General features: G+C 35.3%; 1 long non-coding RNA gene across 1 annotated transcript; it reads right to left on the reverse strand.

Annotated features, from left to right (window-relative positions):
• Window positions 1-13,691: 13,691 nt before the first annotated feature.
• Window positions 13,692-115,382, reverse strand: LOC131963109 (uncharacterized). Its single transcript, XR_009390003.1, has 3 exons — window positions 115,311-115,382; window positions 40,114-40,163; window positions 13,692-13,805 (listed from the first exon to the last, which is right to left on the reverse strand). It is a non-coding gene; the product is annotated as an uncharacterized LOC131963109 (long non-coding RNA).
• Window positions 115,383-144,179: the final 28,797 nt, after the last annotated feature.

Genomic DNA, 144,179 nt, shown 5'->3' on the forward strand with positions numbered 1-144,179 from the left:
TTTGCACCTAACAACAACTACAAAAAAGACCAAAACAACCACAAAAAGACACAATATGACTCCAAAGAGGCACAAAACAACATAAAAAGAGACTCGAAATGACCCCAAAAAGGCAAAAAACTACTAAAAAGAGACTCAAAATGACCACAAAGAGGCACAAAACAACCACAAAATGACACAATATGACCCCACAGAGACATAAAATAACTACAAAGAGACTCAAAATGACCACAAAGAAACTTAAATCAACTACACAGACACACAAAAAGACTGAGACCAAAAAATGAAAATCATCTAATCATCTCTTTGCAGCTATTTTGCACCTAAAAACAACTACGAAAAGTACCAAAACAACCACAAAAAGACATAATATGACCCCAAAGAGACATAAAACAACTACAAAGAGACTCAAAATGACCACAAAGAGCTAGAAAACAATCATCTCTTTGCAGCTATTTTGCACCTAACAACAACTATGAAAAGGACCAAAACAACCACAAAATGACCCCAAAGAGGCACAAAACAACTACAAAGAGACTCAAAATGACCACAAAGAGCTACAAAACAATTACAAAATATCACTTCAAGAGACATGTACCAACAAGGAAGAGACTCAAAGAAGACCACACAGAAACTTAAATCAACTACAAAGACACACAAAAAGAAAAATATGAAAAATAATCTCCTTGTCATCTATTTACAGCTATTTTGCACCTAACAACAACTACGAAAAGGACCAAAACAACCACAAAAAGACACAATATGACCCCAAAGAGGCACAAACCAACTCCAAAGAGACTCAAATTGACCCCAAAGAGGCACAAAACTACACCTACAAAATATCACTTAAAGAGACACGTACCAACAAGGAAGAGACTCACAGAAGACCACAAGGAAACTTAAATCAACTACAAAGCTATTTTGCACCTAACAACAACTACGAAAAGGACCAAAACAACCACAAAAAGACACAATATGACCCCAAAGAGGCACATAACAACTACAAAGAGGCTCAAAATGACCACAAAGAGGAACAAAACAACCACAAAATGACACAATATGACCCCAAAGAGACATAAAACAATTGCAAAGTGACTCAAAATGACCACAAAGAGGCACAAAACAATCATCTCTTTGGATCTCTTTGCAGCTATTTTGCAAACATTTTGCAACCTAACAACAACTACAAAAAGGACCCAAACAACCACAAAAAGACCCCAAAGAGACATAAAACAACTACAAAGAGACTCAAAATGACCACAAAGAGCCACAAACCAACTCCAAAGCGACCACAGAGAGATGTGTAATAACTAAAAAGCGCCACAGACCAACAAGAAAAGCATCTAAACAACTCTAAAGTCACGTTGCTCCTGCGTCTGAGATGTGGCGGCGACATGTTTGCACCCGGGGGCCGTCTTATCGTCTGATAATCCGCCCCGTGGACGCATTAAAGAATGTTGATGTACTTTTGAATTGCTTTATATTACACGAGGAGAAAAAAGGCAACAGGGCCATTTGACTTTGTTTCCGTGCACCTTGCAGCAGGGCCTGTAGGATGCTGGGCTTGATCAGCGAGAGGCTCTCTGCTTCCTCTCAAGCTGGAATCAAAGCAGGAGCAGAACAGGTGGGCAAGCTGGGATTGCGTGTGGAGCCTTTTAGATACCACATGCCACCTTTCTTTACGCCGCCTTTGACAAAAGGCTCTCTCTCTCTCTCACACACACACACATATACAGACAAGAAAAAAAAAAACAGCAACCCCATCACTGACATTGTTTTGCATGCCATTTGAGATTGTTTTCCCCCTGCCAAGTCGGACTGCCGTTTGACAATTTTCTATTTCCACATTGTTTCGCTTCTTCAATATTGACTTTGTTTTGTTTTCTTGTCGACACTGGAGCCCTCCGCTTCTGTAACAGGATGGCATTTCCATTACTGCACTTTATCTTCTATCGTCAGGAGCGGCAGTGCCACAGCCAGGGTGCCATAATTGAGATGCTCGTGTGGCTGGGAAGCCAAGATACTCCTCTGGTGGATGTGAATTTGATTGCCAGGTCTTAAGTGTTTCTTAGAGTTTAGAATTAAATATACATGCTGGTGGAATGCACCAAGAAGTGGCTTGAGTATTAAGGCTCAATTCATAGATACATGGACAGTGTCCTCACTAAAAAACAACCCCTGGATTGTTTTTAGTAGCAGCTTATTAGGACATATAGTTACCTAAGTTCGTTTTTAGGTAGCGACGTCGTTAATATGGCAACAAAGATGGAAGTCAGGAGTATAAAGAGCGACAAAGTCTGCAAAATATCACTTAGAGACATGTAGCAACAAGGAAGAGACTCAAAGAAGACCACAAAGAAACCTAAATCAACTACAAAGACACACAAAACATGACAAAGAGTCTCCTTGTCATCTCTTTGCAGCTATTTTGCACCTTATAACAACTACGGAAAGGACCAAAACAACCACAAAAAGAAAGAATATGACAGCAAAGAGGCACAAAACAACTACAAAGAGACTCAAAATGACCCCAAAGAGGCACAAAACAACTGAAAAAGAGACTCAAAATAATCCCTAAATCATCTATAAATGGCAAATAGATGGTATATTAATGGAAGTTTATAGTTACTTTACCATTAACAAACAATTAAATTATAATTAATAGTTTATTAATGGTTTTAGTTGCCCTCATTATAACACCTTTAACACCATGTTAAGTACGTTAATGATTTTGAAACGATTCAAATTCCTTCAAGAAAAGCCGTTTGTAAACGGTTAATAATTGGTTTGTAAACCATCTATAAACATTACTTAGTTGGTTATTGTAAAGTGTTACCAAAACACTTTTTTGCATAAAATACACAATGAAATATCAGGAGAAAAAAAAGATAAAATCCTACATTTTGTGCCTTTTGAAACATTTGTTATTGAAACAACTTAATATATGAATATAATTCAATGACTTTTAAGACTTTTTAAGGAACCCGGTTTGAAGATACAGGATAGTTTGTTATTATTCCATCTTCTTGGAGGTGTTTAGTGCTATCTTATCTATTTTCTTATGCTGCTGTATCTTATTTGTATTTTTATTTATATTTCCCTGTTTTAATTGACTGTTTTTACTGTTTTCAAGTGTGTCTTGCTGTTTTTAATGTTTATGTAAAGCACTTTGAATTACCTTGTGTTGAATTGTGCTATACAAATAAACTTGCCTTGCCTTGAACTAATCCAGGAATCATTAGTGATTTACACTTTGCAGAGGGTCCCTCCTTATAGACACCCACATATCGAACTCAAGAGGTCCTTTGCTACTTTATGTCCTGCCAAGAATTTGCATCACACTGCACTCAGAGCATTTTTTCTGTCCTCTCCAACTGTAAATGACTCTTAATAATTGAGTGCAAACTGATACTTGGTGTTGTTTTTTTTTGCTGAGCACAGTCTGCAGGCCGGTTTATGAAGGCGCCTCTGTCCGGAGAGGTTTGTCTCGGCGAACAACAAAAATCGAGAGAGTATATGAGAATAAATGAGACAAATAAGAGAAAGTGATGGAAAGCAGAAAGATTAAGGGAGCGAGCGAGCGAGACCCGGCCAAGAGAAAAGCAAGTGTCCTGTTTAGGAGGGAGGCCGAGGTCAATAAAGCGCGGTGAGGTTGGAGAGAAAGAGTCCTACTGCAGTTTTTATGAGCGAGCCTTTCTCCCTGTTCATATGGGGTGGCCTCTCATAACAGAAGGAAAACAACTAATCAATAATTGAAGAGAGCAGTAAACACTGTGTGCACAGCACCTCTCTGGGGGGATTCCTTTGCTGCTGAATGTGTGTTTGTCTGCTGTGTGTGTGCGTGCGTGTGTACATGCTTTTAGAAAAAAAAAATTATGTTTTTATCTGCAGAGCACAATCTAGCAAAAATGCATGGTAACCCTTCCTTTTACAGTCCAGTAATTAATAATAATAATGATAATAATAATAATAATAATAATAATAATAATAAGAAGAAGAATAAGAAGAAGAAGAAGAAGAAGAAGAAGAACAACAACAACAAGAACAAAAACAAGAAGAAGAAGAAGAAGAAGAAGAAGAACAAGAACAAGAAGAAGAAGAAGAACGAGAAGAAGAAGAAGAAGGGGAAGAAGAAGAAGAAGAAGAAGTATTTACTAAGTAATAACAGGTAATTAAATGTAATTGCCTTGTAATTACAAGTACTTACAGGTTATTACCAGTATTTAATTGCATATTTATCTGGTAAATACCAACAAGCTACCTGTTATTTACTAGATATTTTCCCTGACATCTACCAGGTATTTACCCAATAATTACCTAGTAGATATCCTGCAATTGCATATTGTAGACAATAAACCCACTGAATGTGTCTATATGTGACTTTGTTAGGGTGATAATAACTTTATATATTTACCTGGTACTTACCAGGTATTTACTCAAAAATGATCCCATATTTACCTGTAACTACCACTTATTTACCTGGTAGTTACCTTATATTTACCTGGTAAATACAATAAGTTACCTAGTATTTGCTAGATATATATACTGAAAACTACCAGGAATTATAGATTATGTATTACCAACCAACCTGTGTAGTGACAGTGAGGGTAGTAATGACTCTGATATTTACCTGTAAGTACCCAGTAATTACAAAGCAATTATATTTAATTACGGTTATTACCTACACTGTAAAAAAAACCTGTTGTTTTTCGGCAGCTGTGGTTGCCAGAATTTTACCGGAATAAATACGGTAGAACTTTTTTTAATATTACGGTAAAAAGATATTTGCACTGTTGATTTCACGTTTAAGATTTCCATTTTATTCCATTTTTTACTGTATAAATAAGTTTTTCCATCAAAAGAAACGCTGTTTTGCCATATAATTGACAAGAAAATACAATATAAATGCCACATAATTTAAAGATTTTACCATAAAATATTACAGTATATTTATGTTAGAGATATGGTGTTTCCTATATTTAACATTTAGAAAAAGTATTTTTTTTACAAAAGAGAAATGCAAAACTTACAGTGACACATATATATATATATATATACATATTACAGTGTATTTAACATTGGAGTAATGTATTTTTCAAAAAATAAAACTGTAAAAAATACTGTTTTGGCTGATATATACATTTACAGTGTTTCATTGTTACTAAAACTGAATTAACCCATTTATCATTTTACGGTCACTGTAAAATCTACAGACATTTTTTTTTACAGTGTAGTAAATACATCTTATTACCAGGTATTTATCTGGTAATTACCGGATTGTAAAAGGAAGGGTTACCAAATGCATCCTAGCTTTTTATTCCAGGGCATGCTTTTGAACTGGTTCAACTGATAGAGGGGCGATCTGTCATCCTGCTAGAAAACGGGGGTCACGGTTTTTGCGATTGTGAGCGGCGTCACCCTCTGAAAGTTATACACCCGCCTGGTGTGAATGACACCTTTAAAATTGGTGCCTGTTGTGTCCATGGAGTGTGTGTCAGGCCAGGCTCGACACATTTGCAGAGGGAGTTTTGTTCGATGAGTAAAGGGTTGAAGTCAGTTCAACTTTTCACTCAAGGTTATAAAAAAACCCTTTGTCTACTGCAGCTTTATGCTTTTAAACGGCTCTGATGGGCGACACGGCCATCGATCTTGTGGCCAGGCAGCGGACACAGTCTCTCTAGAAGACTTTCCCTCCTTCCTATGGGCTTTTAAATATTTTTACAGGTCCCTTAACTTATTTCCCTGTGTCAATCTGGTAATGTAATACACTGCTTGAATGTTCTCCAACAATGTTTCCGTATGAAGATTATGATCCGAGCCAGAAATCACACATATACTCGGAGTAGAAATACAATTTTTCTACATTCTTTGTCACCTGAGGGAAGGGATAATCATATTTTAGGTGGAATTACATCCATCGGAGAGTGTGAGGCGAATGGTAACAGCACTATTAGACTGCTGATGACTTAGAGAGGACTGTATGAGCTAATTTGCCCATATATAATGTCTCCAGAGTGGAGCAGAGCAAGGTGTGGAGCTAAGAGGAGACAGACGGGGAGAGAAACGAGAGCGCCTACGATGCTGTAGGCTGCTGTCATCATTCGAAGCAGTCAGATTTCACCACGCTGGAGCCTGTGTGGCACAAGTGCCCGGTGTGGTTACTGTTGCAGGAATAACAACCAGGTTGCTCTAAGGAAAAAGAGAGGCCCAAATTGCTCAACTGACTGTGAACGCTGCATTTAAATGCTTGGATGTGTATGCAGCAAAGCATATGTTGCAGACTCAGGAAATGAAGAATGTGGAATAAACCAAATGTGACCAGTTAGAGTTTTTATTTATGCATCCATATGGATATTATTATAGCCAAACCATCAGCAGGAAATTACATCATCCGAGCAGGAAAACAACCAACAGCTCTTTCTTAGGAATCAGCCAGAATTCTTTAAAATATACAGAATATGCTGATTTTGACTCAGCAAGGTCAGCAGACATCCGCCTTCCTTTCCCACCCACTTAGATGCACCTGTCTCTATATCTCTATCAACAAAATCTGCATATGAATGTAATATCCGTAGGCAAAAATAATCTGGTATGGGATGCATTCTGGTTTCTATTTGTAGTCCATTTTTAGTTTGAGTAATAACGACAAATCATGTTTGAGCGAGCTTTGGTTGCATGCAGGTAAACAGTCTGGAGGGCAAAAGAGCTGGAATTCATTGGCCACAATGCAATATTTTTAAAAATGTATCTGCATGACTGGTGCACAGAGGAGGAAGTCTAAGTTACCCTGATATCTACTGGCCCTCAAAGGTTAAACAGTCACTCAAAGAGACACAAAGAGACTTAAAATAGCACTGAAACAACTGAACAAAGAGACACAAAACATCTTGAAAAGAGACTCAAAATGACCACAAAGAGGAACAAAGTGACAAGATAGAGACTAAAAATGATGAAAAAGAGACACAAAACTACTTTGCAGGGAGTCAAAATAATCAAAAAGGATCAAAAGTGATTACAAAGAGACACAAAATGACCACAAAGAGGAACAAAGCGACTACAAATAGACTAAAAATGACCAAAAAAGAGACAAAACAATTTAGAAGAGAGTCAAAATAACCACAGAGGATCAAAAGTGACAACATAGAGACTAAAAATGACGAAAAAGAGACACAAAACAATTTCGAAGAGACTCAAAATAGCCACAGAGGATCAAAAGTGATGACAAAGAGACTCAAAATGACCACAAAGAGGAACAAAGTGACTACAAATAGACTAAAAATGGCGAAACGGAGACACAAAACAACTTTGCAGGGAGTCAAAATAACCACAGAGCATCAAAAGTGATTACAAAGAGACTAAAAATGACGAAAAAGAGACACAAAACAACTTCGAAGAGAGTCAAAATAACCACAAAGTGATTACAAAGAGACTAAAAATGAACACAAAGAGGAACAAAGCGACTACAAATAGACTAAAAATGACGAAAAAGAGACACAAAACAACTTTGAAGAGAGTCAAAATAACCACAGAGGATCAAAAGTGATGACAAAGAGACACAAAATGACCACAAAGAGGAACAAAGTGACTACAAATCAACTAAAAATGACAAAACAACTTCGAAGAGTCAAAATAACCACAAAGTGATTACAAAGAGACTCAAAATGAAGACAAAGACACACAGACCACCTGCAAAAGACGACTAAAGAGACAGAAAACCACTTCAGCTAGTCACAAAACAACCAAATTAACTGTAACAATGTATAAAGAGACACAAAAACTGTCTAAACAACGATAAAGTTGTACTTCATGCTCTTATAAAGGAGCTGCCCTTATGCGTTTCATCATCTGCCCTACTTGATTTGTTCGTGTTGCTACATAATGAAGCCGACTCTGCTGTCAGTCACATTTTCTTTCATACCGAGCTGCAGTTGTTAGATTTCACATCAATAGCGCCCGAAGACACGTGCACGGACGCCTGCAGAGAAAAGTTTGTGTGTCTGTCTCGTGTGTCCTTGTTTGTGCAAGACACAAAATGTGCATATGGATTTGGGTGTCTTGGTGTGTGTCTGAGTTGCGGATGCTGCAGACAGGCAGCTTCAGGTCAGCTGAGCTTTGTTTGGGGATTAGTTGCCTGTTGGCAAAGTCAGAGCCTCAGAATCACTTCCCCCTCCGGCTCTTTGTCACTCCGCCACAAACCCAAAGACAGACACAGCGACAAGCAGACGGCGGGCCCATTTTGTTCAGGGCCATTTCCTCTCCTCCTTCCTCTCCACTCAATAATACTTACTCACCACTGCTGCTGCTGCTGCTGCTGCTGCGTGAAAAGCCCTTAATTCCAATTTTAGGCATTTTATTTTTTCATCTACACTGTAAAAAATGTTTGTAGAAATTACAGTAAAACACTAGCCTGGGTATACCCAGACTGCCTTGCGCGCTCAAATTTAATTTCGAACCTCCAGGCGGTCTGGAAACCAAGCCAGTTTCTTAGCCCTGTTTTAGGGATCCAATCACAGAGCGGGGAGGGACGGCAAGACGATGACGCGTAGTTTTCCGGATCCAACATGGCTGCTGCAGACGCGAAACTCTCTTTAGCTGTAGATGGTGTTTTAAATAGTTTAGAGCGAAAGTTGAAAAGCGAAAGGTCTCTCGGCGGCTCCGCTGAGATCACCGGCGTTATGGTAGCGGGGCTACTAGCGTCGCTAGCGGCTATTAGCGCCGCTAGCGGCTAATAGCTATTAGCGTCGCTAGCGGCTAATAGCCCCGCTACCGCGGACAGCGGAGCCGCCGAGAGGCCTGCAGCAGCTTGTTTATTGCCCATAAAATCAGTGGATGTGTGTGGCAGAATGACATGAGGGGGAATAAAGCGTGAAAATAAATAATCTTGCAGAAAGCGAGAACTGGAGAAGCAAAGCAGCAAACAACACTCTCTCACAGACACACACACAACAAACATCCATCTCTGTTGCTCTACTACGTCATCTGGTATAACTGATCTGATTGGCTAAGAGCTACCTACAGACGCTTTGATAGACATTCTAAGTGTCCAATAAACGGCTCTGGAGAATCGTAAACCACACCTCCTCTACGGAGAAATGAACGGCTGGATTCCAGACCTAATCTCCAATGAGATTTGGTCTGGTGTTAGCCAGGCTAGTAAAACACTGTCAAATTATATCAGAAATAGGGCGTGAAATTAAAAATGTAATATCACCGTAGTGGACACTTTTAATTACCGTAAATCAAAGAATAGCACAAAAGTTTTACTTTTTTCTGTCATAAACTTTAGAAAACACAGTTTTGCTGTAAAAAATATTAGATTTTTCATTTAAAATGAATGGAGAAATACCATAACGTCACAAGGACATAACTACCCTAAAAATAATAGCAGACCAAAGGACCTAAAATGACCAAAAGAGTCACAAAACGACCAAAAAAAGAGACAGAAAACGACCAAAACAGACACAAAACCATCAAAAAAGACACAAAACTATCTAAAAAGACACAAAATGACCAAAAAAAAAGACAGAAAACGACCAAAAGAGACATGAAATTATAAAAAAAAGACACAAAATGACCAAAAAAATACATAAAATTATCAAATAAGACACAAAACTACCAAAAAGAGACACAATAGGGATAAAATGGCAAGTTTTTGAGTCTAAATGACAGATTTAGCTGATATTTACATCTAAATTTACAGTAGAAAACCAACCCACTGTATTTTTTACGGTAAAGTTCTGGCAACCACAGCTGCCGGTATTTCACCGTAAATTAAACAGAATATTTTTTACAGTGTACAGTATATGCTGAAAAGGTTTTATGTCCCTAACATCTATAAAAGTAATCCCCGTTAAGATAATGTATGGTTATTGCTGTGCGGAGGAGACACTTTTATTTGTGTTGACTTTTTGGGAAGTTTTGATGAGACATTAACATCATATAAAATTCACTCATTAACGGCCAATCAAGGTTGACTCATTGGCACGCTCAGGACTTGACAAAGCCTGTAATTGGAAAAGCATATTGAAAGATAGTCACTAGTATAATTAACTCCATAAATAAGGCATGTGCTGGTGAGCAGCGTGCAACCTTTACTGTAAAACAAATGCCTCAGTTGGAAGGTCATAGTGCTGTGCTATGGTGGAAAAAGTATCCAGATCCCATACTTGAGTAAAAGTACTTATACCACTCTGTGAAATTACTCCACTACAAGTACAAGTCCTGCATTCAAAACTTACTGAAGTAAAATTACAAAAGTATCAGCATCAAAATGTACTTAAAATAGTAAAGTAAAGTAAAGTATTCGTTCTGCAGAATGGACCCACTCACATTGTTTTATTTATTCTAAATATATTATTGGATTATTTGTATTGATGCATTTATGTAAGTGCTTTAATTTTGTAAAGACAGGGCTCATTTTAACTACACTGTAAAAAAAGATGTTGTTTTTACGGTAAAAAACCGGCAGCTGTGGTTGCCAGAACTTTACCGTAATGAATACGGTAGAACTTTTTTTAATATTATGGTAAAAAGATATTAGCACTGTTGATTTCATGTTTAAGATTGTCATTTTACTCCATATTTTACCGTAAAAAATGTTTTGCCATCAAAACAAACGCTGTTCTGCATATATATATATATATATATATATATATATATATAAAATCTACAGACATTTCTTACAGTGTACTTAATATACTGTCATGAGGTGTGAATTAAAAAAATCAATTTTAATTTATCATGGTCTTTTTATGTTAAGTCTCGACCTGAAAAGTAACTACAGCTGTCAGCTAAATGTAGTGGAGTTAAAAGTACAATATTTGCCTCTAAATCAGGGGTCTCAAACTCGCGGCCCGCGGGCCAATTGTGGCCCTCGTGATGATATTTTGTGGCCCCCACCTTGATATGAAAGTTTAATGTGAGTTTTATATGAATGGCACTTTACGAAGGTCTTTATGAAGGTCCCTTTAATTACAATTTTTTTGGTAATTTTGTGTCTTTTTTAATAATTTTGTGTCTTTTTTTAAATAATTTTGTGTCTTTTTTAATAATTTTGTGTCTTTTTTAATAATTTTGTGTCTTTTTTTAAATACTTTTGTGTCTTTTTTAATAATTTTGTGTCTTTTTTTAAATAATTTTGTGTCTTTTTTAATAATTTTGTGTCTTTTTTGGTAATTCTGTGTCTTTTTTGGTAATTTTGTGTCTTTTTTTGTAATTTTGTGTCTTCTTTTGGTAATTGTGTGTCTTATTTTGGTCATTTTGTTTCTTCTTTAAGTAATTTCGTTTTTTGTGTCATTTTGTGTCTTTTTTTAATAATTTTGTCTTTTTGGTAATTCTGTGTCTTTTTGTGCCTTTTTTTAAAGTAATTTAGTGTTTTTTTATGTAATTTTGTGTATTTTTTAAGTAGTTTTGTGTCTTTTTTGGTCATTTTGTGTCTTTTTTAAGTAATTTAAGTAAGTACAAGTACCTCAAAATTGTGCTTAAGTACAGTACTTGAGTAAATGTACTTAGTTACTTTCGCTGTTTACGACAAGGCTGCATGTAGTGGCGTCTCTGCACGAGATGCATGCACACACACCCGTCCAGCGATAAATGTGTGTGTGGAATACCACCAGGATCTTGTCAATTAACCGCTGAAAACAATCCCTCACTGCCTTAGGGGCTTTAGCAGCTAACTAATTTTGTGTCTTTTTTAATAATTTTGTGTCTTTTTAAAAAAATTTTTGTGTCTTTTTTAATAATTTTGTGTCTTTTTTGGTAATTCTGTGTCTTTTTTCGTAATTTTGTGTTTTTTTTTTTTAGTAATTTTGTGCATTCTTTTGGTAATTTTGTGTCTTTTTTTGTAATTTTGTGTCTTTTTTTGTAATTTTGTGTCTTCTTTTGGTAATTGTGTGTCTTATTTTGGTCATTTTGTTTCTTCTTTAAGTAATTTCGTTTTTTCTGTCATTTTGTGTCTTTTTTGTGTCATTTTGTGTCTTTTTTTAATAATTTTGTCTTTTTGGTAATTCTGTGTCTTTTTGTGCCTTTTTTAAAGTAATTTAGTGTTTTTTTCAGTCATTTTGTGTATTTTTTAAGTAATTTTGTGTCTTTTTTGGTCATTTTGTGTCTTTTTTAAGTAATTTAAGTAAGTACAAGTACCTCAAAATTGTACTTAAGTACAGTACTTGAGTAAATGTACTTAGTTACTTTCGCTGTTTACGACAAGGCTGCATGTAGTGGCGTCTCTGCACGAGATGCACGCACACACACCCGTCCAGCGATAAATGTGTGTGTGGAATACCACCAGGATCTTGTCAATTAACCGCTGAAAACAATCCCTCACTGCCTTAGGGGCTTTAGCAGCTAACTAGGAGGGCAGTGCCAGTTGGAGGGAATTGGCCGCTCCACCAGGCTGCATGATGATGCTCAGGTGCAGCACAGAAATGCTCATTAATTTCTGCTACCTGGGGGTGGTGAGCATACATGATGAAGCCAGTATTTGAGGTATTTGCATCATAACCCCTCGCATAAAGACGAGGGAATTGTTAAACATAATGAGGTTTTTTTTTTCTTCCAACGTAATGATGAAACAGTGAGAAGTCTAAAAGGTGTCAAGCATGTCTGAGGAGAAGTTGATGTCTTTCTGAAAATGTCGCTGCATGAAATGCACGGTTCAGGAATTATTCTCCTCATGAACCACGGGGTGAAATATCTCACTGATTATTCTTGCAGGAATGTAATCCTCAAGCACAAGCTTCTGGCATTACATTAGCATTAAGGCTAGCTCAATGTGGAGCACATTCAGGCTATTACACAATATGATCTGGTTTTTGAAAATGCAAGATAAAACTGTTGGCTGTATTAGTGGAATAACTTGGAAACTTAACTACAGATAGAAGTCTGTCTTTTTTGATTAAAGTAGGAGCTACTTAAATACTGTAAAGGTATCAAAATGCTCAATCTGTGGAGGAAACTATGCCTTTAAATGAGCCATCAGGACTGATGTTGTGATATAATAAGGTAGATAGTGCCACTAAAGTGCTGTGACAGTCATTCCCCAGCTGCAATGATGGTGCAGAAACCCCTAATGCAAAAAAAACGAATGACCAATCGCAACTTTTTCAGGAGGTGAGCGTAAACTATCAGGCAAAAGTCATATTCAGGCCAACAGTATGAGAAAAATAATATTTTTTAACATAAAAGCATGTAAACATGTTCTCGCAAAAACCCAAAATTCATACTGTATTATATGTCCCCTTTAGATAGAAGGATAGATAGATAGAAGGATAGATAGATAGATAGATAGATAGATAGAAGGATAGATAGATAGATAGAAGGATAGATAGATAGATAGATAGATAGATAGATAGATAGATAGATAGATAGATAGATAGATAGATAGATAGATAGATAGATAGATAGATAGATAGATAGATAGATAGATAGATAGATAGATAGATAGATAGATAGATAGATAGATAGATAGATAGATAGATAGATAGATAGATAGATAGATAGATAGATAGATAGATAGATAGATAGACTTAATAGACTTATAGACTTAATTCATCCTTATAAAACATTGAAATGTGAAATTACTCGTGGTTTAAGACAAATATAGTGACAAAAAAAACCCCCAAACTATAAAAAAGACCAAGTGTCTTCCTCTTTCTCATTCATGAGCGATAGTGTGGGGGAATATCTCTTACCTGGGAGTAATCAAGGCATTTAAAAGCCATTTCCGTCGCTCGGCTGAGCTGCATGCTCGACCTCATGGATCATGGTCGTCTGTGTGCGGGGACACGGATGCAGAACTCGTGCAGCTCCTACAAAAGACATAAGTGAAGCAAGTGAACCGTGAACATTGTCCTTGTGATCTCTGCAAACTGGGACACTTTCAGGAGTGTGAGCTCACATCTGGCTGTGCATGAATGTGTCAGACAGATTCTTACCACAAGTGGAACTTCAACAACTCTACTGCTACTACTACTCTGAAAATATGTGTTTTCTGTAGCTCCAGAAGGAGACTGGAGTCGTTTTGAAGACTTTATGAAAGAGCTGCAGCTTCAATCAGCCACCATTTTGAATCTTTAAGAGTGACAACTACCAGACAGGGAGAGTCTTATTAGAGAAATAAATGCATATGCATATGAAGGCAGAATCTGTGGGAACTGGGACAAGATTTTGGATCGAAAGCATTCTGGTTTATGTTTGTAGTCAGTTTGTAGTCCAATAATGGAGCAAATGAGGTGGAACACGACAGCTATTGTCTGACAACGATTTACATCTTTGCAAAAACAATCTGCATTCATTTGCAAATTTCTGTTTATAGAAATTTGTGATTCTCAGCTGCAGAATCTCTCATGCTGAAGCTACAATCTCAGGCTCTGGAGCCTTAACTGTGTATTCTCTCTAAAGCCCAGCAGGGGGCGACTCCACTGTCTGGGGAAAAAAGTCAGATTTTTATAGAAATCTGAGATATTGGCCCTTCTTTTCACTTGATTTAGGACCTCAGTAATCATTTTCCTAATGAGTTTATGGTCTCAGTTGCTAGTTTCAGGTTTTCTTTAATATGACATGATGTAGATTTTAAAAATAATGGTCCCATTTAGAGTAAAATCAACCATAAATCAGGGTGTGCTTTCGGATGGGGCTGCCTCTTGTTTTTTTCACTCATGAAACTTTACTGTAACAATTTTAAAATGCCTCCTTCATTACAAGGTCCTCATGGAATCTTAAAATTAAATAAATACAATAAAGAGCACCTCTTCAAGTGTCAACTCAAAACACTTGAACTATGACACAGACACTTTATCTTTGTCTAATTATTAAAAAACTGGAGGACTCAATTTCCTGTTAAATATATTATTTCAGAGCGGTGCTATTACAGGCTGATCTTTTTCCCCCCAAATACTTGAACCTGAAGAGTTCTGACTCTTAAGCCTTTATCAGGTGAAGAACTATATTTGGTAACTTCAGTGGATATCAAAACGGGGTCGAGCAAAAAGTAGCAGATTTACGAGATTAAAGTGGCAAATCTACAAGAAAAAAAGTTGCAGATTTAAGAGATTTAAAGTGGCAAAACTACAAGAAAAAAAGTTGCAGATTTAAGAGATTTAAAGTGGCAAATCTGTGTGAAAAAAGTTGCAGATTTAAGAGATTTAAAGTGGTGAATCTGCGAGAAAGAAGTTGCTTTTTTCCCACTTCTTTCTCATGAATCTGTGACTTTTTTTCCACGCAGATTTGCCACCATAAATCTCTTAAATCTGCAACTTTTTTCACGCAGATTTGCCACTTTAATCTAGTAAATCTGCAACTTTTTTCTTGCAGATTTGCCACTTTAAATCTCTTAAATCTGCAACTTTTTTCTTGTAGATTTGCTACTTTAAATCTCGTTAATCTGCTACTTTTTTTGTGCAGATTTGCCACTTTAAATCTCGTAAATCTGCAACTTTTTTCGCACAAATTTGCCACTTTAAATCTCGTAAATCTGCAACATTTTTTCTTGTAGATCTGCCACTTTAATCTAGTAAATTTGCAACTTTTTTCTCAACCAAATATTTTTATTTTGGATATCCGCTGAAGTTACCAAATACGGTTCTTCGCCTGATAAAGGGTTAAACCATCTCTAAAAAGTTGAAGCATTCGGTCGTCTCAAGTCCCCCAAAGACTGGAGGAGAACACATCCCCGTGCTGGCTTAAATAAAGGTCATATAGCCGTCTGACAGGAGAGGAAGCGAGAGAGGAACCCGGACGGGCCGATAAGGGAAGAGCCACTTCCTCTCTGCAGGAAGCTAAAGGTCACATTTGTGCTGTTAAGGACTCGGCGGGGTCACCGCGGTGCCGTCCGTCCACATGGGACCTCACTGCTGCTGCAGCCGGCTGCTTGTTTGCCCAGGGAATGTACTGAAGTTTGGTTTGTTCAGAGTGGAAAAAAAAATGAGTATTGATTTCTGGAGTACAGGCGAGTAAATTGGAATTGTTTGTTTGTATGTGGGTGTATGTTTGTGTGTGCAGAGTTTATGTTATGTCCTCTTCATCTCTTCATCTTCTCGCTCTCTAGCTAATATCCGCTGCTCCTCTCACTCTCATTTCTCCCTCTCATCATTCTGCCTGTCTCTTCCCTCCATCTACCTCTCTCCTGCTGTTTCAGTAATCTATCCGATGCCATAGTGAGTGGTTAGATGAAAATGAATTAATCATGTTTCCAAAATGACTCATCTGCAGGAAAACATGAAGTTGGTAAAGGGCAGATGCACTGCTGAGTTGTGGTGACCCCTGCAAAATGGCTGCAGCAAACATAATGCATTACAAATGGCTGGGACCGGCTGCTGCGTGTGCGTGGGTTTCATTTATAATTGGCCCACTTTTTGTTCAGAACCACTGAATTGCATGCACGGTAGTCTTTGATAGATTTATTTTATTTCCTTTTCTAATTATTTGCTGGATTTTAGGGTTGTCACGATACTAAAATGTTCAACTCGATACCGATACTCAGGAAAATATTCGATACTCGATATCATTTTCGATACCACGAGGATGAAAACAAAGACCCCAAAATTTAACAGAAATATTTTCATTAACACGAAAAATGCAACATGTAAAAATTAACAGAACCACAGGTTAACCATCTAGACTTAAAAACAAAGCAGACTAAAAAAATACACAAGAACACACAAAATGGCTAAAAAAAGACACAAAATGACTAAAAAAAGACAAAAAATGACACAAAAAAGACACAAAATGACACAAAAAAGACATAAAATGACCAAAAAAGACACAAAATGAGAAGACAGAATAACCAAAAAAAAACCCCACAGAAGACACAAAATAACCAAAAAAGACACAAAATGACAAAAAATAACTAAAAAAGACACAACAGACACAAAATTACCAAAAAAAGACACAAAAAAAGAAACTAAAAGACACAAAATGACTTGTCACAAAGACACGAAAAGACATGAAAAGGATTCAAAAATGGACAAAACAGCCCTATAAGACTCCATAGAGTTAAATATTTATAATAAAAACAGTTGCTTCATTCTGGGACTTCAAGAGAGAAAATAACACTTTTTGGTCATTTTGTATCTTTTTTTTTTTGCTCATTTTGTTTCTTTTTTAGTCTTTTTTAGTTTGGGTCATTTTGTCTTTTCATTTTTTGTCTTTTTTGTTAATTTTGTGTCTTCTTGGTCATTTTGTGTCTTTTTTTGAGTAGCTACCTCTTATCTTTTTTTACAGTGTAATTTTTCCTAGGAAAAGGCTTATTTCTTGTAAAGAATCCAGATCGGGAAGCTGGTAAACAGGTTCTCCCATCCACAGAGAGCTCCTCTGGTGTTACTCTGCAGAAGGGCCTAATTGCTGGTCGGCCATTTTGCTTGGGGGACAAGACGGTGGCATGAAATATTAACAGAAACTCTCGGGATGGGAAGCGAGGAGCCCATGACAGTTGGAGAGATTTATAATTAAGCAGGCGAGGATTAAAGACATAGAGACACTCTCATCTCTATCCCCCGACCTCCATTTTCCCCTGGAAGACAGAAACAAGCATGCACGTGCACACACACACACACAATAATGGAGATTAATACACAGCTGGCCGGGCTGACAAAGCCAAACTGTAGAGTCGAGAGTCATTAACGCCTTCACGCATCCCAGAGTGCACCACAAGCATCCAGCCCCACGCCTGGAGAGACACAGTGGAGGTCAAGGGTCATAAACTCACAGAATGTTGTCTTCACAGACAGTTAAACGTGGCCCGCTGTCCTTCATGCTCATTGGGCCGACACAGGCGGAGACTATTGTGGTGCAGCTCGCTTCACCTTTCTGCTGTTGGAGAAACGAGCCGTGCAATCCAAGCAGTTTATTCAAGTTTAAGAAACAAACCGTCGCGTATAAATGATGTATGGATTCTGATTTGTCATGCTATTATTGAGTCCTTTGACAGGAAGCAGTTTTTTTTTTTTTTTTACGAGGTGTGTGGCAGATGGTGCGGGAGGCGCATCCACACCAAACAAATCTGGGAGGTTTTTTGAAAACTCGTCGAGCACCAGATGGATGGATTAACATGGAAATTCAGAAAATTGTCAGTTCCAAGACCTTTGGATACTTTGTGACTGCAAGGATGATTTAGATTTACCAAACAATGTTTTTTTGCTCTATTCTTCTGGCAATGATGACAATGCAATCACCAGAATAATTGAAATCAGGGAAAAATGGTGATGGGGAACATGATTGGATCAGATGATAATGAGCATGATGAGTCAGAAAATAAGAAAGGTTTCACTCCAGATTCAGACAAAACAATATCAGCCCAATAACGACCTGACCCAAAAGATGCACGGTCCAAATCTCAGTTTTTTTTTTGGTCATTTTGTGTCTTTTTGTAGTCATTTTGTGTCTTTTTTTTGCTCATGTTGTGTCTTTTTTAGTCCTTTAGTCCAACACACTTCTGTGTTTTTTTTGGTCATTTTGTCTACTCATTTTGTGTCTTTTTTTAGTCATTTTGTGTCTTTTTTTAGTCATTTTGTGTCTTTTTTTGTTTGCTCATTTTGTTTCTTTTTTAGTCCTTTAGTCCAACACACTTCTGTGTTTTTTTGTGTCATTTTGTCTACTCATTTTGTGCCTTTTTTTGACTAGCTATTGTTTATCTTTTTTTACAGTGTAATTTTTTCAAGGAAAGGAACTTATTTCTTGTAAGGAATCCAGATCGGGAAGCTGGTAAACAGGTTCTCATATCCACAGAGAGTTCCTCTGGTGTTACTCTGCAGAAGGGCCTAATTGCTGGTTAATTTTGTGTCTTTTTGGATACTTTGTGACTGCAAGGATGATTTAGATTTACCAAACAATGTTTTTTGCTCTATTCTTCTGGCAATGATGACAATGCAATCACCAGAATAATTGAAATCAGGGAAAAATGGTGATGGGGACATGATTAGATCAGATGATAATGAGCATGATGAGTCAGAAAATAAGAAAGGTTTCACTCCAGATTCAGACAACACAATATCAGCCCAATAACGACCTGACCCAAAAGATGCACGGTCCAAATCTCAAGGTTTTTTTTACCATTTCGACTTTTTTGTGGAAGACACAGAGTCGTTGTGTACAGACTGAAAAAAGAAATAAGATAGAACCCTCCTGCTGTCAGTGCTTCCAGGTTCACTTTTAATTCAAAAGTGATAACATGTGCAAACATTTGTTGTTGGTGTTGTCGGGTAGAACACAGAAGTCTAATTTTCCCTTGAAAAATGTGCATTACCTCACAACCCCACCTGATTATTAATTTGTCATTTTGACTTACTGGATCAACATTTTGACACACAAAAAAACCCCCCACAAAAAAACAACATGAAACACACAAAAAAATGACAAAAAACCCATAATAAAACCATAAAACCCATAAAAAAAATACACAGAAACAGACAAAAATACAAAAAACACACGTAAAAACACAAAAAACACATAAAAATTACAAAAAGCACACAGAAAAAACACAAAAATTACAAAAAACACAGAAAAAACACAAAAATCACACAAAAAATGCTGAATGCACACAGCAAAATTCAGTAAAATCTCTGCAAAAACGTTTTTTATAAATTTTATAAATTTAAATACAAAAAAATAATAATAATGTTGCTGAATGTAAAATTAAGGCAACTTTCTATTTTCTTACAGTAAAACCTTTTAATTGAATTTAATTTATAAATTTAACATAACAATATGGTAAAAAATCACTTACATAAATAAAAAAACATATACATAAACTGTATATTAACTGTATTTTCAAAGTGTCTGTGAAATAACTTTGGTGGTTTACTTTTATTGCAAGACTTTTTTTTTACTGTTTTTTAAATATTTTTTTTCAGTGCATCCATCAAAAACTATGAAAGCAACACCAAAAAATGTTATTTATATGAAACTTAAGGATTGAATAATATCTAGCACGTTGTTTCCCACCAGATTAGCTCTGGTTCTTTAATCTGTTCTGCATTGTTGGAACTTTTTTTGTTTTGAGGGGAGCTACTATAATTATGATGTGTCATGAACAGAGGGACACAACAGAAGTAACCAGTAGTAGCAGGGTGGCGGATCACATTGATTACCTCTGAGCTTTTGTTCTGTTATTACAGATATTAGATTTTATCCAAAACACAAGCATGAACAAACTACTAAATCATAGAAAACCTGCAAATATTTGGTTCCAGGCGGGAGCCAACTTTTTCAAGCTCTGAACCAATTTCATTCTGGTGGAAATATTTGAAAATTAGGTCTTGAATCAGTGGAAAAGGAGTTAAAAGAGGAACTCCTTGGCACACTTTTGTACATTTTTCCAGCATCACATAAGTTATTTTTGGAAAAACCATAACAGATAAACTCCATTAAACACACCCAGTGTTCAGGTCGTCTCTGCAGATTTGTTAGCAAGTCTCGTGCTTGCAGTCAAACACAGAATAAGACATCATTTCTCTATTGTGAAGGAAAAGAGGATTTACAAATTATACTGCTACAGTTACATAAACTTATCCCCTGAGCACATTTAACACATTGCTCAATTTCATTTCCAAAAACAAAGAAAACAACACACTGCAGATGTACAAATTATGCAGTTGTTGTGTCACATTCTATTCAGCTTTTGATGCTGCGTTCAGGCGACAGCTCCTCCAAATCCTCCCTCAGCTCTCAGTCACAGCAACTATTATATCTAAGGACAGATTGTGCCTTTAAACTCTGCTGCCAACAGGCTCTTTACAAACTTTGGGTAGCACTTTAGCACTTTTGTTTTTGGACAATTAAAGTAAATATTTTAAGTTTTGTTTTTGAGTTTGCTCTGGCACGATTGTAACGCCGCTATGAAATGTCAGCTAATGTTGCGACCACAATTTTGAGTTAGCATTGATACGCTAATGGCTACTCTTGTAGCTGTAACAAGCAGCGCCGCTAGCATCAGTTAGCTGCTAGCATCAGTTAGCCGCTAGCATCAGTTAGCCGCTAACTTTCGCTAATGACCAAATTTCACAACAAAGAAATAAGAGTTATCAGAACTATTGTCCCTTGTTGTGAACCCCAACTTAAAGATATAAGTAACAACAACTCACCAACTTGTTTTTGAGCAGACAACTGGCTTCCTTTGTTGTGCTAACTTACATTATTGCCCTAAATGTCAATAATTTATATTTCCAAGTTTTACCAACTTAAATCACTGTTTTAGGCCAAAAAAATACAATTTGGCTTTTTTGCAGTGTAACTAAGCGATGTTTATAGATGGTTTATAGACCAATTATTAACCATTTACAAAGTGCAAAACATATTTAATCTTTAAATGTTTTCAACCAATTTCTTAAAGGTATATGGATCATTTCAAAATCATTAACATACCTAATATGGTGTTAAAAATGTTAAAATGAGTGCAACTAAAACTATTGATAAACTATTAATAATAATAAATAATGCATTTTATTTGTAATGCACTTTACATAACAGGAAATCTCAAAGTGCTACAGGTTAAAAGCATAACTCTAATCTAATTATAAAAAGGATAAAAAAAAAAAGGAAAAAACTGCTAAAAACAGAAAACATACATACATAATCTAAAAACCATCTAGATGGGAGGAAGCAAAGGTTTTTGTTAAAAAGGAATGTTTTTAGTCATTTGGATTTTAATTTAATAGTTTGTTAATGGTAAAGTAACTATAAACTTACATTAATACACCATCTATTAGCCAGATGATTCATAAATTATGTATTTACCATTCTAAAATGCCTTTATACATTAATAAACTGTTTACCATTTATAAATGAGGGTTATTGTAAAGTGTTACCAAACACACAAAAAACACACATAAAAACACAAAAACGCACAAAAAATTGCAAAAAAAAACACAAAAAATTACAAAAGCCACACAACAAAATTACAAAAAACACAAAGAAATGAAAAAACACTACACATTAGCCATTTATGAATGATTTAGTTAGTTAAACAGTAATAAATTATGTATTTACCGTTCTAAATGGCCTATAAACGGTTTATAAATGATGATTAAACATTAATAAACTATCTGTTTACCATTTATAAATGAGGGTTATTGTAAAGTCTTACCAAACTTTGTTGCAGTTTGAAAGAGAAATTGCAAACACAGAGCTGCAAACACGACACATTAGCTTGTCAAAGTGGATGACGCCATTTGTTTTTTTTGATTATTGAATTAAAAGCATTGTTGTGCAGTCGTTGAGTGTGTATTTGTGCATGTGCAGCTGGTTGCATTGTCATGTGTGTGCGTGACGTGTTTATGAATATGGATGCGTGCATGCATCTGTTTCATTCATCACAGCACATTGTTTCCACATGTAGCATATGTCTGATTGATAGCATACTTGGATATACAAAGGGAGGAATGGGAGGAAGGAAAATGCATTTTGACCCATTATGCAAAAGTAATGAAAGTATTTCTCCACAGGCTCTGCATTAAGTTTGCTCTGACTTGTGTAAAAAATTGTAGGCGCAGCAAAAAATGAGCCGAAGCTGCTCACAAGAACTCAGCAATATCTCTGAGAATCTGCAGCCATTTCTCCTGGAGAACAAACACACACAGCTGTGGCTACAATTCAACTTAATGCTGAGTGAAGGCGGGGGAAGCAATAATGTTTGGTGTAGTAACATTATCATTTAAATGTGACTTTTCAAAGACACAGGGAGTAAAAACGCAGCGGCACGTGTCTCAAAGTGGTGCAGGCACACCTGTTGCAGCGTATGCTCGGATAAAGTCATCATAACTGTTTCCATACGCTCCAATGGTGGATTCTCTCTATTGTTCATGCATGTAACATGTGTGCACACTTCCAATAGAGCCACCATCTGCATTGGCTCCCTGTGGCTGTTTTTTTAAATTGCATTTTAATATTCATTTATCATTGGTGTAGGCCCAAAGCAATTTGTATTCTTCAATTGGTAAAATGTGAAGCTTATATACAGCAAAAGGGATTTTTTTAACATATTAAATCAACTAAAATGTGCATCATAGCTTACGGAAATCTTAAAAAGCCTTAACCTGTTTACCTAGCTAGACTAACTTTTGATTCCAAACTCCAAAATCATATAAATAAACACTCATTTTGATCAATTAGTCATGTTGGTTGACTAATTTAGACGTATTAGGCTATTTTAATTTTAATTCAAAATAAGGTTTGCAGCTCGATTCTGACAATTTTTCTCTTTATTTTGGCCAACAATGGCTCTTTTGTTAATAAAGGTTGCTGACCCCTGCAATAGATTTATAGTATAGTATATTTCCGTGTTTCCAGTTACAGACAATTATTTTACCAACAGCATATTCCAGCTGCTAACGCTCAATTTAGTTTATTTCTTTTAACCGTCCTCTTATGTTGTGGGTCGAATTGACCCATTTCAAAGATTAAAAAAAAAAATAGATAAATAAATAGTTAAAGGATTTTTTCATTTTAAAAAAAGTAAAATATATAAATTTTTTTAAATCAATGTCATGTAAAACCATTGTATTTTATATGTAGGTCTTTCCAATTTACATACAAAAAAGTTTTAAAATGCATTTTTTTTATGAAAAAAGTGAATTATCCTCATTGAACAATGATCTGTGAGAGGTAAAGAACACCATTGCACTAAATATTGATTGAAATGGTAAGTAATGGAGTTTTTAATGACATATAACATACAATTTTTGGGGGATTTTTCTGACACTTTTGGATAATTAAACATGCCTCTGGTTATTGCTGGAACATAAATGGAGGGTTAAACATTTCATGCACCAACATAGGAACAGACTTTATATGTTTCACCTCTTTTAGTATTGTCCTTCGTGTCTTTTTAGTATTGCATGTGTTTTTTTTTGCCTTTTTGTCATAATTTCATGTTTCTTTGTTGTTATTTTGTGTCTTTGCCATACAACCCACTTCTAAAACAGCTGGGATACTGTATAAATAAAAACATATTGCATCTTGTTTGGAATCAAGGTTGTAATTTTGTCTCTGAAGTTGAAGTAATTACTTTATAATTGTTATTTTGCATCTTTTTGTAGTTCTTTTGTAATTCTGTCTCTCTTTGTAGGTGTTTTTGCCTTGTTGTGTTAATGGAGTGTCTCCCTGTGTTCTTGTTTTTGTCTTTTTGTAATTGTTTCTTTCTGTAGTTAACTTGTCTGTGGTTGTTTTGCCCCTGTTGTCGTCATTTTCTGTCTCTTTGTGGTTGTCTTGTGTCTCTTTGTGGTCACTGGTCGTCATGCAGCAACCACTTGTAAGAACACACTTTGTTCCTAAGTGTACAAATAGTGAGGAAAACTTTCCGCATTTATTGATTTTCTTGTATTTTAAGTTTTTTTCTCTGAGGCACAAACACAGTTAACGATTGGCCCACATCTGTTGTAGGAGTGATGTGCAGTTTTTCCACTAATGGATTGCATATTTCAACGCTTTGAAGGGATTTTGGGTTTGAAATTCTATATAAATTATAAAGTAAAAGAAAGTTGAGATAAGAACATTAAAAAAATGTTCTTGCATGAGGTCCACTTTGTGTAAGTTGTGATTATTTTGCCTCTTTTTAGAGTTGTTTTAAGTCTCTTTGCAACTGCCTCGTGAAACGAACACATTATTAAATAGAATATTCTTCAAATAGGCACACACACACACCCATCATGTGACGGAGCATGTCCACTGTGCACAGGACACACACACAGTGATGCACCAGTGCACATTTTTTCGTGTCTGATGCCAAAGTAATCACGCTGCACGCCAAAGAGTGCAGGCGGCATGATTCAGAGCTGTCAGGTGTGTGCAGGGAGGAGTGAGCATGCTCTCTCTCTGAACCTGCTGCCAACTGTCACATAAGTGGCTTGCTGCTGTGCTCTTGTCATATGTTACATGCATGTACTGTATCCACTGCTCAGTATGTGTGTGTGAGTGTGTGGAGGCTAAAGAAACACTGAGTAAGCATATGGGTGGTTGACGTGAACTCAAATTCAAAGTGAAAAAAATAATAATTCAAAAATATATGTCAAATGATATATAATTATATTCCCTTATATGTGAATAATTCAAAACTGAATGTGTCCATTTCTAATTCTTTACATATTATTCACTTTTTGGTGTGGTAGTCCTAAAATGTGTCCACCGGTGCAACACAATAAAGAATGTCATTATTTAATTCAGAGAATGTTGGACAGATAAGATTGATAAGCCAAAGGCATATTAGTTTGTCCCAATTATATTTCCACATCAAACATACCCCCAAAAAATTCAGAATTATGTTATTTATATACTATAAGATGTACACATAGAGACTTCACCCAAATGCCTGGGTTACGTTCATTATAATTGGTATAAAACCCAAGGAATCTTCATTTCATCCTTATAGCTGCATAGTGATGATAACATTATTGTACTATCCCACACTTTTTACATACATTTTTCATTAAAATACCTTTTCCACTCACAATTCAATTTGTTGCACCACAGGACATTCCGTTGCACCATTGGACAACAGAGTACTAGTATGCCCATGTCGTGTACAAAGTCAAATTAATTATCAAACATTGTCAAATTTACTTTCTGCGTCTCTCTCTCAGGAAGTTGTCTTTCCTCTCAGGATCTTCATTCAGCCTCTCCCTAAACTTCCTAGACCTTTCTTTGGTGGTCATTTCAGCCTCTCACTTTCAACATGGAAATCAAACTAGCTTTAACAAAACAGGGAAGGAGATGTTATGTTTGACTAGGATGTCCCCTAGGGGTAAAATATATAATAGGAAGAGTATGGGACCTAGTATAGAGCCCTGAGGGACCCCACAGGTGAGGGGGGCAACAGAGGAGAAGAAATCCCCAAGCAGGACAGAGAAGCTCCCGTCAGCCAGGTAGGACGGGCCATCCAAATGCGGCCGTCCATTAACCTCCATTCATTTTTTAGACTAGGATTATATCTCTTTTGCATATTAAAACTAATTTTTCAATAAAACTTGTAATACAAAAAATGTTTGTTTACATGTTTGCTTTCACTATGTTAATTTTCATTATGATAGGAGTAAAGGAAAAAAATAAGTGAAACTGACTTCATGTTGTACTATAGGACAGTGCGTTTCACCAGTGGACATTTTCGAAATCAATGCTAGTTTGCGGACTAGCTATATGAGAGACATTCTTCATCCTGAGTAACAGTGTTAAGGTTTACATTATTTTCAATTATCAATCAATGTAAATTGATAAAAATATTCAGATCAATACTTAAACTGCGTTGTACCAAAGGACTACCTTAAGACGACCAGTTCCAACACTGCACGGAAATAGTAATATTATGAAAATATTTGAGACAGAACTGATCTTGTGTGCAGTCCACCTGCTCCAGAGATGTCTTCTGTCCTTCCTGATTCTGGAAGGACCCCTCTCAGTAATGGGGTGGTCACATTAATGCCTGTTTTATATCTACATAATGCCGTTGCTCCAGGAGGACACCAGTTTTGCGGACAAAATGTAATGTGTCATAATAACTCTACATAGGGACCTTAACACTTATATCCTCTAGATTCATTAAGTAAACACTCGTATGACATGCATTCAAGTATTTTAATGTATTTAGATTAATTTTTCATTAAATTACAGTTGTTTTAAGATAAGTAATGCTACCTAGTACAGTTGCACCGGTGGACAAATGTCATGTTCAAAACAGAATATTTGCATAGTTGAAGAACGATACTCATTGTTTGCAGATGGATTAGATGTAGAAGAATGAACTGCATATTAAAACATTAATTTTAATGAAATATTATCAAATTTGAGTAATATTTGTCACTGGGAACACAAAAATTGAGCGTCACGTCAACCACCCATATAAATGCACATATAGTCAGCTGGCCTACTGAGCTTATACCAGGGGGAGGAAACCTGCAGCTCCAGAGCCACATGAGGCTCTTCAGGCCATCTGCAGTGGCTCCATGTGGCTTTAATTTAACATTGGTGTCGACTTAAAACAATTTGCATGCTACGATTGTATAAATTTGCAGCTTATACATTGTTTTTTAACTTTTTGGTCAACTTAAATGTGCATCATAGCTTATGAAAGTCTACAGCGAGGCACCTTAACCTCTAAATTTTGCCAAATTCAAGCCTAGTTTTAGCTTTCCCCAGCTAGGCTAGCTTTCGATTCCAAATCTCCTAAAATATTTGCACTTTGGTTCTCACTGCTTTCTGATAAAATCTGCTGTTAATGCTCATTATGACGTATTAGTAAAGCTGCTAGGCTAGTTTTGACTTAGCAGGCTATGGCTGTGACAAAAAACAAAAAAAATGTACATTTTGATTTTCATTTATCATTGGTGTAGGCCCAAAGCAATTTCCATTCTTCAAATGTAAAAATGTGAAACTTATATACGGCAAAAAAGCAGTTTTTAAAAACATATTAGTCAACTAAAATGTGCATCATATCTTACAAAAATCTTAGAAAGCTTTAACCTATAAATTTTACTTTAACTTTTAAACTTTAAGTCTAATTTTGAGGTCTAGCTTTTGATTCCAAACTCCAAAATCATATCAATAAATGCTCATTTTGACCAATTAGTCATGTTGGTAGACTAATTTAGACCCAGGAGACAATTTTATTTTTATTCAAAATTTAGTTTGCAGCTCAATTTCGACAATTTGTCTCTTATTTTGGTCAACAATGGCTCTTTTGTTGGTAAAGGTTGCCGACCCAAAGCAATTTGCATGCTACAATTGTATAAATTTGCAGCTTATACATTATTTTTTTACTTTTTGGTCAATTTAAATGTGCATCATAGCTTATGAAAGTCTACAGCACGGCACCTTAACCTCTAAATTTTGCCAACTTTAGGTCTAGTTTTAACTTTCCCTAGCTAGGCTAGCTTTCGATTCCAAATCTCCTAAAATATTTGTCAAGTTTCAAGCCTCTCATTTGCACTTTGGTTCAATCCAATCCACTTTATTTGTATAGCACAATTTTAGCAAACACAAGGTTTCCAAAGTGCTGCACAAACAATAAATAGATAACACAATACAAAGAGATGTAGAAAACAATAAAAAACAGTAAAATGCAATAAGATAAAATAAATTAAAAATAGGATAAAAATAAATAAAATAAAATGTAAAATGCACTGCCCGCACAAAATAAAATCTGCATATATAAAATAAAAGTAAATAAATCATAAAATCATCATAAAATCAACACTACGTGGTATTAAAAGCCAACGAGAAGAGGTGGGTTTTAAGAAGAGACTTAAACTGAGACAGAGTCTGTCTGAGGCCTGTCTGATGTGCAATTAATTTCAAAGTTTTGGAGCTGCGATGGCAAATGGCAATGGTTCTCACTGCTTTCTGACAAAATCATACTGTTAATGCTCATTATTACATATTAGTAAAGCTGGTAGGCTAGTTTAGACTTAGTAGGGTGTTTAATTGCCATTGTAAGGCTTGAAATAAGGTTAGCTGCTCAATTAAGACATTTTTTTAACCTTTTTTTCTGCAAAAAGTGGCTCTTTTGCCCATAAAGGTTGCCGACCCCTGGCTTATACTAATATATTTAAAGACTTGCCTACATAGTTCTAATTATAATCATTATGCATACTAGTTTATCATGACATTTACTCCTCTTTGGCCTAATGCAATCTGCAATTAAAGTTGACTTAAATTTCACCGATCTGTTTTTTTCCCCTCTCAAATCAAGTGATATTATCTGAGCAGGGAATTAACCCCAGTTAATTGAATAAGTGTGGATCAGAGTTGGTGCTAAATGGACTAAATGCAGCTTCTACTCTGACAGAGGAAGAGAATATTTCAAATTATCAGCACAAATTGTGATAGTAGCCTGCTGTGACATTAGTAACACTAGCAGCTTCAGATGCCGGTTGGTCAAAGTCCAGTCATGACTCACGGTACCTGATTTTATTTTGAAGGGCAGACTTTAGAAGCATGTGCAGCAGGTATAGGGAGTTAAACAAAGGGAAACATTAAATAGTTTAAAGTGACAGCCTTGTAGTATTTATCTGTCCAAATACAATGACTGGTGTTAGAACTGTAGAGCCCAGTGATGCATTGTGGGATTTTGAGATGCAGTCGGTCTGTTCTTTCAAAGTAAAAATAGAAATGGCAACGAGAGCTGAAACCTCAGCCAAGGCCAATGGTGCATTCAAATGCTCCTTCATTTGGTGTATTTACAAATCAAAAGAGCCAACAGAGCAAAAGCATCAATACTAGAATAAAAATAAGTTAACAACAATAAAAAAGTTTTGTTGAAAGTTAAATACAACTTTTAATTTGCAAACAAAACTTTTGAATTTGCATACAAAATGTGTTCCTTTGCATGAATACATTTTAATCACAAATTAGTTTTACTTTCAATAAAGTTTCGCTCTAAAAACTGTTCTGTTTGTTTGCACAAAAAAGACAAAAGAGACTCGTCTCCCCTCAAAAACGACAGGCAGAAAATACGAGAATTTGTGTCCCATGAGAAAACAAAACTTACATAACTTCTGTGGTTCACGTCACCCTTCTAACTACTTAATTTCCGGCATTTACGTACATTTATTTGCCTAAATTCACAGAAACTGCAGCCTTTTTACAATTGTGAACCATATTTGTATGTATAACGACTTGTAAAAATCTATTTTAAGTGGACATCTGGCAAAAAAAAATTACTCAAAATTTAATTCATTCTCTTTTATTTTGTTTTTATTCTATTGTATTGCATTGTGTTTATGTATTTTAGTATTTTAGTTTTTACCTTATTTCCTGCAACTGTGATATCTGTACAGCACTTTGGTCAACCCAGGTTGTTTTAAAGGTGCTTTATAAATAAAGTTTGAGTTGAGTTGAGTTAAGTTGTGATATTTTAACGCTCTATTCTGTCGTTTAGGTTGGAGATCTAGTTGATAGAGACACAATAGTGACCCCATAGTTTCCTGTATCTCTATGACAACAAAGACAAAAGGAAATATATCAAAAGAAGATGAACTCTCTCTGATTTTCTGAGCTGTTGTTCCTTCTTGACGTGAATTTCCCTGATCGGAAAAACACATTTTCCAGATTTTTCTGACACCATATGAATGCAGCACATCTGCCAATGTTTGCAAAAGTGAGAAATAATTTTTGCATTGCTCCTGTGATTCGGACCTACTCCAAATTTAATGGGTTCTTCTTTGACCTGCTGCATTTTTCCAGCAAGTTTCATGAAAATCAGATTTTCTATAATCCTGCTGACAAACAAACAAACAAACAAACAAACGACCTCCTTGCAGAGGTAACAAAACCAGTTTGTTAACGAGATATTTCTCCACAGTTTTAAGCAAATAAAATCACTGTGTCTGAGTCCGGCACCTGAAGAATCCACTGCAGAAGTAAAAAAAAATCTGTGTGTTTGTGTGTCTTGCATGCTGTCTCCCTCTCTGTGTGGGTGTTCCAACCCAGACTTTGCATTCATATGCAGCCTATGTTCTCCTTCACAAACTTTCCCAAAGTTCTGACCCACTTTATGCCTTCTCTTTGCATATTGGTAAACATATTTATGAACATGTAACTTCTGGATAATCAGCTTCCTGAGTTTTACCCCCATAAGGTCATTTGCTTTGCCAACTGTCTTATCTCTATCTTAGAACAAAGGGGATGAGAGAGACTGATTAGGGCCTTCACTTGTGCATGTGTGTGTGTGTGCGTGCATGAATATAAGCCTTCAAAACTTTGTGTCTTTTGGTGTTTGCATGCACGTATTGCTGTGTGTGTGTGTGTGTGTTTCTCTCATGGACCTCTGGGCCTCGAGTGTGTGTCAGCCTTGGACCAGAAACATGAAATTTGCATTCTTTAATTAACATCCAAGCATTCACTGGTGGTTGTAATTCCAAACTTGGGCTGCTGCTGCTAGTTTTGGAATCACAAAGACAAACAACCCTGGAGGGGATTTTCCGTTTTTCACTTTCTCCCCTTTTTTTTTTACTGTCTGCTAATAAAAAAAAGCTGGGAGTAACTGGACTTGATTGGGTGACATTTTGAGTGAGAGTTAGAAGCAATTGTGTTAAAAACAACAACAAGGCATGACAGACGGATCGCCTTCAGGACTTTTATTTTGTTATTTTCTGCTGTGAGATAAAAAGGCTCTTGTACTAAATGTGATGGGGGGAAAAAAAAAAAAGTTGGAGTTTTCTCCCCGGTGACGTGGGCGAGAATGTAAGGTGGCATGAGGTGTCAGGTTGGTTTAGCGGCGGAGGGATGCATGGCTATGATATGTTGTTTCTCTTTGTAATGACACAAAACAAGTAAAAGCTTGAGGGAACAGGATTTCCATTTCATCCGTGCCTCTGTTCAAAAACATTTTAACTGCCGCTTCAAGTGACAGGTCACCAGTGTAAAAGCATTTCAGTTATTCCATTCTGTCCTAAAAAAGCGCCCGATTGTCTTTTCTATTCACATTTTTGTGTAAATGACAGCTGGTAATTTTCTTAAGGGGGAAAACGGTTTTTGTTTCAAGCTAGAGCGAGCCGTCACATTGGTACAGTACTTTTAAAAGCCACAACAAGCTTTTTGCTGCTGCTGAACATAAAAAAAAAAAAGCTGAACTAAGATTTACACAGCATTGTGAGAAAGCTCATAAGAGTCTGAGCTGTGTATTTTTTAGATAAATGTTCCAAATTGCATCTTATTAAAAGAAGCGGCAACATTTAGCAGCCCTGCAGCAACTATTTGCCTCAATATGTTAGCGATGTAACCAAATAAAAACATATTATGTGGGTATGAATGGATAAAACGCTGTGAATTTGTGCATTAATATATATTTTTTGTTATTTGTTTAACACATTTGCCTTGAACCCAAACCACTTAAACACAAACAGACTGCACAGCAGCACTGCTGCAGTCTGTGTGTTAGGAATCCAATCGTATTAAAACTGGAAATCGAATTAAAAAAAAGAACAAAATGCTCCTTATAAAGTCAGATGTCATCACGTATCTAATTCAGCATGACTTGGGACTTGAAAGCAATCAGACAATATGGTGCAGTTCTATCTAATAGCCCTCTTATTTTCCCTTATAAGGAAATGCTAGACCTGTATTACATGGCTCAAATGGTATTTTGTACACTGTAAAAAATGTCTGTAGATTTTACAGTGAAAAACTGCTAAATCACGACAGTAAAAGACTAAAATGATAAATGAGTTAATTCAGTTTCAGTAACAATATCAGCCAAAACAATATTTTTTACAGCTTTGTTTTTGAAAAAATACATTACTTCACTGTAAAAAAATAATTTTTCTCACTGTTAAATGTACTAAACACCATATCTCTCACAAAAAATTACACTAATATTTAATGGTAAAATCTTTATAAATGAAAATGCATAAATTAAAGTATTTTCTTGTCAATTATATGGCAGAACAGAGTTTCTTTTGATGGAAAAACCTTTTATTTATATAGTAAAAAATTTAATAAAATGGCAATCTTAAACGTGAAATCAACAGTGCTAATATCTTTTTACCGTAATATTAAAAAAAAGTTCTACCGTATTTATTACTACCTTTTTTTCTTACCGTAAAAATAACTAATCTTTCTCAATTTCATCATCTCTTTTTGAAATTTGTAGATTTTTTCATCGCAATATTCCTTTTATATTTTAAATGAAAAATAAAATACCACATTAATCCCGTTTTAATTATACACAATAAAAATCGTGATTGATTAATAGAAAATGTTACGTGAAATCAACAGTGCCAATATCAAAATAAAATCTTTTTGCACCGTATTTATTACGGTAAAGTTCAGGCAACCACACCTGCTAGTTTTTTACCTTAAAAACAACAGATTTATATTTTTTACAGTGTATATATTATGGAAACTCTGCACATGCAAAGCTGACGCTCCGTCACTTAAATGCTGATGCGCCTTAGCCTTTAGCTAATTGTCATTGCTGATAATAGCCTGAGGGTGGTGCAGTCTGGGGACTTCTTCCTTTATTTTCTTCAACATGCTTTGCCAAGAACAACCATTAATCCCCATCCAGAGCGTATTTCTGCAGCTGGAGCCTATTGTAATTATTTGTCTCCTGGGGAACAGCCACCAGGCAAAACCAGCCCGGCACGTAGATGTGTAATATAATATGCAATGGATTTACACTGGGTGACAATTTGTTTAAACAAATAACTTCCAGTGCAGTTCTGTATCATTTGCATTAGTTTTAAGTCTAAATGGTCACATGGGAATGTGGATGTGGAGCTCTGCAGCAGCGATGAGAATAAAGTCTTTATATTGGTGGTGATTCAGTCATTTTTTTCCTTTTCTGACTCATTTTACTGTTATTTTTCTAACTGTTTTCACCTCCACATGACCCGAAGTGATTAAAGACAGCAGAAAGAAGTAATTAAGCTTGTTTTTTTTAATTGCTGACAGATTGAACTTCTCATTGACCCCCATGTGTTCTCATCATCTTGATAGAAAGTGATTCTGGACTGTGGTAATTGCATGGATGAAAATGTTTATCTGTTTACACAAACACAGTATGTGTCATTCATTTAAGACATGCTCTGTTTTTTGTTTATTTGTTTTTTTAATCTGCTGCAGGTGATACATTTTTGCCTTCAGTACCTTTATTTCGATTCATGTTTGTTTTTGTTTTTTTTACAATTTGAGACATTCTTCTGAAGATTTATTTTTATAGATGTTGCAATAAATAGGCTACTAACATTACATACTTATACATGTTATGTGTTTCTTTTAAACTAGCCAATGAATGAGCAAGAATTTTGTTTATTTGTTTAGTTTTTTAATCTGCTGCAGATCATACATTTTTATCTTCAGTACCTTAAGGTAACTCTTTACAATAACCAACTAAATAATGTTTATAAATGGTTTATAAACCAAATATTAACCATTTACAAAGTGCTATATACATATTTAATAGTTAAATGTATTCAACTAATTTCTTAAAGGTGTATGAATAATTTCAAAATCATTAACATACTGTTATAATGAGTGCAACTAAAACTATTAATTATAATTTAATTGTTTTTTAATGGTAAAGTAACTATAAACTTACATTAATATACCATCTATTAGCCATTTATAAATGATTTGGTTAGTTAAACATGAATAAATGATGTATTTACCATTCTAAATGGTTTATGAATGATGATTAAATATTAAAAAACTATCTGTTTACATTTATAAATGATGGTTATTGTAAAGTGTTACCTACCTTTATTTCGATTCATGTCTTTTTTTTATTTTTACGATTTGGGACATTCTTCTACAGAGTTATTTTATATATGTTACAATAAATCCTAGCATTACATACTTATATAGTGTATGTGTTTCTTTTAACCCATTAAAGCCGGGAAAACGGATATGTCGTTTTGTAGTATTTGTAGTTTTTTTCCACCTATTTTTAATCTCTTGGCCAATGAAATGCATCACAATACATGTGGGAGTGTTGCAATGCATCATGGGACTTTTCCTGAACTTTGAAATCATCACCAAAAAAGACACAAAATGACCAAAAAGGACACAGAATTACCCAAAAAATACACAAAATTATTTAAAAAAGACACAGAATTACCCAAAAAAAGACACAAAATTATTAAAAAAGACACAGAATTACCAAAAAAGACACATAATTACCAAAAAAAGACACAAAATTATTAAAAAAGACACAGAATTACCAAAAAACGACACATAATTACCAAAAAAGACACATAATTACCAAAAAACAACACACAATTACCAAAAAAGACATACAATTACTAAAAAATTACTTATTTTAAAATCGCCCAAAGGTTTTACAGGCATTTTTTCCAGGCGTTTTAGGCCTGAATGGGTTAAACTCGCCAATGAATGAGCAAGGATGCAATTCCTTTGAAAGTTTACGTAGAATTCCAAGTGTTGAATTACCATTAGTCCAATGGCCTGTTATTGAAAAACCCATTACTCTGAAGGCCAAACAGACATTTGGAACATAATTCTATGTTATTACAACACTGTGGAAAAGGAACGGTTAAGTTTAAAACCTCTGAGAAACATGGTGGTGTGGGTTAAAATGAGGAAGAGTGTTTTTTTTCGGAGCAAAGGGTTTTTGTTTTTGGGATAACCAGCCATTGGATAATGGTGTGTCAGTCAAATGGGGTATTTTTCAGACTATTGGGCCATTGGAACAATGGGATGGTACCAATTTGAACCAAAAACACCAATCTCAGTCTCTGATAAAGGCATCGTTTTACTTTTGGCAGGTTTTGTTGCTTTTGTTACTACCTGGGGTTTGGTTCTCTCAGTCGTTTTGTTGAGTTTCCTCTGAGAAAAAAGTCTTTCTGCAGTTTATATGTCGGGGCTTTTATTGTGGAATTTAAGGACAGAAGAAGTGATCCTGTAATAACGCTGCAGTTGTGGAAGAAAATTTGCCATCTTGGTTCAGACTGAAGAGCCTCCATGTCATTATTTTATTACCTTTATAACTATCGGTGCATATCAAGCAGTTTGGTCCTTGTAATAACCATTAATTAACAAGTAATAAGGCATTGTTCTCGCTTTAGATCCCTTTAGCTGCAAAAAGCATAGTTAACTGTTAACAAGTGCATAGTTAACTTATAATAGATGAGCAATAAAGTATATTTTAATATCAATAAGCAAACAAAAGATTAATAAAGGCATGGCAAAGACATAATGGGTGGGTTATGGGTGTTTGTAATGCTATTATGAAGAATTATAAGATACTCATGAGGCTTTTATTAATGTTTTTATTATACATCTCTTATAGCCTGCTATTAGCTGTATTATAATGCCATTATTAACACTTATATAGGCTTATAAACACACAATAATGTTAATAAGCATCTTGTAAGGACTTACAAGGGCCTTATTACTCGTTACCAGCAGTTTTCCTGTTTTACGCTGTAAAATGAGCTTTTATTTTCTCGGGACATTGCACCTGGTGGTGGACATAATTGTGTAGTGAAAGTGAGACTTTTAATCTAAATTCTGACTGCAGATGGTGTCATTAATCTATAGCTTTTACACTGTGCAATTAATATTTACTTCATAAAGTAAAAGCAAAAAAAATCTTGGCACTTTAAATAGAGCTTGGAAGAAACCTGGAATTGGCTTAGTGGTGGATGTTGTGTGCCAGAATAAACACATATTTGTTGTTGCTTAATCTGCTCTTCCTAATTGTTTCCAACTGACCTAGCTGCATGGTGATATAAAAAAAAGGCCTAAGCTAGCAGATAAATATTTGAAAAGGCTTACTTAGGATGCTGACAATACAAATGGTGTTCTTCCTGACCCTACAGTGTTGCAAAACAACTCTAATGATGAAAGAAGCAGAGTAGCCAGAGTGCACCGATGCTGTTTGCAGCACAGCACCAGAAGCCTTGAAGCCTGCTGCTAAATGAGCAGCTTTCTGCAGGGATCCTACTTCACACTCAAGCCCTCTGTGGGTGCTCTATTGCAGACTGATTGACATCACTGATGTGTCCACTTCCATTGATTACATGTGATGGTCACGTCTGGGAGAAAAGGATGAAACCTAGCTGGGAACAGATACACTGCAAAAAAGACAACCTGTATTTTTTTGCCTAAAACAGTGATTTAAGTCGGTAAAACTTGGAAATATAAATTATTGACATTTAGGGCAATAATGTAAGTTAGCACAACAAAGGAAGCCAGTTGTCTGCTCAAAAACAAGTTGGTGTGTTGTTGTTACTTATATCTTTAAGTTGGGGTTCACAACAAGGGACAATAGTTCTGCTAACTCTTATTTCTTTGTTGTGAAATGTGCGAAAAGCGGTGAAATTTGGTCATTAGCGAAAGCTAGCGGCTAACTGATGCTAGCGGCCTAACTGACGCTAGCGGCTAACTGATGCTAGCGGCGCTGCTGTAAAAAATTCCCGTTGTTTTTACAGAAGAAAACTGTCAGCTGTGGTTACCAGAATATTCCCGTAAAAAATACAGTACATATGTCAACATCTTTACAGAACAACTTGCAAATTTTACATCCTAAAACTGTAGTAATTATTATTTTTTTATTTATATATATATTCATAAATCTACAGACTATTTTTACAGTGTAGATCAGGGGTCTCAAACTCAAAAAAAGACACAAAATTACTAAAAAAATGACACAAAATGACCAAAAAAGACACAAATGACCAAAAAAGATAAAAAAAATAACTTGCAAATTTTACATCCTAAAACTGTAGTAATTATTATTATTATTATTTTTGTTGTAGATTATACCTATGTCCTTTACTGCTAATTTAACAGGATGCTGCTGCTTTTATGCTAATTATTTATGCAAAATGTACATGCAGATTTTGCTTATTGTGCATTGAATACCAGTAAATTAACATTCAGTAATTATTTATTGTACACTGAATACCAGTAAAATGTACAAGTTGTTCTGTAAGGTTGTTTACATTTGTACTGTATTTTTTACGGAAATAATCTGTCTTTTTTGTTAATTTTGTGTATTTTTTTTGTAATTTTGTGTATTTTTTGGGTCATTTTGTGTCATTTTGGGTCTTTTTAAGGATTTGTGTCTTTTTGGGTAATTCTGTGTATTATTTGGGTCATTTTGGGTCTCTTTTTGGTCATTTTGGGTCTTTTTTTTGTAATTTTGTGTCTTTTTTAAAATAATTTTGTGTCTTTTGTTAAATAATTTTGTATCTTTTTTGGTCATTTCTGTCTTTTTTGGTCATTTTGTGTCATTTTTTTTAGTAATTTTGTGTCTTTTTTTGAGTTTGAGATCCCTGATCTACACTGTAAAAATAGTCTGTAGATTTTATGGTGAAAAACTGCAAAAATCACAACAGTAAAAAACTCTAAAATGATAAATGAGGTTTTTTTTTTTACAGTGTTTGTCTGAATCTGTTGTTTCCGCTGCCCTTTGACTGTCTAAATCTAAATTTGTACTGTATTTTTTACGGAAATAATCTGGTAACCACAGCTGCCATTTTTTTTCTGTAAAAGCTACATATTTTTTTTTACAGTGTAGCTGGGAACAGATAGAAACTCACAGGAGCATGCACACACATACACACACATGCTAAAAGAACTGAAGCAGGATGATGTTAGAGTCATGCAATATGTAATATCTTTCCAAATATGTTGACGGGCGACATCAGAGACACATCTACAGTACACACGAGTAAGTATACATCTTCAAACACTTAAAAAAAAAAAATCAAAGCTGCACAGTTCCTCGCCACACACATGCACACAAACACACAAACATAAACATACTGTAACTCAGCTGCAGCTCCACATCCACTTCATCTGACAGACTGAAAGTAAAGCAGAAACAAGTAAAAATGAAGCGGCGAGGAAAAAAAGTTCAGTGGAGAAAAAAACCCAGAAGATAAACAGAAAAAATGTGTTTGTGAGTGCATGTGTGTATGACAAAGTAGAGTTAGAGGGGGAGATGAAGGAGGGCAGAATCAGCCTCGGCACGGAGTGATGCTCTGCTAATGATGTAATATGTTCTCTCTGCTGCTGCTGCTGGTGGAGGAGAAACCGCCACTAGCTGAGGGCTACAACAAGCAGCCTGTTGGTCCTTCTGTCTCTCTCTCACCTCACTTCTGTTTTTGTCTTTCAACATCTTCAACTTCCTGATTTAAATGTGGACTCTTCCTTCACAGTCATCTACACTATGGGTCTCAAACTCGGGGTCAGCGGGCCAATTGCGGCCCTCGTGGCGATATTTGGTGGCCCCCACCTTGATATGAACGTTAATGTGAGTTTTATATGAATGGCACTTTACAGTGTTGTGTGTGGAAGGTCCCTTTAATTACTTTTTTTGTGTCTTTTTTGGTAATTTTGTGTCTTTTTTTGGTAATTTTGTGTATTTTTTTGGGGTAATTTTGTGTATTTTTTTGTAATTTTGTGTATTTTTTGTGTCATTTTGTGTCTTTTTGTGTCATTTTGTGTATTTTTTGGGTCATTTTGTGTATTTTTGTGTCATTTTTTGTCTTTTTCATAATTTGTGTCTTTTTTGGTAATTCTGTGTATTATTTGGGTCATTTTGTGTCTCTTTTTGGTCATTTTGTGTCCTATTTTTTTGTTATTTTGTGTATTTTTTTGGTCATTTTGTGTTTTTTTTTGATAATTCTGTGTATTATTTGGGTCATTTTGTGTCTCTTTTTGGTCATTTTGTGTCCTATTTTTTTGTTATTTTGTGCATTTTTTTTTGTATTTTTTAGGTCATCTTGTGTATTTTTTTTAGTCATTTTGTCATTGTGTCTTTTTTTAAATAATTTTGTGTCTTTTGTTAAATAATTTTGTATCTTTTTTGGTCATTTTGTGTCATTTTTTTTTGTAATTTTGTGTCTTTTTTGGAGTTTGAGACCCCTGATCTACACTGTAAAAATAGTCTGTAGATTTTATGGTGAAAAACTGCTAAATCACAACCGTAAAAAACTCTAAAATCATAAATGAGTTTTTTTTACAGTGTATGTCTGAATCTATTATTTTCGCTGCTCTTTGACGGTCTAAATTCTTTCTCAATTTCATTATCCCTTTTTGAAATTGTGTAGATTTTTTCATTGCAATATTCCTTTTATATTTTCCGTGAAAAATGAAATAGCATACACATTAATCCCATCTTAAACACAATTAAAAATGTGATTGATCAATGGAAAATGTTACAGAAATCCACATGCACATCTTGAAACAAGCATATGTGGTTTTGGGACATTATGCATGCAAAAATATCTAATTTTGCATATGCAAATTACTACTTGCATTGTGAAAACACAAGCTTTACATGCATATTTAATTATTATGTCAAAGCTTTGCACAGGACTTATATGATGCTGTGCTGCAGGCCTCTTAGCATTGAGATTCTCCTGCAAAGCATCGACCTGTTCGAACCTCCAACTCCAGTGAGAAAACAAGCATTTTAACAGTTTTTTGCTTGTCACCTTGCTGTCAAAACTGACAAAACATCAATTTTGACTTTTTAGAAACCAGCATGATGATGTGGTTTATTTGGCATACCATCGATCCATTTGTTGCAATTAAATCTCAGAAAAAAAATCTGTTTATTTTGGATCCTACTGCTGTAGTAAACCAGATGAGTTCAGCCGAGGTGTGACTGGCTCGTAAAGTGAATATTTATTGATTTGGTCACATCATGAAGCTGCCACTTACCAGAGAGTTGCAGCTGGTTTCCATCAGAGGAATCCTGACACAGATCCAACCTGAAGAGACACAGAAGATCAAAAAATATATTAAAACTTTAATGGAAGAAGCTTTCTATGTATTGCATTAATTCACACTCAAATTAGAATATAAAGTTAAGCATTTTATGTTTTTTTCTCCCAGCCTTAGGGTGTTTCTTTCTTCTAATATTTTCAAAATGTAATAATTTTTAAATAATTTGTCTATATTCTATTTCCCTGTCATCTCATTTTAATTAAATACGCTAATTCACTTTTTAGTCCTCGCTTTGTTCTCTTTCATTGATGCAAAGTTTTCAAAGTCATTTTTAATACCTATTTTCATCTTTTCCGTTGCCGGGCTGTTGGTCCTTTCAACATAATTAATCATAACTTAAAGCATTTTTCAGCCAAAGTTTTGCCTTGTGAAAGAAATTCAAGGCAACTATTTCATTAGAATTTCCACCATCACTAAAGATGTCTGTGTGTTTCTTTATTGGGAATGTGTGTGTCACTTGAAATGTAATCAATAATTGGAGACATGCGACATCGGCAAAGTTCTATCAGTAATTTCCAGTTGTCACTTGTCAAATGTGACGTGTCGCTTTTTTTTTTTTCTCTCCTTCCGTCACTTTGTGTCACAAATAGAAAAGAGATGTTTCCTGTTATCTCTGTCTCACACCAGTGAGGAATCTGACTGGCTATATGCTGCCGTGTATGATTGGTGACACTGCCATTCAGGTCTCGGGGGGATAACGGCTTTCTCCAATGTGTGTGGAAAATATAAGAAATAATAAAAAAAGGTACAGGTTTGACATCTTCACTGTTATTCACTTACGCAGCTTATTACCAGCTGTATGGAGCGCTGAGTGAGACAGACAGAGAGGAGAAGAAAACAAATACTGTGACAAGCAGCACACTGTGGAGGCAGAAATAGCCTTCTATTCATACAATGAACTATTTGTTGTTAAATATTACATTTGCTTTATGAATTGGCTGAGCAAACAGTAAATATTATGAGTTTTCTTTTTTATCTTACAATACAAAGAAGCAATCATTCAATCATACTTGAAAAGACGGAAAGGGGTGAATGCATCATTTATTATTGTTGATTTAGCAAATATAATTCATGACTTTTTACTCAGTTGTGTATGTCAGCGGGGGGAGTATTCAGATATTTTACTTGAGTAAAAGTAACAATTCCACAGTGGAAATTATTCTGTAGCAAGTAAAAGTGCAGTGACGTCTCTTTGTAGTGGAATTTTAGTTGCTTTGTGTCTTATTGCTGTCTCTTTGCAGTTGTTTTGTGTCTCTTTTTTACAGTTTTCTGTCTCTTTGTTGCAATTTGTATCTCTTTGTTGCAGTTTGTTTGTCTTTGTTGCAATTTTGTGTGTCTTTGTTGCCGTTTTATATCTCTGTGTTGCAATTTTGTGTCTCTTTGTTGCTGTTTGTGTCTCTTTGTTGCAGTTTTGTGTATCTGTGTTGCAGTTTTGTGTCTCTTTGGAGTTGTTTTCTGTCTCTTTGTTGCAATTTGTGTCTCTTTGTTGGAGTTTGTGTCTCTTTGTTGCAGTTTGTGTGTCTTTGTTGCAATTTTGTGTGTCTTTGTTGCCGTTTTGTATCTCTGTGTTGCAATTTTGTGTCTCTTTGTTGCAGTTTTGTGTCTCTTTGTTGCAGTTTGTGTCTTATTGTTGCCGTTTTGTGTCCCACTGCAGTTGTTTTACGTCTCTTTTTTTACTGTTTTGTGTTTTTTTGCTGCAGTTTTCTGTTTCTTTGTAGCAGTTTGTGTTTTATTGTTGCAGTTTTGTGTCTCTTTGCAGTTGTTTTGCGTGTCATTTTTACAGTTTTGTGTTCTTTTTGTTGCAGTTTGTGTCTTATTGTTGCAGTTTTGTGTCCCTACATTGCAATTTTGTGTATCTGTGTTGCAATTTTGTGTATCTGTGTTGCAATTTTGTGTCTCTTTGTTGCTGTTTGCATCTCTTCATTGCAGTTTTGTGTTTTGTTGTTGCAGTTTTGTGTTTCTGTGTTGCAATTTCGTGTCTGTTTGTGTCTCTTTGAGTGCCATTCTGTCGGTGACGGCCAGGGACACTGGGCCTGTATCCAGTCGGCACTTAATATAATAAGGTGTAATTTATCATAATGTATCAGGCAATTTCTAAATCAAAGTAGTGGAGTGAAAAGTACAATATGTGCCTCTGAAATGTAGTGGAGTAGAAGTATAAAGCAGCATAAAATTGAGTTGAAGTACCTCAAAATTCTATCTCAGTAAAGCACTTGGGTAAATGTACTTAATTACAAGTGCTCCTCCTGCACATAGTGTCGTGTATTTCTGTACACACTTTTTCTCATCCACACAGTAAAACACCACATGATAAGGGGCACTTAGCTACTGGATCAGTGAAAAGACTTTCTGAGGAGTATTCATGGCAGGAAAGAAAAAGAATAAGCGAGAAAGAGAAAATCTGAGACGCGGGGGAAGGAGAAATGGATAGGGAGAGCAGAGGATTTGCTGGAAGTTTTGACTGGAAATCTGGAGATAAAGCTCTTTCGATCTTGGGATTTGGCCCTTTAGAGCCGTTGAGTTGGTCGGCGTGTAGGGGCCAGATTAAAAGAGGGCCTGACTCAGAAGGCCGGCGAGCTCAAACATGTCTGTTGTTTGACTCGGCTCACTACTGTTGATCTCTGAAATCCAAGGCAAGCTTTCAGATCTGATGCCTTTGTCATAAGCGAATGGTTTCTGGCTGATTAGCCAGTTCACACAAAGGCCGTTTAGGTTCGTGCATGATAATCAATGTTATGCAACACAAGTTAACCCAGCGACTGCAAGGCCATCTGTAATATTAAATGTACTGTGTGCTCAAGCAAACAGAGAAATATGCACGGACAGAATGTTGGATATTACCGACACGAAGTCTGATTTTCAGCTGTGAATGAAACGACAGCCTGTAATTCCTCTGAGGACACAGGAAGGAAAGGTAAAACTGTACTTGTTGTGACAGACTTGTCTGTCGCTGCCTTTTACACAATTACTGCTCCATTTTCCAGTCGTTGCTAGGATACCCAAATCCAATAGTTTTTTTCGAGGTCAACTCCCGCATGTCTCATCCAGAAACAAACGGGACGCGAGTAAATCAAAAATCTATCCCTAAATCCTCTATGACATCGTATTCCTGACGATCCGTTAATCCCCGGTTGTCACAGTTGAGGTAGATCAAAGTAAATAAGAGGCAATTGCCATGATGAAGTTTTGCCAGGAGCAGGCGTGTGAACAGAGAGCGTCCACTGGTGCGCCTGTTATCTGCCCAACTGCCCTTCAGCACACACAGCACCCTTTTTATTTATTTTTTATTTTGCTCGTCACGATATCCTCTTTGAAAACTGACTTTTAAAAACATCTCATAACCCCCGAACACTCACAGGACTCTTGGCTTTTTTTTCCACTCATGGAAACATATTGCATTATGGGTAATATCTCAGGTCCTGCATCGATTTGTTCCTTTTTTTTTTTTTAGGAGAACATATGTTTTACGATGCACATACAATATTCAAATGTGAGTTTCAGGCAAACAGACACATTCAGATAAACAGATATAAAAAAAAACAAGAGAAAAAGAGAAAAAAAAACACTAAGGATAAACAAAATGTGAATAAATAGGAAAAAAAAAGTACTAAGGATGATTGATATGTAATTAAATAGCAATTGAGTTATACAGTGGTAATAAGAGAAAAAAGAAAGAATAGTATAGCTAAATAAATAAATAAATAACAATAATAATGGGTGATATCTCCGATCCTGCATCGATTTGTTCCTTTTTTTTTTAGGAGAACATACGTTTTACAATGCACAAACAATATTCAAATGTGTGTTTCACGCAAACAGACACATTCAGACAAACGGATATATAAAAAAAAAAAAACACTAAGGATAAACAAAATGTGAATAAATAGGGAAAAAAGTACTAAGGATTAATTAATTGTAGGTTGATATGTAATTAATGAGCAATTAAGTGTTAATAAAGTGGTAATAAAGAGAGAAAAAAGAAAGAAAGAATATAGCTAAATAAATAAATAAATAAATAATACATTTATTTATCTTAAATCGCCCCACCCTTCTCCCAAGTATGACTCTCCATTTTCTTTCATTTATTATTTTTTAAAGAGTTTGTTGTATAGGTTCACTGCTGACCTGGTGATGGTAATATCAGGCCTGGTCAGGATGCGAAAAAGTCAAAATATAGGCTGTTTATATGGAATATTCAGAATCTATAAAAAAAAAAAAAATGAGATGGAAGAACACGGGGTTGTCACCCACGTAGCAACTGTTAGTTGCATTTTGTTTCCATGCAAACTTTTCAAAATAAAGTGTCAGCATTAAATAAAAAAATAAAGAATAAAATAAGGAGTCCTCAATTGCACTTAGGCAACATAATGCATGAGTTTACCTTGCACAGAAACTATAATTTCCTTCCATTACGCCCACTTGAACTGTAATAATTGGCTTCATTCGATATTTTATGATTCATTTTAATATCTGCAAATGTGTTGATTAACTGAACAATATGTGTAAGCAAGAAAAAAGGAAAGTTATGAATAAAGTCAACGAAAAAAGTGAATGAATTGAGTGTTGTAGAGTTTCAGCACCATGGACAGCGTCAGAGTTAGAGAGGACAGACACGGAGCTGTCCGTGGTGCTGAAACACTAAACTGCCAGTGATTCTGTTAGTTTTCTCCAACTCGACTGCTTTTTCTGTTTTTAATTTAGTTTGGCTGTTTGGCAGTCAGTTTATCTTTGTTCTGGCTGTATAGCTCTATTAATTTCCTAATTTTAATATCACTGAAGTTGCCTTTTTATTTTCTTTGAGCCTCCATTACCAGAAATATCTACAAATAAACAAGCTAGCCAGAGATTGTTAACACTGTTATAGTCCTAGCCATGCATAATGACTTGGACATAAATCACATAAATCATTTGAATAAAGTTGTTTATTACTCCAGTAAATAGGACGAGCCACAGCTAGCTAGCTAGCTAGCTATGCAGCCATCATTGTGTCCAAAATCAATAAAACATTTCCACACAGAGTTCATAGCTAATGCTGCACATGTATGCAGGGAAATTATATTTTATACAGTCAGGGTGCATATACTGCATCACCTCACATTGAAAAGTTCTATAATTCATATTAATTTATTTCAGCAGCTGCTTATATTACATTCTCATAGCTAAAAGTGACCAAAGCAGATTCAAGGCATTTTTTTATTAAGCTGAGTAGAATCTGAGCAAGCTTTCCTCCATCAGAGGATTATAAAGAACGGATAACAGAACGTGGCCAGTGCCGTGAACCATTTGCATATCTTGGAGCGTGTGTCTTTGGAAATCAACAGGCTGTTTGAATAAAAGTGAAAATCAGCAAGGACAAACTTAAGAGAAACATAGACTTTGTAATTCTCCCTCAGAAGCTCACTGTGACTCTGACCTTTGTCGTTCTCGCCTGTAATTTTGGTCATGGAAGATTTCATGGAAAATCTTCGTCTCTATTTCAGGTTTCTGTGGGAAACACCCGTCAGCTAAATGACTTAAAATGTAAATGTGAATGCAAACGATTGCAGATTACTGCTGCACTTTAAATGTGCCATTAGTGGCTCTGAGACGAGCTGCGTTTCAAAGAATCTCTGATGATTGAGACTGAGGGAATGGACCAGAATATGAAAAAAGCATGATTTAAAAAGTGATGTTATCAAAACGACTAAAGTACTGGGTAACACTTTACAATAACCATCATTTATAAATGGTAAACAGATAGTTTATTAATGTTGAATCATCATTTATAAACCGTATATAGGCCATTTAGAATGGTAAATACATTGTTTATTAATGTTTAACTAACTACATAATTTATAAATGGCTAATAGATGGTATATTAATGTAAGTTTATAGTTACTTTACCATTAAAAAACAATTCAATTATAATGAATAGTTTATTAATAGTTTTAATTGCAGTCATGTTAACATTTTTAACACCATATTAAGTATGTTAATGATTTTGAAATGATTCCTATACCTTTAAGAAATTGGTTGAAAACATTTAAAGATTAAATATGTATAGCACTTTGAAAATGGTTAATAATTGGTTGTTTCCAAATATTGCATCAGGAATGTTATTCTGGGTTTATCACATGTTGTATTATCTGCAGTAATGTATTGTTAATGCTAGATATTTGTCATCTAAATTAGGCTTTTTGGGTTAAAATTATTGGAAAAATGCACTGGAAACTGAATATTATTACATTGCAATCCCATCTGTAAAGATAAATATGCGGCAACTACACACAAATCTGGAGAAGCACCAGAAGTAAACAAATCCCCATTACATGTCCTAAGAAGTATACAATTTTCTACCATTACCTCTCCTTTCTGTGCAACATTACTCATCACAATAACTGCTATCACATTGCCTAATTGCCTGTCTTACATTTGAATCTCAGCTTGTACAGAAGAGCACAGATATCTCTCCCCTTCAGTGGAGGAATGTGAAAAACCTCTCTAGTGACACACTTTGCAGAAAAAAAACTCTGTATTGTCAAGGTCAGACATTTGAGAGCATATAAGAATAAGAAAAACACACTTTAGAATAGAATCAATTAGCTGAGTTAATTCGTCATCAATCCACTTACCCATGCTGCTGTCAATGTCAGCAGGCAGCAGCAGACACTGAGTCACGACTACCTGCCTCAGAGATGACGTCGCTGCTGGATAGAAGAACTCACAAAGCAGTTTCTCCCTCAACCTGTCCTTTCATTCTCAACTTATAGTCAGGCGGCTTAGCCAAATAAAGGGGACACGCCGGACAAAAGCACCACATTTTTTCCACATACTCTCTATCATTATAGGTTTCAATTTTCAGTAGGAGCCACTTCATCAAGATTGCGGTGATGGCATATAAAGTCTATGAGAAATGCTATATCTTCCAAGCCACTTAGAAGGTCAATCTTGGTGTCAAAATATAAATTTTCTGGGTCCAGGAATCATTTAAAGCTATTGAGAATATCACTAGATGATTATTTGATCAAATAGATATGTTCATTTTCACTCGAAACTGTTTGGAATCAATGTTCACGGGAGAGTGTGGATTAGCTGCCATGTACACTGCTAAAAAAAATCTCATGTCAGATCTTGATCAACAAATTATTTACAGTGAGTCATCTAGTGATATTCTCAATAGCTTTAAATGATTCTTTGACCCAGAAAATGTAGATTTTGACACCAAGATTGACCTTCTAAGTGGCTTGGAAGATATACTGGTTCTCATAGACTTTATATGGCTGCCATCTCCAATCTGCAATCTTGATGAAGTGGCTCCTACCAAAAGTTAAAACCTATAGTGATAGAGAGCATGTGGAAAAATGTTGGTGCTTTTGTCCGGCGTGTCCCCTTTCTTCTCAAATCTGGTCCTAAGCCGCCTGACTATTAAGATCCCTTCTGTATTAACCCTTAATAGGGCACTCATTGAAATACTTGCAAATTCCAAATTTCAACCCTAGAGAATATTGGAAGATATTACATACAGCCAGAATGTGTAAAAAAAAAAACATACAGACCCGGGGGAGGGGGGTAATATTTTGAGAAAAAAGTTTACGAAGTTAGAGCTGCAAATCTACGAGAAAAAAATGCACAAATTTATGAGATTTAAAGTGACGAATCTGCGAGAAAAAATACGCTTTTTTCCACTTTTTTCTCTTAAATCTGCGACTTTTTTCGCATGGATTTGCTACTTTAAATCTCTTAAATCTGCAATTTTTTTTCCCTTGTAGATTTGCCACTTTAATCTAGTACATTTGCAACGTTTTTCTCAAAATATTACTATTATTTTTATTCATACTTGGCCCTAATATGTCTTCATAGTCAAGTTCTCCTGGTGCAAGTCACTGAAGAATAACTCTGTTTGTAAGACTGTTTTTTGCAGGGTTTTTTTCTAAATTTTTCATTTTTACATTGGAGGTCAAGGTCAATAAAGTTATTATTATTATATTATTATCATACTGATTGGTCAGATGTCATGGTGTCACTGCCTGTGACGTAGCATGAAAAGAAATCCATTCTGATATCCACTGAAGTTACCAAATATAGTTCTTCACCCAATAAAAGGTTAACAATAAAGCTAAATCTCCACTGTGATAGATTCCTCAGCTGTACAACAGGCCGTAACATTTGTATTTCCCCTTAAAAAGCCATGGTCGTAACCAGATATCATCACTGTAAAAAGTGTCCAGATGCAGAAAATGATTCTTCTCTTTGACCACTTTTTCAGCAAAGACGAAGCAATTGCCTCTTTTACAGGGAGCGTGTTGGATTTGAATGTATCGTCATGTCTCTGATGTGATCCGTCTCAAAACCAATTTGCTTCACACAGGCCATCACACAAGTGCAAACAGAGGACAGGGATTTCCATGGCTAGTGCAAATGAAAGAAGTAATCGCCTAAAACTCATAAAAGAGACCTTTTTTTTGTCCGTCGGGACACTCGGAGGAGATGAACTAGAGCAAGCAGAGCCGTTATTCATACTGTGTGAGCATGCTGCTGTGTATTGACCGCGGTCATGTCCATGTCATGGGGCCGTCTTGGGAAATCTGCTTCAAATTGGACTATAAGCAGACCTGAGTGTCCTTAATGAGGTGTTGATCAGAAGTACAGGTCTGTGGCCATAAGACGGGCCAGCCAAATAGTTTACCAGCATGAGCAATATTGACATGCAGAATTATTCTCCGTTCAGTGTGGAGATGAGCAGTTCAGGTCCCGAGTGTTGTGGGAAATGAGAGTGATTGAACAAGCCATGCTCCCCTTGCTAATGTGATGCTGTGTGGAATTCAAACCCCCGAGAGACTGACTTCCTGTTAAGGTAGCTAAGTGTCTCTTTGTTGCAGTTTTGTGTATATGTGTTGCAATTTTGTGTTTCTTTGTTGCAGTTTGTGTCTATTTAATGCAGTTTGTGTCTTATTGTTGCAGTTTGTGTCTTATTGTTGCAGTTTTGTGTCTCATTGCAGTTGTTTTGTGTCTCTTTTTTACTGTTTTGTGTTTTTTTTGTTGCAGTTTTGTGTTTCTCTGTTGCAGTTTGTGTGTCTTTGTTGCAGTTTGTGTCTTATTGTTGCAGTTTTGTGTCTCTTTGTTGCAGTTTTGTGTATCTGTGTTGCAATTTTGTGTTTATTTGTTGCAGTTTGTGTCTTATTGTTGCAGTTTTGTGTCTCATTGCAGTTGTTTTGTGTCTCTTTTTTACTGTTTTGTGTTTTTTTTGTTGCAGTTTTGTGTTTCTCTGTTGCAGTTTGTGTGTCTTCGTTGCAGTTTGTGTCTTATTGTTGCAGTTTGTGTGTCTTTGTTGCAGTTTGTGTCTTATTGTTGCAGTTTTGTGTGTTTTTGTTGCAGTTTGTGTCTTATTGTTGCAGTTTTGTGTCACTTTTTTACAGTTTTTTTTTGTTGTTGCAGTTTTGTGTATCTGTGTTGCAATTTTGTGTTTCTTTGTTGCAGTTTGTGTCTCTTTGTTGCAGTTTTGTGTCTCATTGCAGTTGTTTTATGTCTCGATTTTACTGTTTTGTGTTTTTTTGTTGCAGTTTTGTGTATCTGTGTTGCAATTTTCTGTTTCTTTGTTGCAGTTTGTATCTTTTTGTTGCAGTTTTGTGTCTCTCTGTTGCAGTTTGTGTGTCTTTGTTGCAGTTTGTGTCTTATTGTTGCAGTTTTGTGTCACTTTTTTACAGTTTTTTTGTTGTTGCAATTTTTTGTTTCTTTGCAGTTGTTTTGTGTCTCTTTTTTACTGTTTTGTGTTTTTTTTGTTGCAGTTTTGTGTTTCTCTGTTGCAGTTTGTGTGTCTTTGTTGCAGTTTGTGTCTTATTGTTGCAGTTTTGTGTTTCTTTGTTGCAGTTTTGTGTCTCTTTGTTGCAGTTTGTGTCTTATTGTTGCAGTTTTGTGTCTCATTGCAGTTGTTTTGTGTCTCTTTTTTACTGTTTTGTGTTTTTTTTGTTGCAGTTTTGTGTGTCTTTGTTGCAGTTTGTGTCTTATTGTTGCAGTTTTGTGTCACTTTTTTACAGTTTTTTTGTTGTTGCAGTTTTGTGTATCTGTGTTGCAATTTTGTGTCTCTTTGTTGCTGTTTGCGTCTCTTTGTTGCAGTTTTGTGTGTCTTTGTTGCAGTTTTATGTATCTGTGTAGCAATTTTGCGTCTCTTTGTTGCAGTTTGTGTCTCTTTGAGTGACATTTTGTAGGTACAACATACTGTGTGCATGCATATTGGCCGCGGTCATGTCCATGTCATGGGGCCGTCTTGGGAAATGTGTGGAGATGAGCAGTTCAGGTCCCGAGTGTTGTGGGAAATGAGAGTGATTGAACAAGCCATGCTTCCCTTGCTAATGTGATGCTGTGTGGAATTCAAACCCCCGAGAGACTGACTTCCTGTTAAGGTAGCTAAGATAAGAAATGCACGCACACATGCACACATGCACACTCGTCTTTCAAGTGTCTCATATCCGGATAAAACTCATACCAGATTCCATTCATTACTTAGAGGTCACAAATCTAATTGCAACCCTTCTTGCTTTTCCTTTAACCAAGCAGATCGAGTCCAGGTGGTGGAGGTTTCTGCCAAAAACACCACCACAACAACAACAACAAGGCGGTGAGGACATTGTAAACACTTGCAGTGACAGACGAGGAGCCATAATGCTCACAAAGGCCATTCACTCATGCATACAAATCAGTGGATAGTTGCACTTATCAAGGATAAGATAAATGCTGCTTGAGCATGTTATGTATTCTCTGAGTGTTTTGAGCAGGGGTGTAAACAAAAACATTATTTGTGAATGCATAGTTGTTAAAAACATCCAACTTGGATGGATTCAGGTAGAGTTTATAGCTGATTTAGCCACATGGAAAACCCTTTTCTAGAGAAAATGTCTTATATGATAGAGAAGATTTCTGATTTGATAGAGAAAATTTCTGATTTGATAGAGAAAATGTCTTATTTTGAAGTGTTGAGTATCAGGGTTTAGGCCTAGATAATTATTTTTTACTTCAACTTCTTCCTTTTTTTCTGACCAAAATGATATAATAAAATGCGTATTGAATATTAAGTTAACTGGTTATTATTTCTATCTTATTACTTAGACGGGGCAGATGCATGTATATGTATAGGGCTATATATACTGTATGTGTGTAAATGTTTATATGTTTATGTACATTGTTTAATGGTGCCTATGTGAGTATGTGTATGTATATGTATATATGTATATGCATCTAGCCTATGCTGTTGTAGCTTATGTTGTTTATTTTTTTCGGTTCGAAAAGAAGAATTAATAATATTTTTTAAAAAAATGAACCCTTTCTTTGTAACATCATAATATACAAGTTAGTATCATGCATCATTTTAGCTTATTAAGTCATTTGGTTCTCTTCCAGGATGACAGGCAGCTCAGGGTTGGTTTTGATCCCCAAAATGATGTTGAAACTAGTATTTGCTGTGAAACAAAACTTTTTTTTTTCTTTTCTGCATATGTAGACTTGATGTTGGATTCTGTTTTTTGGTGTGTACCGGCCATTTGTTGGTATGAGCTGATTTCATGCTGAACTATGCTCATGTTGCAGACCACACTGCAAAAAAGGTCTAAAAACCAGATAAAAACACTAAATCTGAGGGAAATGATCTTGCTGCATGGACAGATGATTTCACTTTCCAAGATCTCTTTAAATTAAGATTCTTAAATCTAGGAATAAGCATGTTGTACGCTTAAAATAAGAAATTAACTCTTAAAAGAAACAAATAATTGTCAGTGCACCCTGATCGGGCCAGTTTATCGCTGCTTGCAGCTTTAATTTATCTTGTTTTAAGAGTTAATTTCTTATTTTTTACGCGTTCAACATGCTTATTTCTAGATTTAACAAGAAATCTTGTCAAGTGAAATTATCTGTCCATGCAGCAAGATAATTTCCCTCAGATTTACTGTTTTTATCTTGTTTTTAGACACATCTTTTTTGCAGTGCATTGTCACTGAAAAGAGGCACTAAGGAGTGTTATACATGTCACATCCTTTGGATTTTCCCCAAAACACTCTCCTGAATCCTTGACATGGAAAACAGTCTGCAGGTTGTTATGTGCAACAGAGAAAGTTGGTCTCATTTTTAAAGTTAGGTTACAACAAAACACTGAATTTTTGTCCATGCTTTTAGTTGCATTGACACTTTTCACCTTATATATGTGAAAAAGTCATCTAATGCAACCAAGATACCTTAAATATGGAAGCGGATTAGGGCCACACATGAAATAAAAAAAAAACCTTAAAGTCAAAATTCTGAGAATAAAGTCAGAAATCAAATATTTTTTTCATGTGTGGCCTTTCATAATTAAATGACTAAGTCTAAATTATTATCTTATTTCATGTGTGTCCATGTATTATAACAATCCAAAGGTCTTCAACACAATCAATCAAACAAATCAACATTTTAATTTGACTTCATATCCTGTAAATGCATTAAAAAACAGCATATTAATCAAGAATAACAAGCTGACTTCCATTCATACAGTCCACTATTATTAAAAAAAAAAAATGCTTATTCAAAAGTGACAGAAATTGAAATGGCTCAGCTCTGCGGCTCTACATGGGCATTTTCACAGTTATTCAGAAACTTCAAGGGAGACATTAGTGTTGCCAAGCAATATGTTTCTTTTTAGGGATTGTGATTACATTCGCTATTATCTAACCACGGATTCTGGCACGCAGCTCTTTGATCTGACAAATGCTTTCTGCATTCAATAGGAGTGTCTGGAGGAAAAAAAGAGAGAGAGAGAGACGGCTCTTCTTCTCTTGTGACCTGAGAGTGAACTGGACTCGGGAGGCCGAGGAGTCCAGACCTGGTCTCACTGCCAGGACACGGAGAAAACCTGCTATCTGTGTCACATATCAGTGGTCAGAGATACACACCGCCTTCTTCCTCTCCATTAGACTCCCTCACGCTGTCCTTTTACTCCATCTCTGTCACTTTCTTCCCCTCTTTCTCCTTCCCTCTTGTCCATTAAAGTCATTCTTTCTGTCACTCTCCCTCTTCCTCTGTCTCTGTGGTTTCCAGGAGAACAGCTATTTGCTGCAATTGAAGCCTCTCCTCTTGCTCACAAGGCGAGGAAGAAAACCCAGTGTTCCTTATTCTCGGCACAAAATCGCTTATTCACTCCCTGCGCCCATTATCTTTTCTCCCCCCCCCCCCCCTTTTTTTTTTTTCCTGGTCTATCTCACTTTCACCTCAACTCCAAACGGCAGATTTTATGCATAACTGTTTAGACACTGTGACTATAAGAGGAACTGCGAGGAAATCTGGCTGCGTTGCTTTACACACTCAAAAAAATAACTTGTTCCCAGAACGAAATAAAATTATGGAAATAATTTCCACCTCAATAAAATGCTTTGTTATAAGGACTCATAGGATGCCATAAGTGTAATTCTCTATATTTGGTATCTGACGAAATGACTTATGATGCAGCATAGCTTCTTTTAAATGCATGAAAATGTGTTACACTTTACTTAACGCCAACAATGAAACATCATGATTAGCTATGCTGCATTATAGATGCGTCTATATGCACCTCACTTTACTTAAAGCATACATTGATCATTTATTTATACTTATGGCATCCTATGAGTCCTTATAACAATTGATTGTTGAGGTGTGTGTATAGAGGGGTATGAGTAGTTTTAATGTATTATAAGCCTCATCAGTCAGCCTGTAGTTTATAACCAGTCAAGAGCACTCATAAGACACTTGGATTTATAAGTCATTATAAGCTATATTTATAACTGTTGATATAGTGCATCATGAAGCTTTATATGTGTTTATGAGTGCAGTCATAATGCATTATGATTGATTATAATGAGCATTATAATTCACTATGAATGAACTCATAATGCACTATAGATGTAGTCTTCATAGAAAGTGTTACCAAATTTTTTTTTTTTTTGTCCTGAATACTTACACAAAGAATGCTACAATTCTTAGGTGAAAAAGCAGTTTTTCTTTTTGAAGAGATCAAGTTTTCTGAGATTTTCTTCATCGATTGTACAAAAAAATATTGGATTTGTGACTTTGATGTCACTTATTGGTTTTGAAGCCTCAAGTTCGTCATTTTGGCGGTTACCATCTTCCTTTATGGTCATTGCCAAATTGGTTTTTGGGGTAGTTTTTTACAACCAGTGCAGAATGTTTTAGGACCCAAAATAAAGCTAAAGCATCAGCTAACACTAGCGCTTCCTCGCTAGCTTGGTTAAAACTCACGGCCAACTCTAAACTACACATTTTTAAGTGACCAAACTGTCTCAATCCAGTTCAATTAATTGAAAACACACTGTAAAAGGATGAAAAAACACTGTGTTCCATTGTAGCAACCTATACAGTCATGGAAAAATGTATTAGATCACTATTTTACTTAAGTTTCTTGTTCATCTGAATGCCTAGTACAACTAAAGGTACATTTTTTTTAGAAAAATATATGATAACAACAAAAATAGCTCATAAGAGTTTAATTTAAGAGCTGATATTAGATGTATACCATGGTTTTCTTGATAATAACCCAATTAATTATAAAAAACAACAAGGTAAATGTCTAGATATCAGCTCTTAAATCAAACTCTTATGAGCTATTTTTGTTGTTATCATTATATTTGTCCCAACAAATGTACCTGCTTTAAACTGAACAAGAAATTGAAGAAAACAAGGCTGGTCTAATATTTTTTTAGATTTATTTGTGTATCTCATAGTCGCCCCACCCAGTGCCTCTGCATCATAAGTCGTCAAAGCAGATACAAGAAGTGAAATCCTCTTTGGCCCCACGTGAACTCTGGCTGATAATGATGTGCGGCAAACTGGGTGTCTGTTACCTTATCCTCAGTCTAACATGTAGCTTCTACTAAATGAAATGATGTTTTGTGGTTGAACAGTTTTAAAACATGTAGTTTTAGCATAAAATGCAACACTTTAAAATGTAAATCCAAGTGTCTTATGAGTGCCATAAGACACTTGGATTTATAAGTCATTATAAGCTATATTTATAACTGTTGATATAGTGCATCATGAAGCTTTATATGTGTTTATGAGTGCAGTCATAATGCATTATGATTGATTATAATGAGCATTATAATTCACTATGAATGCGCTCATAATGCACTATAGATGTAGTCTTCATAGAAAGTGTTACCAAAAATTCAGGTCTATCTCACTTTCACCTCAACTCCAAATGGCAGATTTGAAGCATAACTGTTTAGACACTGTGATTATGAGAGGAACTGCGAGGAAATCTGGCTGCATTGCTTTTACACGCCGCACATCATTATCAGCCAGAGTTCACGTGGGGCCAAAGAGGATTTCACTTCTTGTATCTGCTTTGACGACTTATGATGCCGAGGCACCGCTATCAGGCCGCGCTGCTTAATTGTATTTGACAACCGCAAATAGTACAGCCATGTTCTAATAATTATGGCGGGCAAATTAGAAGATGGAAGGGATACAGGACAAAGAGGTGAAGTCCCTTTTTTTTTTAAATTCTTCAGTCCAATTCAAGGTTTACCTGAGGGAAACATTCATGCAATTATAATTTGCTAATTTTGTGTTAATGATGTGTAAGTCCTGCCTCTCATATTGCACACGCACGGACAGGTTCAAGCGTGCATTTGCATATGCAGAATATCAGCCAAAAGTGCACACATGCACACACACACACACACACACATGCTTGGAGCCTAACAATAAGTTTGGCTGCAGCTCAACAATCCATTATGCGTGGACGGCCCCTGGAGGCTGAGGCGCCCTTTCTTTCTCTTTGGTGGAGCTGCTCCCCATCGCCCCGGCTCAACTATGAGGCGGCAAAGACTTCACAAGTGGGGAAAGAGGAACTTCAAAGCTGGGAGATAGTTTCCTCAGATCTTTGGCTCGGCGGGGGGGCGCCACGACGCACTCAAGGCGATTGTCTGCGTGGTTAGACCTCACAGACTCCTGGCCGTCTGTCTCCCACGCAGACAGGAAATACAGAAAGATGCAGAACGATAATGATACCTCGTCAAAATGATCGGTTCAATCTTTAGAAGATAATTTTGGGGGGTGAAAAGTTGTTTTTTGTTGAGAATATAATAAAAACTTTGGTAACAGTTCACAATAACCAACTAAGTGATGTTTATAGATGGTTTATAGACCAATTATTAACCATTTTACAAAGTGCTATACAAATTTAATCTTTAAATGTTTTCAACCAATTTCTTAAAGGTATATGAATCATTTCAAAATCATTAACACACTTAATATGGTGTTAAAAATGTTAAAATGAGTGCAACTAAAACTATTAATTATAATGTAATTGTTTGTTAATGGTAAAGTAACTATAAACTGACATTAATATACCATCTATTTGTCATTTGTAAATTATGTTAAACATTAATAAATTATGTATTTACCATTCTAAATGGCCTATATATGGTTTATAAATGGTGATTAAACATCAATAAACTATATGTTTACCATTTATAAATGATGGTAACTGTAAAGTGTTACCGTTGAATCTTTAGAATATAATTTTGGAGGTGAAAAGTTGTTTTTTGTTGAGAATATAATAAAAACTTTGGTAACACTTTACAAAAACCAACTAAGTGATGTTTATAGATGGTTTATAGACCAATTATTAACCATTTTACAAAGTGCTATACAAATTTAATCTTTAAATGTTTTCAACCAATTTCTTAAAGGTATATGAATCATTTCAAAATCATTAACACACTTAATATGGTGTTAAAAATGTTAAAATGAGTGCAACTAAAACTATTAATTATAATGTAATTGTTTGTTAATGGTAAAGTAACTATAAACTTACATTAATATACCATCTACTTGTTATTTATAAATTATGTAGTTAGTTAAACATTAATAAATGATGTATTTACCATTCTAAATGGCCTATATATGGTTTATAAATGATGATTAAACATTAACAAACTATCTGTTTACCATTTATAAATTATGGTTATTGTAAAGTGTTACCGTTGAATCTTTAGAATATATTTTTGGAGGTGAAAAGTTGTTTTTTTGTTGAGAATATAATAAAAACTTTGGTAACAGTTCACAATAACCAACTAAGTGATGTTTATAGATGGTTTATAGACCAATTATTAGCCATTTTACAAAGTGTTATACAAATTAAATCTTTTTAACCGATTTCTAAAAGGTTTAGGAATCATTTCAAAATCATTAACATATTTAAAATGGTGTGAAAATGTTAAAATGAGTGCAACTAAAACTATAAATAAACTATTAATTATAATGTAAGTATTTGTTAATGGTAAAGTAACTATAAACTTACATTAATATACCATCTTTTTGCCATTTATAAATGATGTTAAACATTAATACATTATGTATTTACCATTCTAAATGGCCTATATATGGTTTATAAATGATGGTTATTGTAAAGTGTTACCAAAACTTTCTTTTTTCACTTATATAAGATAACTTTTTTGCGAAAAAACAATCTTTCCAGCAACAAGAAAAATATTAAAGTATGAAAGTTATTCTTTGGATGTACAGGGTTTTTCTCTTCTTATATCTTTCTGCCTGAAGTTTAGATGACTGGACTTGAACAACCAATGTAGCTTTATTTGTTGTTTTATTGATTTTTTTTCTGATAGAAAGTAAACATATTTCCCTCAATGCAAAGTTACATTTTTAAAGTGAAATTAAAGTGTTTGTTCTAGTTTTGCAGCCCAATAAACACAAATTCTGTGTGTTTAATGTGTCGGAATAATATTAGATATTGATAGAAAGTTTGTAAAGTCAGTCAGATTGTGTGTAAAATGGGTTTATGACTTTATTTATGTGTTTTTCGATCAGGAGCACATTAAATAATCCTGCTGCAGTGTAAAACAGCCGGCTTTGTTGGCTTTCCACTCAGCCCTGCTCCCCGAGAGTCAAATCATCGATTTCAGCCCAGAGTTCCTTCATTTATCAGTCAACTTTACCAAACAACAAGCTCATTTTAGCTGCGTCGTTTTTCTGTTCTACAAAGTTTTCATCTGTGAATTGGGAAGAGTTACTGTGGCAATAAACGCATTCTTGTGTTGTTGTGCTTGTAGTGTTGCTGCAGGTTGTGGTGATTCGGTGACTAAGTGAAAACAGGTGTGCATGATTGCATTCTCTAAATAGTAATGGAGGAGTTGAAGTGATTAACAGTAGCAGGAACGCTGCTGTAGATGAAACTCTTTACAAAGTGTCTGCTTACAACAAACTTTCAACAATGTCTCCCAGAAATGAAGTTCTCATACAGTAAAACTGGGTTTTCTATCACCTTTTGATGGAAATTTTGTCAATTTATTTATTTTTTGTTCACTCACAAAACAACTTAGGGTAAAAATGAGTATAACTTTGGAACTAAAAGCTGCTTATCCCCTTTTTGTGGTTGCTTTGTGTCTCTTTTTGGTCATTTTTTGCCTCTTTTTTCATTGCCGATGTTTTCTTTTTGTGTCTTTTCAGCTGTTTTGCATCTCTTGAAGTTTTTTTTATTCTTTTTGTGTCTCTTTGTAGTTGCTTTATACATCTTTGAGTCCCTTCCTTTTTGCTTTATGTAACATTTATAGGTAAAGGCCAGGGGTTCCCCTGATTATCCTGATTATTCCAGTAAAAATAATTCACTATGCAAAGTGAAAAATCAAAAACAAACCTTATTCAGTGGAAAATAATTTGACAGACTATTTTGTTGTATGGGAAGATCGGACTCTAACTTTATATGGATACATATTACTGTAACAATTTACAATAACCATCATTTATAAATGGTAAACAGAGAGTTTATCAATGTCTAATCATCATTTATAAACCGTATATAGGCCATTTAGAATGGTAAATACATAATTTATTAATGTTTAACTAACTAAATGATTTATAAATGGCAAATAGATGGTATATTAATGGAAGTTTATAGTTACTTTACCATTAACAAACCAATATATTATAATTAATAGTTAATTAATAGCTTTAGTTGCACTCATTATAACATTTTAACACCATATTTAGAATGTTATGTGGTTTTGAAATTATTCATATACCTTTAATAAATTGTTTTAAAACATTTAAAGATTAAATATGTATAGCACTTTGTAAATGGTTAATAATTGGACTAAAAACCATCTATAAACATCATTTAGTTGGTTATTGTAAAGTGTTACCCATATTACTTGTTATTTAGAATAATAACTTGTTATTTATGTTGTTTTGGTAACACTTTACAATAACCAACTAAGTAATGTTTATAGATGGTTTATAGACCATTTATTAAAGTGCTGTACATATTTAATCTTTAAATGTTTTCAATCAATTTCTTAAAGGTATGTGAATGATTTCAAAATCATTAACATACTTAATATGGTGTTAAAAATGTTAAAATGAGTGCAACTAAAACTGTTGATAAATTATTAATTATAATTGAATTGTTTGTTTATGGTAAAGTAACTATAAACTTACATTAATATACCATCTATTGGTCTTTTATAAATGATTTAGTTAGTTAAACATTAATAAATTATGCATTTACCATTCTAAATGGCCTATTTACGGTTTATAAATGATGATTAAACATTAATAAACTATCCGTTTACCATTTATAAATGATGGTTATTGTAAAGTTTTTTTTCAAATTTGGTACAATGGGAATCAAAGCAGTGGAATGAAAGTCTGTTTGGTGCATCCATCCAAATTAAACTCCTCCCAATGTAGACTTTGTCGCTCTTTATGCTCCTGACTTCCATCTTTGTTACCAAATTCATGACTAAGCTACCTAAATAATAACTTGTTATCTTTGTAGTTGCTTTATACATCTTTGAGTCCCTTCCTTATGTAACATTTGTAGGTAAAAGCCAGGGGTTCCCCTGATTACTATGATTATTCCAGTAAAATTAAGTCACTGTGGGAAGTGAAAAATCAAAAACAAACCTTATTCAGTAGAAACTAATTTGACAGACTGTTTTGTTGTATGGAAAGATTGGACTCTAACTTTATATGGATACATATTACTTGTTATCTAGAATAATAACTTGTTATTTATGTTGTTTTTACATGTTTTTGTATCAGACACATACATGTGGTTATTAACTTTATCTTCAGTTTAATCACAGCTTGAGCAGCCACGGCTCTAAACCGAGCGTGCAGTAACAACCTTTAATTATTCCATTAACTTGGCCTAATGTTGTGAATATACACTGTAAAAGTAATGATCTATCACACTATTATGGTGCTGTTTTGAAATAAAGCAGCTCTCCTGTGATAAACCCAGCCATGCCAATCATTCTGAGACTCTGAGACGAGTCCAGCGGAGCTTACAGGCCAGCGAGGCTCCTTCCCACACACAGATCCACATTGTGCATCTCTAGTGCTGCGGTTCACTCCGAGGTCTCCCCATTAGAGTCTACGGAGACGGGCACATATGGTAAAATAGGCGGCTGATTGGATGCGGATGGACCTCTTTGCTCTGATGAGCCATTTGTTTCGAGCTCCAATACTTCATCTCCCTCTCAGTGCAAAAAAAATGCACCAAAAAAAACCAAAAAATGCTTTTAATATTGTTTTTTTTTCTCTCACATTGATGTGAAAGTGTGGATTATACGGTTTATAAATGATGATTAAACATTGATCTTAAAAGTTGAATCTTTAGAATATATTTTTGGGGGGTGAAAAGTTGTTTTTTTGTTGAGAATATAATAAAAACTTTGGTAACAGTTCACAATAACCAACTAAGTGATGTTTATAGATGGTTTATAGACCAATTATTAACCATTTACAAAGTGTGGTACAAATTAAATCTTTTTAACCGATTTCTAAAAGGTATAGGAATCATTTCAAAATCATTAACATACTTAAAATGGTGTTAAAAATGTTAAAATGAGTGCAACTAAAACTATTAATAAACTATTAATTATAATTTAATTGTTTTTTAATGGTAAAGTAACTATAAACGTACATTAATATACCATTTATTTACCATTTATAAATGGTGTTAAACATTAATACATTATGTATTTCCCATTCTAAATGGCCTGTATACGGTTTTTTAACAACAAATGTAATCTTTAAATGTTTTCAACCGATTTCTTAAAGGTATAGGGATCATTTTAAAATCATTAACATACTTAATATGGTGTTAAAATGTTAACATGAGTGCAACTAAAACTATTTATAAACTATTAATTATAATTTAATTTAATACACATTGATGTGAAAGTGTGGATTTTTGATTACAAGATGCACTGTAAAAAATGTTTGTTTAAATTACAGTAAAAAACTGTCAAATTGCATCAGAAATAGGTCGTAAAATTAAACATTGTACATCACCGTAGTAGATCATTTTAATTACTGTAAATCAAACAATAGTATAACACTTTTTTTTACTCTTTTATTTGTCTTTTTATCTCTAACACTGTTTTGGATTGAGTTTTTATTACTATTTTATTCTATTTTATTTGATTGTTTTTACTGTTTTTAGTATTTTATTGTTTTTATTTATACCTATTTGTGTATGATTTATTCTATTTTAATAACTGCACAGCACTTTGGTCAACTGAGGTTGTTTTTAAATGTGCTCTATAAATAAACTTTGACTTGACTTGACTTTAAATTCTATCGCCATAAACTGTAGAAAACACACAGTTCTGCTGTAAAAATATAAAATTTTCGGTAACACTTTACAATAACCAACTAAATAATGTTTATTGATGGTTTATAAACCAATTAATAACATTAATAAAGTGCTATACATATTTAATCTTAAAAACATTTCAACCAATTTCTTAAAGGTATATGAATAATTTCAAAAATCATTAATATACTTAATATGGTGTTAAAAATGTTAAAATGATTGCAAATAAAACTATTAATAACATATTAATTATAATTTAATTGTTTGTTAATGATAAAGTAACTATAAACTTACATTAATATACCATGTATTTGCCATTTATAAATTATGTAGTTAGTTAAACATTAATAAATTATGTATTTACAATTCTAAATGGCCTATATACGGTTTATAAATGATGATTAAACATTAATAAACTATCTGTTTACCATTTATAAATGATGGTTATTGTAAAGTGTTACCAAATTTTCATGTAAAGTTAATGGAGAAATACCATGGTAACAATTATCCTAAAAGTAATGGGATTATTCAGTATAAATTACAGTTTTTGCTGATATTTACATTTACATACGCTCACTGTATTTTTTACAGTGATGTTCTGGCAACCACAGCTGCCAGTATTTTACCGTAAATTAAACATTTTTTTTTTTACAGTGTGGGTCAAATACCTCTGTGCTTTTAAGAAGCTAAACTCAGCATCTTGAGGCTTTGCATCAAAGCAGAAATGTCACGTCCCCTCTATGTGTCCCTCCTCTGCATTGTCTTGTAATAAATACCCTTAAGCAGCTTTTCTATTGCCATATGAAGCATTTTCGAGAAAAGCTAGCCTTGGATCAGGTCTATTCTGGGGTCATGTTGTTCCAGTCGGTGTGTATTTTTTTCCACACCTTCGGGATATTTGAACCTTGGCACCATGTTTTGCTGAAAGTGGCTGATCGCTCCTTGCACAGGGTCATGGAGGGAAAATCACACAAGAAGCGGAATTACATTATAGCTTATTTGGAGGCCACAAGGTTTCTCAAGAGCCATCCATCAAATGTTTGAGGTGTTTGTGCAGGCCGTAAAGAGGGGATTCTGCAAACACTGCATAGTCTCAGGTAAGATCCGCTGAGCGAATCAAGTCGAGAGCACAAACACTCACCTCTCTGCACGCTGGCACGGCCGGGTGAAAGATCAGCCTGAGAACCTGTGCTGCCCTGTGATGGTTACTGCAGCAAAAACACTTTGATATGCACAATAAAGTCTTAGATGACCAAAATGTTTTGCTTAGTTTTGACTGGATATGACCTTTTAATGGGTAGAGCCACTCAGCTGCCCCAGGTAAAAGTTTTTGTGCCACAACAAGACAAAAACTTTCAAATAAGCCTCGACTCAAGGGATTAGTTGGATATTTACACAGCTTACAAAACTGTTTCATTAATTAAATTATGACAGCATGAGTCAAATAGACAAAAAGCAGGATATTCTTTAGCGTGGGGCTACTATGGGATACACAGTCATGGAAAAAAATATTGTTTTCTTCAATTTCTTGTTCATTTTAATGCCTGGTATAATTAAAAGTGCATTTGTTTAGACATTTTCTATGGGTTTTTTTTTAATAATGATTTAGGTTTTTATCAAGAAAACCATGTTAAATGTCTAATATCAACTCTTAAATTAAACTCTTATGAGCTATTTTTGTTGTTATCATTATATTTGTCCAAACAAATGTACTTTTAGTTGCACTAGGCATTAAAATGAACAATGAATTGAAGAAAAAGGGTGGTCTAATACATTTTTCCATGACTGTATAGGTTGCTACAACTGCAGACATCGATTTTTTCATCCTTTTACAGTGTGTTTTCAATTATTCAAACTGGATTGAGACAGTTTGGTTGCTTAAAAACGTGTAGTTCAGGCTTGGCTGTGAGTTTTAATTAATGATTGTTCATTGATTACCAAGCTAGTGAGCAAGCACTAGTGTTAGCTGATGCTTTAGCTTCATTTTGGGTCCTAAACCATTCTGCACTGGTTGGAAAAAACAACACCAAAAAACTATTTGTCAATAACCATAAAGCAAGATGGCAACCATCCAAAATGACGAACTTGGGGCTTAAAACTAATGGGTGATGTCACAGTGACTACATCCAATAATTTTATACAATCTATGAGGAAAATCTCAGAAAACTTGATCTCTTCAAAAAGAAAATCTTTGCCATTTCACCTAAGAATTGTAGCTTCTTTGTAAAAGTATTCAGGACAAAAATACAACAACTTGAGAAACATACAGAATAATTTTACCAAAACTAAATCTCAATGTCAAAAACAAGTTTAATCGTTGAATTTTAATTGGCAGAATGGAGACCTGTCCACTGAATATGTGGCTCCCACTGACAGACAGGTGTTGTTTTTTTCATCTAATTGTCCGTCATTGGAGTAGCATGTGAGACGAGTCAAGCAGCAGCATTCTTCACAAGCTGCTTGATTATAATCACACAAATGTCCCAGCATATGTTCCATGATTGGATTTGCATGGATGGTGAAGTACACATCCATTTTCCTTTTTAAAAGTAATGAAGACAGACTTTTGGAGAGTGATACCAGGGGAGCAAACAGTGTCCTGTGTACTGAGGTGCTTATTAATAATGGTGCATGTCCTCGCCTGCACCCAGCCCAGCCAGTCCTAATGGTGCCGTGTGATACATGACATGAGAGCAGGCTGCATTTTACACTTTGGACTTTTTTATGCCTTCGGATGGTTTTACATCACGTCCTGGTGCAAGGCGCCAGTTAGCACATTTACAACTATTATCCCCTTCATCTCAATAAAAGTTTCAATTACAGGACAGAGATTGGATCAGATAAATGGGCCGTGCGGGTGAAATACTGTACGCTCATATTCTGGGAAGAGAAAAGAGATGGAGAGAGGGCAAAAGGAGAGGGAGAGAGGTGATTCACGTGCAATGATGCTGCAATCACGACTTAAAGTTGGATTGTGTTCATTTGGAAAATCTCCACAGGCAATGATGTGTGCACGCGCTAACGCAGACGTTGGGTACACCCGGCCTGCAACACAAGTGTGTTTAAGCTGCACACGTTAATGAAAGTCATGTAAATGATGTGGAACTGAAGCACTTAGCATGCAAAAGAAATTTTTTGATATATTCGAGGCAATTAAGGATTGTGTGATAGGCTATCGCGCGGTGTAAACAAGCTCAGGCAGATGCATATTCAGTAAGAAGCGTGCATTAAGAGGAAAAAAAATAGAGGTTTATTTATTTTTATTGCTGAGTCATTTACAGTGTGATATTAATTTTGCATCAAAAGATGAGAATATGCTAAGGGAGCAGGCTGTCGGATGTGGATTATGTTTCTTTCTGGTTTGTTAAAAAGTGTCAACAGCGAGAAGAAGAAATGTCTGATTCATTGTAGCACCATCAGATCCGTGCACATGTATATCTATAGATTAGACTTTGTCTCTGCAGATTTCTCTCACAGCCGCGTGCATTTGTGTTGCATGGAAAAAGGATATGTGGAGGAAGAGGAGGAGTTAGCGAACAGTGCAACTCGATAGCTTTGACAAATAGCGCTTTTGTAGTGCAGCTAAACATGGCCAGCGTGAAGCCCCGGGATAGGACTTTAAATCTTAATGTTCAAAAAGTGAGAGATATTGCAGGCTCACCCAAAAGCTTTTAAGTGGATCTGACACAATGATGTTGGAAATCTTTTATTGAGATGAAGGGGATAATAGTTGACACAAAATTACCCGAAAAATACACAAAATTACAAAAAAAGACACAAAATTACAGAAAAAAACTAAATTACTTAAAAAAAGACACAAAATTACCCGAAAAATACACAAAATTACTAAAAAAAGACACAAAATTACCAAAAAAATACACTAAATTATAAAAAAAAGACACAAAATGACCCCCAGAAAACACAAAATTACTAAAAAAAGACACAAAATGATGTGGAACAGAAGCACTTAGCATGCAAAAGAAATTTTTTGATATATTCGAGGCAATTAAGGATTGTGTGATAGGCTATCGCGCGGTGTAAACAAGCTCAGGCAGATGCATATTCAGTAAGAAGCGTGCATTAAGAGGAAAAAAATAGAGGTTTATTTATTTTTATTGCTGAGTCATTTACAGTGTGATATTAATTTTGCATCAAAAGATGAGAATATGCTAAGGGAGCAGGCTGTCGGATGTGGATTATGTTTCTTTCTGGTTTGTTAAAAAGTGTCAACAGCGAGAAGAAGAAATGTCTGATTCATTGTAGCACCATCAGATCCGTGCACATGTATATCTATAGATTAGACTTTGTCTCTGCAGATTTCTCTCACAGCCGCGTGCATTTGTGCTGCATGGAAAAAGGATATGTGGAGGAAGAGGAGGAGTTAGCGAACAGTGCAACTCGATAGCTTTGACAAATAGCGCTTTTGTAGTGCAGCTAAACATGGCCAGCGTGAAGCCCCGGGATAGGACTTTAAATCTTAATGTTCAAAAAGTGAGAGATATTGCAGGCTCACCGAAAAGCTTTTAAGTGGATCTGACACAATGATGTTGGAAATCTGCGGAGGCTGTATGGCATCCCAACTAGAATGTCTTTTTGTGGGAAAAAGCCAGTGTAGGAGCAGTTAGAGAAAGTAAACCAACGCAGGAAGATAAAAATATTAAGGTCATCCAGTTAACCCGCCCAACCCCGAGCAGGTCCAGGGCCTTTTATTACTCCTGTCACATTTCACTTACTGTTTCCTTCATTCAAGGCCTCACAGTTGCACATGGAAGCCAGAATTTAATGCTTTTTGTTGTTGTTTTCAGGGTCAGGACCCTGTTCCATGAAGTGCATTTTACAAAGTTTATAGAGCAACTAAAATGAGTCAGAGTAAACAAATTAAATCTAAATTTTTTTGGCTTCAACTTGCTGCTTTATGGAACAGGTTGCCCCTGTTTCATTTTTGGAAATTAAATTAAAAGATTAAATATGAAAATAATGAGATTTTGATTAAATGTCACACATTTTTCACACAAGCAATTTGTGAAAATGTGTCACAAATGATTAATTAAAAAACTGTTAGAAAATATTGAAGAATTTTCAAAATCCTGTTGTTTAAGTGGCTATGATAAGAGTTTTTTTTTCTAAATAAAGCACATGTTGTATGTCTTGTGGGGGTTTATAGGGTTAACATGAATTAAAAACAGACTGCCTGTTGTAAACATCAGCATATTTTAAAGACGCTCAAAGGATCTAACGCTGATTATAAGATCAAAGGTCTAAGTGTTGCCCACTACAAACAGAATTTATTAGAAATACTTAAGAAAAACAAAAGCATGAATTATTCATGAAGCTGAGGAGAAATTAATTACCTTTTCAAAACAGCCACATCATCAGACAATTGATTCAGCTCGAAGGTAATGAAATGAAATAATACTCTCTACAAATACTGGTGTCAAAACACTGGGAAAATGTCATCACAATCCTATTATTTTTTACAGAAATCGCATGATCCCTTCAAGTCTTACGTGCCCATTTCTGCATTTCTGTGACAAAATACATCACGCTGAGCGAGCAAAATGCTTTTCAGATGTTTTGTGAAAGAGACTCTAATGTCTGTGGAGGGCGGTGGGAAAAAAGCATCCCTCAGATCAAGACTCAAATGGGATTTAAGTGCTGCAATTTGGGTAAATCACCAGTGCTTAGGCCCGTTCCATATTCAGAGTTATCTCTACTGTGATTGATATAATTGACAAGGGTTTCAAACACACATTTTTCACTGCCAACAATGTACAGTACAGTGCATACTGCAGTTTATTGTAGAGATTATACAGGCGTACATAAAATAAGTGTTGATAATAATCCATTAAGTCTGGAAGTTGCAGTGTAGTTGAAGGAATCAAGGTGTTTCTGCAGCCAGCAGTAATGAAACCAGCACCCTGTCCTTCACTTGAATCTATTTCTATAAGGGTCAGAAAGTTAAAACAGCAAAGTACCCGATACCACAAATAAAGTCTGTGCAGCTTCTCTCCATTAGAATTTCCATTTTACCTTCACACATGCACTCCGCACGGCGCTTAAAGCAGGTATAACAAATCTCTTTATCCCTGCTGCTGTCTTTACAAACATAATCTCTAATTCAAGGAGGAAATCATTCATAATGCTGGCCAAGGTTATTTAAATGAGCGTATCAGTGAAGAATGTTCCTACTGTTTCGGGCCGCTAAAAGCATAGTACCGTGCTTTAGTGGATATTTCAGCTTAGTGCACTAATGTGAAGTTTAAGTCTGATCACACCTTCATCACTGCAGGCGAACATCAGGTTTTATTATCTCTCATATACTTCTAACTTTCCCCTTTTTGGGGATATATGCAAAGTTAGGAATATTTCTAGTTTGTTATCACAGGCAGAACATCAAAAATGACTATTTTAAACACATTGTTCATTTGGGGAAATGGAGCTACTTTAGTAAAAGGTAATGGTTTTGGTAATAAATGGTGACCCTGCCCTGCACAGCCTTTGTTGCTCTTTATATCAAATATTTTGACTTAGTTTCTGCATAAAAATGGATTTTGATCACATTTCTCACGAGAAATATATGTTTTATTTTCTAAATATTCACTCAGTGAATGTACATAATCACTTTGTATGTTGGAATAGCTACGGTATATGACTGTCATTAACTTGCATTGTAGCGAAATCCGTGTCCGTGTCAATTTTGTGTCTTCCGGTCATTCTGTGTCTTTTCTGGTAATTTTGTTTCCTTTTTTGATCATTTTGTGGTAAATTTGTGTCTTTTTTGGTCATTTTGTTTCCTTTTTTTGGTCATTTTGTGTCTTTTTCTGGTCATTTGTGTCTTTTTTTGGTCATTTTGTGTTTTTTTTGGGGGGGGGGAAACTTAAGGAAATATGCTGCTGCGTTGAATTATGGGAAATGAAGGATCAAGCACTTTTTTTGAACTTCCTATTGGTTTGTGTCCAAGTCACGTGACTTTCAAGGTCCCGGCGGTCAGAACAAAAAACATGGCGGACAGTTCTCTCATTTTTAGTGAAAAAAATCAATATTTTGACTTAGTTTCTGCATAAAAATGGATTTTGATCACATTTCTAGCGAGAAATATATGTTTTATTTTCTAAATATTCACTCAGTGAATGTACATACTCACTTTGTATGTTGGAATAGCCACGGGATATGACTGTCATTAACTTGCATTCATCACTGCAGGCGCACATCAGGTTTTATTATCTCTCATATACTTCTAACTTTCCCCTTTTTGGAGATATATGCAAAGTTAGGAATATTTCTAACGGAGCATTAGTTTGTTATCATAGGCAAAACATCAAAAATGACTGTTTTAAACACATTGTTCATTTGGGGAAATGGAAGTAGTTTAGTAAAAGGTAATGGTTTTGGTAATAAATGGTGACCCTGCCCTGCACAGCCTTTGTTGCTCTTTATACCAATTCAACAGAATTCCTCATTTACTCCCAGCATAATTACCTGCAGAACAAATTCTGCAAACGTCATGAACCTTTCTTTGCCACAGAGCTTATTTCCTGCTATTATCCAAAATACCATTAGCTTTTTGTCAAGGGAACCAGGACAAAGATGATTTCTGGCTCTTCAAAAAAATACACCATCTCTCCACTGACTAACTCATAATAAGCTGCTCACACAGACAACCTTCTCTATATGACCTTTTTTAGGTTGAGAATGGTCATCTTATAGATAATTTAACATGCATATATATATATTTTAGGGGGTAAGTTCTCCAAGCAGAATCATCGTTTTTCTGCTTGTATTCTTCAGAACTCCTTCAAAGAGCAGATCCTTTTCTGACAAATCTAACAGAAAAGCTATTTACCATACATTTTTGATGAAAGTATCTTTGATTGAGCAGGATTAACAGGCTTCATGCACAGTTTGCAGAAGTTAGACGGCCTTTTAGTCTTACATCTTGCCCTCCTGTAAAAACTACTTGCTCTTGATTATTTATCAGGCATCCGAGATGACAGAAAGAAGCTCTGTGTCCTTCTCTATCATTTAATATCAACACAACATCCTGATTTTTTCGCTCTCCAGATAAATCTTTCATTATTCACTCCCGTGCTTTAATAAACACTGTCACACTGTACGTGTCCTCCTGACCTCCACCGAGTCATCACTGTCTTATTCAATGAGAACGAATGGATAAAAGGATTCTAATCATCTGAAACACACTCGTTCTCAGGCAACCTGGTCTCACAGGAATCCGTGAAATAGCCACGGATTTGCTTAACTCAAAATCCGTGGAATAGCCACGGAATCACTCAAATTTCCGTGAAACTGACACGGATTTCGCTACAATGCAAGTTAATGACAGTCATATCCCGTGGCTATTCCAACATACAAAGTGATTATGTACATTCACTGAGTGAATATTTAGAAAATAAAACATATTTCTCACTAGAAATGTGATCAAAATCCATTTTTATGCAGAAACTAAGTCAAAATATAGATTTTTTTCACTGATTTTTTTCACTGACTGTACACACTAAATTATTTTTAACCCTATAAAGCCAAGTGTATCATATTAGATACAGTTATTTTTGAGACCTCTACATCATCAAAAACCTGATGTATACATGTGTTGAAGATAAACAAACTGAACAACAAATTGCACAAAAATACCAGATGTAGCAAAAATGATATGCAGGTTCCACGAATGGATCATTGCTGCATTAAAAAAACTTCATATCAGCAGATGTATGATGTTGCGTTATATGGAAAAAATATGTATTTTGCATGTTTGAGGAAAAAGGAAAAGTCAAAGTCTTAATAGGTTAAATATGTTAGGGTTTATATGTTTTTGTTAGTTCGAGAAAAACAAACTGTGAGCAACAAATTGCACAAAAAGACCTGATATATCAAATATGATACAAATTAGAATTCATATATGCAATTTATTTATTTCTTAAAATTCGTCAGCAGGTAAATAAGCACTCAGTTTTTACAAAAATTGAATTTTCTGGCAATTATTTCATGGTTCAGGCTTTATAGGGTTAAAAAGACACAAAATGACCCCCAAAAGACAAAATTACCAAAAAAGACACAAAATTATTTTAAAAAAAGACACAAAATGACAGAAAAAAACTAAATTACTTAAAAAAGACACAAAATGACCCCCAAAAGTCACAAAATTACCAAAAAAGACACAAGATTACTAAAAAAAGACACAAAATTACAGAAAAAAACTAAATTACTTAAAAAAAAGACACAAAATTACCAAAAAAGACACAAAATTACAAAAAAAAATACACAAGATTATAAAAAAAAGACACAAAATGACCCCCAAAAGACACAGAATTACCAAAAAAATACACTTAATTATTAAAAAAAGACACAAAATTACCCCAAAAAAGACACAAAATTCTTAAAAAAAGACACAAAATGAAAGAAAACATGGCGGACACTTCTCTCATTAACTTGCATTATAGCGAAATCCGTGTCAGTTTCACGGAAATTTGAGTGATTCCGTGGCTATTTCACGGATTCCTGTGAGACCAGGTTCTTCTCAGGAGGACAGCTGAAAGCCACATACTCCAGTGTTTTTCCTCTAACCTGTGGCCTGTTCAGCAAGGCAGCTCAGGACGGAGTGTCTGTGTGTACACCGAGTACACATGTCCGCACCTGACACTCACCCTGACAGTGTGACTTTTGACTTGTGTAATCTGAGGCGACCCTCCTCTCTCTCTCTCTCTCTCTCTCTCTCTCTTTCTCTCTCTTTCTCTACTTCCTCCCCCGAGGCGGTGTGCAGACAGCGGCTGTTCACTTCCAGCGTTACTGTCCGTCAGCGTGTCGCGGGCCCCCGAGATCCTCAGCCAGCCAGACAAGGATCTGGGCTGTAATGAGCAGACAGTGGCCTGGCATTAACACTGATGCTAATGGATTTCTACAGTTCAGGAGCATGGCGCCGTCCCCGTGGTCTTAATTCAAACAGGGATTAGCAGCAGGAGAGGGAGCGGGGGATGACGAAACGGGTCAAGGAAGGTGTTGGTGAGTTGGAGCGGTTCGATAGTGGGATAGAGACTCGGTCTGACTGGAAGGATCTGCAGCTTGTTAGTCCTGCAACAGGTGGACTTAATGAAATAAATCTTGCAGAGCTAAAAAACAGTGCTTCCATAGAGTTACATAGAATTATGTTAATCATATCTCACTGGTTCCAGTCACAAGATCTGGACACTGTTGGGAGAATCAGGTCTGGATATTTGGAGTTGAGCTTTCACACACTGCATACATCAGGATTTGTGTTAACCAATTAAAGCCGGGAAAGCATTATTGCATTTCAACCATTTAAACCGGGCGCTGTTCTGTTATTCTACCATTAAAGCCAGGAAAGCAGATACGTCGTTTTGTAGTATTTGTAGTTTTTTCCACCTATTTTCGGTCTCTTGGCCAATGAAATTCATCAGAATACATGTGGGAGTGTCACAATGCAACATGGGACTTTTCCAGAACTTAGAAATCATCACCAAAAAAAGACACAAAATGGCCAAAAAAAGACACAAAAAGACACAAAATTACTAAAAAGACAAAGACACAAAATTACTAAAAAGACAAAGACACAAAATTACTAAAGACACAAAATGACCAAAAAAAGACACAAAATTACTTAAAAGGACACAAAATGACCAAAAAGACACAAAATTACTAAATAAAGACAACAAAAGACACAAAATTACTAAAGAGTGGGAGAGTCACAATGCATCATGGGACTTTTCCAGAACTTTGAAATCAAAGACGACTATAGTGGAGGGAGCTCAGATATAACAGCTATAAGCTCTCAAATACTTTTTGAATTTCATTTCTATCTGCTACAGAGGCTGAAAAATCTATTATTTAGTAGGAAGAGTTGACACTTGTGTTGAATTTCCAGAAAAACTTCAGGTTTTAGGGGCTTATTTTAAAATCGCCCAGAGGATTTACAGGCACTTTTGGCCTAAATGTGTTAAACATGTTCCTACATACTGGAAATACTGTTTACTCAATACTGTCGGCAAGGCTGTTCATGCAAAAGGCGAAACATGTTGGTAATAAACAACCGAGTCTCTTGTCTCTCTTGAACTTGTCTGACAATTTCAGGGTCGTCTGAACACAAATCAGAAGTTCCTGAATCTCATCGTCTCTTCAGTTAGACATGTTTGTTGGTATTTCTCTTTGTCTCTTTGGAAAGAGAGAAAATGGGCTACGAAACCGAGTGAATACAGACAAAAAACCTGCTCTGTTCACACATGAGCTCAATCAGCGTTCTCATGAACCAGTCTGGAAGATTCCACTGAAAAAAATGTTCCGTGCAGTAGACCAGCGATTCTCAGCCTGGGGGTCCCGACCCCAATTGGGGTCGCAAGATGATTTCTGGGGGTCGCCAAATCATTTTGGAAGTCAGCTCTGTCTCCACTGTGTTAAAGTGTTCATGTGTTGGTCATTTAATGTCTTTTTTGGTGATTTTGTGTCCTTTTTTTTGGTGATTCTGTTTTTTTTTTTTGTCATTTTGTGTATTTTTTTGGTCATTTGTGTCTTTTTTTTTGTCATTTTGTGTCTTTTCTGGTCATTTTGTGTCTTTTTTAGTCATTTTTGTCTTCTTTTGTTCATTTTGTATCTTTCATTGGTCATTTTGTGTCTTTTTTTGGTCAATTTTGTGTCTTTTTTTGGTCAATTTTGTGTCTTTTTTGGTCATTTTGTGTCTTTTTTTGGTCATTTTGTGACTAAAACACATTAACACATGAACACTTTAACACAGTGGAGACAGAGCTGACTTCCAAAATGATTTGGCGACCCCCAAAAATCATCTCGCGACCCCAATTGGGGTCCCGACCCCAAGGTTGAGAATAGCTGTTATAAAGAAAATAAGTATTCAGTGCTCTTGGGTTTTTGCTATGAGCTGCACCATGTTCATGAGAATCACCCAGTTGTGTTTTCACGTACACCTCCTCCTGGTAATGTCTTTTTATTGTCGTTTCAGGGTTGCCGTGCATGTGTGAAAGAGACTTTTTCCTTGAGAAACTGCTTTATGCAACTGGTCACTGAATCACTGTATCGTTGCCAGCATCGTAACAGGAAGTCTCACTTCATTAAAACTTCCCATACAAAATGGTACATGGCGCAAGTGGCGTACATCCCAAGCGAAGTGTCGCTCTAAGTGTAATTAACCTATTTCTGGTTTGCCTTATTACCACTCATCCTCGACAAGAAGTGTGACTGCAGCACTTGCCACACTTACCTACTGTGTTTGCTGCTTCGTGTGCCACATGTACCCAATTAAAGTGGGTTTCCACACCCCACCACCTTGTAACATGCGGCTCACTGGCTCGACTTTCCTAGAATAAGCTCAATAACAACTCCCCTGCGCCTTCAGTCGACTTGTGGATTTAAATAAGAGTGTTAACTCCATTTTCTCCATTAAATATAACGCCAAATATTGACCAAGTATCATTGTCTTAAGTCTGGCTGCCACAGCTGTCTCTCAGCCTGACTGTCATTGTCTGCTGATGGTCTTTGTGTGCGCCCATTAATTCCTAATTTACATCTTTCTTCCTTTTCTTTTTAAGACCGAAGGCGAGCAAATCCTGAGAGTAATTCAGTCAATAATATTGTCACTGGCGGGTCGATCGCAGGCGAAAAAAAGACAGTTAAATCAAAAGTCTTATTACTGTGTTGTGGAGGCTGGGAGAGAGTTTAGAGGGAACTCTTCTCTGATAACTCTGTGTCTGACACTCACCCATGTGCAGCAATTTGCAGCCTGCTTGCTATATTTACTCCCACAAACATGTTTCGCTAAAACATGAGCACAGAACTAAATGATGTAGATGGAACAGGAAGTAGATTTGCTGCTATCACGCCCATTCGGTCGCTGATAAAATTATTCAGCATGAATTGTTGATGTCTTGGATAATTGCACGTTTCCATGGATACGGTCCCCTGGAATATGGCCTGCTCTCGGAGTGGAGATACAGGAGAGAGACAGGAGAAGAGAGGCGGCAGTGAGATTAAAACAGCCGAGAAAACATGGGAAACTTTGCACAGCTGGCTCACTGACGGATGCTATCGCGGGGCTGCAGCTCCAGAATAGCAACATTAGCAAGTGTTCAGGAGTGCTGCTGTGGGCTCGCACCTCATTTCCTCCTTGCACACTGCAGCGTGCACCACATGCTGCTATGATGGCTCCCCCAGCAACACATACAGCACTGTAAAGTCTGATTCACTACTTCAATACTGTGTGATATAGTGTCAATATATCAATGCAGAAATATAAAGCCTTTGAAGTGTCTTTTTTTGGTCAATTTTGTGTCTATTTTGGTCATTTTGTGTACTTTTTTGGTCATTTTGTGGTCAATTTGTGTCTTTTTGGGTAATTTTGTGTCCTTTTTTGGTAATTTTGTGTCTTCTTTTTATCATTTTGTGGTCAATTTGTGTCTTTTTTGGTCATTTTGTGTCTTTTTTTTGTCATTTCGTGTCTTTTTTGGTCATTTTGTGTCTTTTTTTGGGTCATTTTCTGTTTTTTTTGTGATTTTGTGTCTTTTTTTGGTCAATTTTGTGTCTTTTTTGGTAATTTTGTGTCCTTTTTTGGTCATTTTGTGTCTTTTTGGTAATTTTGTATTTTTTTTGGTCATTTTGTGTCTTCTTTTTATCATTTTGTGGTCAATTTGTGTCTTTTTTGGTCATTTTGTGTCTTTTTTTGGTCATTTTCTGTTTTTTTGTGATTTTGTGTCTTTTTTTTGTAATTTTCTGTTTTTTTTTGTGATTTTGTGTCTTTTTTTGGTCATTTTGTGTCTTTTTTAGTCATTTTTGTCTTCTTTTGGTCATTTTGTGTCTGTGTCTGTAAAGACTACTTGAATACTGTGTGATATAGTGGCTAACAGATTGGGCTCTTATCAATATATCAATGCAGAAATATAAAGCCTTTGAAGCGTCTTTTTTTGGTCAATTTTGTGTCTTTTTTGGTCATTTTGTGTCTTTTTGTTAATTTTGTATTTTTTTTGGTCATTTTGTGTCTTCTTTTTATCATTTTGTGGTCGATTTGTGTCTTTTTTGGTCATTTTGTGTCTTTTTTTGACATTTTCTGTTTTTTTTTGTGATTTTGTGTCTTTTTTTGGTCATTTTGTGTCTTTTTTTGGTCATTTTGTGTCTTTTCTGGTCATTTTGTGTCTTTTTTTGTCATTTTTGTCTTCTTTTGGTCATTTTGTGTCTGTGTCTGTAAAGACTACTTGAATACTGTGTGATATAGTGGCTAACAGATTGGGCTCATGTCAATATATCAATGCAGAAATATAAAGCCTTTGAAGCGGTAGTTACAAGTCTTTGTGACTAGCACATGACATGAAGTGAAAAGTATTTACCTTGACAACATGTGCACATTCTCCTGAACTGTATTTCTTCTTTTTACCATTGTCCCCGTGTAATGTTTCAAACAGTGCCATTCACAAAAAAAAAGCATTGAACATGTCAATAGCTTGTTCACACAAAGCTTTAGCAAAGAAAAGCGGTCAGCCTTAACCTCGGGGACGAATGCAGCACATTTTCTCAAGCTATTTTACAATAAAAGACTCGATCTGCGTTTTTCCCCTGGAATGTTTGTCATGTAATACGAGGGAAGAAAGAAGGGCACTTTGACAGAAAATACAGCCCCAGAGAGGCCATAAGTGTGCGTTTAGTGCTGATCGATTAAAAATTGCAAAGTACCTTTCAGCTGAAGGCTCTGAGATCGACTTGGAATATATTTTTATATATATATATATATATATATATATATATATAAATAACAATAACTTTGGAGCACTGGTCTCAATTGACAATTTAAACCTTGTTAGTATCTATTATATTGTGGGATTTATGATGTTTTATTCATGTAATCATGATGTTTAATACTTTTTTTAGCCACCTTCCACCAGATAGGCATATTGAAACAGAACATCCTAATTCAAAATTATTGCATTGTGGACTAATAGTGTCAATCAACTCCCACACTGAAACTCAACAAAGTCCTCAGCAAGTAGAGTGAAATTGCTGTTTCCTTTACATAAATATACTTTACTTTTGCTTAGTGACAAGCACATGATGAAATAGGGACATAGGCCAAGTATTCATTTTAGCAGTGAAGTATAAAAAAGCATTAATTTTGGCTGCAAGCTGTAAAGAACAATAATGAACTTTCACCTTCGCTGCAGTGCAAAGCAGACAGAGACAGACTGGAGGTACACTTAAGTTTCTCTCTGTGCTAAACAATTCCTCCCACACACCATGGGATCGTTAATATAAGCTTTATTTGCTTCTGCTGAGACATGTGCAGTGCAGTTAATTTCCAATGGGCAATTAGCATTTTGCTGCATCATGCAACTTCACTTGATGAATATAGCCAAGAAGACAGCAAAATGCTGATCTTTCACCAGGTCTGCTCTCTGGAATTGAGATTATCCTCTCCTAAAAAACGCCCGGGAAGAGAAGACACAGAGTATAAAGAGCAATAAGGTCCACGAAGAGGATCTTGTATTTATGCATTTTATATATAATTGTAACAACTTTTGTATGTCTTGTGTTAGTATACAAGTTGCATGTAACCATTAAATCTCACATATATATTGTTAGATTTGTCCTTAAATCATCTTACCATGTACTTGCAATCTATCTATAAAAGCAAGAAGCGTCTGTGTGTGCACTGTAAAACCCAACGTGTTGTTTCAACTTAAATATTTGAGTGTCCATGCTGCAAAATAATTTTATGTCAAACATAGAAAGACAACAGAGTTAACTCAAAAGAATCTTGCTATTTGACTCAATATTTTAAGTTAAAATGACTTTTTGCACAAATCTTTTGCTCAGATACTTTGTTGTATTGAAAAGGAAAAAAATAGTTATGATAACAAACAAGCAACATTGTGTTTTACAGTGTGTGTGTGTGTGTGTGTGTGTGTGTGTGTGTCTAGTTCATATCTCTCTGACCGTTAGTCAGACTGACCTCAGATTTCTTATGTGGCTTGCACATGGCACAAAGGTGTGCATCCTTGATTTTGAAGATTTTTGAATTCATTTTTCAAAATATCATTATTTACGTAGGACGTGTAAATAATTCTGTTATTCATGATTAGCATGCTAAGCGGAGATTTAGCTTTATTCTTATTCTTAAAATAACTATTTATGTGTCTCTTTATATCTCAATGTAATAATAATAATACATTTAATTTATAGAGTGCTTTACAAGGTACTAAAAGACCCTTCACACGCTTATGTTTTTTTGGGAGAAATATATGTCCATGCATAACCCAATATACACTTTGTATATTAACACTACGCAAGAGTATTACACCTCATTGTTCATCCCACACAACCTCAATTGGCCAGATTTGAAAAAATCTACTTTATCTCCCAGTATATGAATACATACTTTCGACGGGCACTGCACTAGTGCAAATAAATTCGCATTTCTTTGTTTTTTTATGGGGTTTGCACCAATTATATTCCATAGCATTCTACTAAAGAGGCAATGGAAAGACTTTTATAACGGTTACCATGATGATTAGCCATTTGCCACTCATGCTTTATCACCAAAGAGTGTCTGAGGCAAAAGTATATCAGATGCAAAAGGCCGAAACGTTTTTGAAAGGACAGAATGGAGTGTGGTTTATTAAATAGAAGAACAGTAGAGGATGGAAAGAGCAAAGAGATGGCTCTCTGAAACAGCTAGTTAGCTCCAAATGCATCAATAGGCCCTCCTCTTGACTGAGGCGGTAAATTAAGGGGCAGGGCCCATTTTCCTCCATGGGAGCCTTAACAGGAATTCTCTCATGCGTGGAACTGAGCAGCCTGATGGGTTTTCAGCCTCAAACTGTCAAAGCATTGGAGAGTGGAGGGGGGGAGGGGGGCTGAGGGGGGTCGACCCTGTTCAATGCAATGCAAATTGAACAGAGAGGAAATGTACATGTGTACTGGAAAAGTGACCCTCTGTTAGAGGAAGGAAAGGTGTTCCTTTGTGTGTGTGTGTGTGTGTGTGTGTGTGTGTGTGCATGCGTGTGAGTGTATTGGACGTTTCCGGGTGAGTTGAGGTGAAATTGTTCACAGGGTGAAAATGGCAAAGGTCTTTACTGCAGAGGTATGTAGAGCAGATAATCACCAATTCCATTATTGATTCTGGCAGAGGAAACAAGTAAAAGGTGAGAAAAATATATCTGAAGTCAGTTTTCCTGAAGTTTAGAGCAGCGATCCACATAAACATCCTGTTTGCATGGGCAAATATCCACTATCAGAGTCTACAAAAGTTAAATACCCAGGATTTTTAAGTAATTTTATAATGCTCCATGAATCTAATAATGAGGAGAAGAAAAAAATCCCATAAAATCTGATCGTGTTTCTCTTCCGAGTTCCATTGGCGCTGAATTTATCCAACAGCTGGGACCCGTTGAATGAAACCTGCAAGGACTCATTTGTGTTGAATATCAATTCAATGCTCAAATGCATTTCTGAAAGTAGGGGCAATTAACAGGCTAATTATCAGGACCGTGGAGAACATTCTAATCAGGGGAAAGAGCTTAAGTGAAATAGTGTTGTCAACACTGGCTGACTGAGAGGGAAATGTCTTTGACTGGTGCAACCACGGCTTGACCTTTGTCGAAAACTTGTGAAAGTGATTAAGTTAGTTTTGAAATGCTCCACGCTTGAATAGTTTGGTCATGTCCAAAACTACACAACCATAATGCATGCTGGATTGAGGCTTATACTCTTTAACAAGACGTACGCTTTAATAATGGTCCCATTAAAAGCCAAATAGATGATAAAGCAGAGTATGTTTAGGGTCTGAAGGATGCATATTCATTGGACTGTGAACATTTAAATAGCTATGAACTTGTTTTAGAGTCCGTGTTTTCATCTTAGGACTTACATAGTGTGTTTTCTGTTCATCAAAGTTAATTGAAAATGTGTTTTTTAGCTTTTGGTTTGGACTTAAAGACACTCTTTTTTCTGGTAAGTACATTTTATCTAAAAGCCTGATTTTCACGAGACTACCTCCTGTCCAAACAGTCACTTTTGACTCCAAAAAATGCCAAACTTGAGGATACAAAACTTTATTTTAGTGTGCTAATATTTGCTAATTAACACTAAACAAGATTAGAGCTGCAACAATTATTCAATTAATCGAAAAATAATCGATTATTAAATTAATCGTCAACGGTTTTGATAATCGAATAATTGGTTTGAGCAGTTTTAAAAAAAAAAGACAATAAGTCCAAATTCTCTGATTTCAGCTTCTTCAATGTGAATATTTCTGGTTTCTTTGTTCCTTTATGACAGTAAACTGAATATCTCTTTGGTTTGTGGACAAAACAAGAGATTTGAGGACGTCATCTTGTGGTTTGGGAAACAATCATTGATATTTTCAACATTTTATTGACCAAACAACTAATCGATAAATAGTTTAAATAGTTGACAGATTAATTGATAATAAAAATAGTCAGTTAGTTAACAAGTTAGCTAGTTTGGTTAGTTTGTTAGCCAGTTAGCCAGTTAGTTAGCCAGTTAGTTAGCCAGTTAGCCAGTTAGCCAGTTAGCCAGTTAGCCAGTTAGTTAGTTAGTTAGTTAGTTAGTTAGTTAGCTAGTTAGTTAGTTAGTTAGCTAGTTAGTTAGCTAGTTAGTTAGTTAGTTGCAGCCCTAAACAAGACACAGTTTATGCCAAATGGATTGTTGTGCTGGTGGAATGAGCATCGTAAGTCATTGGGTTGCATCCTTTGGAGACCATAAAAGTTTCTCTCCAATCCAATCTTTTATGGATCCAATATTTGTTGGAACATTTTAGTCAGGATAAAGTGGTGGACTGACATCCCTGGAGTCCTGCACCTAGCGTGGGAAAAACTTGTAGCACTGTTAAAGTTGCAAGAAGGGGTGTTTTATTTGCTGCTGAAAAGCTGACATTACAAGATTTTCCACCTGCACTGGCAATATGTCGGCCCCAAATTGATGCAGCCGGATTCTTGGCACATTTGCTATCTTTTGCACACTATTTATTTGCTGTTGGGATGTATGGGGAGAAGGTTTTCGTAAATGGCAGAGAATTGCGAGTCAGGTATCATTTTATACTGCATACTGTGCATGTCATTTGCTGCTCCATGCTTTATTCCCCCCACAATGTAACTTATTCTGAGTGAAATGCGAGGTGACACAGGGACTCCTCAGCTCCATTTACAACAGAAGGAAAGAAATGTGTGATTGGGGAAAGTAAGACACAGTTTTCTGTTACTTTTCCAATGGAATGACTGTGTCTGCATGGATTAGCATGGTGTTGCCTGGACCAAATGCAACTCCCCTCATTAACTCTGGATTTCTTTTGATCTCCTGCCAAATTATACTGGGGCAAGGTGAAAAGTTTAGTTTGGGGTTGAAAATGCATCTATTTAGGCTTTAATGAAAACACTTGACCGTTTCTGGCACAGCACCAGGAATAGATACGATGCAAATGCACTGAAAGGTAGATGGAAATGTTTTCCTCCCACCAGGTTTACTTCTAGTCTGAGACTATAGAATATATAAGCTTTATGCAAATGTGTCTCATGAGAACTAACAATGAATTATATTATTTAAACCCATAACGGCACATTTATGTGTTTATACTTCTCGTCTGCAGGATGGCAGTATTGGTATAGTCACTTGAGGAGAAATGTGCCCCGCTGCTGGCAGTAACCCATTGCATTCAGCTCTAAATTTAGTTAAGCCTGATGGACTCGTCTGTGCTTTGTCCGTAATTTACCTTCTCTCATTTTCATAGCAGCTCCAAGCCCTGGAGAAATAGTTAAACATGAGCACGGGTTTTATGCAGTGTACTCTCTGCTCATTTTGCTTTGCAAACATGAGTAGCCAGCTATCAGATGTCAACATCCATCTCCTCATTTTGTCATTATAAACGCTGTAAGAGGCGCTCCCTGCAGTTGCCGTGGATTACATTCTCTGTCCAAACAAGCCGCGCTGCAGGAACAGTGGAGGAGAACTGTGACACACAACTCAATGCACTTTGGCTGCAGACATTACCATATTAAAGCCCCAATACACTGATTAAAGATATCACTATCATAACCTGTCTTTGTTCAGGGACCCGCTGAATCACTGACATAAATTAAATAAGAAATAAAAATGCACAGCAGTTCACACAGTTCTACAAACTGGATTTGGTGTAGTTTATCTAATGCTATAGCCCCTTTCCCCTGTATACATATATATACAGGGCTTAACAAATGTATAAGACAACCTATCACATTTCAAGAAAACATGAATATTTTAGAAATCTTTCAAAGGCTTGATTAAAACTAAAATGTTACTGTTATTGTTTTGGCAAATAAATTGAATTAATTTTCCTTTTTTTGCAGAGATTTTTCAAATTTTGCAGTGTGCGTTTCAACATTTTTAATGCAATCTTTTATGTTTACTGTTTTGTGTGTTTTTTGTGTTTTTTGTTATTTTTTGTGTTTTTCAGGTGTGTTTTATATATTTTTGTGTGTGTTTTTGTGGTTTTTCTGTGTGTTCTGTGTTTTTTTTTTGTAATTTTGTGTGTGTGTCCTGTGGGGTTTTTTTGCAAATTTTTGGTGAGTTTTCTGTATGTTTTTATGTGTATTTTCATGTGTGTTTTTTCGTAATTTTGTGTGTGTTTTTTGTGGATTTTATGTGTGTGTTCCGTGTGTTTTTATGTTTTTTTTTGCAATTTTTTGTTGTGTTTTTTGTGTGTTTTTTATGTGTTTTTTGTAATTTTGCGTGTGTGTCTTTCTGTGGTTTTTCTGTGTTTCAAAATGTTGATCCAGTAAGTCAAAATGACAAAATAATAATCAGATGTTAATTATTTAAGTTGCATATACAGGCAGAATGGAAAAAAAGTCAAAAACCAACAAAATAGCCCCAAACTCCAAAGGGTTAAAACACTACACATACTTCCAGACAACACTTCCAACAACGGGACACGTTGCTTCATCATTGGTCGGAATTTTATGAAATTCCAGTTAATTACTGTCCATAGGAAATGATAGGAACCATACATGAGGACAGCCTGTACCACATTCCCAGCTCTTCTTTCTCACTCGTACATTATTCAGTATATCTATAAGCAGCATATGCACAAACTGTCTCTTCACAATAACTGTGACCTGGATCAGCCATTACGTGGCAGGAAGGGAAATAATTACTCGGTGTACTTGTTCATTTGTAATTTGTTGTGAATCAAACGGTCAGCTATTATGCCAAAAAAGATAAGCTGCCGGCCAACATCCCCTTCATTCTTTTATCCCTTTAAGACCTCGTGGAGAAAAGACAAATGTTTGATCTCTGTGGCCATTTTTACCTGCAAATACTTCTACAGTGAGCATCTCGCCTTTCATTATACATCAATATCCGAAGACTAACAAGCTGGAGCACTATTTTTCCGTTTCTCATCTGCCAGATTCAGGCTTCAGCATCCTAAAATATATGCAGATAATTAAGCACTGGGGACACAATTAAGCAGACAGGTATGTGTGCCTTTGAGTTAATTGACTGATTTAAAGAGGGTAAGTGTACAGATTAATGTTATCTGCTTGGCTACTCATTCTCCGGAGCTGGATGTCCACACGGGGAACATCATTTATCTTTTGACGGCACATACATTGACCTGCAGTCTGCAGAAGTAAACAAAAGTTTTTAAATGTCCAGTAATCAGACAGCAAACAGCATCCTCGCACATAATAATTATGCCATTTTGCTCAAGCGTGGATATTAACAATGCAAATTTCCAGAAGGATACTCCAGAGCTAGAAGCACCAAAGTGTGTCTATTTACAATGCAAATGTATGCTATGAATTATAAAAAAAGGGTGTTATATTAGTTCACAATTAATCAAATCTACGGCTGATTAAACATATGTTTGAGGCTGTGGCTTACATCACATTATCTCAGTTTACAGTTGATCTGCATCCTGTGGGCCGTGCATGGAGTTATAAGTTATAGTTTCAAATGCACGCTCACATTGCTTTTTATTAATGTGCTCCTAATCCTGCAACTCAGGAAACATTTACTTTTCTCTCAATGTCTGCAAAGAGCGTGTTTATTCACAGCACAGAGCAAACATCCCTCCCCAGGTAGCTCTGAATCACTATTTACTACACGTCACTGATTATTCTCTAATGGCTGCATTAAAAGGGTCTTGATTGTTTTTTTTTTCTTCTGTGTATTGGATCACATGTGGCATTTCAGTGGCGGTGGGATCGATAAAGTTATACTGCTACTACTAATACATGATCAATGCTTGTATCTATTGCTTTATGTTGCTGCTGCACACCACCACCGCTCTGAAATGTGGAGTCGAGTCGAGGGGAGAGTTTTGCAGGACTGTGAGGGACTGAATCCAAATATCCAGCAGCCTGATAGACAGACTCATTGACTTCAGCTGGAGGTGCTGTGACGTGTTCACTGTCATTGCATCAAGTCTGTGAGAGAGAGAGAGACTGAAAAGATGCTAATAGAGAAGCTGTTTCACTTCTTGCTATGGATACTTTCAGGCACATTATATTCACTTGACTGGATTAGTAAAATTAGGACTGATGATGGTCAAATTTCAAATTACTTTTTCTTTTTTTGGTGTTTTTTAAAATCTTTTTATGTCTTTTTGGGGATTTTACGTCTTTTGCTTCTTTTCTTTTCCATGGTTTTATTCATAATCATTTTGGTTATTATCAAGAATGTTTCCATGACTGTACATGTAAAAATGACTAAAATACACAAATTGACCAGAAAAAGACACAAAATTACCAAAAGTATATGTAAAAATGACCACTAAAAAGACACAAATTGACAAAAAAAGACACAAAATTACCAAAACTATACGTAAAAATGGCCACTAAAAAGACACAAATTGACCAAAAAAAGACACAAAATGAACAAAAAAGATGTGAAATTACCAAAAAAGACACAAACTGACCAAAAATAGATGTAAAAATGACCACTAAAAAGACACAATGATGAAATTAACTCTTAAAGCAAAATAAATTAAAACTGCCAGCAGCGACGAACTGGCCCGAGCAGAGTGATCTGATGATTATTTGTTTCTTACCAAGATAAAAAAAAAACCTTTAGATTTAGAAGTGTTAGATAATTTATCTTGTTTTAAGCGTTAATTCCTTATTTTAAGCGTTCAACATGCTTATTTCTAGATTTAATAATCTTAACCAATGCTGTGGTTAAGAAATGGTTAAGGCAGCAAAACACTTTGTTGGGAAAGATTGTGGTTTATATTATTACTTCTATGTCTAGATACACAAATGTATATACACAGTACCACACAAAAGTCTTAGGCAGGTATGAAAAAATGCTGTAAAATGAGACTTTTGCACAATACTGTATATATATATATATATATATATATATATATATATATATATATGTCAGCACATATTTATGTCAGCACAAAAAAACACTTGGTTGGGAAATATGATGGTTTAGGTTATTACTTCTATGTTGAAAACAGTTTTTTATATATATATAAAAACTATATTTTTATATATATACAGTACTGTGCAAAAGTTTTAGAGAGGTGTAAAAAAAGGCTTTAAAATAAGAATTCTTTCAAAATAGAAATGTTAATAGTTTATAATTTAGAATTACATTAAGAAAATCTAAATCAAATCAAATCAATATTTGGTGTGACCACCCTTTGCCTTCAAACCAGCATCAATTCTTCTAGATATTTGTTCCACACCTGCCTCAGACTTTGGCACAATACTGTATATATATATATTTATGTCAGAAAAGTGAAGGGAAAGTGTGTATTTCCAGAGTAACATCTGATTATTTGGTTGTCGGAAAGAAATGGGCTGAAAGTTTGTATGATATCTTACAAACTACGACCAGTCACAGTTTAAAATAAAAGCTGTTTTTCACATTTTGTTAAGTCTTGAAGCAGAACTATTTGGTTTGGTTTAGGCACCAAAACTATTAATTTAAAGGTAAGTAAAAAATGACTTCCTTAAATATTTCAGACGGAACACAAACACCAATATTCCAGTATGTGCTGGAATATATATATATATATATAGCATAGGTGTAAAAAAAAGGCTGTAAAATAAGAATGCTTCCAAAAAAGAAATGTTAAGTTTATTTTTTATTATCAATTACATTAAGAGAAATCTAAATCAAACCAATATTTGGTGTGACCACCTTTTGCCTTCAAACCAGCATCAATTCTTCTAGATATTTTGTTCCACACCTGCCTCAGACTTCTGCACAGTACTGTATATATATATTTATGTCAGAAAAGTGAAGGGAAAGTGTGTATTTCCGGAGTAATGTCTGATTATTTGGTTGTCGGAAAGAAATGGGCTGAAATTGATAGGATATCTTACAATATACGACCAGTCACAGTTTAAAATAAAAGCTGTTTTTCACATTTTGTTAAGTCGTGAAGCAGAACTATTTGGTTTGGTTTAGGCACCAAAACTATTTATTTAATGGTAAGTAACAAAGGACTTCCTTAAATATTTCAGACGGAACACAAACACCAATCTTCCAGTTCAAAGTCAGGGTTTGTTTGACAAAGACTTGCACAACTTGCAGACTTCTTAGAACAAATCCGCAAAGTCAGCAAGTCTGCAGGTAGACTGAAGTCTAGACACTCTGATTAACAGTATCTGAGGTCATAATGACACTTTAAATCAATAATACAGTTGATGCACAGGTGCTAATTATCAAATATTATGGTTTTATATGGGTCAAATAGAAGAAATGCCATTATCCAAGAGGTCCAAGGTTGAATAGTAATGGCGTTCTTATTAAATTAAACATGACTTCCACGTTTCCTCTTAATGCTCGGTAATATCGATTGTGAATTTTTAACGAGCCCAGATAAGATCAGAGCAAACAAACACAGTTTTCAGCAATGAAAATACGATTACGGCTCCATCATGGAGCCTTATTCTGGGTGTTTGTTTCCATCTACAAATCCCCAAGTCATTAAAAGACTGCAGGGAGAAGGAAAGATGTACTTTGTTTGACTAAAGTCGCGATCAGGCCTGCATATGAATCAGTCTCTTTCTATCCAGATCAGCATGCCACTTGGACGCCCCCATTGCTGTCTCATCAGCATTCAAATAAAGTGAGTCAGACACTTCCTGGTATAGAAAACTGTCTGTAACACTTAATGTCATTAAGGAGCCCAGATCTGAGTGGATGTGCAGTGGACGGCTGGAATTTGCAGTTTGTTTTTTGTTTTTTTCAAATCTCATTTTCTTTGTGTCTCTAATTCTTTAGATATTGAAGTTTGGGACGTTCTAGCAAAGTTATGCCTGTGCATTTTTCTGCTAGTTTATGCACCATCTGTCCTTGTAACTTTAGACTTGTTAGAGTCGAAGCATAAGTGTTTATCACAACTTCAACAAAAACAAATGTTGCAGTTGTAAATGTAGAGTTGCAAGCTCTTGCAACAAGAGTTGACGTCTGAGCTCGAAAAGTAAATTATTGCTGAAGTGTAGAGACGGATTGTGTTCACTTATTGCCCTTTACAAGCTTTTTCCCTGTGTAATAATATGCAACATTTCTAAAACAATATAAAACATCAGCACACTGCAAGAAAGGGTCGTCTAAAAACCAGATAAAAACAGTAAATCTGAGGGAAATGATCTTGCTGCATGGACAGATAATTTAACTTGACAAGATTTCTTAAATTAAGATTATTAAATCTAGAAATAAGCATGTTGCACACTTAAAATAAGAAATTTACTCTTAAAACAAGATGAATTAAAGCTGCAAGCAGCGATGAACTGGCCCGAGCAGAGTGACCTGCTATGTATGCCTTTTTTGTGATTTTATTTCTTTTGCTTCTTTTCTTTTCCATGGTTTTATTCATAATGATTTTGGTTATTATCAAGAATGTTTCCATGACTGTATATGTAAAAATGACTAAAAATACACAAATTGACCAGAAAAAGACAAATTGACCAAGAAAGAGACAAAATGATCAAAAAGACACAAAATTACCACAAGTATATGTACAAATGACCACTAAAAAGACACAAATTGACAAAAAAAGACACAAATTGACTAGAAAAAGACAAATTGACCCAAAAAGACACAAACTGAACAAAAATAGATGTAAAAATGACCACTAAAAGACACAATGATGAAATTAACTCTTAAAACAAGATAAATTAAAGCTGCAAGCAGTGATGAACTGGCCTGAGCAGAGTGACCTGATGATTATTTGTTTCTTACCAAGATAAAAAAAACCCATTTAGATTTAGAAGTGTTACATAATTTATCTTGTTTTAAGAGTTAATTTCTTATTTTAAGCGTACAGCATGCTTATTTCTACATTTAACAGTCTTAATTTAAGAAATCTTATCAAGTGAAATTATCTGTCCATGCAGCAAGATCATTTCCCTCAGATTTACTGTTTTTATCTGGTTTTAGACCTTTTTTGCAGTGCAGGAACACTGTCCTGTACAATGCATATGACTATGAGCTGAAGAATGAACAATAAGAGCATAAGGGGAAACAAAATGCAATATATGCAAATGTGTTTATTTGAAATCTTAAGAGATATGCAGACTAACAAGGAGGAAAATATATTATGTTTCAGTGTATGAAATTATACGTTTCTGGCCTAAAAAGGTGGCATGGATGAAGAATATAAAATAAATAAATAAAAGACCAAAGTGTGAGTTCGATCAGATACAGACAGAAAGACGGACAGATAGAAAATCCCCCAATTTTAGTTAGATGTCATAATAATGATAATAATAAACTGCAAACCTATTTTTTTTTATTGTTGTACTGTTGCCAAATTGATCTTTTCAGTTCTGCCCTTGCTTTAAATTACAGCTTCTGCACACTTCCCAGCTTGAGCATTGATTTAAGTGGCAGAAATAAGGCTGACACACTGTAATGCTGGCTACCCCACTGTGAAACACTCCCTTTTTTTCCATTTGCCAGTAAAAGTAGCAGACACATGCTTGTCTAGTAATTGATTATATGGCTGCTTATTAACACTTGTGCAATAAACACATCTGGCTTCCCGGGAGTGTGACCAATATTCAATCAAGTGTATATCCTGCAGCTTCCAATCCTGTACAGAACTAGTTTTTTTTTCTCGTTCCCAGTTTATTTTACTTGGAAGAATTCCTTATGAGCTTTGAAAGTTTGTGATTTTTAGTTAGCTGGGCTCACATATATAATATATTCTTGAAGATGAAGAGAGTCTTGGATCTTCTATTAAACTTTTTTCTTATTTTTTATGTATTTTTCTCTTCTATGCCAACATCCCAAGGATAATATGGCTCGCACCCATTTGAATAATTGCCGCATACATACACTTTACAATACCTCACAGGGTCTTTGCACAGCTTTGGTGACAGTGTTTTCCATAAAGAGCTTCAGCTATTTCAAAAGGAAAAACCATTCAATTTAATACTCCTCTGATGTTATTCCTATAGCCAAGGACAGCCGAACAATTATTTTGAACATGAAAAAAACTCTCTCCTTAACCTAGAAACAAGAGAATTTAAGGCAAAAGTATTGGTACAGAAAATGTGAAGCTGGCAGATTTAGACAGTGGGATTAACAGCACATAAAAAGCCTTTTACAGCAGCAATATTCACCTCACTGACCAGGAGAATTATCCTGAATACGGCCGTTTTCCCACTTAGACTTTAACTTTAACATGAATGGTTAGCACTATTGTATCACTGTAGAATGGTTGTAATGATCTCCAGCTGCCTGGGCAGATTTCACTGGAGTGGAAGGTGAAACACTTGATTTCTGAGGCTCAAGGCACTCTTCAGCGTTTGCATGAGACACATTCACTGTAATGTAAATCTAGCTGTGTTAATATCCAAGACTAAGAGTAAATTATGGAATATAAAGAGCGCTAAGGTCCGCTCACAGGGTCAACCTGCATAACTGCTTCTGGTAGTTCATGCAGAAGTATTATTATTAACCCTCTGGAGTCTGAGATATGATAGTGTTTTGAAAGTAAAAAAAAAAAGATTCAAAATCACATTTTAAGTTGGACTAAAGGACTAAAAAAAGACACAAAATGACCAAAAATAGACACAAAATGACCAAAAAAATGGACTAAAAAAAAGACACAAAATGACAAAAAAAAAGACACAAAATTACAAAAAAAAAACAAACCCAAATGACCAAAAAAGATACAAAATGACAAAAAGACACAAAATCATCTAACACTGTTCCTATAAATAAACATGTTTTATGGTAATTTTTTGTGTATAGTTTTATTATATTTGAATTTTACCTTCATATGCTCATATTTGCAACCTATGTTTTACATTTTTCAGGTCCGAAGCAGTTCATTCAGCATATTTGTGGTTATTATTGTCATAAATAGTATAATTTTATTTCAGATTTCATGATTTTTGTGTATTTTTGTGTCAATAAAGTGGGTTAAAGTGAAAAATAATAGTCAGATCTTGTCGAAGTTGTGCTGAGAAAACACCAAATACCAAACATGGGAATAGTAAATATAATGTGGTATATAAAGGGCAAATAGGCTCAGACCCCAGAGGGTTAATAACATTAAAAAAGATTATACTTAGAGAGATAAAATAAGATAGCATAATAACAACCCATATTCAAAAAAATAAAAATAGAAAACACAGTGTCTCCCAGCACTGAAGCCAAAGCCTGTAAATAGAAAAGCGTCCTTGATCTTTTAGCGCCCAGTTATTATTGGTCTATTTTAAATTCAACATTTCCTGGGTAACATGGCTGAAAGTGGTCTTTGAGTGGCTGGGTTATCTGGAAAAGCAGCACATCTTTGGAAAGCTCCAGTCTGGGCTCCGGGCCCACCACAACACAGACGACACTTGTGAAGGTGGCCAACGATCGGAGAATCCAAACTCAATCCAAGAAGCTTTCTGTTTTCATGCTGCTAGACCTGACTGCTGCAATTAATACAGCTCGAGATGGATTCTTCTGACGGACGACATCGAGTTTTTCATTGGTTTAGATTGTGTTGACTTCAAATAGAGAGATTCAGTTGGTTTGGATCCCTCGGGACCGTCACACCAGTCTCTTATTCTTTAATGTAGTCTGCATAGAAAACATTATTTTAATTAATGCATATTTGTTAGGAAGCCTGCCTACTGTGATCTTTCTATTCTATTGAACTGAACATATAGGCTCATGCATGTGCAATTGCACTGCAAAAAACATAAAGCTTACCAAGTATTTTCGGTACCGCTTTATATTAAGGTCCTTGTAATAACCATTAACTAACAAGTAATAAGGCATTGTTCTCGCTTTAGATCCCTTTACACTGCAAAAAAGCCAACTTGTATTTATTGGCTTAAAACAGTGATTTAAGTTGGTAAAACTTGGAGATATAAATGATTGACATTTAGGGCAATAATGTAAGTTAGCACAACAAAGGAAGCCAGTTGTCTGCTCAAAAACAAGTTGGTGAGTTGTTGTTACTTGTATCTTTAAGTTGGGGTTCACAACAAGGGACAATAGTTCTGATAACTCTTATTTCTTTGTTGTGAAATTCGGGAAAACATTAAAATTCTGTCATTAGCGAAAGCTAGCAGCTAACTGATGCTAGCTGCTAACCGATGCTAGCTGCTTGTGACAGCTACAAGAGTAGCCATTAGAGTATCAATGCTAACTCAAAATTGTGGTCGAAACGTTAGCAGACAGTTATTACAATGTAAAATTATAAGTTAGTACAACTAACAGTTGAGTTGACAAAAATCTGAATTCAGAGTTGAGCAAACTCAAAAACAAAACTTAAAATATTTAGTTTAATTGTCCAATTTAAAATTTTATCGAAGTTTGTTGCCTTGAAATTTTGAGTTCACCCAACTTTTCTTTTTTTGCAGTGCAGCTGCAAAAAGCATAGTTACCTGTTAACAAGTGCATAGTTAACTTATAATATATGAGCAATAAAGTATATTTTAATATCAGTAAGCAAACAGAAGATGTGTGGGTTATGGGTGTTTGTAATGCTATTATGAAGAATTATAAGATACTCATGAGGCTTTTATTAATTTTCTTATTATACATCTCTTATAGCCTGCTATTAGCTGTATTATAATGCCATTATTAACACATATAAGCTTATAAACACACAATAATGTTCATAATCATCTTGTAAGGACTTACAATGGCCTTATTACTTGTTAATTAATGGTAATTACAAGGACCTTAATATAAAGCGTTACCGTATTTTCTTCTTATATCTAGCAATAGTATCTTAATTATGTTGTTCTGAGTATAATTTACCAACTGATCATAGCTTTATGTGCCTATTTGATTATTAGTATTATTATTATGTGCTTATTTAATTATCTTATTGTTTAAAGACTTGTTTTTAGGAGCTTTTTCATGCTTTTCAAGCTATTCAACTGTTGAATATGGGTTTGAGTTATGAGTTTTTACCTAAAATACTGGCTCAAATTGAGAGTTTAAGTTGAATGTAGGTTGAATGTTATTTCAAAAGCATTTTCTAACACCAAAACGTGTTCGTTTCAAGTATAACTGGCTTATTTTAATGTTACAGTCGGGCTATTTAAGCCACAATTGCTCAAAATAAGTAGATTTGGATTGATTTCAAGAAATCATTGGTTTCTCCAGTGTCTAGATATTTTTACTTACTGCACTGGCAGATAATTTTACTTGTTTCGAGCATGTATTTGCTTAATTCTAGTCATTTATTTCTTATGTTTTTTGCAGTGTGTTTCCATAACGCTCTGCTCACAATCTCTCTCTTTTCCTGAAGCAGAAAATAAACCCAAACTTTACTTTTCATGTCCTCAAACAACACCAGATTATCTCTCCTCAACCTACAATGGAGCTAAGTCTATAAAACAGCACGTCTTTGTTTTTATAAATGAAGCGAAACAAGAGATCAAAGACTCCCGGACCAGGCGGTGCCCCCAGAAAATGTCCCCGGAAAATAGAAAGATCCAGGTTTCAGTGATATAAACATGTTTGTATAAAGTATGGAACAGATTTAATGGATAAAATAAAAAATCTGCAGTGGAAAAAGTGCTTATGCAAGGCTAAAAAACACAACTTTGTATTGTTTTCATTTCTAATCTTCATATTTTTTCATTACTCAAATATTATTGCATTGCAGCATCTTAATGCATATACTCCACTTCACAATAAAAGCACATATAAGTCCCTCTATACCTTTTCATAGAGGTCATCTCATTTTGTGTCTTCTTTGGGTCATTTTGTGTCTTTTTTAAAATGATTCTGTGTCTTTTTTACTCATTTTGTGTCGTCTTTGGGTCATTTTGTGTCTTTTTTAATTAATTTTGTGTCTTTTTTGGTCATTGTTTGTCTTTCTTGGGTCATTTTGTGTCTTTTTTTGTCATTTAGTGTCTTTTTTAAAGTAATTTAGTGTTTTTTTCAGTCAGTTTGTGTCTTTTATTGTAATTTTGTGTCTGTTTTTTGTAATTTTGTGTCTTTTTTTGGTCATTTTGATACTGCCTCCAGCGGCCCCCAGGTAATTTGAGTTTGAGACCCCTGCTTGTATAAAGTATGGAACAGATATAATGGGTAAAATAAAAAATCTGCAGTGCAAAAAGTGCTTATGCAAGGCTGAAAATACAACTTTGCATTGTTTTAATTTCTAATCTTCCTATTTTTTTCATTACTCAAATATTATTGCATTGCAGCACCTTAATGCATATACTCCACTTCACAATAAAAGCACATATAAGTCCCTCTATACCTTTTCATTTCATTTTATTCCTCTCATTACACGGGAGATCAAATGCAATAACGTGCATCATATCTATATAATATCTGCCTATACTTAAGAACAGAAGCATGATCATTCTGTGGAGCTGTTTATTCTTTAATGTGCTGAACAATTCAATCAATCGTGCATTTTTTTCTTCACCAACACGGAAGAAAGCACACCTCATTTAAGCTAAACACCTCCGCTGCTGCATTGCTTGGAAATCATTTGTAATTCATAGCAGCGTTTAACATTTATTAACAAGACTGTAAGTGTCTAATAATATAAAATGGCAATTCAAGTGTTTAGGCTCAGCGTTTGTTCTGAGTGGGATGTTGGTAATTAAGCAAGCATGCGGGGAAGTTTCAGTGATTCATGCTCGCTCAAGTTGTAGGCGCTCCGAGAAGTATTGATCGGAGGAGCGAAGCCATGATCCTCCAGTCTTACAGGAACATGTCCGGAGGAGATGAGCAGAAAGCCCAGAGGAAGTCACTGCGCATTTTTACAACCATTTGTGTTTAACTCTATGGAGTTTTGGGCTATTTTTGTCCATTTCTGAATATTTTTCCTTCTGCCTGTATACAACACTTGTACCACAAAATGTTTAAATGCCATGTTGGTTTATATTTTTTTTTCACCAACAACATTTTCAACCAAAAAGAAACAAAAAAAAACAACATAAATGTGATCTTGTGATTGTGTATGATCCTGTTATCAACTCTGGTTTTAATTCTGGTGGGACTTGATTTGATTTGTGTCTTGTGTGTTATTGTGTCTTCTCCTTCTCCTTTTTAGTTATTTTGTGTCTTTTTTTGGTCATTTTGTACCTTTTTTAGTGATTTTTTTTGTCATTTTTGGTCATTTTGTGTATTTTTTTTGTCATTTGGTGTCTTTTTTTAGTCATTTTTAGTCTTTTTTTAGTCATTTTTGGTCATTTTGTTTTTTTTTTTGTCTTTTTTTAGTCATTTTTTGTCTTTTGTTTGTTCATTTTGTGTCTTTTTTGTCATTTTGTGTCTTTTCGTTTCTTTTTTGTGTCTTTTTAATTTATTTTGTGTATTTTTTTTATCAATTTGTGCCTTTTTTGTCATTTTGTGTATTTGTTTGGTCATTTTGTGTCTTTTTAGTCATTGTGTGTCTGTTTGCGTCTTTTTTTAGTCATTTTGTGTCTTTTTTTGGTCATTTTGTGCCTTTTTTTGTCATGTTGCGTATATTTTTGGTCATTGTGTGTCTTTTTGCGTCTTTTTTTAGTCATTTTTTGTGTCTTTTTTTTAGTCATTTTGTGTCTTTTTTTTAGTCATTTTGTGTCTTTTTTTGTTAATTCTGTGTCTTTTTTTGTTAATTCTGTGTCTTTTTTAGTCCTTTAGTCCAACATAAAATATGATTTTGAATCTTTTTTTGTTTATTTTCAAAACACTATCATGCTCAATAAAGAATTTTAAATGTTTCAAATGTGAACAAAGGTGTCAAATCTACCATATAAGAGGGTTCCATCCAGTTCTATCATTTGATACTAAATCTATTTGAGCTTGTCTCCAGTTTTACTTGGTATATCATCATCAAACTGAAACTGGCCTCATGGAGTTTACAGCCAGAACTTTAGAGGTAAATTTACAGTAGGGCTCCACGCTGCTTTGTTTTCTAGTCTGGATGTGATGAAGAAGTCTGGATTTGGAGCTTTTGGAGACTCCAGAGGGTTAAATTTGGAGTTGTTTTTTTTTCAGTTTGCATGTGATTGAACGTTATATGAGCTTATATAATCTTATTTTAGAGCGGACATTACATTAAGTAAGAAGATTCTGCAATAAGTATTATTCATGTGGAGCAAAGCCTGTTCACCAGGGCTGAGAGGAAGCAAAGTGGAATCAGGCCTACACCAAATATGCTTCTGGTATTTTGTATTTTGTTCCGAATGCTTGTACGGCCTAACGCAACATGATTATTTGGAGCCCTAATGTGATTAACTTGTGAGAATGTAAACCTCTGTGGACCTTGAAGAGGAAGAGCGGGATCAGCTGTAATCGGATGTTTTTAGTCAAAGATGTTATGCATGCATCCTCCTCTGGTCCTAAAATGAGGGCAAAGCAAGAAGGAGGGAGATCGCACTTGTGTGGGTTACTTTTATTTGCAGTGCCAAGAGAAAAAAAAACAGAAAAAAAGCAGTGTTTGGTTATTTTCTGCCCATGAAACAGCATGCCGAAAACATTCAAGCAAACTGGTTTTTCATTAGCTTTATTCTGAGATTCTGCTGCGGGGTTTGGCAGCTTTTTAGACAAGATTCAAGTGCTACCAAACTGATAAAACATCAGCCAGAAGTTTGTTGGTGGTTGAACTGAGTTTGAACCAATCCAAAACTGGCTGCAGATTTTTTCTGGCATGAAAAGTTGACATTATAGTTAAGCTTGTGTCTTTTTTTGGTCATTTTGTGCCCTTTTTTAGTCATTTTGTGTCTTTGTGTGTATTTTTTTAGTAATTTTATGTCTTTTTGTTTCTTTTTTTGTGTCTTTTTTGGTTATTTTGTGTCTTTTTTTGGTCATTTTGTGTCTTTTTGTGTATTTTTTAGTCATTTTGTGCCTTTTTTTAGTCATTTTATATCTTTTCATTAGCTTTATTCTGAGATTCTGCTGCAGGGTTTGGCAGGTTTTTAGACAAGATTCAAGTGCTACCAAACTGATAAAACATCAGCCAGAAGTTTGTTGGTGGTTGAACTGAGTTTGAACCAATCCAAAACTGGCTGCAGATTTTTTCTGGCATGAAAAGTCGACATTATAGTTAAGCTTGTGTCTTTTTTTGGTCATTTTGTGCCCTTTTTTAGTCATTTTGTGTCTTTATGTGTATTTCTTTAGTCATTTTATGTCTTTTTGTGGGTTTTTTGGTCATTTTGTGTCTTTTTGTTTCTTTTTTTGTGTCTTTTTTGGTTATTTTGTGTCTTTTTTTGGTAATTTTGTGTCTCTTTGTGTATTTTTTTGTCATTTTGTGCCTTTTTTTAGTCATTTTGTATCTTTGTGTGTATTTTTTTAGTCATTTTATGTCTTTTTGTGGGTTTTTTTCGTCATTTTGTGTCTTTTTGTTTCTTTTTTTTTGTGTCTTTTTTGGTTATTTTGTGTCTTTTTTTAGTCATTTTATGTCTTTTTGTGTATTTTTTAGCCATTTTGTGCCTTTTTTTAGTCATTTTGTATCTTTTTGTGTTTTTTCATTAGCTTTATTCTGAGATTCTGCTGCAGGGTTTGGCAGGTTTTTAGACAAGATTCAAGTGCTACCAAACTGATAAAACATCAGCCAAAAGTTTGTTGGTGGTTGAACTGAGTTTGAACCAATCCAAAACTGGCTGCAGATTTTTTCTGGCATGAAAAGTCGACATTATAGTTAAGCTCGTGTCTTTATCGCGGACATGTTGCAGTTTCAGAACTTGTCTGCAGTTTGTTTTTATCCAAAAACTCTGGGATGTTTAGCCTTTTATTGGCTGGGACGGGTTGAAGCAAAGATCAGTTTGACAAATCAACATCAGCATCTGTTGCTAAAGTTTTCTAACTGTGTTTTGACAGACAGGGTGAGGACAAACAGCTCAGTATCTTTTGGACACAACAGATTTTGGCAGCGTCTGCACTGCACTACTGAACCAGAGACCCTTTCACCATTATCCGTCATGCCTTGCCAACTTGCTACTGTCATCATCTGGGACAGGGCTGCTCAGCTCCAGCACCCTCTTCTCTTCTCTATTTTCCCTTACACACCACTCGGTGTCTTGCTGGCACTGCAAATATGGACGAGCACGGGGGGAAAGCAGATGATTTCCCAGAGTGCTCATAGTCTCCAAGGGTACGCTGCATACTGAAATAGAATTCATATGCAACGCTGTGTGGTGCTTTTCAAAGGTCCAGTTAATATTGGTGAGCCACTTTGTGTAATAGGCAGCTTGTTTACATGCATTATGAGACAATGGGCCCCTAGACAAAGGCCCCAACACCTTTTCTATAGGGCTCTATGGGCGTTTAGCCTCTTTTTGCAGTCGTTTTGTGTCTTCTAGTTGTTTGAATCTCTGTGGTTTTGTGTCTCTTTGCAGTCGTTTTGTGTCATTTTGTGGTTTGTAGTGGTTTTCATTTGCTGTTTTGTCTTTTTTGTAGTAGTTTTGAGTCTCTGTGGTCATGTTGTGTCTCTGTGGTAGTATTTTGTGTCTCCTCATTGTTATTTCTAGTCTTCTTGTAGTTATTTTGTGTCTCCTTATTGTTATTTCTAGTCTCTCTGTAGTTATTTTGTGTCTCCTCATTGTTATTTCTAGTCTTCTTGTAGTTATTTTGTGTCTCCTTATTGTTATTTCTAGTCTCTCTGTAGTTATTTTGTGTCTCCTCATTGTTATTTCTAGTCTTCTTGTAGTTATTTTGTGTCTCCTTATTGTTATTTCTAGTCTCTCTGTAGTTATTTTGTGTCTCCTTATTGTTATTTCTAGTCTCCTTGTAGTTATTTTGTGTCCCCTTATTGTTATTTCTAGTCTCCTTGTAGTTATTTTGTGCCTCCTTATTGTTATTTCTAGTCTCTCTGTAGTTATTTCGTGTCTGTTTATCATTGTCTCTCGTCTCTTTGTGGTTGTTTTCTCCTTGTTATTATCAGAATAATGGCCTTGTGTCTCCTTTTCATGTCGTCTTCTTAGTCTTGTTTCTTTATATCCTGCTTATTATGTGTCTCTTTGCAGTTGTTTTGTGTCATTTTGTGGTGGTTTTTATCTTTTGTAGTGGTTTTCGTTTGCTGTTTTGCCTTTTTTGTAGTAGTTTTGAGTCACTTTGTAGTTATTTTGAGTCCGTTTATTGTTATCTCTCGTCTCTTTGAGGTTGTTTTCTCTTTGTTATTGTTGGAATAATCGTGTCTTATTTTCATGTCGTCTTTTTAGTTTTGTTTCCGTATGTCCTGCTTATTATGTCTCTCTTTGGGCACTTTTCATCAAGTCTGAATCAGGGAGAAATTGATACTTTTGGTTTGTTTTGTATTTAGTCTGGTTTGTTTTCACTGTGCAGAATATAAGTGGACCAAATTTTACCAAAAAGATTTGCAGAGGGGCGTGTACGAAGGCAGAGAGCTGGAAATATACTTTGTTTGGAAAGTTGGCGATAATATGATGAACATTGAAACAAAGCAACTCGAGCAGATTGCACTTCTACTGGCCATAATCTTGCTCTGGTGTTGCTAACAAACAGAGGCATGCACTTCCAGTAATCCATACATTTTTCATTAATGGACTAGAAAATATGTTCACATATTTGTAGAAACCTACTGGATACTATAACAGTGGCTGCACAATCAGTTAGTTAGTTACAGCTCTATTAAAGAGGCTGAATTCATGGATTATTGAACGCCTGCACAGGATTCCCTGGCTACGCTAATATGGGTATATATAATATAACAGTGGAACCTAAAGAGGGAGATTTTAGGGTGAAAAACTGCTAAACCAGTAAAATGATAAATTAGTTAATTCAGTTTCAGGAACAATGAAACACTGTAAATGTATATATCAACCAAAACAGTATTTTTTAAAATTTTTATTGATATTTTAAATACATTACTCCACTGTAAAATACACTGGCGCTGTGTTTGTAGCAAAAAATACACTGTAATATATATACAAGACATCGTTTTTGCATTTTTTTTCTCACTGTTAACAAAAGCAGAGTTAGATCTGTGCTGCTGCTTGCATCTAGAAAAGGTTATAGACTTAGTTGGAGGTAAGCAACACCAATCAACACTAAGAAAATTTATGTTCAGTCTGCTGCGCAAGAGATTTTTTAAATTAGAGGGTCAGTCAATCCAAATAAAATGAAAATGAAAATAGTCAGTAGTCTGTAAATTGTTGAGTGATTCGTTTTGTAATGTACTTAAGGACACCCTCGATGATGATAAAATGTACTAAACACCATATCGCTAACATAAATATACTGTAATATTTAATGGTGAATTGTTTAATTTATGAGGCATTTATAAAGTAATTTCTTGTTGTCAGTTATATGGCAGAACAGCATTTCTTTTGATGGAAAAACTTTTTTTTAACGGTAAAATATGGAATAAAATGGCAACATTAAACGGGAAATCAACAGTGCTAATATAATTTTACCGTAATGTTAGAAAAAAGTTGCACTGTATTTATTACGGTAAAGTTATGGCAACTACAGCTGCTGTTTTTTTTACTGTAAAAACAGTTTTTTTCTTTTTTAACAGTGTAGTAAATACTTGTTTACAGCTATAGTCATGTTAAGAATGTCGTGTACTGCCCCTTTAAAGAAAATATGGCTTGATTGTTCCTAGTTCCAAGCTGAAATACTGTCAGTATTATTTAAAAACACACAATCCTCTTGTAAGATCACATTTGTTGCCAGATATTTTTCTATTCAAGACCCCTGGAATATAAAGATAATCCAAATAAAAGGCAAAAGCAAAAGCCTTTTTTTCCTCCCCAGCCCAGCGTAAGAAAGGGATTTCTAAAACAGCAGTCTCTTCTCCCCTCCATCTCTTCCTCCTTCCATTTCATTATGACATGTTACGGGTCACTGCAGTGTTGCTACACTGAGCTGCCAACAAGCATATCATTTTCCATCAAGATCCCGCTCAATGGTTGCAGTGGCATTATTGGTGGAAGGAGCAGACGGAGAGTAATGGAGCTAAAGTGATGGCTCTGTCAGACAGACAGTGGTGGAGAGTACCCTATAGAGCCTAATAGACCCGAGCAGGCAGAGGAAAATGGGAAATTATAGTTGTTGGGTTTAAAGTTAATGTAAATTATATGCTTTCCAGCTAAAGAAGGGGAGTGCATTTCACGTTTCATTGAATAAAAATGTAAGAAATCAAATGGTTTTGAATATTTAAATACATCCAAATGATTACTTCCTCTGTGCCCGTGCAAAAATGATAATTTAGCAATACATTTTTGTAATTTTCTGTCTTTTTAAAAATATTTTTGTGTCTTTTTTGGTAATTATGTGGGTTTCTTTGGTCAATGTGTGTCTTTTTTAAATAATTTTGTGTCTTTTTTGGTAGTTATGTGTCTTTTTTTGGTCATTGTGTGTCTTTTTTAAATAATTGTGTCTTTTTTGGTAATTCTGTGACTTTTTTGCTCATTTTGTGTCTTCTTTGGGTCATTGTTTGTCCTTTTTGGTCACTTTGTGTCTTTTTTTGTCATTTTGTCTCTTTTTTAAAGTAATTTGTGTTTTTTTTCAGTCAGTTTGTGTCTTTTTTTGGGCATTTGTGTCTTTTTTTAGTCATTTTGTGTCTTTTTAAAAATAATTTTGTGTCTTTTTTGGTAACTGTCTTTTTTTTGTCATTTTGTCTCTTTTTTAAAGTAATTTAGTGTTTTTTCAGTCAGTTTGTGTCTTTTTTTTAGTAATTTTGTGTCTTTTTTGGTCATTGTTTGTCTTTTTTTGGGTCATTTTGTGTCTTTTTTGGTCACTTTGTATCTTTTTTTGTCATTTTGTGTCTTTTTTAAAGTAATTTAGTGTTTTTTCAGTCAGTTTGTGTCTTTTTTTAGTCATTTTGTGTCTTTTTTGGTCATTGTTTGTCTTTTTTTGGGTCATTTTGTGTCTTTTTTGGTCACTTTGTATCTTTTTTTGTCATTTTGTGTCTTTTTTAAAGTAATTTAGTGTTTTTTTCAGTCAGTTTGTGTCTTTTTTTAGTCATTTTGTGTCTTTTTTTGTTTGAGACCCCTGCTTTAGTGTGTGGTGAGGGACCTGTCAATCAGGATTGAAATGTATACATTCAATTGGCTTTTAATATGTTTTTTGGTCTTCTTCCAACTTTCACAGTTTGTTTTCAGTTAATTGTGACATTTTTGGTTGATGTTTTTGTTCCGTTTCATTGAATAAAAATGTAAGAAATGAAATGGTTTTGAATATTTAAATACATCCAAATGATTACTTCCTCTGTGCCCGTGCAAAAATGATAATTTAGCAATAATAATAATTTCCTTTCTGGATTGTGATCAGAAGCGCAGCAGCACCTCTGTCTCGGAGAGATTTACACCATGTGGCACTTGCTGTAATAGGCTTGTCCACAATGTCCAGCAGTGATTGATCTCAGCCATCATGCCTCATGTGTAAAAGTACTTTGATTTACACTTTGTTAATCTTTCACTACGGTGCAGAGGCTGCTGGAGGAGCTCCCCAGGCCTGCTGCTGTGAACTTAACAATATGAGCCCTCTGCTCGTGACTTATGGGGAAAAGTAGCTCCATAAATGGTCATAACTGTTGGCTGTATGAAATCATATAAAAAGAAATACATCCTGCTTCCCTTCGCTCTACAACATTATGAAAAGTGAAGCCCCATTACAGAAGCTGGTAGCGTTAAACACCTGGTGATGGGCCGCAGTGGAGCAGATTTAACACTTGGAGTACTACCATACTCATATTAAACATCTCAAGTCCACCACAGTTTGGTTCAAATTTGTCAACTTCCTTTGCATTAATTTTCTCTTCTCTGTTCAGCATCTTTCAGTCTTTAATTACATCACATGCATGGCTCCTTTTTCTCCACACAAACTTGGCTATCAGTCTGATTTTTCTTCTTATTTCTTTAATTAAAGTATAAAGCTTCCAAGAACCCAAAATACAAACAAAAGACAAAGGTTTTTATGGAAATGTACAATTTGTTTTACTATTTATACACACAAAAACAGCATAAACATAATAAATAATAATAATAATTATTATTATTATGTATAATAATAAATAGAATAATGCTCCCCCTGCCTCTTCATGGATGACTGATTTAATGTCTTTTCTGTCTTTAGAAAAAATTAAATATTCCTTGAGAGGCTCAGCGGCCAATTTTTTTTAAATAAAAGATGGCAACCTCACATCACACATTTAAAATCTTTATTTTCATTTTTTATTTTTTTAATGAGCATACTTGGCATCCTGTGTTTATTTTATGTATTGCTATTATAAGTATAATTGTTAATGTTTCTGTTTCTCTGCTCGTTTGCCTCCCTTTATATTATTATAATACTATGTTTCTTTTTTATTGTCTTGTATTTATTTTTCTTTTTGTTTTGTGGATTATCTTTTTTGTGGTTCTTTGTTCTAATGTACCCTTTAAAAAACAAAAATGTGGAAAACAGCAGTGGAATAAGTTATGTCTTGTACTGATGCTTATGAATGCTAATTTCCAATAAAAAATATATTTAAAAAACATAACAAATAATAACACTATAAAACATTATTTTTGCATGTAAATTAAAAAATAGATAATCATTGTAGAAAGGAAAACAACATTTTAAAAATGATCTAGAAACAGAAATGTCACACTGTGTGAAAGCTCCTATGATTGCACTTTTAACTAGTCTACAAATCATATATAAATAAAGTTATTACTGTAAATAAAACATGTGAAATAGATGGACTCCAGAGGGTTAAAACCGAATAATAGTGTTCAGAAATGTTTCCTAACAGCCTAAACATGAAACAAATCATTTCTTTTAATTTTTTGACACTGAGACTGCAGATTATAATGATGTGGCTTTGTATGAAAATGACAAAAGTCATCATTAACACATTACAGAACCATTTATAAAAAGAGCTTTTCTGTTTTAAAAGAGGCTCATAAAAAATGACACCAACTGGAGTCCCTCTCTCGGGCTGCACAGAGGATTAGAAAGTAATTAATTTAGTATCATATAATAAACAAATATATTGGATTTAACCATTTAGAGCATGGGTCTCAAACTCAAATTACCTGGGGGCCACTGGAGGCAGTATCAAAATGATCAAAAGGAGACACAAAGTTACTAAAAAAAGACCAAAAAGACACAAAATTACAAAAAAAAGACACAAAATGACCCAAAAAAGACAAGAAATGACCAAAAAAGACACAAAATGTATTAAAAAAGACACAAAATGAGCAAAAAAGTCACAGAATTACCAAAAAAAGACACAAAATTATTTAAAAAAGACACACAATGACCCAAAAAAGACACATAATTACCAAAAAAGACACAAAAATAGTTTTTAAAAAGACACAAAGTGACCCAAAAAGACACAAAATTACCAAAAAAGACACAAAATGACATAAAAAAAACTAAATTACTTAAAAAAGAAACAAAATGATATAAAAAAGACAGAAAATTATTTTTAAAAAAAGACAGAATTTTTTTTTTTTTTTAAAAGACACAAAATGCCCCAAAGAAGACACAGTATTATTTTAAAAAGACACATAATGATTTTAAAAAGACACAAAATTACCCAAAAAGTAATTCAAGGGACCTTCCACACACAACATGGTAAAGTGCCATTCATATAAAACTCACATTAAACTTTCATATCAAGGTGGGGGCCACAAAATATCGTCACAAGGGCCGCAATTGGCCCGCGGGCCACGAGTTTGAGACCTATGATTTAGAGCTTATTGTCTTTGCCCATCAACCATGCTTTTACCAGGGCAACCATCCCTTTGCATGCCAGTCATGTTCTGAGTGAACTTTTTGAGGGAGTTTTATGCTCTTTGAAGTGATTAAAGTTTTTTGCCCTCGTATGCACAGCACCGTCATTATCTTTGCCATGCAGCACGCATAATGTGTCCACATGTGTTCAGGGTTTCATTGTTCCTGTGGAAGTAATGAGAGTAATGTGAATTCAGATTTATGCAACAGATAGCCCAAAGCCCTGATTAATTGTTCAGGTTCTATGCCCAACTGCTGACCAAACATCTGATTTAAAAATGTAAAAAGTTTGTGCATGAATCATTCATAACTCTTTGCCATTGGCTGTCTGAAAGAAGTGGACATAGCCTTCGGCTCTGAGAGGGAAAACCACCGCAGAAGTACCTTAAACTTATATTCTAATAGTGAGCAAGAGGGCGGATCTACTGGTTGTAAAATAATTGGATTGTATAGAAGTCTATGAGAAAATAACCCTTCTTCTCACTCGCTAATTTCAAGTTTTCTCCAATAAAGCATGATGCTCATTTTGTAAATTATGTTCCAATTTAAAGTAAAATAGACAATAAAGCAAAGTATGCTTTAGTGCATGGGTCTCAAACTTGCAGCCCGTGGGCCAATTGCGGCCCTCGTGACAATATTTTGTGGCCCCCACCTTGATATGAAAGTTTAATGTGAGTTTTATATAAATGGCACTTTACTGTGTTGTGTGTGGAAGGTCCCTTTGATTACTTTTTTTGGTAATTGTGTGTCTTTTTTGAATAATTGTGTGTCTTTTTTAAATAATTTTGTGTCTTTTTTGGGTCATTTTGTGTCTTTTTTTAAGTAATTTTTTGGTAATTTTGTGTCTTTTTTGGTAATTTTGTGTCTTTTTTTAATAATTGTGTGTCTTTTTTTAATAATTTTGTCTCTTTTTTTAAGTAATTTTGTGTCTTTTTTAATAACTGTCTTTTTTGTGTATTTTTGTGTCTTTTTTTAATAATTGTGTGTCTTTTTTAAATAATTTTGTTTCTTTTTTGGGGTAATTTTGTGTTTTTTTTAAATAATTGTCTTTTTTGGGTCATTTTGTGTTTTTTTTAAATAATTGTATTTTTCTGGTCATTTTGTATCTGTTTTAGTAATTTTGTGTCTTTTTTTGGTCATTTTTATACTGCCTCCAGCGGCCCCCAGGTAATTTGAGTTTGAGACCCCTGCTTTAGTGCATGGCGAGGGACCTGTCAATCAGGATTGAAATGTGCACATTGAAATGGTTTTTAATATGTTATTTGGTCTTCTTCCAACTTTCACAGTTTGTTTTCAGTTAATTGACATTTTTGGTTGATGTTTTTGTTCCGTTTAATGTTTTTTCTGGGAACTGCATTTTGTTTACAGCTTTATTTTCACTCACCAAAACTAGCATCCCAACTGATATCACAGTTAACGTGAATTTCAGATGACAAATGGACAAAATGGCAAACTTAAAGCTTCAAAACTGTCGTCCATTAGCCAATGGTTGATATCACAATAGCTAGATCTTCTTCTTTTATACAATATGCTCTTTGACTTATAACTGCATTACTTCCTGTAAAATGGAGCCAATTAAGGCTTTTAACACAGCTTCCTGGCTCAATAATTATCTTTAATGACGCCACATGCTCTTTGTTTGTTAGCATTGTGTTATTTGGGAAAAAATCTTACATAATGCAGTTTTAAAAAAGTACTTCTGACGTGTGTAAAATGTTTCTTCCAGGGATAGAGTGTAAATATTCCTCCATCCTGTAAACTCTGACCTAATCATGTGTGTGTCATATGCTAATGAATAGCTTCAGGTTGCCATTTGATCCCTTTCTCCCATTATCCCCTCACTCTTTAATGCACTATGCACCATGCACACACACACAGAGACACACACATGCACACAATAAAGCAGAGTATAATTAACAGTGAGCGTTTGAAGACAAGTAGTCATAGCCTCATTACAGGGCAGCTCCATTGCTCACAAGGATACACACACACATGCACACACACAGTTCGCGAGGGCACAATCTCCTTTCAACAAAGAGAGAAATAAGAGTCGGTGACAAACGGACGGACAGCATCTGTTTCTCAGTGTCAGTCGGCAGTCTGCTGCTAATTGCAAATGCCAGAAGATACAAAACCATGGCAAAGGTCTCTCGCAAACTTCTGCTCGGCTCTGTTTTTTCCCTCCCTTCTCCTTCCTTTCTCTCCTTTTCTTTAGGCTCCGGGGGTAAACAAGCGAGAGGGCCCAGTGGCTAGAAAAATCACATTATATATGAAGCGCTTCATGCTATCACTGGTGTGTGTATGTGTGTAATGAATCCCAACCACAGGCTTTCTATTTCCCCAATCACACTCTAATATATTTCTGACAGCGGATGTCATGTTAGGGAGCCTATATTGAAAGACTCGATTCCTAAAAGGAGGATTTATCAGCACATGTACAGAGCCCTGGGTAACCTTGGCGACGCTGTGCAATATTTCACATAAAATAATCGTATCACTTTTGCATTTTCTCTTTGTTTTACCAACATTATACATCATAACATGATGCCACCAGGGCTGCTATCATATCTTTATTCCCATACGTGCATCATGAGTGTCTTTTGCACATTGTTTTTGCTCTCAAATACATAATTTTCTTGCATAGATTTTACATAAATTACTCCTTTTCATCTTCTTTCTACATGTCAAAAAGGTTTTATCTGACAAATGCACGTGTTGGGTATGGAAGCCCATTCCTGTCAATGCAATAAATAAAAAAGAAACCCTGTACGTCATTTTTAAGAAACTTTTCTGAAATAAGGACTTTGAACCTCAAAATACTGACTTATTAGATTCTCAAGTATCACAAAAATAATAAAATAAAGACTTTATACTGGGAAACTCTCAAAATGACTTACTGTTGCAAAATAATAACAACCACTCTCAAAATAATTAATTAGTTGGCAAAAATAATGTGAAAAAATAATGTCAAAAATACTTTTTTTTGAGAAAAAAGTGCTTTAAAATAATGAAAAATTCTGAAAATAAAATTCTCAAGACAATGACAAACCTTCCCAATGAAATAAAATGAAAAAAAAATCTCAAACTATATTATATTAGTATCACAAAAATAATGAGAAACTATAAAAAGCAATGACTTATGGCAAAGTAATGAAAAACTTTCTCATAAAATACTTTGCTTGCAAAAAATTGAGAATCTTTCTGAAGATAATGACTTCATATCGCAAAATAAGAAAAACAACTCAAAAATGACTTATTTATTTCTCCTTAAAAATGGGAAACAAATAAAATAATGCCTTGCTTTTGCAAAAAAAATTGAGAATATTTCTCAAGATAATGACTTAATATGACAATATAAGACAAAAAACTAAAAAAAAAAACGTATTTATTCCTCCTAGAAATGGGAAACAAATAGAATAATGCCTTGCTTTTGCAAAAAAAATTAGAAACTTTCTCAAGATAATGACTTAATATCACAAAACTCAAAAAAATGACTCATTTATTTCTCCTTAAAAATGGGAAATGAATAAAATAATGCTTTGCTTTTGCAAAAAATTGAGAATCTTTCTCAAAACAACTCATTATTTTTGTTCTTTTGTGAAGTTTCTCATAAAATAACAGCACCACATCCTTTCAAAGAACATTCATCACTCTGAAATGTTTCCCCTGTGGTGAGCCATATCGCCCTAACATAACACCCAAATTTCCAGTCTCATGTTAATAGCAGCTGTGTTCATTTTGCCTAAATATTGTGTAATTTATGTATTCATTACTGTGGACACCCCAGGAGCGATAAGCGATCATCCATGATACCCTCTGTGTTCATTTGTGGTTTAATTTCATGCAAGTCATTTATCAACCAGGTGTTTCCAATGAGTCCTAAGATTAAGTACCTGTGGTAATAAATGAGACTTTATCATTCGTGAAAAGATTTGTGTGGCGTGGAAAAAAAAAAAAAAATTGCCGCTGACTGTGACGGCAGATTAATTATTGGTGGAAAAGAAATGTCAAGATTATGTGGAAACGTTCCATTAAGGTCAATCAGGGATGACGAAGATGCAGAAAGAGCAAAGAAATGTGTTTCCTCAACAGGTTTGGAGCAGACACACTTTTCTCTTTAACAGTCTCATCTCCACACTGTCTGGTGTACTAATAAAGTAAACTGATGGACTCATCTCCTTGGCTGTTAAAGAAAAATAAAAGAAGAAGAAGAAGCTCTTTATAGGTTCTCTAAACTTCACAACCCTAACCTTTTTAAAGTCTCACTGATGTGAAATATCAGCCAGCTGTGACATGTTTCAGGAGCAGGTGAGGACAAAAAATAACGCTGAACTGAGCTCCAACAATGGCGACAATTCAAGGAAAGTGATTTCTATTCACCGACGCCGTGGTCCGGGCCGTCCCACTCTGTGCAAGGGACTGTTTGTGAGGTTGCTGATTTGGGAATAAAGGCTGAAAAAAAAAACACTTAAATGCAGCAGTGGGAGTACAGTCATTGACCTGAAGTCACCTGAGAGCAAAGGACAGGAACTAAATACTTTTATTTTCAGTTCTATGCAAACTAGAGAGCAAAGTTGATTTTAAAACCTGCACTGAAAAAAATTGGAGTGACATTTGCTTAAAAAAAGCTAGGCTAAGTTTTTCCACACAGAAAGTGTTTTTAATCTTTACTCAGGTTGTTTCTAAGTAATATTTATTTAATAGAACCACTTATTTTTGTATGAAAATAAACAGGTAAATTGCAGATTCACTGATGTCCCTCAATTACATTTTACTTGGAAATATCAACTAATTAAGCCAATGAACTGGTTTAGTGAATATTACTTGGAACGAATGATTCAATTTACATACAAAACTGAGGACACATAATAACAAACAATCACTAAGTAATGCACGACATGAAAAACTGATATTTTAAAGTAAAAGCACTGAATTCGTATTTATTTGTAGATTTTATAGAGATGATTGAAATAATAATTACAGGGCAAAAAAATATTTTTTCAGTGTACAAATACATGAAAAAAGTGGGAAAAAGTGTTGATTATTTACTAGATATTTTGGGATTTTTCTTGTCAAAATGTCTAAATATAAAAATAACCTACATTAAATAAACAATAAGACATTATACATTGGAATATAGGAATAAATCCTGCATTAAATAACAAATATGTCATAAAATATTTCTTAATAATGTGGATTTGTAAATGGCTGGAAAAAAAAAAATGAAACATACAGCATTACATTAGTATTACTGCAGCAAAGAAATTGATGTTTGTTGTGATTCTGATTTTGATTTTATTGGGTAGTTTAAGTGCAAATGAGTGGTTAAAACAGACGGACATGATGGAGGAAGATTTCCAAGAAAAAGAAAAAAAGGAAACATGCACAAATGATTGAGACGGAAACTTCCAGAGCTGAAAAAGTCAAGAAACAAAGCTAAATGTACCATCCAGCACCCCTCCCATCCACCCAAAAAGGACTTTGTGGCCCTTCATTCTCTGCCACGTCTCTTCCTGAGCACTTCTAATATTGTCTTATATTGCCGTGGTGTGAAATGACACGTAAAAAGCAAGAAATGCATCATGATTACATGCGAAATGACTTAAGAAATTGCCGTGTTATTCATACGCCATTTGGTGGCAGCAGGCTGTGAGAGGATGCTGCTGCAGCAATGTGCTTTATTCTGGCATTAAAACAAGTCCAACAGCCCTGAACCAGCAAAGGGAAGAGCCAACATGTGGGACTACTGCAACAAGTGCACCATTAAAAGGTGCAGTATGCAATTCAGCAGTAACAAGCCCTGGACTTGACCCAGGAAACTGGTTTTCGTGTCCCATGTGGAACCAAGAGACCAGTAGTTGTGTCTAGAAGTCGTTGTTTTAAAGCCCCTGTTTTTTTTTTTTTTTACACTAACCAAAGCTATGTTGTTTTATTACCAAAAGTTATCTTAACTTCTCCACTTCCTATGATCTTGTAAGTTTCAAGTCACAAGGCACTCTTGAGCTTCTGTTTGAGATGCAATCCAATCCAACCACTTTATTTATATAGCACAATTTTAGCAAACACAAGGTTTCCAAAGAGCTGCACAACAATAAACAGATAACACAATACAAAGAGATGAAGTCAACAATAGAGCACCATTTGAGTCTTTTTTAGTCCTTTAGTCCAACATAAAATGTGATTTGGAATCTTTGTTTTACTTTCAAAACACTATCATGCTCAATAACAAATTAGAGGTAAATTCACAGTAGGGCTCCACGCTGCTTTGTTTTTACGTCTGGATGTGATGAAGAAGTCATGCTTTGGCGCATTTGGAGACTCCAGAGGGTTAACTCCAATGTAAACCCATCGGCTGCAGTATTAGACACTATGTTGTATTAAGGGTGGGCTGGGGTTGTGGATGGGCCAAACAACCACGCACCTTGACCCAAGAGACTGGTGTCCCGGTCCCAAATGAAACAATGAGCCAGTGTTACAGTCAACCTAACCAAACTGTGTCCGGTAGTAGTTGTATTTAAGCCCAACCCTGCTCTTTTACCCTAACCATAGTCGCCTTGGAAGTTTATTTTGAAAAGCCACTACTCATGTAACTGTTAGAAAGTAACCAGGCGATAACTTGTTAGCCTCACCTAGCTCTTCTAACACCATAAACTAAATCCTGTTGAGGGTTATTGCTTTGACTTATTTCTGCATCATCTATTTTGTTCACAGCTGCTTCTGGTCATTTCATACTACGGTGCTGCAGGCGATCCGAGGCCATTTTATGATTATGCATCCTATGATTACTGACATGAAAGGCCCGTCGCCGCCCCATGCAGAGCTGTTCAAAGGTGAGCTCCTCACAGCTTGACACCAGTAGGCTATTACTGCTCCAGGCTGGAGAGCAGCAGCCAATAGCACAGGATTTAATGACCCTGGTTATATGAGAGGAATACTGACAAATATGGGAAATGTCAGTCCAAAGATCATATCTAGGTCTATAAATTACTTATTTGATGTGTAGATTAAAAGTATGATATTCCTTCGGGGGTCTTTTGGTCTGTTTAAATGCATAACTTGTATAGATCGAAGGTATAATAGAATAAACTGGGATTAAAGCTGCATAAGACTACAAATAGTCTTAGTGGTGGAGGGAAAACTTCCAGCAGCACACACAGAAAAACATAATTTTCATTTTATACAGGACATGGGCCTCAGGACAGATACATGGGCAACAAGAAAACAGCAAATGCATATTGGTCGGAGAAAGCAATATTTAAATTCAAGGTCAGCTCAAGTAACAATTCATAATTCATATATGAGCTCGGTTACATTTCCAAAGTAGTTAACATTGTGGTAAGGAGAGAGCAGCGTGCTCATGAATGATTGACAACCCTGGGCCTCGCCCTCCAGCTTCAGAGTTTGCTTCACTTATTTGGCCGTAAACAAGCACAGCATGACGTTGCAGAAACACTCTTTGCCCTTGATCCTGTGGCAGTGGTTATACTTTAGATTCAGCTCGAAAAAAGAAAGTTACATGATTTAGCCGTTACAAGTCATCCTGCAGCAACTGACAGCAGAGACGGTGAAACGTGCATTTGGTTATTGCCGTTATAGACTTTGTTTATTGGAGCAAATCAATCGATTATTTCCACAGGAATCTATCAGCAGGGAAGAAATGTGTGATGTAGCTTGTACATGACAGCAAACATCCTTCTAACAGACCCCCCTACTCTCCATATGTCCAGTATTAAACTTTTTTTCCTCTTTATGTCTTACGAGACAGAAAATTAATCTAAAAAAAAAAAAAAAAAGATGACCCTCAATTTTCTATTAGCTCATCAAATCTGTTAGAAGTCATATTTTCCTGCTTGCTCTTTCTAGGGTTGGAGGTTTTCCCATAATTTCTAGATCATTACTTCACTGGGAATATATTCTCGCTATAAGCGAAGAAGCTTGATTTAGAACATTAATTATTCAAATTTCATAATGTTTATGATTGCATTACGTCTTCAAAGTGCTTTGAGGTGGAATCATTTGAACCTCTCAGCAGCTTTAAGGATCACCTGCCTTTTTAACCTGTAAATCTAACGCCATTACTGCCACAGCCATAATTTGTGTTGAGTGCTAATTAGCAAAAGCCGGCGTGTTAACAGGCTAAACACAGACGGTGCATGTGGTAGATATGACTTGCAAATCAATAGCAGGTCAGCTCTGACACTGTGAGCATGTTAGCATGCTAATGTTAGCATTTGCAGTAGTTCAAAGCACTGCTGGGCCTCATTACAGCCACACAGAACGTTAGTAGGTTCTCAGGGCTCTATTTGGTCTAAAGTGTATGGTGCAATTGTACTTTTGCCAGTTAAACAGTGCATAAAAAGTCATTTTTGCACTTCCTTTAAAAGCCAGGCTGCCTGCAACTACTACACATCCAAAACGCCACATACACACAGTTCATGTGCCCTTTAAATAGCAGTAAATCCTGCACCATTGACTTTAGACCAGGATTTTCTTGTTTAATGGCTTTGTGCTGCCTCAATATAGCAATGCACCAACAGCACGTTATACCATAAACAACACTCTGCCAAGTGCTCATGCATATTGGGAAAAATGTAACCTTAATGTGCCAATGCACATTGTATTATTTGCATTTTTAAAACATCTACTTAAAACCTCTCCTGTCCTCTCCTCTCTGCTCTGTGTAAACAGCCTGCAGTTTTGTCTGATTTTAAGTGTCACATGACTGTTCGTCTCAGCACAACTAGGAAGCCATGATTGATTCTACTGAGGAGCAGAATTTAATGTTTTAAACAAGATTTAGTTATTCCATATGGTTTATTTTGGTGATGTGTCTTATTTAAGACATGTAGAATAAAGTGAGTGTGACATAAATATCACAATTTTAAGCTTCGTTTCTGTTACTTTTTTGAACAGAAACATTCGTGACCTATGATCTGTTCAAATTTTGACGATAATTCCTGGGTTTAGAACATTTACTGCCATCTGGATTTAAGTCGTGGGTGGTGGGTGTGAAATAAACAACTGCTTTGGTGTGAAACTGGTAATCATAGTTACATGACACTGTGCTCTGCTTTGCACCTGCTCTAACATTGGACATTAGTAGTGATCACTATACAGACACACAGGGTGTACAGACCTCTGCTAGAAATATTGATATGGCGTTGAATGTTGTTCCCAGAGTTTTGTGAGAATTCGGACATGTCAATTTCCGGCATTCATCTTATAATACATTGTATTTATACTCATTACTCCATTGCTTATTTTCTACTCGTCATAATATCCGTCAGAATCTGTCACAATGGTGGAAATATGAAGGTACTGATCAATTATGATGACTACCAATAAGGAAAGGAGCTCACATACAACACAACAGGATTGTCCTGTGTCAGCCAGTAGACTCTTAAGCCTTTATCGGGCGAAGAACTATGTTTGGTAACTTCAGTGGATATAAAACTGGGTCCCCATGTCTCTCTGTTTGGTCGTAGAACCACATGGATTTCTTCCAGCTAATCAGCAAAGATCAGGCTACGTCACAGACAGTGACACCATGACATCTGACCAATCAGTATGATAATAATATAATAATATTAACCTTATTCACCTTGACCTCTAATGTAAAAATGAAAAATTTTGAAAAAAAATCGACAAGAAGGGTTAGGGTTAGTAATAGTAGTTAGTAATATTTTGACAAAGAAGTTGTAAATTTACTAGATTAAAGTGGCAAATGTACAAGAAAAATGTTGCAGATTTAAGAGATTTAAAGTGGCAAATCTGCGCAAAAAAAGTTACAGATTCACGAGAAAAAAATGGGGAAAAAAGCAACTTTTTTCTCCCAGATTGACCACTTTAAATCTCATAAATCTGCATATTTTTTTCTCGTAGATTTGCCACTTTAATCTTGTAAACTTTTTTCTCAAAATATTACCCCCCTCCCCAGGGTCCCTATTTTTTTTTTTTTTTTACACATTCTGGCAGTATGTAATATCCTCCAATATTCTCTAGTGTTGAAAATTGGATTTTGCAAGTATTTCAATGAGTGCCCTATTAAGAGTTAATATCCCTCCACTGTACAGACTCTCTGCCAGTGTTGAGCAGCATTATTACATTTGCACAATGAAGTGCAAAGAAAAGACAAGCCAGTCTGAAAAAAAAAAAACTCTAAATAAGTAAAAAATATTGGTGGTTAACATAAATGGATGTTTTGGCATATGAGGCGGCGAGCCGCTGTGTTTCGGTGGGTGGGCCGGCATTGTTCATTCATGATAAATGTGCATTACACGCATGAGCGGCTATAAAGCGATTACACACGAGTTGAAAACGGTCGTCGGCTCCAACAGTCGCCGAGTGCCAGTGAAAAGCAGGCTGAAGTCCCGACATGTTAGCCCAAGCATATCTTGAGTTGTTTTGATGTTAAAAGCCATTTTAGTTCGGCTTCCGGTTGTTGCCCGTTTCCTCTGCCGTTGCCCTGAATCCCATCTTGTTGCATTAATAGTTATAGTCTCCCACCGGCTGGAAGCTACCTGCTCCTGCTGAGGTGGAGCTGCTGGCATGGTGTGAAGGGCTACTTGAGATTCCCTTAAAAGTCATTATCAATCTGTTTGTGCTGCTCCACATGCTTATATAGGGCACACTGAGACCTCAGCTCTCTCTGCTCCTCCTCCCATTTCTTTGTCGTCTCACATACTGTATCGCACACCGCCTCACACACACACACACACACACACGCATACTGACATTTGTGATTACAGTGATTACCAAGCGGTGAAATGAAGTCATATTTTGTTTCCAAATAACAGATTGTCAAAGCAACAAATGAATCTGCTCCCACCAGCGAAGCGAAATAGACATATTATTTTCAAATTTCAATTTATTTTCTTGTGAAGGCTGCTGTCTTGTGGGGCTGCCACTCACACAATTGTTTTGCTCAATAGTGTTAGCAATCAGCCAGTGAAACGTTGCCACAGTTTGTCAGAAGGGGCTTATTTTTCATCTGTCGCTGCCACTGTTGGAGAATGTGGTTAAATCACATTCAGACGAACGTTTGCTGTGTGTTTACAGAACTCGAATGAATGGTGTGAAATTGGCCGGACCCCTTGTGGAGCTCTGGGAGCTCCCATGATGCTTTGGTTCAGCCCTACATTATATCTTATCTGGTCTTTTTCCTGGCTGCTTCTGCATGGGAAGCATCAAGTGGCATGCTGAGATGTTTTTGACTGAGGTGGTCCCAGTGGGGCCATGCAGGGACGGCTTTAAGTGTGTTTGAGTACACAAACACATCAGAAAAACATTCAGTCTGTATCCACTGCAAATATCTGCTGTAATTACTAAAATTGCAGTATCTTACACTTTCTTACATGTTTGTGTTGAAAGCTTTTATTCCACTCACCAGACAGTTGCTTCAGGTCCTGCATCCTGCAGACACACAGACAGTCCTAGTTGAGGATAATGAGGGAGCCAATCAGATTCTGAGCCCCTGTGACCCGACTCCTTGGACACGCCCCTGGACAGCATGCTGCAAAATAAGAGTCCTTATTTTAAAATTGGATTGGGGAGCTATTATGCTAATTTCCAGGTTCATACATTTAGCTTCATGTAGCTGTGTATGTGGAATAAATATTGCAGACATGGGCCTGGAGCAATGACCATATATGGAAATCCTTCATAAACTGACATCAGTTTGGGCTAAGAGAAGAAAAAATACAGCAAACTCAGATACTTTACGACATTATTTGAAAACCTGGTCACTAAATATAGACATCAAACTTTGGAATAGTTGTAACATCTCAAAAAATAAAGTACAGAATTGTACCTTTAGGTGTACAATGACTTATTATTGGGGCAGTTCCCTCAGAAGTTACTATTTTGTACCTTTTGGGTACTTATTTGTACCCTTCAAGACCAATCTTGTACCTCTGGTGGCAATTCTGTACCATTATTTTGAAGTACAAAAATTGACCTTTAAAAGGGGTACAAAATTGGCCTATTTTGGGTATGTATTATATATATTTCTTGTGTTTCTACATTATACAAAAGACAAATACATTTTAAATGTATCTTAATGTATTTGTTTTCACATTTCAATTTAATTTCACTTTAAATAATGTAAAATTGTCCATTGCAGGCAAGTCCTGCATGAAAATAACACTTTTTTTCTTTTTTGACATAATCAGGTTTTTTTATTTTTACTTTCATTAATGCAGTTTTATATTAAGGTTTAACATTTTTATATGAATACACATTCACATTTAGGAAGATACCAAATGCAAACAATCAACTCTGTCTAAATACTGTATCTAAATATGAACAAAGACCTTAATATTTTTTGTTTAGTCATCTTTGAATGGACCGAACCTGTATAAAACTTAAACACACACAAAAATATCTCACATTCAGGCACACTTGAAAGGAAGTTATTAATGCCAGATTTTGTGGTTATACAATATAGGAAAAAATGACTTCTTTCCCCTATTCCTGTAAAAAACAAAGGCGTACACGGTGGGTCTTCCACAGCAAACTGCTGTAAAGAGTCTTCTATCATCACTGTCAAACTAATGATTAAAAATGGATCTACACTCATTACAGTTTCAGGCATTTCTCTGTCAGCAAAGGCATTGTCACAGAGAGGTAATAAAAGAACCGTGGAACCGGTGACAGTTACCAAGGCAAAACAATTTCTCTCTGCCTGAGATGCAACAGAGAACAAACAATTGATTTCACAGCGAGACTTATAGTTTATTCATTGCAGGGATATGGAACTGCCAAACTACAGGCTAACTCGTATGATTCCAAAATCCTCCAACAAAGCGATAAGAAAATCCCGACCCATGGCCCCGGTCTGATAATGTCTTATCCAACGCTATTTTAACCCAAAGCAGGTGAGGATTCGATTCTCTTAAAACCCTTAGGACTTGTAAAGATTGTTTCCTGTGGAAAAAGTTATTGTTTTTTCTCTCCAGCTCTTCTGTTTCAATGTCACAGAATCATAACAGAAACTTATCATTCATCTGGGATTTATTCTGCAGCTTTTCACTTCCAGTACAAAATGTGCTCACTTTGCAATTTGTTGAGGAGTACATTTACCTTCCTATTTATGATGACCAACAACCATATATATATATATATATATATATATATTTCCACATGCATGGATATATATATATTTGCACATGCATGCATATATATATATATTTGCACATGCATGCATATATATATATATATATATATATGTGCAAAAAAAAATATATATATATATTTGCACATGCATGCATGCATATATATATATATATATATATATATATATATATGTGTGCAAAAAAAAAATATATATATATATATTTGCAAATGCATGCATGCATATATATATATATATATATATATATATATATATATATATATATATGTGTGTGCAAAAAAAAAAATATATATATATATTTGCACATGCATGCATATATATATATATATATATTTGCACATGCATGCATATATATATATATATATATATATATATATATCTATATATATATATATATATGCATGTGCAAACAATTGCTGCAAATAAGCATAAACTGTCCAGCTTGGCTTTTTAAAACACATTGATCTCTTGACCTCTTAGACAGAAAGCGCCATTTTAAAAAAAGAGAGGAAAAAGAAAGAAAGAAAGATAAATCCCTGTTTATTCGCAGCCTGCCAGAGGTATTGATTGGATCAAAATATCAGGTCTGGAGATTTGTCCTCCAGGGTGATGCCCTCTCTCCGTCCTCCTTTATGTGTTCTTGCCACAGGGTTGTGGGGCTGTGTGGGCACTAAGACTTTCTCTGGTAAACAATGCATGCATGTGAAGTTGCACACAAACGTCTTTAATAGGCATGCAGAAAATTAACTGTTAAGTTGTTAAAATTAACTTTAACTTGTGTCCAGATCTCCTTATCTAAAGTTTCTGCTGCTTTATTGTGTTGTGAACCATCTCCCTGCTCCATGCCTGTAGAATGGTGGTAACTCTTTGTTATATTTACTTGAAGTTCCCTTTTCATCTTTCATTATATTCACACAGAAATTACTGGACACATTTCTGTATTTTCCTTGAGTCATTTAACCATTGCAGTAATTCAGTTTTCTTTGAGTTACCAGTTCCTGAGGGTTTCTGCTGAGACGTCAGTCTGGCCTGCAAAATGGAGACTCACAGGCTGCATCACTCTCTCTTAAAAGAAAGTGGAGGCTAATTGGACTGAACCATGTTCCTCCTGCAGCACGGGGGAGGGAGACTTTTGTTTGCTTTCTTTCTTTTGATATTAGTGTATTTTCCTTGTTGTAGTTATTATTTCTCTTCTTTCCTTAGTTTGATTAGATTGCATTAGGCTGACATATGTTATTGTAGTTTGTTCTTAGCACTTTGTTGGTAAAATGTCTATTGCTTTACCCCCCTGTGTGTGATAATGGCCTGATCAGCCACTATATAGAAGTCCCCCATGTGTCAGGAAGTCAGTTTTGATGTTCATCTCCTGTCAAACCCCAGCCTTAGTTCACTTCAGTTCTATTTTGTTGGGTCTCCCACAATGCTGCTTCTCAAACTACTACTCTCTTCAAACTACCATTTAATCCAAAAAGGCGGCAGGGACTGAGACGGGCTGAATGCAGTGGTGACCAAGGTTATAATAGTTTTGGATTTTTCATTAGTTTTTGTTTTAATTTCATTGCCATTTTTTGTTTTCAAATTCAGTTAGTTGTAATTAGTTTTTAGAGTGTGTTTGCTAGTTTTATAAATTTTTTTTTTTTTTGGAAAATGCATAGATTTAGTTTAGTTTTTATTAGTTGTAGTTTTTTTGTAATGGGGTATTTGTTTTGTGCGAGATTAAAAAAAGTCACAATAAATGCTTCCTTTATTTCCTTGATTATCCATCTCAGCCCCAATAAGTTTATTAAGGTGATAAAACCAGATAGATGAAATAGATTTCATATCAACCAAAAAGGTTTACGTATGAAAAAAGTTGACAAAGATGAAAATGAAGGACATTTTCACTATAATTTTAGTTAGTTTTAGTTTCAGTTAGTTATGGTTTCTTTAAAAACTCTCGTTTTTATGTTTATTTCAGTTAACGAAAATGTTTTTTCAATTCTAGTTTTCATTACTACGTTAGTTTTCGTTAACTATAATAACCTTGGTGGTGACCCACAGGTAAGGGTAGGCACCTGTCAATCAATATGACCACACCCTTAATTATGCAGTTCATTAAGTTAGGGTGAGTCACACTTGTCATGAACGGGGGACATGAGCTATTTAGGCTAAAACCGTTCTTTGCACCAGGCTGTTAGGTATGTATTTCTGCTGTAAGGTTTGGTATTTTAACATGGGCGTCAATGAGGATTTACTCGCTTTTGCAGCCAGCCTCAACTGAAGTTATGCATTGGCTTAATATTTCAGCTCTGGAGGTTTTCAGTTTTGTTTTGTATTTGTAAATATTCCAACTTTATTCCCAAAATCTCTCTGACCACAGATATACTGGATAAGTTTCTGCAAAAAGTTTAGTGCATGAGCAGAAACTTGTAGATGTCACAACAGGTCCATTAACTTTGAATACCAGTCTGATGAATGGATGCAGGAAACATAATGACGATTACTAATGCCTGAAAGTCTGAACTGAATTAAACACAAAGCTTTTACAAGGTTAAAGTTGCTGTATTTCATGGTTTTTATGGTCTTTTCATCAGGAGATTTTTTTCACCAGACACAGAAGAATAAAAAGTTAACACAAAAACTTTTGTAAAATCCAACAAATAATCACAAAAAAAAAGAAGCATTGAAGATGTAGTGGCTGTTGTGCCACAGTACAATGGATGAATCTGAAGCAGAACACAAGTCAAGGTCGACTTTCTTTCTTTGGCAGTGGGTTGCTGTTTTGCAGAGGGCTCAGTTTGTTGACAGTTACATAGCCCCAATGTCATAATCTTTTCTATATCTCTTAACAACACATACTTCTTTTCTTTCAATCATGCACGTTATTGTGCTGCAGGGTGGATCCACAGACATGAGTCATTTTTACTGTCTGCTCTCTACACTATCTAATGGACGTCATTAAGATTTTGCCTATTGTCACACTCAAGGTAGAGTTAAAGCCTGCATATAGTTTTGTTCAGCTTTGCTTTAACACTTATTGTTCTGATCTACTGACCAGTTGCATAACACACATCTATTAGCCAAGTGCGTGCAATGTTCGTCACCAGTGCCCACCTGCTTACTGCTGCTGCCAGCAAACCTATTCAGAGGTATACTGCAGAGAAAAATGATTTGTACTGTGAATTCCTGCACAAATGCATCAATGAAGCATTGCATATTCATTATACACTGTAAAAAATAATCTGTTTAATTTACAGTAAAATACCGGCAGCTGTGGTTGCAAGAAGTTCACCGTAAAAATACACTTTTTTTCTACACTAAATTTAAATGTAAATATCAGCAAAAACTGTAATTTAGACTGCATATTCCCATTATTTTTAATGTAATTGTGTCATTCATTCACACATTATGGTATTTCTCCATTGTTTCCTACAGTTTATGACAGCAAAAGTAAGTTTTGTGCTATTCTTTGATTTACGGCAGGGTTATCAAACTCAAATTCCGAAAAAAAAAGACACAAAATTATTTAAAAAAGACACATTATTACCAAAAAAGACACAAAATTATTTAAAAAAGACACAAAATTACCAAAAAAGACACAGAATTACCAAAAAAAGACACAAAACTATTAAAAATAGACACAAAATTGTTTAAAAAGACACAAAATTATTAAAAAAGGACACACAATTACCAATAAAAGACACAAAATTACCAAAAAAAGTAATTAATGCGACCTTCCATACACAACACGGTAAATTGACATTGATATAAAACTCACATCAAAGAGTTTGAGACCCATGATTTACGGTAATTAAAAGTATCTACAATGGTGATATACAATTTTTTATTTTATGCCCTATTTCTGATGTAATTTGTGTTTTACTGTAATTTCTACAAACATTTTTTACAGTGTACTTTAAAGGCCTGTATTATTTGGCACTGCAGTACCTCATGCACTGTGTCAGTACAGTTAGAAAAGGTGCAGAACTAGTTACCTGATTGTTTCCTTCTCCTGGTTTTCTGCTTGTTAAATGAAACAGGGGTACCGCCTGTTAGTGAAATCTAAACAGACACCAGAGTTTATCTTTACATGGTGAGCTGATTACCCAGCTGGACCAGTTTAGTCACTGTTTTACCTGTTCAATGTAAGCAAACTGCTCAGAGTATTTACACAGTAAGTCTCCTGTCTCCAGTGTTCTTGGGAGCAAGAACAGTGCTGCAAAAGAGACAGTTGAATCCAGAAATAGCATTGTTCTGTACTACAGTAGCTCCTTAATTTCCCAGGGGAAGGCATCCACTTCCCTTAGAAAGGCCACAAGTGACTCACCCACTCATAGAGAGGCTCGGTACACAGTAAAACTGGAGTGTGTGTCCCAGGCCGAGGCTGGGACAAACAAAGCCCTAACCCTAAAAAAACAAGCTGCAGCTCGGGCATCTTAAAACAAATCCACTTACTGAAAAAATTAACAGCCATCTCCAAAGAATGTATCCTTGTATAACCGACACTGAACTGTTGTGTTTTAATTTTCTTACATTACTGTGTCGAGCCAAAAGATAAACACTAAATGCTCTCAGTGATGTCATTCTCCATTCAATCTTTGAGTCTCTGTAGCAAAATACAGCTTGTGTCAAGGAAAGCAACATTTGTGTGATTAAATAAAGAGCAGTGTGAATGTTTTACTCTATAATCAACAGCAGCATTGGCTCCAAAAAGCCAGTATGGCAGTAGTCTCCTAATTCGAAGGCATCCCCTGATTCATCAACCAATTTTCTTGAAAGGGGATGATAACTTACAAAATAAACACTATGCTGTTTTTAAGAGGGGTTAAAATTAGAAATTGAGACCATAAACTCATAATAATAATAATAATGTGTAGTTTAGAAATCAAGCAAGAAGTAGTGTAACTTTCTCATAGATTCTATACAATTCTCCAGAGTCCACGAAAGCGGAGCACGACTTTTTCATGACGTCACGACGTAAAAATGAAGCAGCATGTTTCCCTGCTGTCAGCTTTTCTCTAAAATTTTGGCTTTTCCACAAGTTTCCATGTCCAATTTAATGCATTAACCCTTTTTTAGCAAAGGTTAAAACGAAAAAAAAAAAACACCTCGAAGTGTATTAACATGATTTTACTTTTTTTGCAGAGATTTTTCTAATTTAGCTTTGTGCATTTAGCTTTGTAATGCAATATTTTGTCTTTACTGTTGTTATTTTGTTGTTGTTGTTGTTTGTAATTTCTTTGTGTTTTGGTGTGTTTGTATGTGTTTTTTGTAACTGTGTGTGTGTTTTTGGTTTGTTTTTCATGTTTTATGTGTTTTTTTGTGTTTTTTTGTGTTCAAAATGTTGATCCAGTAAGTCAAAATGAAAAAAATAATCAGGTCATATAGGTGAGGTTGTGGTGAAAACAATGATACCAACATGTCATGGTAAAGATTTTTAAGTGGTTTACATACAGGCAGAATGAAAAGGAGTTAAAAACCGACAAAATAGCCCCAAACTCCAAAGGGTTAAATAATGTGAATGCTTAGACTTCTAAGGATTAAAAGCATTTCTGCAGCAGCTTCTCTCTCCAACCAGCCAGACTCTGTTTGTTGCAGCCTCTCTGTAAGAACACCATCGTGCCGCCACGTCTGATAAGACTCCATCAAAGTGGAAGGAGCTTGGAAGTCCTGTTCTTGCCTGTAGTCACACACACACACAGTATCCAGGCAGCGGGCCGTTACCTGTTGAGTGGCCACAGGTAGCTGCCACTCCACTCTCCATTCGCTGCGCTAATGCTAAGGTGAGGGGTGCTGAGAGAGAGCAGCACCCTGCCACTCCTGGAGACATCAGAGGAGCAGACAGGAGAGAGGAGGCTGCAGCAGCTAGCTCATTATTATCTAATGCATTTAAATGTTTCATTATACTTCACAACTGAACATTTTAACACTCGGCATTTCTCTGTGCACCTTTTCTCCTGTGATGAAGAATTTTATGTAGATGAATCTTAATTTTGTCTCATATGACACACTGCAGGATGATGTTAATGATTTTTGCAGTGTAACATTTGTCGGGTAAATATAAATGTAGAATTTTTTAACAGTGTTGCATGTATGTATTAATTGAGTTTGTTATTGTTTTTCTTGTATGTACTGTTTTTGTTTCTGTTGTTTGTATGTCATTTTCTATGTCTTTTTAGGGACACCAGGAAGACCAGCAGTCGCCAAGGCGTCAGCTATTGGGGATCCATTCAATAAATAAATAAATAAATGTCACACCTTTCCTTTTTAAAAAAAATAGATTTTTTAGATTTTTTATGAGAACAAAAACCTAAACAACATATAAGTGCTCTCAATATTCACAAATATATTGCAACAGAACCACCATCCAAACCAAAATGACTTCCAGTACCTCACGACTGACCTCACTCCAAAAAATAATAATAATAAAAGGAAAAAAGACAGCAATAAAAGAAAGGAGAGAAGAAGAAAAAAAAAGAAAGAAAAAGGGGTCTCAGTCGTATCAAAGTAAAATTAGAAATTATACAAATACACAAGACAATAACATTTTATGTCGATGAATCTTAATTTTGTCTCATATGCCACATTGCAGGATGATGTCACACCTTTCCAATGACCACTAAGCTATGACATTGGCTAATTTGTTTCTGATCAGCTGTAATTATTGATCGCTCTGCACTGGAACAACACTGTGATTGAGTTATAATGCATAACGGCACAGATACAGGAGTATAAAACTGCATGTTTAAACTTGTTCTATTTATCAAACTGTGGATGTATGAATTAATAATAAGAATGGTGCTGGAGTAAAAAAACAAAACACAACAACAACAACAAAAAAAAAAAAAAAGAGGGAGAAAAAAGCCGGCTCCATGCAGCTAACAAGCGAAGCGCTGGAGGGAATCTGAATGTTGGCCTGTATTGCGAGTTACTGATCTCCCGTCCCTGATGTGGTGTAGTTGATACTGTATGTGCCTCCTCCACTAACAGACTTTTTCTGTATTCTGCTCCCGTCACTTCATCTGGCACATAATGTGTTTGTCAGGCATGGAGGCCCCCAAGCTCGGCCAGGCTGAACTCCAACCATACGTCTTTCTTTCATTACTTTGTCATAGGGATCCAGTGGCCTCCAACTCTGGCCATTAATCCTATGCCAAGTCCCCACCTCGGAGTCCCATTCTGTTTGCAAGTTGAGCCTCGTCTTGCCATGGTAGCTCCACTGAAAATGAGGACTTTCATAGCCCCCGGCACAAATTATTGTTCCTCTGCACTCTCTCTTTTAGTAATCGTTGCTGAACCAGACACACAGGATGCTACGCTAATGCTAAAGCTGCACAGAGCACATCCAGTCCAATGAAAAAAGCACTTTCAAAAAGGTCATTAAATAGAGAATATGAGCGAAGGGATTTGAAGCTTTGGCTGGCACACAAAACCATTACAAGAATACTAACAGGAAGTAATGCTGCCTCTGTGTTAAGCCTGGCCAAACATGTCACAAAGCTATTTCTATAGAGACAACACAGAGATGGGATTGATCTTGATCTTCTCCGAGGCCCTGTTCACACCTGGAGTCACCATGTGATCCCATCAGATATGTACGTCAATTCACACCTGCTGGTAGAAAGCATCTCCACATGCACAAACAACACAGAGCCAGTCTACTCCTTCATCTGTTCAGGGGAAAAAAGCAAATTGGCCAAACAGGTAGGGGGGAGTGTGGTTTTCTCCAGCCAGTATTATACTAGTTGATGAGGAATTATGCAGAATTTTGTGCTGACAAACACCCCAGCAACACGTCCACAAATAGAAGTTGGAGAGAACTGTGTGAACAACAAAATAAGACAGAATAAGAGCTGCTAATAAACAGGGCATTACTACACATTTCACTGCTGCTGATCTTTGATTCTGGTTCAGGGTTTCTGAGTTTTCAGAGTGGTAAATCTGACTTCAGGGGCAATCCACATGAAGTTTCTGACAAGGAACGTGTCCACTTATGACCTGCTTCCCAAACACACATGATAATGCATAAATATAAAAACAATTTTTTAAAAAAACAAACAAACTGTATTTTGTGGTTACAAAACTAACTAAAATTATAGTGAAAATGTCCTTCGTTTTAGTCTTTGTCAACTTTTTTCATACGTAACCCTTTTGGGTTGATATGAAATCTATTTCATCTGTCTGGTTTTAGACTTAATAACCTTATTGGGGCTGAGATGGATCAGACAAAGGAAATAAAGGCAACATTTACTGTGATTTTTTAAAATCTGGCACCCAACAAATACCACATTACAAAAAAACTAAACTAAAACTAAGCGTTTTCCAAAAATTAAAACTAATTAAAACTAGCAAACTCACTCTAAAAACAAATTAAAACTAACTGAATTTGAACAAAAAATCACAACGAAATAAAAACTGAAACTAATGAAAAATACAAAACTATTATAACCTTGGTGTGGACAGACATCCAAACAATAAATAAGCAAAATTCCTAAATTATTAAAGTCACAAACAATCATTGTTGCCCCCAGTGAAACATCACTGCAGCTTCCTTAATGACATTTCAACTTTAGGAGCCTAATTATTCAATTAATTATAATTATTATTATCATGAATTAATTAATTAACCTGATAACTTTATTGACCTCAGAACAGATATAATTAATGTCCCTGACCTTTAAATGAAGCTAGTTAATCTCTGTTGATGAATGTCTTAAACAGTTGGCTGTTTATTGATGAAAAAGATATAAATATCAGTAGAATCTAGCAGGTAAAGGAGGAGAAAACCAGTGGTGGAAAGTAACTAAGTACATTTACTCAAGTACTGTACTTAAGTACGGTTTTGAGGTACTTGTACTTTACTTGAGTATTTCAATTTTGTGTAACTTTATACTTCTACGACACTACATTTTAAAGTAAATCTTGTACTTTTTACTCTACTACATTTAGCTGACAGCTTTAGTTACTTTATAGGTCAAGATTTAATATAAAAAACATGATACATTTAAAATGATTACCCATTTTATTTATATTAAAACTCATAACAGTATATAATGTAGTTAAAATGTTAATATTAATAATAATAATAATAATAATAATCTATTAATATATTTAGAATATATGAAACAATCTGAGTGGGTCCATTCTGCATTAAGAGTACTTTTACTTTTGATACTTTAAGTACATTTAGATGCTGATACTTTTGTACTTTACTTTACTTTACTTTACTTCAGTAAGTTTTGAATGCAGGACTTTTACTGTAGTGGAGTAATTTCACAGTGTGGTATTAGTACTTTTACTGAAGTAAAGGATCTGAATACTTTTCCCACTACTGGAGATAACAGCAACAAAAGTCCTTTTTTTACATTTCCAAATGAATATATCATGGAGCAAATTCCTGGGATTACTTCTTCCATGAAAGTGTGAATCACACATTAATATTTATTACATTAGTTATATAATTAGGTCTTGCTGTAATCGTTTAATGTTAACATCTTCCGTGCGATGAATAGTGATTTGCAAATTGAGGATAAACATGTGGATAACGCTGGAATCCTTGTGTATATATCAGCTTAATCTGGCAGAGAAAATCATTGAGAACATTAATAATTACATTGTGTTGTCAGCCATACTTACTCCATCCTGTGTAATGTGATGGTTGAAGCATTAACACTGTCTTAGCAGGATGAATAATTCATGATTTTAGCTGCACATATCCATTAAATGCTTGTTACCATTACTTGACACTAATAAATGTACATTATGATTGGGCTTGATGGCTGGAATCACAAAACAGAGGCAGAGGGTGGGAGACCTGAGCGTGACATAAGTGCAGATGGTTATGTAGAGCACTTTTTTTTAATAACATTAGCGTTCTAATTGCGACGAGGAAAAAGATGATTATCTTGGGTAAAATTAAACCATCGTCTGTTTTGGCCAGTCGCCAATCACAGGTCAAAACGAAAGCGATTTATCAGATTATTTCCCTGAAATGTTGTGCAACTAACAGTACAAGTTGAATATTTAATACTCTTGATTACATGGCATAACGTAATGAAACATTGATTCAGAGCTTGCTGATTTACTCACTCACTGGGAGTGATTGCCTCTAGAGATCATTTGTACATAAGTGGCAACAAATATATTCAATCCTCTGAGAGGGAGGTGAGTTGCATTATTGAGCATTGGGATTATCTTTGTTTACCGCATTGCTACCCTTAATCTCCCTTTATCCGGAATCCCCACCCTGAGTATGACAAATTTATTTATAATTTGGTTAATTTGTGTTAAGACGCGTGTGTACAAAGCAGCTCGATTTGCTTGAACGCCCTTCACTTTCCTCTCGGCGGCGAAAACAACTAGAAACACTCCTCACTCATCTGCTGTTTTCCCATGCATACCAATAGGCCCCAATCGATGGCATCTTTTAATTGAAAATAGATGGAGCCGTTTATATGCAGACTGATCTGCTGCACCTTTAACCCCGCTCCTCTCACGCGCTGCGCTTGCAGATGCACGCTCTACTTTTCACTCTGGAGTTTGTCATTTTTTTCCCGTGTGTTTGTTTTAGCATTTTGGCGTCCTTATTAGCGAGAGAGAGAGCGAGAGAGAGCGAGAAATGCTTTTTGGAAGCTTCTGAAAGGTGCTGCAGCATAAATATAAAATAATAAAATCACAAGTTGTGGCATCGTGGCGAGAACATGCAACGACTACGTCCCGTGGAATCCAAGAAAATGTCAGGAAATAAATGGATAAGTATGGATGAAGGTAGTGGACACAATAAAAATAGTAAGTATGTGAATGTTAAGTGATGTCAAATTCTGCCTTTCTTTAAAAAACATGGAATATTTAAAAAAGGAACACAAGCCAAGCCTTAGTTTATATTACGATATGTTCTTTATTTGTGGTTACAAAACAAACCAACTAAAATTATAGTGAAAATTACACTATAATTTAATTTCGTTTTCATCTTTGTCAACTTTTTTCATACGTAAACGTTTTTGGTTGATATGAAATCTATTTCATCTATCTGGTTTTATGACTTCATAACCTTATTGGGACTGAGATGGATCAGACAAAGGAAATAAAGGAACATTTATTGTGATTTTTTAAAAATCTGGCACCCAACAAATACCCCATTACAAAAAAACTAAAACTAATAAAAACTAAACTAAAACTAAGCATTTTCCAAAAATGCCAGGAAATAAATGGATAAGTATGGATGAAGGTAGTGGACACAATGAAAATAGTAAGTATGTGAATGTTAAGTGATGTCAAATTCTGCCTTTCTTTAAAAAACATGTAATATTTATAAAAGGAACACAAGCCAAGCCTTAGTTTATATTACGATATGTTCTTTATTTGTAATATTATGTTAATTTTATATATTAGTCTCACTTTAACAATAAAGTAAGTATGCATTGTACTCCACAGATAATACGCTACCTCAAAATAAACAATGATTTTATAATTTGATTTAGAAGTGAGAAGAAAAAATGTATTCAGTAGATTTTTTTTAAATCTGAGACACAAAGGGACATTTTTCCTTCACAATTTGTCCTCAATCTCATTACAAGCCGTTACATTTGTATTGTTGTAATTTTGGGAGGCGAACATGGCACCCTGTTAAAACTAACTGCTCGCGTTAATGAGTTAACCCTTTCACTCCCACACCAAACACAGCCTTTTTCCTTATTTATCTGGCTCTCTAAGTCCTTTATCACATGTCAATACCTGGCCTCTTTATTGAGGTCAACACAAGGGTCAACATTTAGGATGTTAGTAGTTTTACAGCATTGCCAATAATGATTAACATTTAGTTATTTACTACTTAGTGGATTGGGTGAAAACTTCCTCCATTGATAATTTACATTAAGACTGTTTCTAAATATGCAAATGAGACATTGTCCAGTGCTATTTTTTAGTAAATGAAGAAGAAAGTAAATAGACGGTATTGTAAAATAGATGTAAAGTATGGATGAAGGTAGTGGACACGATAAAAATAGTAAGTATGTGAATGTTAAGTGATGTCAAATTCTGCCTTTCTTTAAAAAACATGTAATATTTAAAAAAGGAACACAAGTGATGTCAAATTCTGCCTTTCTTTAAAAAACATGTAATATTTAAAAAAGGAACACAAGCCAAGCCTTAGTTTATATTACGATATGTTCTTTATTTGTAATATTATGTTATTTTTATATATTAGTCTCACTTTAACAATAAAGTAAGTATGCATTGTACTCCACAGATAATACGCTACCTCAAAATAAACAATGATTTGGTAACACTTTACAATAACCAACTAAGTAATGTTTATAGATGTTTTTTTTTTATTGAGGTCTGAATGTGCAGGGCGTGTTTCTGAGCAGCTCACGCCTTAATGTCATTAGTCAAAGACGGGATGTTTAATCATCCCTCTGCTCGGTTATTGATTTGCCATTAGTCGACAACTATTTAAAGAAAACCTTGAATAGAACGTGGAGCCGGAGCCGACGGCGTCTCTTAATCACCGATGGTCGACCTTGGACTTGTTTAGTCGTATCACAACAGCACATCACGTACTCCAGATAGCTCGCCTCTGCACTTCCCCACCACTATACATCATGGGGAAATGCCCAGAAGGCTCTGTTGATTGTGCTCCTGAGAGCACATAAGGGATTCATGAGGGAACATAAAAAGGTAAGAAGAGAGAAGACGCTACACAGCAGCACAATGAAAACAGCTCCCAGGTGCACCACTTGTGTGAGGCAACTGTTGTTTTTTCATCACTGCCAGTTAACCTTTGTGCATTTGTAAACACAGAACAGGAAATATATATCATGCTGAGGTCAAAAATATATTCTTCTGTTTAGGTTTTTAGGTAACGCTTTATAATAAGGTCCTTAATAACCATTAATTAACAAGTAATAAGGCATTGTTCTCGCTTTAGATCCGGTAGTTGCAAAAAGCATAGTTAACTTATAATAGATGAGCAATAAAGTATATTTTAATATCAATAAGCAAACAAAATAAGATTAATAAAGGCATGGCAAAGACATAATGGGTGGGTCATGGGTGTTTGTAATGCCAATATTAACACTTATATAAGCTTATAAACACACAATAATGTTAATAAGCATCTTGTAAGGACTTACAAGGGCCTTATTACTTGTTAATTAATGGTTATTACAAGGACCTTAATATAAAATGTAACCGGTTTTTATTCAAAGTACTCATAGAGTTTGTTAGTTAGCATTTGTGAACACAGAAGACGAAATATATATCATGTTGAGGTCAGAAATCTATTCTTCTGTTTAGGTTTTTGTTCCAAGGAGGAATGCAATGAGTCAAATATTTTATTTTTATTTTTCTTTTCCTTTATCTATTTGTATTTATTTTTTGGTATCTGTTTGTATGTTATGCTATGGTGTTTGTATGTTGTGTATGGACTCTTAATTTTACTGTACAAGTGTTGCCTCATGTCTTGTGGTTCTTGTTTGTTAGCGTGTTGTGACTGTATTGACGGTTGTTTTTGTTTTTGTTGATGATCTCGGACAATGGACAATTTGATTTAATGTTTGGACTCCAGGAAGAATAGCTATGCTAATGTGCTGATGCTAATGGAGATCCAATAAATGAATAAATAAATATGACGATTTAAATTAATGTGAGAAAAATGAATTGTTATACTCTTTTTTTTAACCCTCCTGGGTCTGTGATCGTGCCGTCCTGATCAGATCATGTGACGTTTAACAAAAAAACTAGATCACATGGAGCGCTGCTATCAACTTCACTCCAAAGTACAGACTTGAAACTTTCTCCCAGTTTTTGTTTGACATTCCTAGCTCATGTAAAACCAAAGATATGATAGTTTTAATTTGATAGTATAGAAATATTGTTAGAGTGTTAGAAATAGAGTGTTAGTGTAGCTCTCGTTTTCTAGTTTGTTTTGAAAAGTTGCAGCTAATAAAGAGGAAAAAAACCTTAAAATACACGTTTTTATGGGACTTTTTTGTATATAGTTTTATTATATTTAGATTTTACCTTTTTATGTGTTCATATTTGCATCCTTTGTTTACATTTTCAAGTTCATTGAGCATATTTGTGTATTTTGTTTTAGTAAATAGTATAATTTTTCATGATTTTTGTGTATTTTTGGGCTTAATATGTTGATAAAGTAGGTTAAAGTGAAAAAATAATTGTCAGATCATATAGGTGAAGAAAAATGGATACCAAATATAGGTATAGTAAACATTTTTTATGTGGTACATGAAGGGCAAAATCAAAAGTATTCGAAAAAGTATTCAACAGCACAATGAAAACAGCTCCCAGGTGCACCACTTGTGTGAGGCAACTGTTGTTTTTTCATCACTGCCAGTTAACCTTTGTGCATTTGTGAACACAGAACAGGAAATATAAATCATGCTGAGGTCAAAAATCTATTCTTCTGCTTAGGTTTTTATTCCAAGAACTCAGAGTTTGTTAGTTTGTTACGTTATCAAGAATGCAATGAGTCAAATATATGACGATTTAAATTCATGTGATAAAAATGAAATGTGACACTCTTTTAACCCTCTGGGGTCTGAGCCTATTTGCCCTTTATATGCCACATAATATTTACTATACTCATGTTTGGTATTTGGTATTTTCTCAGCACAACGTCAACATGATCTGACAATTATTTTTTCACTTTAACCCACTTTATTGACATATTGAGCCCAAAAATACACAAAAATCATGAAACCTGAAATAAAATGTTACTATTTATGACAATAAAAAACACAATTATGCTCAATGAACTGTTTCAGACCTGAAAAATGTAAACATAGGTAACAAATATGGACATATAAAGGTAAAATTCAAATATAATAAAACTAGACACAAAAAAATACCATAAAAACATGTTTATTTATAGGACCAGTGTTAGATGATTCGAACATGGCACCCTGTTAAAACTAACTGCTCACGTTAATGAGTTAACCCTTTCACTCACACACCAAACACAGCCTTTTTCCTCATTTATCTGGCTCTATAAGTCCTTTATCACATGTCAATACCTGGCCTCTTTATTGAGGTCAACACAAGGGTCAACATTTAGGATGTTAGTAGTTTAACAGCATTGCCAATAATGATTAACATTTAGTTATTTACTACTTAGTGGATTGGGTGAAAACTTCCTCAGTTGATTATTTACATCAATACTGTTTCTAAATATGGAAATGAGACATTGTCCAGTGCTAACTTTAGTAAATTAAGAAGAAAGTAAATAGACGGTGTTGTAAAATAGATACATACGAGTGTATTTGTGATGATTCCTTTCTGAAAAATTACATGATATGGTCCCAAAATAGCTCAAAATCTCAAAATTAACTGCTGCTTTATGAAAACAATGATCTTGCCTGCAGTGTCTCTGCTGAAAGCATCTTCACCCATTACCCATCTTTACATTAAGACTGTTTCTAAATATGCAAATGAGACATTTAAATTGTAAATTAAGAAGAAAGTAAATAAATAGTGTTAAAATGCCATGTTTAACATTTTAAACCAGCATTACATACAATTATTCTGCACTTCTTGAATAAAAACAGCAGCTATTACTTCCAGTTGTGTGTCAGTATGTGCCTTGTTTTGTAGTGCAGTTAAGAGCTGATCAAACAAAAATCCTTTAGAGGACTTATAATTTATATTATAGATGTATCGTATTTTGTAAAAAAAGTGTTAAAATAGATACACTACCGGTCAAAAGTTTTAGAACACCCCAATTTTTCTAGTTTTTTATTGAAATTCAAGCAGTTCAAGTCAAATGAACAGCTTGAAAGGGTCCAAAGGTAAGTGGTGAACTGCCAGAGGTAAATAAAAAAAGGTAAGCTTAACCAAAACTGAAAGATAATGTACATTTCAGAATTATACAAGTAGGCCTTTTTCAGGGAACAAGAAATGGGTTAACAACTTAACTCTATGGAGCCTTGGGCTATTTTGTCCATTTTTGAATTATTTTCATGTCTTTGTAAGTCATTTTGTGTCTTTTTTTTGTCATTTTGTGTCTTTTGGTGTCATTTTGTGTCTTTTTTTTGGTCATTTTGCGTCTTTTTTTAGTCCTTTAGTCCAACATAAAATGTGATTTTGAATATTTCTTTTACTTTCAAAACACTATCATGCTCAATAAAGAATTTTAAATGTTGCAAATGTGCATTAATTTCAGAGTACACTGAGACATTAAACTGCATAATTTTCAATTAAATTCTGGAAAAGTTGGTGTGTTCTAAAACTTTTGACCAGTAGTGTATATACAAGTGTATTTGTGATGTTTCCTTTCTGAAAAATGACACGATATGGTCGCAAAATAGCTCAAAATCTCAAAATGAACTGGTGCTTTATCGTCTGAAAGCATCTTCACCCGTTAGTGAACCCATCTTGAAGTGTGCATGTTGCTCAGATCTCCAGTGCAACACAGAGCATGCTAACTTGTGATTCCCTTGTCATTTCATGTGCAATTAGAGCTCACTAAAACACAGAGCTGACAGGAAAAATATAGATTCACAACAACTAGCTTAGCGTATACATGCATGTGTTCAAATGCTTATTTCTCAAACTGAGGCGGTGTTGACTTTCATGAGCTAAAATATGATCTGCTGTAAGGCTATTACCATCACGATCACATTTGATTTACTCTAAGTGTAATCTCACATATGCATGTTCCGTGTTAAAGTACCTCCACCCTGCACCAACACACCACCATCATGATGTAAAGCTCAGCCATGTGCCATGACAGATAGCTTTCAATCCCATCGCCTGGCAGATGTTTGCTTTGTCTCACACCATGATACATTAGATGTCAACAGCAATTGTAACCTAGATTTCTCTCCAGATGAGCACTTTCCCCTTGATTTGTGCAAGCGGTGTGAAGTGAGGCGCGCTCCCTGTCAGGCTGACGCATGTGGCTGCTGCTTATCTGCTGGAGTGGCAGCGTCTGTATGATCGATGCACATCATGGCATCATTATCCGTCGCATGAGAGGGAGAATTTATTAGCCCGTGCTATGAATCTTAACAATTTCATGTGATTTTTACCTTTGTGAAAATAAAAGATGTTTAGGGGTTAAAGTGGGAATATCCTGGACATCAAAGCAATGTCACGATCAACCGCCCTGAGATCAGAAATCAGTTAAAAAGCTCGGGGCACCATCTGTCTTTTTCCCCCCCAAGATTAGGAAATGTACACATATTTACTCCTTATCACGGCGGTGTAGTGGCCCACTGACTTGGAGATAGAAGAAGTGGGTAATGCCAGGAATCGATCTCTGGCTCACGCAGGTTTCAGAGTCAGCTGTCTTGCAGATTGCAGCACAGCATGTCTTCTGTCACCGCCGTGTCGAGCGATAATTATCGTGTTTGACATTTTGTACTTCTCTATGACTTCTCAAATTCCCCATCAATGTTTGAACACAGTGTGCCACAGCAGCTGGCGTTCGGCGCGGGCGGCTCACAGCCACACTGTAAAAAATGTTTGTGGAAATTACAGTAAAAAACTGTCAAATTGCACCAGAAATAGGTCGTAAAATTAAACATTGTACATCACCATAGTAAATAGTTTTAATTACTGTAAATCAAAGAATAGTATAAAACTTTCTGTGTCTTTTATTTATTTTACTACTTTTAACTACGTCTTTTATTTTATTTTACTATGTTTATCTGTTTGATTGTATTGTTTTATTTATGGCATCATTTTAGATTTATACACTTATTATTTATTGCTGATTGGTATATGGAATTGTTTGTTTTATTGTTGATTTTATGTACAGAACTTTGGAGACGTTTGTGTTGTTTAAATGTGCTATACAAATAAAGGGGATTGGATTGGATTGGATTTAAATTCTACTGCCATAAATTGGAGAAAACACACAGTTTTGCTGTAAAAATATAAAATTTCCATGTAAAGTTAATGGAGAAATACCATAATGACACAATTATCCTAAAAGTAATGGGATTATTCTGTATAAATTACAGTTTTTGCTGATATTTACATTTACATATGCTCACTGTATTTTTACAGTGATGTTCTGGCAACCACAGCTGCCGGTATTTTACCGTACGTTAAACAGATTTTTTTTTTTACAGTGCAGCTTTCAATCCAGTCGGGTCTTTTTGGAAGAAGTGTGCAAAAAAAAAAAACTCCCCAAAACAGGAAGGTCAGAGGGAGTTGAAGAGCCTACAGGAGTCTGTCTGTCTGTCTGCTGGCTGTACGTTTCCCTCCTGCCTTCCTGCAATGCATGTTGGGATAGCCTGCAGTGCAACTGTGACCACGAACAGCAATGAATGGCTCCTGAGCAGCGGTCTGACACAGTCGGCCCCCCCTCCGGCAAAACTGGGAACAGTGCAGCAGCACCCCTCCCTCTCAGCACCTCCTGTCTGAACGGGTCGGAAAAATATAGAGTGCAACAAGAAAAATAGTACGGTTATATAAGATTACTGGAAGTGCATGACGGTCATCAAATGTGCTTTTTTTCTACTGCATTAACTACATTTAGATATAAATACGGACTGCCATATTAATAAATCAATGAAATACATGTGGAGTTGTGAATTAAAAGTCAGATAAATAAAAGTAGGGTGAATTCGGGTAATATGTGACACTTTTTGCAATTTTGACTTTGTTATATTTTTCTAAATTTAAAAATATTTTATGTAATTTCAGTCACATGACTATGATTATTATTATTATTATTGTTATATTTACTTTAAGCAGGAAATAAACCAGCCAAAACCTTAAGTGTCCCACATTAACCGAATCCACCCTAAATATATAAATGAATCTGAATTTATTTTATTTTCAAGATATATTTAACATATATTTTTATTCTTTTTATAATATATTTTATACTTGTAAATATTTGATATAATATTGTACATTTATTTCCATAGTCTTATTTATTTATATATTTATTTAATATTAAATATTAAAAGTCTGACAAATCAAAGTAAATATTATATGTTAAAAAGTCTGACAAATAAAAGTAAATATATAAATAATCTGATTTTTTTCAATATATATTTAACATAATTATTATTTTTAAAACATATTTTATACTTGTAAATATGTAATATAATATTGTACATTTATTTTCATACTCTAATTTATTTATATATTTATTTAATATTGGCTAAACAGCATTTCAACTTTGTTTTTCTCTTTTTTTTGTTATTTGTTTTTGTTGCTTTTTTTATGTGTCGTGGTGCAGGGTGAATACTTTTAACGATGCTATAACTTGCGTCTTGTTTTTGTTAATTGTTACCATTTTGGTAAATTGGCGCCCTTAAAGCATGCACAATTAGCTGTTAGTACCTAATTAAGTCATTTATTTTTCAAAGTGTCGTGCACCAAAAGTTGCCGAGCCCAGATGGGCTTTATCAAGACACTACACACACAACTAACAATACATAATGAGAGCAAAGGAACAATGCACCTCTATGCAGGTCAAATAGTCCAGTCGTAATCCCCATAGGCCCAATAGTAAACCCAGAAATGTTGAGTACCCTAAAGTTTTATTGTAGAAATGTAATCTATAGACCTAGTGGATGGAATTCAACTTGGTTGCTAAAAGTTGCACTTTGGGCAATTTGCATAATTAGCATAATAAGCCAATAAAGTCAAGACACCACAGGTGAATGGTTGGTTAAAACCAACTCAGACTCAACTCAGACCCCCAAATATACATGTTTAAAATTGAAAAAATATTTTGAGCATGACTTTATCAAATGATCTGATTTTGTCTGTATGCAAATGAGCGCATATTTGATGAGATATGGCCTCATTTGCATATGTAAACATTAAAATACAAAAAACATGCAAAGCATTTTTTTCTCATCTTAACATAAGTAATCAACTGAGAAAGTTTCATGGTGATATCTATTTTTTTTTTTTTTTTACCCTATTCACCTGTGGTGTCTTGACTTTATTGTCTTATTATGCTAATTATGCAAATTGCCCAAAGTGCAACTTTTAGCAACCAAATTAAATTCCATCCACTATGTCTATAGATGACATTTCTGCAATAAAACTTTAGGGTACTCAACATTTCTGGGTTTAAGAAATTTCGACTAGACCAGGGGTCTCAAACTCAAATTACCTGGGGGCCGTTGGAGGCAGTATCAAAATGACCAAAAAAAGACACAAAATTACTAAAAAAGACACAAAATGACAAAAAACGACACAAAATTAAAAAAAAAAGGCACAATATGACTGAAAAAACACTACTTAAAAAATACACAAAATCACAAAAAAGACACAAAATGACCAAAAAATACACAGAATTACCAAAAAAGACACAGCATTATTAAAAAAGACACAAAATGACCAAAAAAGACAAAAAATAACAGAAAAAAAGACACAAAATGACCCAAAAAGACACAAAATGACCAAAAAAGACACAAAATTATTTAAACAAGACACAAAATTACAAAAAAGACACAATTATTTTAAAAAAAGGACACAAAATTATTTAAAAAAAGACACAAAATGATATAAAAAAAGACACAAAATTACCAAAAAAAGTAATTAAAGGGACCTTCCACACACAACACGGTAAAGTGCCATTCATATAAAACATTTAATATCAAGGTGAGGGCCACAAAATATCGTCAAGAGGGCCGCAATTGGCCCGCGGGCCGCAAGTTTGAGAACCCTGGACTAGACTAAAAGCTAATGCAAACACACACATCTTTTATTTCTAAGCAGATTTATGGCGCGTATGCTTTTTATATATATTTGTATTCATAGAAGTGGTCACACAGAGACTTTGTGTTTCCTTCTTGACTGGATGATGTCACCAGCAGACCACACACTGCTCTGTGGAATGACACATCTATTGCCTGGTTAGGCCTTTGTTTGCATTCGCTTCCTAAAACATGTTTTATAATAATAATGTGCTTTGATCAACTATACCAGCTGCAGCTTGTAAAGCCCAGCTGAGGCAGCTGGGGGAAAGCAAAATAGTGGATTTGCCATCCCCCCATCCACGCCTCTCCTCTCGTTCTGTCTCTCTGCTCAAATAAAGTGTTCTTTTTATATCAGGAAACAGCCACACAGCTGCTCCGCTGTCACACTTTGACTGATTCTCCCAGCCATACAATTCATAATCATTGTTATCAATTAACATCTTGTTCCCAGATGACCATCTCTATTTGGTGTACCCTCTGTGGATTCCATGCACTGATGGGAGCCACTCATTTAGGAATATTAGGCCTGTGACTGATCTTTATGCAACACATTTATTTCACAATGGATCCGTTTGCTTTCTTGTGAGAAACATTTTATTGAGTTTTTATTCATATATCTCTGGCAGCCACATTATGAATATGTGCAGCATTTTTTTTTTGTTGCAGCTGCACAACTTTTTCATGTTCTATATTGTTGTTGCTTTGAATTAGATTAAATAGTATGTCTTCAAATATTCATTTCCATTAAGAATGCATGAAATCTTAAATGGATGTTTTCTCAAAGTTTTTCCTCATAAATCTCAACTTCAGCTCCACTTAGACAACAAACTAACTAGTTTTATTCCTAACAAGATTCTGACGGTTTCACAACCATTCATACCCTGATTTATACATTATGTTGTGCCAAGTTATTTTGTTCTTGACATTATTTTATGATTTATGAAATGATAAAAGGAGATATACCAATTTCCTTTGGTAAAACACTTTGAATCTAATATATCAACAAAATAAAATAGCTTTGAAACTTGCTTCATCCAACGTTCATATTTATGTACCATGCAAATGTCTGCATATTTAATGAGCTCCAGCTCATTTGCATATCTAAACATAACATTTCAGAAAACTTGCAATTGCAAAATAATATGTTCTCAATGTAAATAACATACTGGGGATGTTCCATGGTTATAAAACAACTCTAATCACCTGTATTCTCCCCTTAACGTGGAATTGCTGATAGCAAATCATTAGAAAATCAAGAAACTAAGTTAATTAGCATCTGTGGTAAAATGATTGCTCCTCACTCAGCTGCATTATGCATCTCCAGTTCTTATTTTGTGCCAAGTTATTTTGTTCTTGACATAATTTTATGATTTATGAAATGATAAAAGGAGATATACCAATTTCCTTTCTTAAAATCTAATATATCAACAAAATAAAATAGCTTTGAAACTTGCTTCATCCAACGTTCATATTTATGTACCATGCAAATGTCTGCATATTTAATGAGCTCCAGCTCATTTGCATATCTAAACATAACATTTCAGAAAAATAGCAATTGCAAAACATATATTACTATAATGTAAACAACAAACTGGGGATGTTTCATGGTTATAAAACACCTCTAATCACCTGTATTCTCCCCTTAACGTGGAATTGCTGATAGCAAATCATTAGAAAATCAAGAAACTAAGTTAATTAGCATCTATGGTAAAATGATTGCTCCTCACTCAGCTGCATTATGCATCTCCAGTTCTGCCGCCTGACGGGGGAGTCCCGTCCACAGCGAGCTTTTCTTGTTGATTAATATTAGTGCTAATGACAGCAGCATGGGATCGTTATTGGCGCTGCAGAAATGAAGCCGGACACTTGCATGTTGCGGCGAAGCTGTCAAAGAGCGTTCCAAGTGATTGACATGTGCGGAGATGCTAATGCTGCGGGACATGGGATCATTTCTGTGTGATTGTCAAGGAGGAAGGAAGCATGTGTGTGTGTGTGTGTGTGTGTGTGTTGTGAGCATGTCCCCTGCCAGAGACTGGTTCGGGGTGAGGCTTCTCATGCAAAAATGTCAACATCACTGAAAATGAATTTGAGGTAAGTGCGTTAATGGACTCGTTTGGGAACTGCCTCTGTGTCAAAAGCAACTTGTTAGAAAGAGATCAAGAGAGAGAGGGCTGATTAATTATTTGCATATATTAGATTGGCGTAGCTAGCTGCTGAGCAGTCTCTTGACATCAAGTTTGCCCGCAGAGGTTCAGCCAGTCTCCACACTCATAATATAAGATCATCACCCATCAGTGGTGTCCTGTTTCTTCCTCTAAGTGTCTTGGATATAGCAGGGAAATCAGTAATTATTCTACATGGCTTAATTCATCTAATTTATGATGAGGGCATCCTGACACTTTTTGAGTCACCTCGGACTCATCTGTTGGGTGCCTTGAGGTTAAGACTCAGAGGTAATTTTACATTCTGTAAGAAAACTTTCAACTATTTTCTTCACTCCAATTAAGCCTCTTGAAGGGAATTTTTCGGCGATGCTCAGATACATTCACAGCCTGCAGAATGTTAATTTTTTCTCCCACCTTTTGTTCCGTCTCGTTTAATGTGAGACTCCCCTGAGAATGACATGCTGTGTCCTCTTTGAGGGAAGGTGAGACAGAGTGTCAATTAAACTTTTTTTGCTCTTCTTCAAAGGGTGGCAGATACACGGGGCAAAATAATTCATTAAGTTTTCGCTGCCGTAAAGAAGAACGTCGGTGAGCGGGATGGCTGCAGACCCGTTTCCTGTGGAGAACCTCAGCGAGGGGTCTTTTTATTCTTTTTCTTACATTTATTTATTTTGATTTCAAAAGTGCGCAAGTGAAAATAATTCAACCGAAGCTGCGAGAACTGTAATTAAATTTCACGGTGCATCTGTACCACTTGGGAGGGATACTTTAATTTAGCTAAAGGGCTTTTTCTTTTCAAACAAGCCTCATCCTGAACCCCCTGGAGTGCTTTCCTTTACATCCTGCTGAGGTGATGACCACCATATCCATCCCTTTTTTCCCCCCGTTCAGCTGAAATGAATACAGGACTTTGATGTGATTTATTCCAATTCACCGTGCATGTGATACACATTTCATACCGGAGATGTGAATTAATGCATTTCTTCCACCTTATTCTCTCCACGGAGCTGTTATACTTTCAGCCAGCAGATGCATTGTGATGACATTTATGTGAATGAGAGTGGAGAGGCTGAGACGGACTATGATGCTCCGATGATAGGCCTTTGATAGCTGTCATATGTGGCGTGCATCCACAAGGGGAGGCAGGCTTTTCCAAGTAAAGAAATTGACTCATCACGTTAATACAGGACAGAAGAGACTTAGGCCCCGCTCACACGAGGACGCTCGCGGGTGAAAACGACAAAATATTTTATCAGAAGTGCCTTTCGTTTAGACGGTGACAGCGTTTTGGGGGCTTAAAGACGCAAAAATCTGAAACCACCTTCCAAAGTGGAAAAGTTAAATCCTCTCCTCCGTAGCGTGTCGTCTACACTGACAAGACACAAAACTCTGATCTGATCTGCTCACGTCACGTATGTGTTTACGTCACATACATGCTCCAGTACAGGAAAATAAACAAACGTGGGATTATTTCCATGCGTCGGACCTTCAAGCTGCTCTGGCAGCTCTAATAAAATTACAGGAGTCTTTCCACCAAATGTACAGGATATGTACAGATAGTATTAGTGAACAGAGAAGGATCTGGAATTACCTCCATCACATTCTGGATGCAGCAATTCATCGGAGGCGAGCCAGACGGCTGTGAACGAGACCTGGGAGATCTAGTGATGGTGGAGAACTTTGTGGAAGGAGTAGCTGATGAAAATGTGTGGCGTGAAAACTTCTGCATGCCCAAAGATGCTCTTATGGCTTTAAGTGATGCCGCCTGGCTGCATACAATCGAATTTCACACACTTTTGCGTCACCCTATGCAGCAGATTTCCTCCCGAAAATGCTCGTCTAAACGCGGAATAAAAAGTGAAGACGCGACACCACTTTTGCGTCTTCTGTTCAGACCGTCCTCATGTGAACGGGGCCAAAGTCTGTCTCCTTAACTCAACTTGTGTCCTTATGACCCTCCTAAAGTCCCCAAAACTACTTAAACAAACCACTTCTGTCCCTGTGTGGCGTCCTTACAAAGGCCACTGTGGAATATTCCCTGAGGTAATTGAAATCCATGCCTCTGTCCGGCCACTACATTTGTTAAGATCTGCATTAGTTGGCACTGTAACAATGGCATAAGTGGCCTCAAGTGCCTTTTATATTTCAGTGCCCTTGAGTCTAAATTGAATTATCCATGAACATTGCATTGTCTCCAGAGAAAAGCAGCTGACAAACCGGCGGGCTCGACACAGGAAATGTGGACCTGAGGTGAGCTGAATGTTTTGAGCTGCACATTACAGCAAAATACCTGAAGATAATTCCAGCAGAGACACTTTCCTGCCACCACATCAGACTGGTTATTGATTTAGGATAGCTTTGGGAAATCTATGAGGAAATATAAACCCATCTTATCAGCTAAAATGGCCATGTGATAGGAGAAGGTGTCTCGCTAGATACTGCAGATGTGACTTATTCATCTAATTGAAACTTTAGTATTGGGTAATGCTTTTGGGCATTTCCTTCCATCACAGCAAACAGCTGCAGTTTTCCATTTCCAGACTTTAGTCTCGGTCACATCGCTATGCGGCATATCTTAAATGAAAGATTTGTTTTCTGTTATGAAAGCTGCTGTTCATTGATTGCCAGTGACTAACGAGCTAAAGATATTGTCACAGACCAGGACATCGTCAAATCCAGTTTACTTTGTACCACATTCAGGACGGGCCCATTGCTTGCAGCTCTGTCAGGGGGTGTGTCTGTTCTCAGCAAATTATGGCAGAAATTGCCAATTGTAACATGATATTACTGAAGTTTTTGCAGAGACTTTATTGAATTTTGCAGAGTGCATTCAGCATTTTTAATGCAATCTTTTGTGCTTAATATTTTTTGTGTGATTTTTGTGATTTTTTTGTTTTTTTCTGTGTTTTTTTGCAATTTTTTTTTTTTTTTGTATTTTTTGTGTTTTTATGTGTTTTTTCATGTATGTTTTCTGTATTTTTTGGGGTGTTTTATGTTTTTTTGTGTGTGTGTTTTTTGTATTTTTTGTATTTTTCTGTTTGTTGTAAGTTTTTATGTGGTGTTTTTATGTATGTTTTTTGTAATTTTTTAAGGGTGTTTTGGTATTTTTTGTGTTTTTTTTCTGTGTTTTTTTTGCAATTTTTGTGTGTTTTTGTGTATTTGTTTGTGTTTTTATGTTTGTTGTAATTTTTGTGTTTTTATATGTTTTTTTTTTATGTATGTTTTTTAGGCGATGTTTTTGTATTTTTCATGTTTGTTTTTGTGTGTTTTTTGTGTTAAAAATGTTGATCCAGTAAGTCAAAATGACAAAATAATAATCAGGTGAGGTTGTGTTGAAAAAAAAATGATACCAACAATTTTTAAGTCGTACAGGCAGAATGAAAAATAGTCAAAACCCATCAAAATAGCCCCAAACTCCAAAGGGTTAATATCTGTAGGCCAAAATAAATATATGTGTATGCATGAGTAACCCCACTGGAGAGGCTGTTTACATCTGAGCAGAGCAATTGCCGATTGCTTGGCCTCAAAGACATTATAAAAAGTTTAAAGGTTCCTTGCTTGGCACCCAAAAGTCCAGACAGTTCAAAAATTGCAAACCAAAATGTAAAGGGTGATTGCAGCGTCACCATTTGGCCAATTTGCACCAACTTTAAAACTACGCTGCCATGGATCCTCTGCAATACACCCACCAAATCAATCAGTTGAATAGTTCTTGACATATGCAAAGGATATTCATGCATGCACAGACAGCCGTACTGTATCTATAATATTATATCCAACCACGACCACACAATGTACCTGCAATAGCATGAAGCTATTTTTGTAGTTTTGTATTAGACCTCCCCAAAATATTTCATCAAACTTTGAGGGCAAGCAATCACGAAACTGTCTGAAATATCAAAAAATGTGAAAATAGTCACTTTTTCCGGCTCGGGGCAGAAATGTTCTGGACCAAATTTGGTGACAATTGCTCAGAATTTGTCGGAGAAGGAACCGAAAAAATGATTTGAAAACAATTGAAAACAAAAACATTAAACTGAAGAAGAAACTTTTGTTCTGAGGCTGATGGGTCAAAGGTTATAGACCAATAACAAACCTTTGTTACAGCTCCAGTCTGGCCACATTGTCTTCCCTTAGGTCCCCAGTAATACATGCTCCATGTGGGAAAATATGCAAAACACACACAAACACACACAGATTCTTTCCTCTTATTCATCACACTGCAGTAAATAATAATGACAGCTCTTGCTTAAAAACGTGACTAGTAAAATCATGCAAAGTACATG

The sequence above is a fragment of the Centropristis striata genome, chromosome 24 (assembly GCF_030273125.1).
Source record: "Centropristis striata isolate RG_2023a ecotype Rhode Island chromosome 24, C.striata_1.0, whole genome shotgun sequence".
NCBI classification, from domain to species: Eukaryota; Metazoa; Chordata; class Actinopteri; order Perciformes; family Serranidae; genus Centropristis; species Centropristis striata.